The 122,706-nt window shown below is 40.4% G+C and overlaps 6 protein-coding genes and 1 long non-coding RNA gene across 14 annotated transcripts in view; 1 reads left to right on the top strand and 6 right to left on the bottom strand.

Annotated features, from left to right (window-relative positions):
* Positions 1–755, bottom strand: part of LOC118495294 — a 20,980-nt gene extending 20,225 nt beyond the window's left edge. Inside the window, exon 1 of the long non-coding RNA XR_004897649.1 lies at positions 612–755. This is a non-coding gene — a long non-coding RNA (uncharacterized LOC118495294). The remainder of the gene's footprint in view (positions 1–611) is intronic.
* Positions 756–34,040: 33,285 nt separating this feature from the next.
* Positions 34,041–60,241, bottom strand: LOC116051393 (ras-related protein Rap-1A). Of its 3 annotated transcripts, none has more exons than XM_031301779.2 (8): positions 59,986–60,241; positions 52,095–52,183; positions 51,146–51,214; positions 50,761–50,817; positions 48,896–49,036; positions 42,748–42,891; positions 42,218–42,344; positions 34,041–35,077 (listed from the first exon to the last, which is right to left on the bottom strand). In XM_031301779.2, the coding sequence occupies exons 2-7, from the start codon at positions 52,149–52,151 to the stop codon at positions 42,255–42,257; spliced, it is 558 nt and encodes a 185-aa protein (XP_031157639.1). In that variant the 5' UTR covers positions 52,152–52,183; positions 59,986–60,241; the 3' UTR covers positions 34,041–35,077; positions 42,218–42,254. The 3 variants fall into 3 exon arrangements, with proteins under 3 accessions (XP_031157639.1, XP_031157640.1, XP_031157641.1); XM_031301780.2 differs by having other exon boundaries at positions 52,095–52,188; positions 59,986–60,121; XM_031301781.2 differs by lacking the exon at positions 59,986–60,241 and adding an exon at positions 57,304–57,486.
* Positions 60,242–61,548: 1,307 nt separating this feature from the next.
* On the bottom strand, positions 61,549–68,080 carry timm17a (translocase of inner mitochondrial membrane 17 homolog A (yeast)). 2 transcript variants are annotated; one of them, XM_031301901.2, is made up of 7 exons: positions 67,946–68,080; positions 66,481–66,580; positions 65,729–65,792; positions 65,316–65,444; positions 64,107–64,217; positions 63,269–63,348; positions 61,549–62,482 (listed from the first exon to the last, which is right to left on the bottom strand). In XM_031301901.2, exons 1-6 carry the CDS (start codon positions 67,969–67,971, stop codon positions 63,287–63,289), a joined length of 492 nt encoding a protein of 163 aa, XP_031157761.1. In that variant the 5' UTR covers positions 67,972–68,080; the 3' UTR covers positions 61,549–62,482; positions 63,269–63,286. The 2 variants fall into 2 exon arrangements, with proteins under 2 accessions (XP_031157761.1, XP_031157760.1); XM_031301900.2 differs by lacking the exon at positions 63,269–63,348 and having other exon boundaries at positions 67,946–68,077.
* A 3,000-nt stretch (positions 68,081–71,080) lies between these two features.
* On the bottom strand, positions 71,081–75,842 carry lmod1b (leiomodin 1b (smooth muscle)). 4 transcript variants are annotated; one of them, XM_036002317.1, is made up of 5 exons: positions 75,728–75,837; positions 75,238–75,541; positions 72,714–74,153; positions 72,324–72,647; positions 71,081–72,233 (listed from the first exon to the last, which is right to left on the bottom strand). In XM_036002317.1, exons 2-5 carry the CDS (start codon positions 75,523–75,525, stop codon positions 72,207–72,209), a joined length of 2,079 nt encoding a protein of 692 aa, XP_035858210.1. In that variant the 5' UTR covers positions 75,526–75,541; positions 75,728–75,837; the 3' UTR covers positions 71,081–72,206. The 4 variants fall into 4 exon arrangements, with proteins under 4 accessions (XP_035858210.1, XP_035858212.1, XP_035858211.1 ...); XM_036002319.1 differs by having other exon boundaries at positions 72,324–72,683; positions 72,750–74,153; positions 75,238–75,842; XM_036002318.1 differs by having other exon boundaries at positions 72,324–72,695; positions 72,762–74,153; positions 75,238–75,842.
* Positions 75,843–76,790: 948 nt separating this feature from the next.
* On the bottom strand, positions 76,791–85,728 carry shisa4 (shisa family member 4). The gene is made up of 5 exons (XM_031301777.2): positions 85,437–85,728; positions 83,491–83,668; positions 79,850–79,986; positions 79,567–79,758; positions 76,791–78,988 (listed from the first exon to the last, which is right to left on the bottom strand). The coding sequence occupies exons 1-5, from the start codon at positions 85,513–85,515 to the stop codon at positions 78,948–78,950; spliced, it is 627 nt and encodes a 208-aa protein (XP_031157637.1). The 5' UTR covers positions 85,516–85,728; the 3' UTR covers positions 76,791–78,947.
* Positions 85,729–87,986: 2,258 nt separating this feature from the next.
* Positions 87,987–106,154, bottom strand: ipo9 (importin 9). The gene is made up of 24 exons (XM_031301776.2): positions 105,849–106,154; positions 103,570–103,631; positions 103,273–103,359; positions 102,924–103,125; positions 102,398–102,486; positions 102,048–102,134; positions 101,542–101,661; positions 101,266–101,366; positions 100,188–100,246; positions 99,908–100,059; positions 99,697–99,795; positions 98,999–99,105; positions 98,228–98,367; positions 97,834–97,996; positions 96,076–96,302; positions 95,599–95,747; positions 95,270–95,398; positions 94,186–94,461; positions 92,953–93,119; positions 91,244–91,377; positions 90,989–91,108; positions 89,829–89,936; positions 89,619–89,695; positions 87,987–88,857 (listed from the first exon to the last, which is right to left on the bottom strand). The coding sequence occupies exons 1-24, from the start codon at positions 106,006–106,008 to the stop codon at positions 88,747–88,749; spliced, it is 3,126 nt and encodes a 1,041-aa protein (XP_031157636.1). The 5' UTR covers positions 106,009–106,154; the 3' UTR covers positions 87,987–88,746.
* Positions 106,155–107,258: 1,104 nt separating this feature from the next.
* On the top strand, positions 107,259–121,131 carry LOC116051390 (NLR family CARD domain-containing protein 3-like). 2 transcript variants are annotated; one of them, XM_031301773.2, is made up of 16 exons: positions 107,259–107,366; positions 108,132–108,337; positions 108,711–110,520; positions 111,715–111,888; positions 112,379–112,552; positions 113,563–113,736; positions 114,270–114,443; positions 115,400–115,455; positions 115,651–115,706; positions 115,885–115,931; positions 117,060–117,277; positions 118,312–118,577; positions 118,973–119,089; positions 119,236–119,377; positions 119,626–119,665; positions 119,701–121,131. In XM_031301773.2, the coding sequence occupies exons 3-16, from the start codon at positions 108,908–108,910 to the stop codon at positions 119,975–119,977; spliced, it is 3,528 nt and encodes a 1,175-aa protein (XP_031157633.1). In that variant the 5' UTR covers positions 107,259–107,366; positions 108,132–108,337; positions 108,711–108,907; the 3' UTR covers positions 119,978–121,131. The 2 variants fall into 2 exon arrangements, with proteins under 2 accessions (XP_031157633.1, XP_031157632.1); XM_031301772.2 differs by having other exon boundaries at positions 108,708–110,520.
* Positions 121,132–122,706: the final 1,575 nt, after the last annotated feature.

Here is a 122,706-nt window from a genome sequence, read left to right as displayed (position 1 = left end):
TGTATAATTAATTATGAAGTAGATTATTGCTGCAATTGCCTCATATTTATTCATTACAACGTCCACTTGTAGCAGGGGTGTCTGTGTCTTGATGCCTGTGCAGTATGCCTGTGTTGTTGTTCGCTGGATATGACCTAGCAGTTAATGCCAGATAGATAGACGATGGGTTCCCATATTGTGAAAAAAAATATTTTCAGGTTTGACTTTATTGGAAAAGGATAAATAATGACAGACTTTTTTCTCAGCTTATGGATCGCTAAGAAGATTTCCAGATTTCCTACCATCCATTGAGTTTGTGTTTTACCTGTAACAAATTTTATGAACGGATCTGTGTCTATCTCAGGAGTTCTCCATGCATATCAGGGCAAAATGCATATAAGCTTAAGGCTGGAGATGAACGTATCACCAGCATAAACTGCAGTTCAACTGTTCACATGTGATTTTGGAAGAAGTAAAGCTTTGAGTTAAAACATCTCACTTTTGCTTCACTGAATACAAAGTGTAATTGTGATTACTTATATTGTTTGTGACGAGACCATGTTGAGTCTCTCACATGGCCAATATTGCAAAAAAATAATAATAATGCAAATAAACAATGTGCTGGTTCTTACCTTTGAGAGGTGAAAAAAGTAGTTAGGTGGTCCAGAGCAGGCAGTAAAGAAAAACTCAATTTCAGGATTAAAATGACAAGAGTTGATGCACAAACAAGTAGGCCTATCTAAATGTCAGCAGCAGCATTGATTACAGCAGACATTATCATGTTAGCATGTTAGCTCCATCAGCGGCAGGTGTTTTCAGCTTCAGGTGTGTTACAGCAGCCTAGCAGAGCAAATCAAGGGGGTGAGGTGATGACACTTTAAATACCCCGCTTTGAGATCAAAGGGTGCGTTTGATTTATGTTGCAGCAGGTAGAGTGTGTTATGTGAGTGCAGCAGTACAGGTTAAATTGTCTGCCAGTTTTCGGCAGTGACAGTACTCATAATGCAGAGTGAGTTTTATATTGTTATATTATTGGGTCATTATTATTGATGTATCAATATGTAAGCAGTATGCCTACTTTATTGTTGTCGTTAGTCAGGCTGGAACTAATTTTAACTACTTCATAACTAAATCTTAATTTAAAAAGTAACTGGTAACTAAAATCTAAATACTAAGTAAATTTTAAATTAGGCTACTTATGCAGATAAGTTGCATATGAACGTGATTTGTATCCAACAGAGTTGAACTAGGAAAACATCATTCTTCATACTTTGCTTTTTCCTCCCATCCTCCCTTCTCTCACCCTTCATGTGGCCTCAAGGGACGGATTTACTAATCATGGCCCAAATTCTGTATGCTATCACAACAGCATCCTATTCCCTTTGTGTGGCCCACGAAATTCAAAGTCTTCCTCATCATGTATGCTGGAATGTTGGTTCTGCAACAATCTGACTCTCCTCAGAGAGAGAGGTGAGGAATAGAGAAGAGAAGACGAATAATGGGGGGAGAGGAGGGTCCTAAGTGCTTATTATACACAAATACATACAATAATTATTCGCCTAAAACTCTATTCCAATCAGGAGAGACTTCGTTGCAGATATGCAAAGATTTATTGTACATATGCATGAATTGAAATGTACAGTCTTTGGAGATTAGACTCCATCATTATGAAAAAAATATAAATTTTAAAAGGGTAGAAAGCCAAAAGATAATCCCCCGATGGAGTCTAGACACTGATAGTGGCGTGAGGAGCCTGAAGACCAAAACCGAAGAGCCGTCGGTAGTGGCCTGCCGGAGGAGGACCCAGGAGCCGTGCGTGATGAAGACCGGAGGAGCAAGGGGAGGAGGAGGGTTGTGCTCTTAGCCTGAAATGACAACTGAGCAGCAGAGAAAGACAGGTTTAAAACAGGGATGTCATGCGGTGATTGGCTCGTGATTTTCATGCCCGCTTCTGATTGGTTAAGATAAAAGTGAACACCTCTACAGCTGTTCCGTTTAGAGGAGAGAGAAAAGTGATTATGTTTTAGAAGTCTTCCTGAAAGAATTTACGCTGAGCTCCATTTCTTACCATCATTGTGACTTGGCAGTTTGATCCTATAACCTTTTGAATCAGGTTTATTCATTTTCCCTGCCCTCTAGTCCAGGGCCAAATGTGGGGTTAAATATTCATTGAGACGGAAGACTGGATCAGAGTTTTAAAGTTTTAGCTCTTACCTAAATAATGAATGGATAGCCCAATTTTAAAAGCACCCTGAGACAAAATATTGCTTTTTTTGGCTTTTTTTAAAAGTGACCTTTCCTTGCTCTAAAGCCATGCAGCTGACCCACCTACAATAGGCACACCACCTACCCCATTTCTTTCATCCCTCATCTTTTACTTTCCCCTGCCCCCTTCTCTTTTCCTTTATCTCCACCCCCTTAAATTTCCTCCTGCAGTTGCTCTTTCTCCTTTCGGTTTCTCCTTTCGGCTTCTCCTTCTCTATCTACTTCATCTCAGTGACAGACTATTGTGCTTGGTAACACAGTTGCCTCCAGTCAAAACAACACGCAAAATGTCACGGCTGCATTTTGATGAACACTGATAGTCACAGCTGAAATGTCACGGGTAGAACCTGCTGCTAACTCTTAGCACATCTATTCCTCCACAATGAACAGAAAATAAAATTGAGCTTAGAGTATCAAATCTGCTTCACAGCAAAGTTCAAGCATTGCCGTGTCAAGTACTGGATCTATTACAGCAAAGTATTTTCATGAAACGGCTTAGTGGAAACATCAAAGTTTGATTTAAAAAAAGAAATGACATTCCTGTGACAAAGTTGGTGATACACTCATCACCTGTCCCTTGTGCTTGTGTACATTTGTCCATATTATTTTACACATTGCTCTAGTTATTTGTATATGGTATACATTTCACACACAGCCACTGTTAGTTTCAGTAAGATTTATTAAGTTGCAGATTTGAACAGTTAATCTTTTGTTTCCTTATACTCACCTTTCCTTTGTTCCTTTGTTTAGTCCACTATGCAGAAATCTTTGGGGAGGAGCTGCCCAGCAGCATGGTGTATTTATGGTATTGATAATGTCATCACTGACATCACGTGGCACAACCAAGTCATGGGTGTGTGTGTGTGTGTGTGTGTGTGTGTGTGTGTGTGTGTGTGTGTGTGTGTGTGTGTGTGTGTGTGTGTGTGTGTGTGTGTGTTTTTCTTCTTCTTCTTTTGGGTTTTACGGCAGTTGGCATCCCATACGTTGCATTACTGCCTCCTGCTGGTATTACTCATCATCTATTATTTCATTCCATTACAAGTCATGGGGGTTTTCTGTGAGTGTTTAGTTTTCATGCGTTTGATAGACTTACCGCTGGAAAATAGTGGTGCAGTCCAGGGCTGATTGAGAGCCCTATGAAGGCAGTGGCATTTTGCTGCTTTGGGAGAGGGAAGCTGTGCTTATACAAACACGTGCTTAGGAAAGTTTTGAGTGTTTAGTTGTACAAAGAGAAGGTAAGAGCAGTGCTGATATACACACGTGCCTTATCGACTTTTTGGGACAGACTATTGGAGAAGCTTTGCTGCTCAAACTGTCTCATTTTATCCATGTAGATTGTTGTTGTTTTGGCTCCAGTTTTCTATTGATAGTTTCAAGTTTTGTATTCTTTTTGTAATTTTCTGATTTATATGTGTGGCACCCTGCAAATAAATCTGCACTGTTTTGGAAGAGTAGAAGTCTGCCTGCCTATCTTTGACGCTCTGGCTATGCTACATGACAATTCCCAAGTAGTATTTTTAACATGTTCAATGCTGAAGCGACATCTTTATCTGCAAATGATGACAAAAGTTTGTATTTTACTCACCAGTTGGATAGACATTGGCCTGAAGGCTTTGTATAGTGTTATACCTTGTCAAGAGTCTGAAACCAACTAAAGCCTGTGTTTTCATGTCTCTCTCTTTTGATTGTATTCTACAGAACCTAAAACATATCTTTAAAAATTATGAAAAGAAAAATGAGAACAGGGAAAATTTGTTAATTGAATTTGTTTACAGTAAAAAGAGTCAGATAGGGTGCTAACATGTCTGTGTATGTGTGTGTGACAGAGGCACAAAATAGCAATAATAGGTGTCAGTAACCCAAAGCACTGGTGTGAGTGTGTGATTGTTAAGAATGGCTTTATTGTAGTGTATATCATTGTACTCAGAGGAAACAGACACTTTCACAGTCTCTGTGTGCAGACGGTCTGGGTATGATGGACATATTGCAAATACAACCTCTTGTCTTGCATCAGTTCAGAAGATGAGAAATCATTTGCAATAATTTCTAGACTAGACTAAAACTTTAGACTGTTTCTTAAAACTACACCCAGTTCTTGTGACACACCAGGGTTTTTTGGACCATCTCTTCCAGCCTACTGTGGTTTTTAGCGAGGACTGTAACCCGCAATTTCCACCAACTGCTGAACGGCTGCAGATCTGCTCCGGAACGGCGGCGGAGTCGAGGTTTCCATTAAAGTCGATGTGTGTATTTCCACTGACTGCGGAACGGTTGCGTTCCGACTCCGTCCCAGCTACGACGATCCGCAGCCCTCCGGAGCAGATACGCAGAGCTTCTATTTTTGCCGGATGCTGGAGAACTCTGCAGCAATTCAGCACAGGGCAGATTGTGCGGGACAGGAAGTCGAGCACAAAAACAAAATAAAAAATACGGTTAATTTTCAAAATAAAATACAAAATGCCGGCGGATCATATTTCAGCAGGTCAGCACAGAGTTGTTTCCCCTCTACTCCTCTGGATGGAAACAACCTGTTGTTGGTTTTGTGGTTCTGTTTATAGAAACTACATCCTGTTATATCGCGCGATCATACGTGAATTCGTGAGATCTCGTGGGTCCTCATGACTTCAGCTGTCAGTCATGGCCGCAGCCGTTCCGCAACAAATCCGGACCTAGAGGGTATTGAAGGACGGCGGAGCACGGAGCCGACACACAGCAGAGCCAATCCGCAGCCGTTCCGCAGTTGGTGGAAATTGCAGGTAAGCAGAAGCAAAGGTGATAAAGGAGGGAAGAATCTCTGCTCTTTATTTTAGTCTGAATATGAGGAGGGTGATGGGATGAGATGAGACATTCTGTACTGCCCCTGAGGAGGAACAGCAGCACTGGGGAAGCCTGATGAGAAGTGGAGGGGCAGAGTGTGTGTGCAAGTGTCATTGTATGTGTATAAAACCTCACCCTATTCTGGAATTCATGCACACTAATGAGACTAAATAAAACATTTTAAATTTGAAGTGTGCTCACGTGAATATCCACATACCTAAGCACCTCTGCATGTGTGCAAAATGTAGGATATGTGTATATTCATGCATGCATGTGTGTGTGCGTTCGTGCATCCAAATGTTTCCAGTGTCCATGTGCAGAGAGGAGAGGGGCATTTCAGAAAGCAGGTTTAACAGACTCTGAGTTCCAACCTGAATTCTGGGTTGACTAATTCTGAACTCCGGTTTCAGAACAGGTGATAAGAATTAGGTCAATCAACTCTGAGTTAAAGATGCACTATGAGTTCCTGCATGGTTTCAGCGCGATTTCATTTTTGTCTCAAATCGTAGGCATCTCTCCTTGATCCGCTAGCTGCCTGCCCCCTGAATACACTGTGAAAAAGCCCGGTCTCGGGAGACCACACAGGGGTTGTAAACGTCAAACAAACACTAGGGGCACAGGCTGTGCACCAAAATACAACAAACCACATTCCAGCCAATCACCGACAAGATGGTTGCGGGTGGGGGTTAGTGACAGTTAAACGTATGGTATACTAGCCGCATCCAAGGTAAGGCAAGGGTAATTTTATTTCTAACATTATTCTATCAACACAGACATTTATATCGATAGTCTGGCGTTATAATTTATTTGTCTCGGGTGTACTGTGGAGTGGGTAAGACTGTTTTTAGTGGCAGGCTAGCAGATACTGTTGACTTACACTAGCCTAGCACCAACGAACTCTGCAACTGGAGGACTGGATGAAAAGTGTTGAAAACAGTCTCCACTGATAAATAACACACTGGCTAACTTGGAAATGAGGTCCTATGTCCAAAATTCTGAACCTCCCCTTTAAGGTGACTCAATTTAGTTATTAATTTGGGAAACTGTGATGTGGCCTGCATTGTTGTAAAAACTACATTTGAATTATGTTGGGCACTTATCTTCATCTTCTACCAGTTATAGATGGTGTAATCTGTCAGGTGGAGCCTGCTATAACAGACCATGCAGCTGTAAATTCTCTTAAAACTCCACAGTTCATAATGGATTAGAGAGTAGAGCACAAAATATTTTAAATTTTTCTTACATGAGGATGATGAAGACACATTGTCAGCTGCCACAAGGGAAGATACAGAGAAGCCTATTGAGGTTTATACCAGAAGGGCCATCCACTTCCACAGCCCAACTTGGCTCTGTAAGATGTTCAGCATTGGCCCATGGCTTACAATAGAATTAAGAAGGCCTGGCACTTAAAGATTCTTTGTAATTTTGTGTTTCTATAGCTCCATGTGAAACAGCTGTACAAGGTGTACTTAGAGAAAAAAAGTTTTAAAAGCTAATCTTGAAATGGACCACATAAGGCTGCAGATGAAAAAGACAGAATTTGAAATTGAAAACAACTGCTAGAACATCAGTTAAGAGTGGGTTGAGGTGGATTATTTTACTTGTTTCAACAACATGACAAATATTAAGTACTGGACTGCATTTGTATTTGTAGGATATCTCTTCATAAAAAAAAAAGTCATATTTTTTTTTAACACATGGGGAGGTAAAGAATTGTAGGGGGGAAAGAAACTTAGGGTTAGTTGAAGAAAACCTGCTAGTGATCAGGTTAGGTTCACAGAGTATGTTGCCATAGTAACTGACTCAGAGTTAAGCTGAACTGTCTTTGTAAAACACAAAATCCAGCGTTTCCGTCAACTCTGAGTCAGCCAACTTTTAGTTTTTACGAAACCTGCTTTCTGAAATTGGGCCCCCGGGTAATGAATGACCGTCAATTTACCTCAACTTCTCTAAGCTCTGTGATTAACTACCCAAGATATATCCAACTTCAAACCCAAATTAAAGAAGTGGGTTTCAACTTTAACCCCTGTGGAGCAGCTGGGCACGGCACGGCCCTGCCCAGAGCCGGTGCAGCTGTTGTGGCATGGCGATTAGAGGGTAGGCTACTTTGATTTGATCCAAAACAAACCCAGTGTGGCTGAGACTAAAGTAAGAGAAGGATGCAGCTAGTGAAGACCACCAAAATACTCATGTACAGTCGTAAGGGATGCAAAAGCTTGTCATATAATTAAGTACCATCTGCTTGTCAGTGAATGCAACTAATATTTCCAACTTCATTAAATTGAAATGAGGTTGTGGTTTCCTGATTGTTTGTTCCTTTGTTTGAAAAACATACAAAAGCTGGATGGAACACCAAATAAATCTACGGTAACTGTTTTAGGTTTCTATCCGGTTATGGGATTTAAGGAGCATAACTACCATTCTGCATTCACGCCCTTATGGTTAAGTCTAATGTTTTTATATTTCCAAGTTGGCTGGTCAACATTACAGCATTTATGTGCCCTTCTGAGTCAAACCCTCATAAGAATTATAAAATACAGATTTTGTAGCTTTGCAAGTTGAACAATTGCTCAGTGTTTTTGGAGGTTTGCACTGTAATAATGCTCTCTTGTATTTCAGTAGCAACTGTATTTTGTCAAACTGCCAAGAGGAGCTGCATCTTTACAAGGAGATTCTACTTGGTGCTGTTTTGAGCAGAGCTGTGGTTCATTGTCGCATAGTCAAAATGCTGTTTCAGACTTCCATACTGTCAAAAAAAAATTCTGGAGTGAAATACTGCACTTAACATACACTGTTCTGATTGAGATGAGCATTATAAAGTCCAACCATGGTCTTGCAAATCCAAAAAAGCTGTAATTAATAGATTGAGCTGTAATAATTAGGTTCTGATTTGGATTTCTGCCATTTAATGATTTTGGGGGTTTTGGGGAATACGTCTAGCCTGGCTATCACCAGACCAAGCTCAATCTTTTAAGATTGAACATTAATCTGGGGAGTCTGCTCTGTATTTTCTACTGCACAAGAGGCGTGATCAACAGACATAGTTCAAATGACTCTGTATGCAATTGGATAGTCCTTTAACCAATCAGACCAACGATTCGGGTGACGTACTTTGCAGAGCGAGGCAGAGCGAAAGCCGGTCGGTAGTAAAAAAATAAATAAAATAAAGACGGTCGGTAGTAAGGCAAATACATCCTTCTTTTGTAGGAATTGTTCCAGGGCAAGTTTCTGTTCCGTTTTCAGAGAAAATCTTTTAAAACAGCAGCGACAGCGGCATCAACGGGTTTCTGCACTTCAGTGGCCGTCATGTTGAATGTAAACAAAAAGCTGCTTGCCGTCTCTTCTCTATCGTCATCGTGTTGAACCCGCCAATAGCGCGCCTGGTGGATAAACCAGTTTGTGATTGGTTCCTGCAAATTTGTAAATGAAGCAGGATAGATAAACGTATAGGTTTCCAGCCTGAGCTGCATGGCAAAATCAAATCGCCGGCAGATCGAGCTGGGTTTACCCAGTCTAGCATAAGTCATGAGAAAGTCTAAAATTCTGGATGTCCAAGTTGAAGATTCAATCCTAATAATTCCACCCAATGCTAGAGTCTTAATTCAAACAACTGGGCGAGTTTGTCATGTCTCAGATTAACTTTCATATTGCAGCACTAACATTTAGATTTAGCCATATGTGCAGCTTTATTTTTCTATGTCTATTGTGTATTTATTTGCTGTGGTGTTAGGCAGCAGATGCATACATTTACAGTATGTCATGTAAATGTCCACCATGTCTCTTCTTCAGCGTCTGCCATCCGGTCCTTTGTCTATCCCTTCATCCTGAAAGTTCAGCACAGCAACGGCCATTAAACATTTAACAGCTGACTTTTACTAGTTTCTCAGAGCGACAAAATCCTTTTCCCTCAGCACATGAATATGCAAGGAGACTCTATCAATGCATGAGCGATATGAAGGCAGACCAGGGCACAGTTACACTGCTTGCTGAAAGCCGCTGTTGTGTAGCCTTACATCACATTATCTCCTGGTGCAAAAAAGCACACAACTGGAACACTAACCCATTAGGTTACAATCTCTGCTGGCTTTTTTTCTGTGTAAAGGCTTCCTTTCTGTGCTATTGCAGCTGGAATGCATGCGGTGGTGGGTGAATCTCTTGACTTGGATCCAGAAGTGTTCATATTTCTGTCACTGCAGTTGGAATCCAACAGTGACAAGCTTTTCCAAACAATTTTCGGTGAAGTAGCAATGACCCACTGAACACTGTCCTTTTCGCTTACATCAATGCTGTGGCTCCCACACAGCTCATAATATTTGTGACAAGGTTTAGTGCAATACAATCTGACAAGACATACTGTAGTTTAAGATAAAGACATCACAACAAATACATCACTTTTCAACTTAATGTAGCATAATTTTAACCTACATGCCTAAAACCACTTAGATGTATTTTAAAGAGTTAAAGGACAATTCTGGCGCAAAATGAACCTAGGGGTTAATAACACATGTGTACCTAGTCGACCGTTCTCTGGCATATGTTTTCATGGTAATCAAATGTTTCTCTAGCTTGAAACAAGCTAGCGCGAACCGCTGATTAGCTTAATGCTAGGGCACTGGTAGAGTAAACATAAATCGCTATTTTATACCACTAATAAGGCTCAAAATAGCACCACATTTCCACAGAAGTATAATGAGAGTCGAACCACAAACGCCATGCCTGAGCTATGTTACTGGTTACTGGTTGCACGGCGTTCGACGTTCGACTGATCGTGACTGTTTTCCCAAGATGGCGATTGCCTGTATACCCAAAGGTAATGTCTTTATAAACTATCTAAATATCTTTTTAATAAACTGTCTGTACACTTACAAAGTTCTCAATGCTTCGATTTATATGTAGGGACCCTCATTATGCTACCGTGGAAGTGTGTTGCTATTTTGAGCCTTGTTAGTGGTATAAAATAGTGATTTGTTTTTACTCTACCAGTGCCCCAAATGCCTAGCATTAAGATAATCAGCGGTTCGCCCTAGCTTGTTTCAAGCTAGAGAAACATTTGATTACCATGAAAACATATCCCAGCATGTAGCCAGACGAAGAGTCTGCAGCCATGCTAGCAGCTCTAGCAGCAGTGTTTTGAGCTAAATGCTAACATAATCATGCTAAAATACTTAAAATGACAAAATGTACTGACATTTTGCAGGTTGTTTAACATTACTATCTTAGTTTAGCATGTTAGCATGTTAAAATTAGCTTTGAGACAATTGTTGTTGAGATATTTCCATTTTTGATCAAAGTGGTGGACTGACTTTGCCATCCTAAGAGCCGCACCGCTAGTGTGGCTAAAAAAGCCAAAGAAATATGGATTTCATGCTTGAGTCCAGTGATTTATACTTTTGACCCAATATCCAGACAGTGAAACGTCCAATTGATTTATTCACAGTACCAAAGAGTCTTACAATTAATACATGGACTGATGACGCTTTACAAACAAACCAATGAATTAGTTAATCCATCAGCCACAAGCTATCAGGAGAGTCCAATGAGCTTTATTGAGCCACAGTAGTTGAAAAACAGCAATGACATGAAACCACAGGACATATTAAGGTCAGCTACAAACATTCACCAATGGGAGCTGCCTGGCAACATCATAGTGCTTTACTGTTGTGTGACTTGCTCAAAGGCACAACAGTAGTATGCCCTATTGGAGAGCATTACTCATTCATAAACTCCCGCAGATTTTGCAAGTTGGTGTATACATTGCGGTCACAAACCCACTTTTCTAACTGTAGGCTTATGTTGCCCTATTTGCACAAGGAAATGAGTCAGGACATTTGTGTTCTTGCTTGTAGCTGAATTTAATTATTCTAGTACAGTGCCTGTTGAAAATGTGCCTGTTTGGAACGGGCTGATTGCTTGGACTGTGGTATTGCTGCTTGTAGAATTCTTCAAAACCAAATTGTACCCCAAAATTACTTACAGAAGGAATACATTGTACTACTATATTTACCTGACAGAGAACGTTGCAGAATCAGAATGTAATCACAAAATATCACAATGAAAATGTGGAGTAATCAAACATTAGCCTCATGGACTCATGGATGGCGGTGCGTGTGCGTGTGCGTGTGAGTGTGTGTGTGCATGTGCGTGTGTGACTAATAGAGAGAGAGAGAGCTCTACCCACATGCTTGCCTGGATGCCCATGGCTGTATGTCGTTATGAATGTGCAAGTACACAACAATGTGTGTGTGTGTTCACTACATGCCCATGTATGTTTGTATGTATGTATGTGTGTGTTTGTTTGTTTGTTTGTTTGTTTGTTTGTTTGTTTGTTTGTTTGTTTGTTTGTGTGTGTGTGTGTGTGTGTGTGTGTGTGTGTGTGTGTGTGTGTGTGTGTGTGTGTGTGTGTGTGTGTGTGTGTGTGTGTGTGTGTGTGTGTGTGTGTGTGTGTGTGTGTGTGTGTGTCGGTGGAGACAGCCGTTTCCCAGGGGACTCGTGGTGACTGTCCTGTTGCTGTACCAGTTGCTCCTCAGGGCCACAGGAAAACACAGTTCAGCCTGTTTTCAGCGTCACAGAGTCGCTAATGTCAGACTCTTGTGGGTCTCACCCCCTATAATCATCTGTCAAGTTTTCATATTTACATTGGATTTTTTAGATATCAGACTTGTGGAGCTGCTTTTAATGCGGGCCCATTCCTTTGTCAACCTCCATTGGTCCAAAGTACCTGAACTCAAGTACTGTAATTAAGTACATTTTTAAGGTATTTGTACTTTACTAGAATTTCCATTTTATGTCGCTTTGTACTTCTACTTCACTAAGTATGAAGTACAGTACGAAAGGGAACATTCTGCAAAATGATTCCTTTATCTTTAAGTACGCTTATAATACTAATAATAATCAAATGCAGGACTTCTAATGTGGATTATTGGAGTATATTTTACATTGTATTATTTTTACTTCTACTCTAGTAAAGGATCTTACTACTATCTACTGTCAACTAGGGATGTCCCGATCAGGTTTTTTTGCCCTCGAGTCCGAGTCCGAGTCATTTGATTTTGAGTATCTACCGATACCGAGTCCCGATCCGATACTTCTATAATAATTCAACTTTATAATACCTCCAGACCGCAGACATACTCACGCTTTCTGCTTCAAGCTGCTTCCGTGTTCTACTTTGCCGGCATTTAACCAATAGCGTCTCTGCAACAAAGTGATGTCATGCCGCACGCGTTGCTGTTTCTGTGTGGAGTCAAAAGGGTCTAACTCTGTGCCACCGCATAACTATAGATGTGTTAAAAAATAATGAGAATATATATACATATATATCCGAGTCCTGATCGGGAGGTAACGTCCGATTCCGATCGAGTCTGAAACCACGTGATCGGGCCCGATTTCCAATCACGTGATCGGATCTGGACATCCCTACTGTCAACCTCATGTTATTTACTAAATAAGACTGAGTGCTAAAACCTAAGACATCATAATCTATGATTTCTGATGCATTTTGTTTGTCATACTTTCTCACGCCTTGCAACTTGATTTTCATCATTGTTGAAGCTGTCTGATACCATTTGTGGATCATATTTGGATGTGGTGAAAGATGGGGTGTTTTTGGTGCTCATCATGTCTCCAGCAACTCTGTAGGAGAAAAAGGTGATTGCAGCACAGGGTGCAGGGAGGACATGTGACAGAGTGTAAAAGAAAACCCTGTAGCTGCTCCCTTCCCCCCTGAACGCTCCTTAAGCCTCTCTGTCTGAATTAAATGGGGCCTGTCTTCCTTCTCACAGCTGTAGCTGAGCTGTAACACTGTAAAGTGACTGACAGACACACACATTGTTCCTCACCCTGAGTGCTCCCTGTTGTTTCAAACAACTCTTGCAAAAATGTTGTGTCATTTTCTCCTTTTCGGTCCAAAAACAATTACTTAGCAAGAGAATACGTGTTAATAATAACAGCACACTGACAGATGTAATTGTTGCTATTAACATTTCTTGTTTGGTAAAGGAGGCAGATGGTGTTTTAAATATGACAAGTCCCCTTTGACTGGATACTGAAGCTAAATGATTTCCATTATGTTGCAAGAAAACCACACATACACACACACAAAGCAAACCCAAAATGCTTACACACAAACACACTAATAGACACATACGTCAACTAAAACATTAATTAGCCCCACAAAAAAGTACCAAACTCCACTCACATGCAAATGCACAAGCACAGATTCACATTCATTAAACACACACGCTGAAATATTCCCTTTGGTGAAGTAAAAGCAGCGCAGCGGCTGTTTGGTATTTATTTACAAAGCAGGAACTCAGGCCATAAACTCAGTACCCTGAGGCCCAGAGAAAATGATGAGGGCTCTGTGTACCTCTTTGTTTTTCATCCAAACCTCTTTCATGTTCACTTGTATTCGTCTTTAACAAGGCAAATACCAAATGAAGTTGGTAATCTCAAAGAGAAATTTGTGCTGAGTTTGTGGTTGGTCATGGTGCCCAGGGCTGTGCTCTGAGGATTTTACCAGATGACATAGTTTTAAACATCAGTGCATCTTCAGCAGAGACACGTGCACGCACTGAAAGGCGGAGAAGCATTCATATGCTTATGTGGGCCACTAAAGCAAAAGAAAAGGCGGAAAGAAATTAAGTTTCTTCCTTTATGCCCATCGAACTCAATTTGTAAACATGAACAAACCCGCTCATGAAACCACAGAACACAGACAACAGAGCCAGAGCTTCTTCATGCTTCAACATTCAAATGAGCTTAAAACTGAACTGTCTGAACCAGAAACTGTCCATTTCCCCTTAAAATCGCCCTCAGCATGTCCACTGTGCTCCCAAATCCCACTAACATTTACTGTCTGGACGAGCAGCAGGGTTTGTCTCTCGGTTTAACATTATTAAATAAGTCTTCAGCTTAAGGAAAAATGTGCTCACAGTTGCACAGACTGTAATGCAATTTGTTTGGTCCGAAAAGTATGTTTTACAGTCTTAAGGTTCACCCCAAAACAAGATACAACTTATTAATGAGCTGTTTTTAGCTAGCTAATAGCTAATGCTATTAGTATTTTAAAAATTAATCGTTCTAAATGAATATAAATTCATGTCTTTGCTATGATCAGTTTTTTTAGCCATGCTAGGTCGGTCCACTACATTGATATAGACAAAAATACTACTGGAAAAACTACTGGATGGATTGCCATGACATTTGTGGTCCCAGAGGATGAACTCCACTGACTTTGGTGAGTCTTGACTTTTCCTCTTGCACCACCAACAGGCTGACAATTTTGGGGGGAAATGTTTTCACCGCAATTGGATGGATTCTCAAAACATTCATGTTCCTTAGAGGATGAATTGTAGAAATCGTGGTGATTGCTCAACTCTTTGTCAAGCACTACAGTTGCAAACCCCAATTCCAATGAAGTTGGGACGCTGTGTAAAACGTAAATAAAAACAGAATACAATGATTTTCAAATCCTTTTTAACCTATATTCAATTGAATACACTACAGAAACAAGATATTAAATGTTCAAACTGATTAACTTTATTGCTTTTATGCAAATATTCACTCATTTTAAATTTGATGCCTGTAACACGTTTCTAAAAAGCAGGGACAGGGGCAACAAAAGACTGGGAAAGTTGAGGAATGCTAAAAAAAAACACCTGTTTGGAACATGTCACAGGTGAACAGGTTAATTGGAAACAGGTGAGTGTCATAATTGGGTATAAAAGGAGCATCCCCAAAAGGCTCAGTCGTTCACAAGCAAGGATGGGGCGAGGTTCACCACTTTGTGAACAACTGTGTGAGCAAATAGTCCAACAGAAAGAAAAAAAATGTTTACAATGTACAATTGCAAGGAAATTTAGGGAACATAATAATATCCATAATATCATCAAAAGATCCAGAGAATCTTTAGCCGAAAACTAACATGAATGGGGGATTGGGTTGTAGATCAAAATGTTCATTTGTCCTTGGTACTTTGGTTTGTGAGTGACCAAATATCTACCAAATAAATGACATCCCCATCAGTCTCAGGCTGTACTTTGTGTCTAGTGCTAATTAGCAAATGTTTTCTAGCATTCTAACAACATCAGCATCTAATTGTAACATTGTGTTAGTGAAGTTAGCATTTAGCTGACGGCTGTGCCTAAGTACAGCCTCACAGAGTTGCAAGCATGGCTGTAGACTCTTAGTCTTGTTGGAATATCCCATTTTGTTTTGCACATGTAAACGCCATATTCCAGCTTTGAGTTACCTGAATATGCTATTTGGAGTACTTTAGATAAAAACCGGTTTGTGTGTACAGGTGTGTGTATGTGCCTGACAGAGTGAGTGAATGCATTAGACTACCTTCAGCCCGCACAGAGCCCCATATCTCATCATTATGAAGATAAAGATGTGATAGAAGTAGACAGATTGACAGAAAGCCCTGAAGGCTCAAACAGCCTCTGACGATCTTCAAGCCATCGAGGAGGAGCAGCAAGCTCACCTGAACCAACACACATCTATCTATTTATCTATCTATCTATCTATCTATCTATCTATCTATCTATCTATCTATCTATCCATCTTTATGAGAATTGATTCACGAGATTCCAAGCTGTTATGTATTATTAGTAAGTTCAGCAGCTGTTAAACACACACGCACACACACACATCATGCTTATCAGTATGCATGAGTGCACACTGCATGGATTTATGCTTTTGCACAGAGACACACTCACACTCAGACATGCACACACACACACTCTGTACAGCAGGGATCTCCAGAGTTATTACACGCTCCAGAGAGAGGGGCCTGATGTTGGCAGGTTGGCTCCAATGGAAGCAGATTTGCTGCACCTCAGTGCAACGTGTCCAAACATTCAGACAACATGCTGGGCTCTGATATCAAAGATGGGCATCTATTAGTAACTGAGAGCCACAGCAGGAAAGCAGGACACAATAACAGCATCCACAGTGTTAAGCAATCCAGTGCAACAGCCCTGCAACAAGTACTTTAACTGTGCAGCTTATCATGGTGAATATTTGTTGTGTCAGAGAGGATTCGTATTGGAAAATATGATACCTTCCATAGTATTGCTTTCATTTTGTCCACCCTTTATGTGATAGCAGCATAATTGTTACATTAGACCTGGAGAAATAGGTGGTCTTATGTAAACAAAAGACGCTATTTACTTAATATTTTGGTTCAAACTTAACTTAGATTTTCACATTACTGTAATGGAGTAGGTACAATTTTCATTGATCAAGTCCAGTGACTCAGACCAGTGATGCATTTTCCAGGTGTTGAGATTTCCAGCTTCCAAAAATGTATTTCCAGCACACACATATTTAACTTTCTTTTCCCTGCTGTATACAATAGTGAGTGTTTTATGCATTGTAAGCTGCTCAAAACACAGCACCAGCATCACATATGATTTTTTCACATTAAAGCAAGGCAGCTCCTATGATAGCTAAGTATGGGAAGCTGTTTGCATTTTACCTAACTAAAAGAGAAAATACAACAAACAATCCAAATATAGCAAACAACCTAAAAACAACAACAACAAACTAACAGTGTGGATAGCCGATATGATCTCATGTGTCAGTAAAACGTAATTTCTTAAAACCCCTTTTGGACAGATGGCTTTCGAAACTATTCTAACTAACTGCGATCGTTTTACTGTAAGTCCAAGTTTAAACATTTCTGAAGAGTGATCAGGCATGACCTCATAGGTGATCTGGTGACTTTATGTAGAATTTTATTAATGTATTTTTTCTGTTTATTGTTTCTGTTTGACATAATGTCTTTTAAATGCACTGCATGCGCATTTTTGAAAGTCTGTCAAAACCACGTGTTGCAAATGACCTTAGGCTGTAAATGTTATGTATATAGTATGTTCAAAATGTCAGCTCATACACACACACACACACACACACACATACATCAAGACAGTAATTTGCTCATACTCATACATTCTCATAATGTACTTGTTTCTTCACTCATAGTTGGCCTGTCATAGTTGGCCTGACACACTGGTCCCTTCGATGCAGCACTTAAACTGTGTAGGTTCATTGTGCCTGCAATATCATGTATCTGTGTGATCTGACTCTGCAGGATCATCTATCAAAATCCTTCCCACTCCACAGCTCCTAAGTGACTATCCAGAAGCATTTTATCCAGTCTTTGTTACACTGTTACACTGCAGGAAATAAGGGCCACCAGGCCACTTAACGCAGACAGCAGCTGTGGATACTCAGTTCTTGAGAGTCCCTTTTGAAAGAAATATCAACCTGCACCATTTCAATAGGCCCCAACTGAGAGGCAGGGTGCTGTGTTCAATTAGCTATTGTTGTGGGGAAATGGCTGTTCATCTGGGTGATATTTAGCTGTGGATCATTTGGTGTATAATCATGCTCCAATAAGCAGCTCAGTATTCAGTTCAGCCCTCTCTGGCTGTGTAGTAGAGAACCACATGGGGACACGGAGATGAAATTCCCGTTATTGTGAGTGAGTGAGTGAGTAAGTGAGTGAGTGCGTGCGTGCGTGCGTGCGTGCGTGCGTGCTTCCTCCCACCCTCTCTCACAACGTAGAGAGTCCAGTGAAGAATTTCATATAAACGGATTTCCTCAGTCTGATTTGGCAAAACAGAAACACAAAAAGTCCTCTTTGTATTCAATTCAATTCAATTCAATTCAATTTTATTTATAGTATCAAATCATAACAAGAGATATCTCGAGACACTTTACAGATAGAGTAGGTCTAGACCAAACTCTGTACTTTACGAAGCCCCAACTATTACAGTGGTTGCCTCAAGAGCAAGCATTAGCAGTAGCTATTGCGACAGTGGCAAGGAAAAACTCCCTTTTTTTGTTAGGAAGAAACCTCGGACAGACCCAGACTCTTGGTAGGCGGTGTCTGACGGCACCAGTTGGGGGAGTGGTGAATGGTGGCAATAATAGTCATAATAAAGATAGTGAAGCAGTGATCACAATGGTAGTCATAGTAGTTCATGTCATAGTAGGGCACAGCAGGGCGTTACGGGGTGTAGTGTGGCACAGCAGCCTGGGTGGACGCGGTTGGACGCGGCAGGACGCAGTCGGACACTGCGGGGAAACGCAGAGCGTAGCAAGGTGTAGTAAGTCCATAGCGTCAGCTGCACCCAGGACCCCGGTGTAGGTGCCACCCAATTCCAAGGCGATGTTCTGGGGGAAGAAGAAGCAAAGGGACTCCGGGGAGAAAACTCCCCAGAGCTAGGTTAGTAACAGGCATTTCTGGGACTAAGATGCACACAAAAGGAGACAAGTGAAAAGAGAGAAGAGGGAGCGGCTCATTGTGTCCTTGGAAGGAGCTTACCACAGCAGTCTAGAGTTATAATAGCATAACTAAGAGAGGCAGGCTAAAGAGAGGGGCCCTGGACCGGGCTCGTACTCTCCCCTGCCGGAACGGGCTTGTACTTCCTGCCTCCCTCTACTCTACTCTACTATGCTGCAACTCCTCACTCCCTAACTATAAGCTTTATCAAAGATAATGGTTTTCAGTTTATTCTTAAATGTGGCGACGGTGTCAGCCCCCCGAACCCAAGTTGGGAGCTGGTTCCACAGGAGAGGAGCCTGGTAGCTGAAGGCTCTGGCTCCGATTCTACTTTTAGAGACTCTAGGAACCACAAGTAGCTCTGAGTTCTGGGAGCGCAGTGCTCTAGTGGGACAATAAGGTACTAAAAGCTCTTCTATGTATGATGGTGCTTGACCATTTAGTGCTTTGTAGGTCAGGAGAAGGATTTTAAATTCAATCCTGGATTTTACAGGAAGCCAATGCAGAGAAGCTAATACAGGAGAAATGTGATCTCTTTTGTTAGTTCTTGTCAGAACACGTGCTGCAGCATTCTGGATCAGCTGGAGGGTCTTGAGGGACTTATTTGAGCAGCCTGATAGTAAAGAATTACAGTAGTCCAGCCGGGAAGTTACGAATGCATGGACTAGTTTTTCAGCATCGTTTTGAGATAGGATGTTCCTGATTTTAGCAATGTTACGAAGATGGAAAAAGGCTGTTCTTGAGGTTTGTTTTAAGTGGGCGTTAAAGGATAGATCCTGGTCAAAAATGACTCCTAGATTTCTGACAGTAGTGCTGGAGGCCAGGGCAATACCATCTAGGGTAGCTATATATTTAGATAATGAAGTTCGGTGGTGCTTGGGTCCCAGCACAATAACTTCCGTTTTGTTTGAGTTCAACATCAGAAAATTGTGGGTCATCCAGGATTTTATATCTTTAATGCACGCTTGAAGTTTAGCTAACTGACCGCTTTCGTCTGGCTTGATTGACAGATATAATTGGGTGTCGTCTGCGTAACAGTGAAAGTTAATTGAGTGTTTCCTAATAATATTGCCTAGAGGAAGCATATATAAAGAGAATAGAATTGGTCCAAGCACTGAGCCTTGAGGAACGCCATGGCTAACTTTAGCGTATTTGGATGGTTTATCGTTAATATTAACAAATTGGGATCGCTCAGAAAAATAGGACTTAAACCAGCTTAGTGCGATTCCTTTAATGCCAACTAAATGTTCCAGTCTCTGTAAGAGGATGGTATGGTCAATAGTGTCGAATGCAGCACTAAGATCTAATAAGACAAGTACGGAGACAAGTCCTTTGTCAGCAGCAGTTAGAAGGTCGTTAGTGATTTTCACCAGTGCCGTCTCTGTGCTATGATGCATTCTAAATCCTGACTGAAAGTCTTCAAATAGACTATTTCTATGCAGAAAGTCACACAATTGATTAGCGACTACCTTCTCAAGGATTTTGGATAGAAACGGGAGGTTAGATATAGGTCTATAGTTGGCTAAGACCTCAGGGTCGAGGGTGGGTTTTTTCAGAATAGGTTTTATCACAGCTACTTTAAAAGACTGCGGCACGTGACCCGTTAATAAGGACATATTGATCGTATCTAGTAATGTGGTGTTGACCACGGGTAGTGCTTCTTTAAGTAGCTTCGTTGGAATGGGGTCTAAGAGACAGGTAGTTGGCTTAGCTGAAGAGACCCTTAACATTAATTGTTGGAGGTCTAAAGGATAAAAGCCGTCTAAATAAGTATCAGGTCTTATCGTTCTCTCTAGCCCTCCTGCGCCCAATGGTGAGTCGTTGGAAGCTGTGGGCAGAAGGTGATGAATTTTTTCTCTAATTGTTATAATTTTATCATTAAAAAAGGTCATGAAGTCATCACTGCTCAGAGCTATAGGAATAGATGGCTCAATAGAGCTGTGACTATCTGTCAGCCTGGCTACAGTGCTGAAAAGAAACCTTGGGTTGTTCTTATTTTCTTCTATTAGTGTTGAGTAATAGTCTGATCTGGCATTTCTGAGGGCCCTCCTATAATTTTTTAGACTATCTTGCCAATCCACACGAGATTCTTCCAGTTTGGTGGAACGCCATTTACTTTCAAGTTTTCGTGAGATTTGTTTTAATTTGCGAGTTTGGGAGTTATACCAAGGTGCTAGTTTCCTTTCCTTCATCATCTTCTTTTTGAGAGGAGCAACCGAGTCTAAAGTAGTCCGTAGGCAGGCCGTAGCAGCGTCTACAAAGTTATCAAGTTGGGAGGGACTAGAGTTAACATAACAGTCCTCTGTTATATTAAGGCATGACATTGAGTTAAGTGCTGTTGGAATAGCTTCCTTAAATTTAGCTATAGCACTGTCAGATAAGCATCTAGTGTAGAAACTTTTATTTAATTTCGTATAGTCTGGTAGTAGGAATTCGAAAGTTATTAAAAAATGGTCTGATAATAAAGGATTCTGCGGAAATACTATTAAATCGTCAATTTTGATGCCATATTCTAGCACAAGGTCGAGGGTGTGGTTAAAACAGTGCGTGGCCTTATGCACCCTCTGACTGAAACCAATAGAATCTAGCAGTGAATTGAAAGCAGTACTAAGGCTATTGCTCTCAATGTCCACATGGATATTAAAATCACCTACAATAAGTACTTTGTCTGATTGAAGGACTACGCATGATAAAAACTCTGAGAATTCAGATAAAAATTCAGAATATGGACCTGGGGCTCGGTAAACAACAACGAATATAATTGGCTGTACTGTTTTCCATGTTGGGTGTTGAAGATTAAGAACAAGGCTTTCAAACGAGTTATAATTTAGTTTAGGTTTAGGATTAATTAACAGGCTCGAGTCAAATATGGCTGCAACTCCCCCTCCTCGGCCTGAGCCTCGTGGAATTTGGGTATTATTATGACTGGGAGGAGTGGCTTCGTTTAAACTAACATATTCGTCATGGCCCAGCCAGGTTTCGGTGAGGCAGAATAAATCAATGTGGTTATCTGATATCAATTCGTTTACCAATAATGCTTTCGATGACAGAGATCTAATATTTAATAGTCCACATTTGATTTTCCTATTCTGTTCTATCGTTGCAGTGGTTGTTTTAATTCCAATTAGGTTGTTTAGTATAGCACCTCTTTTGTTAGCGTTTGGTTTAAACGGTCTCAGTCGGGGGACAGACACGGTGGTTATGGGATTATGAATGGGTGATTGCTCTGAAGGGAGCACAGAGGGGCGTGTAGCGCTGTATCTCTGATTATTGACTTTGGGAGAGTGTGTCTGGTCAGTGTGCTTGTGGGAGTGTTTACGGGATGTAAACAGTCAATCAGAGGTCTGGGTATGCAGGGCGTGGTGCAAATTTCCACGTAGCATCTGGCTTCCGCGTGTATTGGGATGAATCCCATCCCTGCTGAACAGGGAGCCACGTTCCCAAAACAGATTGAAGTTGTCAATAAAACCTATCCTGTGAATACTGCATGTGAGCTGGAGCCAGGTGTTAAGGGAGAGTAGTCTGCTAAAGAGGCCTGATCCGCGACCTAGAGATGGAAGTGGGCCCGAAATAAAAACCGACTTCCCAGTGCTTTTTAAAGCCTCAATGAGAGTGGTAAAGTCTCGCCTTGTGCGCTCACACTCCTGAATCCGAGTGGACATGTCGTTATGTCCACAATGGACCACGATGCGTTTGATAGAGGTCGGAAATGAGGGTATCAGGTCCATAACTTTAGCCAGGATGTCTGCAACTTTGGCTCCGGGAAAACAGTGTGTGACAGCATTATGAAACCGTAGGTCTCTAGTGATGGAGTCCCCAATAATTACTGTGGTTAGGGGGAAGAGCGGACGAGGAGTGGGGGGGTGTGGGTAGCCGGTGACGGGAGCAAAACAGTCAGTGTCGGTTTCAGATGGGCAGGGAAAAGAAGAGGAAGAATGCTTACCGTTCGGTTGTGGAGATTGTTTTTGAGGAACGTTGTCATTTGGCCGATCCAGGCAGTGTAGGCCACCGGACCGTCTGACTACCGCATCCCTCAGAAGCTTTCGCCGCGCGGTAGCAATCGTCTTCCGTGACGACGGCTGGTCAGTCTGCTTTGAAGCGGGGCGAGCCCGGTGAGCCGCACTGGCCACCACCGGCTCCGACTCCGACAAAGCATTGAAGCGGTTGGAGAGGCTGAGGGCAGGAGGCGATGGAGCCCTACCCGAGGCTCTCTTTCGGCCGCAAACCACCTCAGTCCAGGGTGGCTTGATAACCGGTGTCGAGCAGGACGATGGGCGTGGGCAGGCAGCTGGGTCCCATGGCGCGGTATCCTGGAAGGCCGCCGAGAGAGATGAGATCCGGAGCGACTGATTATGAGCCACGTCCAAGCAGGCGGTTAACAAAGCATCTTTGGTTTTTAAGTCCTCGGAAAGCCGACGAACATCTTCCCTGAGGTCAGCAATTTCTTTGTTTGTATTATTGAACAACGAGGAAATCCTGAGGGGGAGTGGGGACTCGCCAGGTGTAGAGGTTGCCATGAAGCTAGCGTTAGTTTAGCCGGTAGGCCTAGTCTTGATTATAGTATTATTGTTCTACTGTCAGTTTAATTTGTTATGAAATTCAGTTGTTTTTCACTGTTACCTCAATTTTGTTGTTTTGAAGAGATGACCTGTTTCTCACATTTCTCGTGTTTTCTGCACCTCATGTGTTTTTCTCCACTGCCTGCGTTTCCTCACTATCCAAAAATACAACAGGATAACACAGTATTAATGATTAATTAACAAGGTCCAATGTTTTTTCATTTGCCAGGTCGGGCTAAAAGTACTTGCTATTGTGAAGGTTTTTGTTTACATAACCTGCAACCCAACAAAATAATATAATATTAAATGCTCCTTGGCCTTGGAAGGATCGTTTACAATTGTAGGTAGGAAAACTGGACATGCTCACGTTTGCAAATTATGCTAAAGCAGACAAACGTAAGCTACACATTCCTTTGATTTTTGCTCTTGTGTTTTTGGTTTTTGGAAGGGTAACAAACAGACTCTTCCCTCCAAACTAAATATAAGAGTTTACTGAACAGTCACTTAGACATTTTAATTACATTAAATTGGATCTTGACAAAAAAGGCAAAAATAATACCTAAAAATAATCTGAAGATATATGAGTGTTAGTAACTAAAGAGATACTACAAAACAGCTTCTCATTGAGGAATAATTTCAAGACAAACCTTACATTTTGAAAGCAAACTGTACAGCCTGAAGGGCAAACACTCTTAAATCAATTTTCCTATAATGTAAACCAATATTTTGTCATTGCAGTACACATTTGTTGGTGTTTCTGTTCTTATTTCACAAGTCACAGTGTAACTAAATAGCAAACCCCAGGTGAGGACTGGATGTGTAAGCAATTATACCGTAAGATGATTTTGTAGGGGGCTGATTTATCTCCAATGTGCACTGAGAGCAGATTATAAAACCCAGTCAGCGCACAATAAAACCCCTATTACACAAGCAATGAATTTCATCAAGGAGTAGAGAAGAAAGAGAAAAAAAGATCCAACCATCCATCCGTAGAGTCATAGAGTCTACCTTGTGTTGAGCTGCAGCTGAATACAGAGCAGCCCAGGGAAGCCTCCACAATCCCAGGCAAGATATTCATTACAGCCACAAACCTCCAAGTCAGCAGAACAGGAGGGCAGGATTCAATGAGAAAGCAGCCATCTCCAGTGGCTCTGATTTCATGCTCCAAGCCGCATTTCCCCGGTTGCGGAAAACCATCCCCCATTCAAACCCCCACCCTTGTTTTTCCATTGTTCCAGCCGTTTTCCCCTCGATGTCGGCCCACAAATGTGACTGTATGCAGAAAGTGGCCATCATACTCAAGAGGGTGAACCTCTCCTCCATGAGCTGACAAGAGCTCTATTTGCCAGAGTGTGGTATGTGTGCCCTTAATGTGGTTTCATCCATGAGTATCTCTATAATATAAAACCGTGCAATGATACGAGGTCCCTTCTGCTCCTTTGTTAGGATTTTAAATCAATGGCAGAGTGCTCTGCAGCCCTGACTCCAATTCAAGGTTGATAATGGCACAGAGATTCAAAACACACACAGTCCACTTCCTATCAGTTGTCCTGCAACATACATTGTTTTGTTGCCATAATAGGATGTGTCACTTCATTTTTTTTATCCTGTTTTGTTCTTATGAAGGTTTAATGGCTAAATTCTCCATATATGACTATATGACTAATAGGAGGGAAGCATGTAAAATGTGTACCGACAGGCAGACGACTCCATGTTCAGACTCTCTGTCTGCAAAAGGCCAGATGTCAGCAGCTGCCTCATGAAGAATGTGTTTCTGTCTTTGAGGATCAGCTCAGGGTCAAATCTAATTTACTGTAGTGCCTGGCTAGTGACACACATGTTCTGCAAGACAAAATATATATAATGCATGCAAAACCAAAAATAAAAAGACTACATCAATTGGTTTAGCACCAAGAAATGATCTAATAACATAGCAGCAAATGTAGCTTTGCCTTGATACAATTTAATATGGCATCTGATGGTGACAAGAACCATTTTTTATTTGCGGTAACCCCACCGACTATACACTGAAGAATATCAGAGAATATAGGAGATTACAGAAAGGGGAAGGCATTATTAAGTACAAAAGTAGAAAAATAAATTAGCATAAGAGAGATCTGAACACAATTAATCCAATTGACTAAGATACATACATTTTGCTTCTAAAGCATGGCAAAAAAGACAAGAAGGTGTATTTGTTTAATATATGTTGCTATTTTGGTATCTGGTCCCTTGCTATAAGTAATGGTGTCTTGTCTTGTCTGGGCATACGTTTTGTGTGCATGACACAATAATAACATTATTCATTATTCATTCATTCATTCATTCATACACAACAATTGCAAAAGAAAAGAAAAATGTTACTGATTAAAACGCTGAATAAGTGTAGTGACAGAGGATGAAGTCTCCTCACCACCATGAATAACTATGCAGGCCAATGACCTGCTACTATATTACATGGGGGCAAGGACGAGGTTAGATTAGCAAAGAGGGGGAGCAGCACAGAGTCAGGGTCTTGGTGGGAATTGATATTGAAACATCCACACCACTGCAGCCATCACCTCCTCTCTAATGACCAGGCACACAGAAACATCAACACTCACACACAAACAAACACACACACACACACACACACACACACACACACACACACATACACACACATACACACACGCACACACACACACACACACACACACACTCACTGTGGTGTGTAACAGACATGTGGGAGATGGTAACCAGGGAATGAGGTAATGATGAAAAAAGCCCCATAACAACAAGAGAGGAGAGCCCTCTTCTAATGAGCTATTGACATTTTCAGAGGAGACATGCTTAGCTGCTGGATTGAAAAACATGAGTCTCTCATGAATGATTTGCATTTAAAACTAAAAAAGATGCTCCAAACATTGGCATGCAAATACAGCAGAAAAAAATAATAATTAGGTTTTACCTGACAAAATAAGTTGGGAAGTTACAGGCAATTGAAGTGAAGATGAGAAATGAAAAAGCTCACAGAAGCAGAAGCTCAGGTTGCAAAAATTCAATGATGGATGAATGAATAATGACATCATGCATCATGGAGGAGGGGAGGTTTGATCAGATGGTGTTAGGATGTGCAAGGTATAATTTGAATCCGAAAATGTTTAAAAACACATACTGCAAGAAACATCAGAAATAGCTGCACAGCGTTGAGAAATTCCCATAAGGGCCATTTTTATGCCTCTACAGTACAAGCATGGTGATGTCTTGAATAACCATACAACACTGTACACACTGTATAAAACATCAGTGATGTTTTATTATAAAGTGCTCTAATTTATTGAAGAAGAAAAAGGAGATTTGCACAGAGGATGTACCACAGAACAAGAGCTGCATTTTCCTATAATTATTACTGCAATTTGTGTTGTTTGTGTGAAGTCAAGCCTGATTACAAACATTATTAATTAGTGTATGAATTGATTTGTCTTATTTTTAAGCCCTTAGAGAGTTTTAGCTGTATATTTTAATGAGCCTGATGAATTGTAGAGAAAAACATGTTTATGTTAATATCAGATCGTTGGTCATACAGTACATGTTTTTGTAGGCTGTTCTCTTGAACCATTCGTACATATAGCTACGAGAACTAATGCACTGTAATGTATTCCATGTATTCATTGCTGTATGAACTACATTGACTGCTGCTGTATAAGACCGCTCTGTCCGTGTAGGGAGAAGGTCGGGGAGGATGGCTGGGTGATAAAGCACAGGGCTGGGGAGCTGTGCACTTTGGTCTAGATTAGACTGAAGTATCTCCACACCTACTGGATGGATTGCCATGAAAGTTTGTACCAATATTGATGGTCCCCAGAGGATGAGTCCTACAGCTTTTGGTGACCCTCTGAATTTTCCTCTAACGCCATCATGAGGCTCACATTTGTGATGAGTGAAATGTTTCAACAATCATTGGATTGCTTATCATATAATTTTATACCATCATATAATCATGGTTCCCCCAGGATGAATTGTAATAACTTAAGCAACTCCATTAGCTTTCCATCTAGTGCCATCATCAGATAAAAATGTTTAATATGTCCAATACTTTGCATGGTTTATGACCAAATACCTGCAAAACTACTGACATTCCCATTAGCCTCAGCTGTACTTTGTGTTTAGTGCTAATTGGCACATGTTAGCATGCTAACACACTAAACTGAGATGGTGAAAAATTGTAAACATTATACCTGCTAAACATCAGTATGTTAGCGGCTGACATTAGCAGTTTGCTGTACCTAAGTACAGCCTCACAGACATGGTAGCGTGGCTGTAGACTCTTTTAGTCTTGTTATGGGTTAAGAGTGCCGTCACAACCACAGACATTTGTGGTTAGTCTTTTTTCTGTCTTGTGCTGTAATTTCATCTTTTGGTGCATCCAAATGCTTGTATTTGTGAGTAATCACCCACATTTCTTAGAATAACCTTCATCAGTCCTGCAAGTCTATGTACTATAATTACTTTCTAAACTGCTGGGGTGAAATCATAACAGCTGCTGAACTCACAACAGATCCATCTCAATGGAAACTAAGCAAACTCCATCAGCTGATGACGACTGTGATACAGTTAGAAGCTTCGGAAAAAGCCAGTACATGGATCATGGGTTGGGATTGTTTTGTCAAATTACTATTTTCAAGGTCAAAAAGTTGCCTAAACTAGTTACAGTAATGTAGGTAGAAGGAAGCAATTGTGATTAAAAAAGTAAGAGTAAGATCGTTGTTAAGATAAAATCAAAGGCTTTGATTAAAACAGGTGCAAAGGTTATATTGTATTATGTTACATTTCTGTAGGAGTAAAACAAGGCATCCTCTTTTATGATGGATTTTAGTCTGAATGTCTGTTTTGAAAGAAAGATATTACTCCTTCCTTACTCCTTCACAGTTGATATTTTGACTACTTACTACTTACTTTTATTTCTGGTTATCAACAGTTTCAGGCGAAACATATCCACATAAATACACCCATTTTGAAGAGGCTTTCTTCTAAACAGTAGCTGCATCTGTTTGTCTGATGATCGTGATGAGACCACTTCTTTAAAGTGAGATGATGGGAGCCATTTCTTATTTACTATCAGAGGCTGTGATGCATTAGCACAATCTCTAGACAGACGCACAGTATTGCTGAGACGTATCACTAAGAGTAATTGACTGGAACTCAAGCCAACAGACACAGGAAGGTCCCAGAAGAGCAGCTGCCACTTTGGTTTTTAAACACATTACCATTGATTTTTCAATGTTCTCTTGTCATCACAAAGTGTACAGGCCATGAATCAGGAACGCTTACTGGACTTACTTCCTTTACAGGTGAATTGTGATGTTTCATATCTTAAAAAGACTACTTGAAGTGTGCAGCATTTTAAAGGGTACAAGAGTTACATAATAAATAATAATAGTAATAATATAGTTAATAATAAAAAGTAATTGTAGTAACTTTTATTTAATCGGAGATAAACTTCTCTTTTTCAAGAAGGACCTGAGAACAAGAAGCATTCATAATCACTAAATCATACAAGAGCAACAAAACTCAGACACACAACAATTAAGCGACAAAACAGAATACAAATGTTTACTAGTCATACAAACAAACAGCAAAGTAAAGCTTTAAAATCTCCAATAGGAATCAACAAATTCGGCTTAAGAGCATTGCAGAGTAGTTACAACATTTAAATTTAGAAAAGATGTGAGGTAGTTAGAATCTTTAACAGCAGAGCTTTATAGATGAATATCATAAGATAATTATTCCTAAGGAAGTCCATCCAACTTTGTGTTACAGAGAGCAATAATGAGTTTGAAATTTGTATTAGTGATAAAAGCAAAATACATTGAGGTAACGATGGGGCAGCATGACAGTACAAAATATCTCCAAAATCAAGTACAGACATAAAAGTAGACTGTTTTAAGGGTTAGAGAAAAAGGCTAATAGCCTTTAATTTATTTTCAGAAATACTTTTACTACGTTTGTTTTTAAAATTTTTGGCTGATATGATTTGAAGAAGTAGAAGTTGAAGTAGATGGCGGAGAACGCCATGTTCTTGGTCTTATCAGCGAAACAAGTCTATGATTAAGAGAGGATATTTGTAAAGCAGACTGAAGAGCCTGGAGTGGAGCAAGAGGTTCATAAAATGGTATCATCTGCATAGAAATAGACTTTGAATTATGTGTTAGGAAGAATAATCTTTATGTGTAATGTAAGTAGTAATGGACGAAGAATAGAACCCTGCAGCACGCCATTACTGATGAGCTTGATTTAGCACCATCACCCACAACAGTGTGACTTCTCCCTGTAAAATAAGCTTGAAACCAATTCAGTGCAACATCATCTCAAACTAAATACTGTAGTTTGCTAAGAATAATTTAATGATCATCGGTATCAAATGTGTTTGAGATGTCAAAGAAATTAGCACAATGTCATCATTCACTGAAACGGTAGCTGTTATAATCCATTACTATTTAAAAGTACAACAAGTTAAACTATTGTAACAAATTTAACATATTTTAAATAATATCAAGACTGAACTACAATGACTTCAATTTTCTGTACACCAGCTGTCATAATTAGAAGAGTCGCACTGCTGTCTAAACAGTCAAGTCACAAATATGTGCAGCTATGTGTGAGTGTAAACAAAGACACAGACTGCCTGTGTATACACAGGTGGAATATGCTGTGAACAAATTGCCTCTTATTCCTAATGCAAACATAAAGTAATAATAGAGACGGGGAAAATATCATCCATTTTCAATTAGGTGCCACTGCTAATTAGCACCGAAGCCCTTTGTTTTAATTAGAGAACTGTGCTATCGCAATCACAGGCAGGCAGAGTACCCATGTTAATAGAAAATTATACATTCATCAATTCATGAAGGGAAAAAAACAAAGATATAAAAAGCATTTTATATTGTTAGTTAATATATACATGGGATATACAGTGTATTTGATTAAGAAAATGTAGTCCAGAAGAAACCTACAGCAAATGAATAGTACCATTTTGCACAGAAATGGTTCAGAAAAAGAGACAAAAGAAAGGGAACTGAAGAAATATATTGTGCATCTTTTAACACATGCATTACTGTGAAATACATATACCGTATGAAGAAGAAATGTCTGCTAGCAAAGGGGTAACCTAGCATTAAAAGATGTGGAATATTAGAGAATTACCTGAACATCAATAGCATCAGTGTACATCATCAAAATAAATAAATTACAGACAGGAAATGGCAGATGATGAATCCTCAGAGGACAAACGTAACCTTGCACTCCAAACTGTCAATATTCCCCTGACAGTGAAGCTCATGTTCACTCCCTCTCCTGAAAATGCATTAGACACAGATGATATCCTGAGCCCAGGCCTTCAATCTATCCCACACAACCACTAATCTGTTAATTGATCTGGAGAGGGGAAGGGTGTGTGTGTGTGTGTGTGTGTGTGTGTGTGTGTGTGTGTGTGTGTGTATGTGTGTGTGTGTGTGTGTGTGTGTGTGTGTGTGTGTGTGTGTGTGAGTGTGTGCGTGTGCGTGCGTAGGTACGTGTGTGTGTGTGTGTGTGTGTGTGTGTGTGTGTGTGTGTAGGGGATAGGGTGATGACATTACAGAAGAAATATATAATCTTTTATAATAGGTTCGAGGACCTTGAGTGGATGAAAGCTGGCTGTTGTTTGGAGGCCCTCTTTAAGAATTCATCCATCCCAGTGTATTGTTGCAAACCCGGAGAGTGTTTTATGCTGCCATTAAACAATATAGATCTGAAACTGTGTTGAAGATGTAATTCAGCCACCTAAAGGGGGCAATTTTTGCTAGATAGTAACACCCGGAAAACAATATATTTTCCTCTGAGGGAAAGGTGTTAGATTTCAGAAGACACTGCATACATCAAAGTAGGACATCACTTGCATGATTTGGAGTCACCATCTCAAAGTGCAGCTGAGGCTAATGGGAATGCTATTAGTTTTGCAGGTATTTAGTCATAAACCAAATAATTGGACAAATTCAAGTCATCCTGAGGGGGGCAAGAATGTCTGCACCACATTTCATGGCAATTCATCCAATAGCTGTTGAGACATTTGACACAAAACCAGAGGAAAAGCAAAAGGATCACCAAAGTTATCAGAATCCATCCTCCTGGAAACATGAACGTCTTGGCATGGTATTCCATCTAATAGTTGTTGAGATATTTCATATGTGATTGTTGAACATCTCATTCCAAAACCATGAACTTTAATATGCTGCTGTAACAGCCTCCATTCTCCATTCAGGTCAGAATTAGTGGGGTTGGGCACTGCTGTTGGGCAATAAGCGTTCCAGTTATTCCCAAAGGTGTTGGATGAGATGGAAGCCAGTCAAGTTTTAGAAACCAGCAGATCCACTGGTAATACAACCTGCGTAAAATTAAAGTTACTCCAAAAAAGACAGAGGCATTGTTGCAGTTCCAAGCCCTCAATTTAACTTTAAAACCTTAATGAAGAGCAGATAAAGTTGTCAGGAAACAACAGCTAATACACACCGGGTAAACCCACTGATTGCTCAGTTGCATCATTTAGGCTGGTGATGTCACAGGTCTGCTTAATCTAGTCATTGACTTGTAAAATAAAACATCAACACTTATCAACACCCAATGCTTTCAACATCATGTAAACAAATGCAGTTTAGTAGATGCTTTTAGATCACTGTTCAAGGCAGGGTTATATCTGATGATGGCAAATACTTCTATACGAATATGTGCTCTGCTAAATTATTTCTATGTTTTCGTATATTGTCCAACGATGTCTTTTTCATCAAGCGTCCGTATTTTACGAGATGGGAGTGAGAACCTGTTGCCTGGGGTGTAGTAGCTGTTGTTTCTGGACACGTCTGCCTACTCCTGATGAGTGTTTTTAAGTAAAACCAGAAGCTTGAAATTGCAACATGTATGCCTCTGTCCCATTTGGAGTAGCTCTGCTGTTACAATTGAGTTCTTTCACACCAAAACCATTTCTTAATAAACGTCCCTTTGTTCATCAGGGTATTGTCATGTTGAAACAGGTAGAGGTATTCCCCAAACTGTTGCCATAAGGTTGGAAGCACACTAAAATAGTATTGTTTGCTGCAGCATTAAGATTCCCCAAATTGGAGCTAAGGTCCACATCATGAAAACAGTCCTACACCAAAGTCCATAAAAGTATGAGGAGGGGAGTAAAGGGTGTCCCTTTACTTTTTGGCAATGCAGTGTAACAGCTTGTGAAATATCAAGCTTATTATACCATGCTTTTATACAAGCTCCAATAGATTTATACTCGTGAGGATCACATTTTGTAAGACCCAGAAAGAGAGTGCTTTGATTTGACGCGAGCCCACCTGGTACCCAACAGCCTTCCTACTTTTTCCGAGGGGACCTGGAGAAGCTGAAGAAACCTCAGACCGGGGGAGTCTGGAGGATGACAGCAGGCATTATCTCACAGAGAGGATAATGAATGCAAAAGTGTTTTGGTATTACTCCGCTTCTCAACCGCTAAAGGGATTAAGGGCCCGATCAAGGCTGCAGTGTAGGTGATAAGAGTAAAAAAAACAAGAACATGAAGTGAGTCACACGTTATAATCCCTTCTCCACAGTTTTCACCAGCAGACATTTAGCATCCTCCTCTGCTTGACACGTCCCTCCCTGAGAAATTAGGAGCTTAGATGATGCAGCATTTCTTTTCTCCTCTAGCAAAAAAAAAGTTTAAAAAAAACTTGAAGTGCTCTTGCTCATGACCTACCTGGTTATTTTGACTCCTGACAAAATACAGAGCCTTGTGGTTGGGGTTACAGAATGTAACATGCAGTAGGGTCAATGCAGTCAATGAATTGAGAATTATTGCATCAGTGAGATGCCTTAATTTGTCTAGGTATTTAATTTGATTCAAATGACTCAATTGATTTACCGGAAAAAGAGCTGAAACAATTAGTCAATGTATCAACTACTTTGATAATCGACTAATCGTGTCAGTCGTCAAGCAAAAATCCCACCAGTTCCCACTTCTAAATTGTGAGGATTTGCTGCTTTCATTATCTTAATCGTTAATCTAATATCTACTGTATAGGTTTCAGACTCTTGGCTGGACAAAACAAGTGATTTCAAGACTTGTAACTTCTTACTAGTCTGATATTTTATAGACCAAGCTATAATTAAGAAACATAACCTTTAAAGCGAGACTATATACCTCTTAATGACCTGCAGCCACTGTGGCCACAAGTGACAATTTTAAGATAATTACAAGACCTCAAGCATAGTGTTACACAACATTAGCTAACTTTAGCCACCATAAGCTACTGGTCATACCCATGGATGTATTAAAAGAACCAGACAAAGTGAGGCTGTAGTAGCAAAAGCTCTGACTGTGTAGAAGTGAATAAGGGTGTTTTACTGCTTATGAACTCAACTGCTTTGTGAACAAAAATCACATTGAATTTAATGTTGCCTTCAACCTTTCATCTACTCTGATTTTTAAATCCCTCCGGCTTTTCTTTGCACTGGAAATCAGTGAGTAAAGATTACAGAAAATCCTGTCTTTAAGGTGAGAAACTAAAATGAATCCAGGCTGTTGGGGCTCAGTGTACAAAGCATCAGAACCAGCTCAATACTATATACAGTAGTTACCATCGGTCCTTCTTTCCAATACACAAGTTTTTGTGTAAAAAAAAATCATAAAAAAGATGCACCAATTTTGTTGTGATTAATTGTCCCATTATTCCACATTACACAACTGGTGGGGTGTATGCTTTGACTTACTAAAACTCACTGAATGTAATTTCTTTTCATATACTGACACCTAGTGGACATTAAAAGTAAGGCATATGTAGGGCATAATACACCTAAATAGGCTAGTTGTACAGTGCATATACAGTAATCCAACACTGCCTTCTCTCTGCCATCTGTTGATCAATGAACAGACAGCTTTCACCGTAAAGAATCAATATTTATGAATACTTAATAGCTAACAAAATGAAAATATGCAATGCCTATTTTCGTCCCATATGAAGTTCCCAACCCTTTAAAAAGACACCTTTTAATTTTCACTCTTCTCAAATAAGTCAAATCCACTTTGGATAAAAGTTTAATTCACAAAAATACATTGACCAATATAATGAAAATGTACTAAAATGTACTTTAATAATCCATAAAAGCTGGAACATCATTGACAGAAAAACACAAGAAGCATTATTAGAGTTGGTTTAGTATAATATATTTCAGCTTCAAGAGACATAGAAATCAATCCTTATTTTCCCCATATTTCTTCTATAAAAGACCCATTTTTTTCTGAAGCATTATTATGCAAAAAATGGCATTAGAATATATTATGGGAGCTATGAAATCCCAGTGACTGAGTATAAAATTAAGTCACATCAGAGAGAGATATTCGCAGAAGAGAAGTCCATGAACAACAGGGCGAACAAAGAAATATAGAATAAAAATAATACATATTATAGACCTTGATCTATCATCACTGACATGACAGGCATGGAGAATAGGTGTATGGCTATAAAAAAAAATCTCACTCTTCCACTTGAAAACATCTACACTTAATAACTGATGCATTTTTTTTCATGCTCATATTTGAAGAATATTTATAATCATACAACTAAAAAGAGGTCAACTTCCATGTCTTTCAAATACGATATTGAAAAAGATGAAAAATACTGAATCCAAGTTCTAACTTTGTGTTCCTTCTTTTTAACGCTGTTATTTTTCTTTTTGTTGAACTGTCAAAAAATGAAAATAAGGGGGCTGCACTCTGGCCATGTAGGCAGCTCATGGACATTTTTTTTTTAAAACTTTCAGAGGCTTTTTATCATCATCATCATAAGTTTGTGGTGTTTGTTGGTGCAGAAAATGGAGACTGTTCGTTCAGGGTTCACACTGAAACTGAGACACAGAGGAAGGTCCTCGGAGGTGAGAGACCAGAGTCTTCTCTCTTACTGTCTTTTCTTTCTCTCTCTTTACTCTCTCTCTGTCTATCTCTCTCTCTCTCTCTCTGGTGTAGATCATCCTCTTCTTTGATAGGAGCAGTTCAGTCAGCTGATTCACCGTTTATGGCTGATGGAGGGAGGGGAAGGGGGTGGGGTGGGGCTGTTGGAATGCTGGCACGTTCCAATCAGGGCAACAGTTCTTCATTACAGCATTTCTGCAAGACAGCACAGTGGTTAAGTCCTCATTTCATAGCCTGACTAGGAATTCCAAAACACCATCTACAAAATGTCAGTTCCCTCCAGTGGCCTGTTAATGACATTACATCTGTAGGAGGAGAAAACTAATCAGGGCCACTAATAAATAAATAAATATATTGCGGTCAGTTAAACGCGTTATTAACGACCATTTTGTTTGTACTGTATAAGCAAAGTGTTACATCTCAGTTAGGTTAGGTACTTGGAGGAATTGTGCAATAATGACAGATTCACACGTTTCTTTTGTTTACAGTAAATAAAAACTAAACAAATACAAATCTTAAAGTCAAGTTCAAAAAGTAACTTTCTTTGCATTAATTTGATTCCCAATCAAGATACACTGGTAATAATTGCTTTCCATTGTTAATAGGTACTTAAAAACAGTTCTGAAATGTAAAATACAATTTTATTTATGTGATAAAATATGCGATTAATCATGATTAACTATAGAAATTTGGCGATTAAAAAAATGTATCATTTGACAGCCCTAATATATATATATATATATATATATATATATATATAGTGTAACATGTTGGTCTTATTCTTAAAATTACGTCAAATTTGTTTGTATAGCCTAATATCCCGAATTTGCCTCAAGGGGGCTTTACAATCTGTCCAGCATTAACAGGTGGAAAAAAAATGAAAGAAACCTTAGGAAGAGCAACAGAAGAGAGATCCCTCGTCCAGGATAAACAGGCATGCATGTAAACATATGAAGAATGGAAGAATTAGAGGCCATGCACAAATGTTCCCAAGTGTGAAGACTTGGTCTCAGCTTCCATATTATTTGTATTGCTGCTAACTTAAATCAGTTACCAGCAAAGGCAGCAGCTACACATCTTCCATATTTTGGAAGTGTACGATGATGTGTATTTAAAAAAAAAAAAAAAAAAAAAAAAAAGATATAAAAGGTCTGGGCTAACACCCACAATAAAAAAAAAAATTGTTCATGACATGGATTCAGCATGCATACATATTAAGTGTGATTCTTGTTAATGTTGAAATCAAATGTGCACTAATTGTTGTACTAGTTGAGCAGTGCCACACATGAATTTTAGTAAGTTTGAAAGACAATAAGTAACTAAACATACAAATGATTGATTAAACTGATTTTAAATACATTAACTTATATAGAGTCTGTATACTCTCTATGAAATTGCTTCATTTATAGGTCAAACTAATGGCCTTAGGTTTTGACCAAAAGCAAAGCCTAAGGGCGGAAAACAGATAATCCTGCAAGTGCTTACTCAGCTGGCTCTTTGAGTGGCGGGCATGCTACCATCCAAATGAAGCTTAGTGAAAGTTTAATCAGGAAGACCACCCTTTACTCATCTCTCTCTCTCTCTCTGCGATCACTCTGTATAGTCCAACCAGATCTTGCCACAATCTCTCTTAGCCAATCATATCCTTGCTGCCAAACTTGCCAAATCTGTTCTCCTCTCTACTGCTTTCAGTTGTCATTTCAGTATGAACGGATGCGACCATCCTCCACCGCTTCACCCCCAGTGTTCATAATATCAGCAGCCAGTCATGCTCCTCATGCCATCATCCAGGACTTCAGCCAACTCTCTTCTTCATCACCAGTGTCTATCATCACTACCCCCTAAATATACCACGTCAATGGGGTCTCGTTGCCAAACTCTCTTCTCAAATTCTTTTTGTCATGCACTGGAATAAAAATGGATTGTTCAGTCTAAATGAAGTCTCTCCTGATTGAACTGGGCAGTGAGTGCAGTTGACTGGTCTCAGGGTGCCGAGGTGGAGATAAGCCAATAGAGCTTTTTCACAGCAGACACGCTGACTTGTGATAGCTACGAAGCACAGATGTTATTAACAACATTAACAATGGCTACATTCCAATTAAACGTTCCAGGGCCATGCTATTATACATGCTACTGCAGATCACCGGCACGACCAACTGGGGCACTTGGATAGTAGCCATAACTAATGTCAATGGTTTTCCCCTGTGCTTTTGCTGCTGTGGCAGCCTGCTTTGAAGAGAGCTTATTGTGAAGTCTGTTAGAGAGTTGCATACAACACTCTCTGATGAATTAAGATCCAAGTTAAAACTCTAATGGCAAAGTCACGTATTGCGGTGATAAAACAACATGTGGGCACATCTGACTCAACACTGTCCGCTGCTGTAGGTGCCCAAAAGAGTCTGAAAAGATGCCTGTAAATTATGTCCAGATTTCTCTCAAATAAATAGTTACACTTAGATCTTTAAAAGACACACTGTCTCTTTTTAAACTCCCTGTATCCAGCATGGCCAACAAATTCCAGGTTTAAAAAGTCTACAGAACTGCAAAAACTAATAGCCTGCACCTTAAGAATCAATATACCATCATATTATATATGAGCTCCCTGTCAATTTCTGTCCGACTACCAGTGAATACAGTGAGAGCTAAAATCTGAGACTGGCGGCTCATGAGGTCAGCTAACTGGAAAATGCCCATGTTGTACAAAGTGAAATGTCCCATTAACTCTCTCTCTGTCCTGTGTGAGGCTGGCACTGTAACCCCTCTCGCTCTCTTACAGTGTACGAGCTTGTGTGTTGTGAGCAGTGGAACAGTGGGGCTGTAATCCAATTAGTGTTGGTTCATTGGACTGGCCAGCGTGTAAAAGGGGGGGGGGCAGACACCGCCCCAGGGCCCACTCACACAGTGGACCACTAACTGACCAACACAGATGGATTCAGACAAGGAACGCAGTGGGTGGTTTAGTGGCCCTGATGTCTGGGCTGGCCACAATGGTACTGTCTGTTTCACTAATCCCGTGTTATCTGTAATATCAAAGTTTTTTTTATTTCCCTCCCTCCCTGCAAGTTAAGTGAAGGTAGATATACAATCTCTGCTGCTGGCTGGTTTGGCAACACTGAAGTTTTGTTCTGACGACACTGCCCAAAATGTGATTGTAAGGCATTCTGAGGAACTGTACTCTGACCAAAACTGTTGAAAAACTCTTGTAAACTGCAAGTTGTTCAGCTACACCCATTTTAATTTCTAAACAACAAAGAGGTCCTATTACTGACACTAAACCACACTTCATTATGTTACATCTGTACATTTTTTAATGAACTGTTTATGCTTTTTATTCAATGCTAGCACACTGCACAAAGATCCCACTGTCTAGTATAGAATGCATTACTCATCTGTTTTGATACTGACTGCCCTGTATGCTATAGAGGTGCTGACGACAGATTTTAGGGGATGAATAAAGTGATCACACCAAAGGCAATCGTCTCTCTCCTGCAGCAGTACTGATCCAGAAACAATACAGGAGATTCAGCAGAAGAGATGTTTAGGGCTGCAACTAACGATTATTTTCATAGTCGATTAATCTGATTATTTTCTCGATTATTCGATTAGTTGTTTGGTCTATAAAATGTCAGAAAATGGTTAAAAATGTGGATCAGTGTTTCCCAAAAGCCCAAGATGACGTCCTCAAATGTCTTGTTTTGTCCACAACTCAAAGATATTCAGTTCACTGTCACAGAGGAGAGAAGAAACTAGAAAATATTCACATTTAAGAAGCTGGAATCAAAAAATGTTTACTTTTGTCTTAAAAAATTACTCAAACCGATTAATCGATTATTAAAATAGTTGGCGATTAATTTAAGAGTTGACAACTAATCGATTAATCATTGCAGCTCTAGAGATGTTTGGATACTGTCAGCAGAGAATATAGTTATTATGATTATGTGATACTGAGATACTTGTAAAGAAATTATTTGTCCACTCAGATAAAAAAAGGGTCAGCTACAGGACAGTAGCCCTAAACATGGTAAAGAGTCAGCATCTAGGACACTTCAGCATGGTTGACAACCACAGAAATGACAGCTCGTACTGAAGTCCTCCAGTTTAAGGACAAAGTTTCTCTAGTCATCTTGCCACCCTGCTGGACATTAGTTTCACTGACCAGACACAGTGGCTGTCAAACTGAATTCAGGCCAGTACATTGTGTACAGAGGCTCCTGTATCATCAACAAACAAAAACACAAAAAAGTTGAGGCCTCAGTTAGAATATTGGTAACTTTCTACTAGGGCTGGGCAATATATTGATATTATATCGATATCGTGACATGAGACTAAATATCGTCTTAGATTGTGGATATCGTAATATCGTGATATGACTTAAGTGTTGTCTTTTACTGGTTTTACAGGCTGCATTACAGTAAAGTGATGTACTTTTCTGAACTTACCAGACTGTTCTAGCTGTTCTATTATTTACCTTTTCCCCACTTAGACATTATGTCCACATTACTGATGATTATTTATCTAAAATCTAAGGGTGAAGATATTTTGTTAAAGCACCAATTGTCAACCCTAGAATATCGACGCAATAACGATATCGAGGTATTTGGTCAAGAATATCGTGATATCTGATTTTCTCCCTATCGCCCAGCCCTACTTTCTACTGACAATCCAAAAATCACACCCCCAGACACGGCTAGAACTTCTCTGTCAAGCTCTCTTTTTATTCTTCACACAACTACCTCTTCACTTTTAGCGTGTACATCCGAGCGCAACACCATCAATGCCTTTAAGAGACACTGTCCAGCTCTTCACCCTGCCTTTGAGAGTGGCCATGGGGAACAGTTCTTTCCGAGCATAGTGACCCCTTAAGGCTCATACCTTTATTGTTTGGAAATACTGGAGGCTCAACTAAGTAATCTCCCTGTGAGGCTGGACACACATCATGAGATCTCACAAGATTTGCTCAACTGACTGAACCTAAACTCATCTTTCAAAGGAAACTTTACACATCAGGGTGGAAACATTCTTACTGTGACTTTCTAAGTCGGTGAGCGGTGGGTTAACTGGGGTTAAATCTTATCAGGAGCTCATAGCGACCTCTGACCTACAGTGGGTTTAGGGTTAATGTGACCAGCAGCTAAAATTAGAATAGGCCAATATGATGATGCATACTGCAAGATAATAGAGATTTGTCCTGCTCATACCAGGCAGCTATAGCTTTACTATTTCTCTCTGTTAAAAAGCCATTACGGCCACTGTTGCAAATCTATAAGCTTTATGGTAATTTTGGCATTATAGGAACCTTGCACCAATGTGAGGAGGTACATTGATTTGATCAGGTATTTAACTTACTAAATTATCAACAAAAAAAAGACGTAAGCTACCTGGTTATATATTTATTTATAATAGTTTCTCAGCTGATATTCCAGAAAAAAAACAGTGATAGAAGATTTTGTTCAAATTGACAACCTCAAGCTAAAATAACATGTCTTAACATGTCTAGAAAAACGTCCTTACAATTAGGCAGGTATGGCAATGTTTACAAATGAGGCTGCAGGGATGGTAGCTCCAATGTACTGTCAAGCTGTAATCCAACACCTTGTATGGATGAAGATTATTTATTGCCTCACATACAGTAAATAACAGTAAATATCAGTAAAGGCCAGTCTAAAATTAATAGACTAGCTTCTCTGTTTGGAAGGATTGACGGGAATAAGCAGCCTGGTTTACAGCTTGTTTCTGTTGTCAGACTTCCTCATTACCAGTATCCGGTCACACTACAAAAAACGCTGTGAATAAACATGAAAAAAGAAGAAGCGATTCTGATTTTCCTGGGAAACAACCTGATGACCGATCTGGATTTTCTCAGACCTAACCAGCTGCTGCAGTCTGCTGAGGTCCGTGTTTAATTCCAGCCATCATACCGTGACTCATTCATTCAACAGCAATAAAGATGTAAAAAGAAAAAAAAACTGCTAATGAAAGCACTTCACACTTTTGAAGGCTGACTCATGGGGGTGTCAGCCTGCCCCGAAACATTTATTGGATCTGTAACTTAATCAGCATCAAAGAAATGCTATTCATTGTCACAGGATGACAACTGCAGTCATTTTTAGAAAGTGACAAGACATGTCCAACACATACAACTTATGAAAAAGATGTCTGACTGATCAGTTGTGGATCAGGGAATCACGTGGAATAGTTCTTGCTCTCAAAGACTACATTTTTAACTAGAACTACACGATATGAGGAAAATATACGATAATGTTGAATATCGCGATAACGATATAACTTATAAATAAAGTTCTGCATTTCTGCTGCTTTCAGTATTCTGCACAACACAATGCTTGTTGAATTTAAAACAAATGAAAGGAAATCCTTTCCAACATTCTTTTATTAAACAAAGTGATTATCATTGATTAGAATATAAAAGTCACCGCTAAAAAACGATAACAGTTATATTTATAAGTGCAGTTTTCTACGGATATTTTCTTTCAATTAACTAAAAAAATACTGTATCTCTGAGTGTCTTTCACGATAGGCTGCAGCCTTTCACGATGCGTTTATTGCGCCACGTGATATTGCGATGACGATTAAATTAAAAAAAAACAATATACTGTGCAGCCCTATTTTTAACCCAGGATAGAGAAGAATTACACTGCCATCAACACCAATACATTGCACTGAAATAACTACACACAAAACCATGTTAACATATACTGGGTCCTGTGGCTGGTTAGCTCAGTTGGTAGAGCAGGTGCACATATATATAGAGCTTCTTCCTCGATGCAGAGGGTCCAGGGTTCGAGTCTGACCTGTGACAGTTTCTTCCCCTTCTCTCTCCCCTTTCATATTTGAGCTGTCCTGTCTAGTAAGATGAATCCAGGTCAGAAAGTTAATGTGGAATAAACTGACCCTGTTGACCAAGTAAATTAAGTTTTTTTTTTTTTTTAAACATTTTCCCACCCATAGTATCTGCCTGGAGGGGGGGCTCTCTCTCTGAAATGCACCTCACAAGATTTCTCCAACTTATGTGCTCAAGTCCTTATTAGAAAAGCGTCAAAAGGAACAGTAACCACCATTGACACAATGTAATATTAGGCTATAGAGATTAATTTGCCTATTCTTTACTGCAGGCAGACAAACCCTAGACTGTGATGAATGATAACTGCAACTGATGTAAGCAGCACCATCCAAGATGCATAGAAAGCTATTATGTAACAATAATTAACCCGACGGCCTGCCTACGCATCATGACCTCATGAATACAGTAGGTAAGCTGCTAGGTCTTTATGACTTCCACTATGTGACAATGTGGTATACAAGTATAGACATACACACCTGGCTCAGAGCTGCTGCAGGGGCTGGAGGGGAGTCTTTAAAGCAGGACACAATTGGATTTCTTTTTCGCCTTCTTCTTTTCCACTGGCGTTTTCCTATTTATCTGTCTGACCAGGTCATAGAAGATCTAAGAAAGCATAACCATAACAAAGAGAGAAAACTGTCAGGGACTTAACAAGCACTCCTCTTTCATACAAGGCAGGTCCTAAACACACTGTGGCACCTTAAGGCATTTGAAGCCTCATCCCTAAATGGATGGATACCGCCGTTTACACACAGTAGGTTTAATAAGAGTGCAGCACTGAGTAGTGGGTATTATCAAGCTGAGCTCATTACCACCTGCATCTTGAATAAACCATACTGGTCTTTGTTAACAAAAAATAAATACATTCTGATAAGTTCACTCTTAAAAATAGGTCAGCATTTAAATAATTCCTTGAGAGATAGATGTAATATTGGGGCTGGTCTTTGAGGACTAGTGGTTTACAATGTGGGCACGTTCACCAGTGGTTTGTTTTGTGTGTACTCACATCGAGGACGTTGATCTTTGACTTAGCAGAGGACTCTAAAAAGGCACAGTGGTTCCACTGTCTGGCCAGGTTCTGGCCCTGTTCCTTTCCCACCACACGCTCATCCTCCAAGTCGCACTTGTTCCCCACCAGGATCATCGGCACCTGAGGACAAGCAAAACAAAGTAAGCATGAAACACTTTGAGGCAAGTTTGTGATTGTGCGTTATAAAAATGAACTAGTATGAACTAGCAACATTGGGGATAAATGAATACATCAACGCATACAAGATTGTCATCACCTATAGACGATAAACAGATTTGAAGCAATGAAAAATGCTAATCGAACACCAATGTCTCTGGCATTATTTTAGGAGGGACAAGTAGAGAGGAACAATTAGGAAAAGGAGTTAGACGATAGAAATGAGAATTTTAAAAAGTAGGGGGTTTTGAACAGGAAGTAACGGAAAATAGGATATGGAAAAATGTTGGTGGGACAGTGAGAGTTCAAGCAGGGTAGCATTTTAAATGTTTTTGACACTAGTGCCAATACAGTTTCAGTACAAAAATTTCAAAAATCATACTTTTTTTAGAACACTACTTACTTAGAACACATTAAAAAGTGTTTCTTTTAACACAATTATCCAAAATTCCCAAATGCACCAAAGTGAATGTTTGCATTCACCTGCTTTAATGTGCATTTTGAAGTTGTGAATGCTAAATGTGTGTGAAATGCTAGAAATTCTACATAAATCTTGAATATTGGCTGGAAGGGAAAATGTGCTATATCAAAGACAAGATGCAATACAAACTGATTAACTGGCGTGGCAGTGACTGCTGTACTTCTGTAGACAAAGCTTTGAGTGGCATCTTGTTGCCTGCACATATATCAGTATGTTTGATAAACCAAATACTTTATACAGGGTGCTGTCTACCACTTGAAAGAACAACAACAATTCTATCCCTATAGGCCCAACCCTACTCACACAACATTGCTGAGCACACTGGTAACATTTAAGTCTGTGACGTCCAGTGCCAAGGATGAACATTGGGACTGGAACGAAGTGAGAGTAATAACGGGACAATATTTGTCAACAAATGCTGAACTCATGTGCATCCACAAAGTACAAGAGTGGAGACATGCTTATTAACAGCTAAGGAGTCTATTCATTTCAATTTGAAGGCTGGATTACAGGGTCACAAAGACAATAAAGGAAATCAATCCATCCCTGTGGGAAGGCAAAAAAAAAAATCATTTAGGTTACACAACAGTGACAAAAGAGATTAACGAATCAATATCAACTTGCAATGAATGCAGTTTATTTTGGGGGGGGTTTTCTATATGAAAAGAAATCCTAAACTGAAAACACAACCAGAAAACATAACCACTGACATGTGCAGCTGGTTTTGGAATCTCCCAAATACCCAACACTTCTTCTTTTGTGCCCCAAGTCAAATGTTTTAATAACCAAGGTCAAAAAAACAAAACTTTCTGAGGGAGAGAAAATATTCTGGGCAAAACTTCAGCCCCAACTGTCACAGTGGGCAGAGTCGGGGCAGTCAGGGTGTCGGGATGCGTCTCATCCTGCCTGCTGTTTCCTGACCGTCTATCTAGGGAGCATGCCGGCCCGGAGGAAGTCATGGCAGCCCCGCCCAGCTGGGATAACATCGCTTTCCTTCCTGAATGTTTTCGAACATTTCAGCTGGATTCCAGGCTCTGGCTGCTGGAATTACATGATAGTGTGAGACTCTGTGTGTGCGTGTTTGTGTGTGGATTGCGTTCATTTGGTTTAAACTTTACTATACCACCACCACTGTCACTGACAACAGATAGAGGCTCAAGTTTGGAGAAGATTTCTGTAGTTTGTAGAAGATTTCTGTATTTTGTCTCAGCTTTCCAGGGGTTCACAGGATATTTGTGTTTGTGGTGCAGCTTAACAAGCAAGAGACATAATCAACTAGTGGGACATTTTGCAGGCAGGACAACAGGCGCCAATAATACATCAGCTGGGGGGATATCTATTTGTGGTGGGACTGCAACAAATAAATCCATGCATGGGAAATCCTGCCTTCGCTCCCTTGTCCTCGTCTAGAAACGGCACCCAGACATGTCTCGTGGGTCTGGAAAAACGAGATATTTGTAAGCAACATGGTAGAACCCTGACATGCTCTAACTTGTTCAAAAGTGAGACCCTCCCCCACCCACAAGTCTACTGTCCAGAGGTCGTTTTGACCATAGACAGTATATAAACTGGACCAACAGATCCCGTTGCTCTGGACGGAGACCAGTGAAGGATATTAGAAGCACTTTTCCGGTGAGTGCTGAGCGTTACTGCGCAGAGAAATAAACAATGGACAAATAAAGTCTTTAAACGCTTCAGATGTAAAGTTATTCGCTGTCAAAGTGACGCCAAAATGAATGGCAGTCAATGGAATGCTAACGGGAGGTGATGGCTTGGTAGCATCAAAATGGCGCCATAGGAGCTACGCGTTCTGGGGAGAGGCTTACCCCCTTGGTTTTGACAGCCACGCTCCTCCAGAAAATGTAATACTTTTGAAGGCATAGGATGAATATACCAGGGTCCTTTTTTCTTTTCTTTCTCTCCGTCTTTCTGGGTTGTTGGGCAGACGACAGGAAACCGTGATGTTTAGTTTAACCCCATGGAGGTTGATGCTTGATGTTTGATATCCAAACAAGCCCTCACACTGGACTGCTGAATGACACTTCTCCCATGAGTCCTGGGAGAACCAGTGGTATGCCCTCCTAACACAAACTCTGAGCCAAGCTGGGATGAAAAGGATGGTAGGATGGAGGTATGCAGGGAAGAAAAAATGTTCAGTGTCAGCAGCACACAAGGCAGCATTAGACTACTTTAGGAATCCATGCAGCCCATAGAGAATCTGTTCAGACCCAGTTAACATGCTACAGACAGGTCCTGTCCCGCCCACAATGGCATGCTAGACATTGGATTGTGGAACACAGAACAGGGGAGTATAGAGTAGCTTAAATAAATGGAGCCAGTCGTTCCAAATGGAGCAGTGAGTCACAAGCATGGAGTCAGGCATTAGTACCATCCGAGTCACATAAGCAGAGACGGAGATGGCCCGGAAAAGTCATAAGACCTCTCTTACATAAGAACTGTGGAAGTAAGTAAGGGGAGTGAGCTTTTAATACACTGGCGACTGCTCACTCACTTTATTCTTCTCTCCTAACAACTTTTTTAAGGAGATGGAATTTGGCCCTACTGTGTTTAATGTACAGTCATTAAAAGGGCTTGTTAATTGAGCTTGGCAATATCAAGTGCTTCTGTACATTTTGCCAGCTTTTCAGTAAATGGTGCGTGGAAGAGCTGAGAATGAGAACAGCTGCGGCAGCAACTAGAATGTGTGCTTTAGCAATAGCTTGAAAGCCAAATAAGAAATCTGTCCTCTTGGGTGGAAAAAAGAAAAAAAGAAAACATGTTAAGCATTTCCTTTGGTTGTGCATTCCTGCAAGGGGCAAAGAAAGATAAACAGATGCCACGGTCATCATAGGCTTAAATCACCAGTGGACTGATAGCTGACAGAGTGGCCATTATACCCAGATAAGCACAAACTGGGGATATATACACAGAGAAAAAAAAGGGACGTCAACTGTTTTCTTGCACGTCGAGGAGCCACTGATCCTGCAATCCATCCGTTAGCCTGAAGCTAACCTCAGCTCCCTAACCACGTAGGCTCTAATAAAGTACCACAGCCTCACGATGCAGTGTGTTTTTGATGAGCTGAGGCTTTCCTTGCACATCATCCCTGATAGTCCAATGACCCGCACAGAGTGCCAGACCACAGTAAGACCACAAGGCAAGCCATCGAGAAAAGGGGAGGGGGGACCCAGAGCAACAGGAGTATACTGGCACAGATATAGAGGAAGGGGAGCAAGAGAAGGACTAATAGAAAGATGGGACAGAAAAGAGCACCAGGCAGAGGGGCTTTTTAGATGGTTGACGGGGAACAGACAGAGCCAGAGAGAGAGACAGAGAGACAGAGAGAGAAGGAAAGAGTGTGAGAGAGAGGGTTATGGTAACATTCATTCCCTCCAGAGATCACCAAAAAAGGGCATCTGAGATCCTGCTGACGCATTATCTGCCCCAGCAGAGAGGGGATGGAGGGCTTACTCACTCTACAGCCTCACAATTTACCAGAGATATAGAAAAAAGAAAATGTGCTCCCAACAAACAGCAGTCCAGGAAAATAATGATATGACACATGCTCTTTTAATGTGCACTGTTACAGATCCAGGCTGAGGGGCAGACTTGGAGGGGAAAACCACAGTGTATGTGTGTAAAAAGCAAGACTGAGGGTTGAACATGCACTAGTGAGACAAAGACATTCCCCTACTTGTTACGGGACTTTGGGTCGGTGTCCATGTTAAACACACATGAAGTAATCAAACCACAGAGACCTGCGTGACGCTGATATAAGCTAATGCTAGGCTACGTAGAGTACACAAGTTTCACTAAGTGCTTTCTCATTGTTTTCACTCTGCAGACAACACAGAAATGACGCTATGACACCATGTTCATTATGTCGAGGTAATACAAATTTAAAATTACTGTTATACAATGCAGTGATTACAGTGTTGAATGGTATCCATAGCAACAGTGCAATCAGGATGAACAATGTAGGTGGCTGAGAACACAGAAGTGGGGAGCTTGTACTTGTACCGTTTTCCACCATCTGTGTTTCTACAACCCATTCAACCATGGTATAAAATAAAAATAAAATGAGAAAAAGTTCTGTGAAAATGTGAAAGAGCTGATGTAAACTTTCTTGTAAGCCTAAAGGCCAATTTATGCTCCTGCGTTAAATCGAAGCCATAGGTACGTACATGGAGATACGGACCCTCCGCTGTAGCCTGACGTGCACCTCTCCGAAAATTTAACTACACGTCGCGGCTTGGTAGCATCGCATTTCCCCCAACCCATTTCTGGGTTCTTCTTCTCTGTAAACAATATGAAATCATGGGGCAACCTCTAGCTCACCCAGTAGAGTGTGTGCCCCATGTAGGCTGAGTCCTTGGCAGCGGCCCGGGTTCGATTCCGACCCGTGGTCCCTTTGCAGCATGTCATCCCCCCTCTCTCTCCCCTTTCCTGTCTCCAAGCTATCCTGTCAATTAAAGGTCATTAAAAGCCCCAAAAAGTAATCTTAAACCAAAAAAAACATGAAATCAAGGAGAGGGTTAACTTTTCCTGCTACAGCTTTCCGACCGTGATCAGAAAGCACAGGGGAGACACTTTGTTTCTAAAACTATGCCTCTAGATTTGGTACTCGCTCCAAAGCTAATCCGTCACTCTCTCACTCGCTCTACCACACAATCCCCACACATACCGGCTCTGCTATTCTCTTAAAGAGATACGCTAGAAGGACGCAGGCACACCAGCGCAGAAGTATAAACCTCAGGCCACTTATGGCGTTTTTCCATTACACGGTACCTGCTCGACTCGCCTCGAATCTACTCGCCTCGACACACTGTGCGTCCGTTTTCCATTGCATATTTTAGTACCGCCTCAGCATGGCTGGTCGTCTTGCTGGCTCGACGCACACACCAGCGCACAAGTATAACATCAGGCCACTTGAGCTTGTTACAGAGCTTTCATAGTATGTGGCCTGATGTATACATTTGTCAGCTGGTGTGTGCGTCGAGCCAGCATGTGTGTGTGTACGTAGGATACGGCGAAAGCTCTGCCTGGAGCCTCCGCAGAACTGTAAACAAGCGGCGCCGTAGTAAACTACTGTGACCTAACGCGACACACACACAGAACGTTGAAGGTGTGTGTTGTTGCCAGAAGACACATTTAGTTTCTAGAGAAGCTGGAGGCAGCAAAAAAAAAAAAAAAACAGCTGGCTAAACGGTTTAAAAATAGCGGGTTTGTTCAGGACACCCCCCGTCTGTCGCTTTCACGTCACCTTTTCGGCTCGCCTCAGCTCGCTTGGAACCTCGACTGAGGAGGTACTAAAAAAAGTACCTGTTAGCAGGTACCAGGTACTTTTTTTCATAATGGAAAACCAAAAAAGGCGAGTAGAGTCGAGGCGAGTCGAGCAGGTACCATGTAATGGAAAAGCGCCATTAGGTAGGCTACGGCGAAAGCTCAAGCATAAATCGGCCCTATGAGTGTATACCGTTTACTTACATCCTCTGTGTCCTTTACTCGTAGAATCTGTTCTCTCAGGTCCTGGAGGTCGTTAAAGGTGGACTGTGCTGTGATGGAGTATACCAGGGCGAAGCCTTGGCCGTTCTTCATGTACAAGTCCCTCATTGCTGTGAACTGCTCCTAAAAAGCGGGAAAAATAAAGAGGAAAGACGGGCTATGAGCTCTGTCATATGTTCTCTGGCATTTTATAAACTGTTGAAAATTTACTGTAAACGTCTGTTACACAACAGGAAATCACAATGTTGTGACCTGTTCTGAGATTCAGTACATACAGTGACAGATATAGTGCAGTGGAATTGCTGGATCTCTGTCAAGTCTTTGCATAGCACACTCATTGTGGAGTTTAGGTAAACTATCAGCACTAGGGGGTGGTACGGTTCACAAAATCCACAGTTCGGTTCGTATCACGGTTTTAGGGTCACGGTTTTCGGTTCTGTACGGTTCTTGTTATTTTTTCTTTTAATCTTTAAAACTCCAGAAATATACTTCAGCATATGATATATAGCTAAAATTAGCATATTGAATGCATGTTGCACGTGACGCGTTCGTCCAATCAGCTGCCATGTGTTGCGTTCGTCACGCTCATCCCCTTGTTGTTTCCAGTAAGTGTTTTAACATAGGTGTCGAAAGTGGTCACTACGGCAGTAAGTGGTTAGTGCACATTAACAGTGTACTGACGAACCGTGCAACGCACACACGCTCCGAACCGAGACAAGCGAACCGAGACAAGCGAACCGAGACAAGCGAACCGAGACAAGCGAACCGAGCGGTTCGGATGTTTTTTCATGAACCGTACCACCCCTAATCAGCTTCTTGACTTTCCACTAGAAACAAGAATGAGCATGTATGTTGCTTCTGCACCATCAACATACCTACAATTACCTTACACTCTCCTACACAGTCTTCAAGCATACTCGTGCTGGGCAAAGGAGAGATCTATTCCTACGTGAACAAGACCAAGTCTGCAGCCATGCTGTGACTGTTCTTGCCTTTGAGCTAAATCCTCACAGCATGCTGATGTTTAGCAGTTATTTGGTAATAAACCAAAGTTTTAAACTTATGATAATAATAATAGATGAAATGTTAAAGAATCAGTAAAATTATTTATTTGATCCCTTAACAGAAACAGGAAAATCGGCACCAAATAAATCAAAATTATATCGTGGGAATCCATCCAAAGGTTGTCGAGAAATTATACTCAAAACCACAAATGTAAACTTTATGGCGACGCTAGGGAAAAAGTGAACAAAGTCAGTAGGATGAATGTCTTTACAAAATAACAGGTAGGGCATGCTATATTTATGTAAGGGAAAAACTTATAACAGTGTCTCAGGTCATAACTATATGGCATATCCGCTGGTAAAATGTTTTGAATGCGTGTTGTGTTGTTTTTGGCGGCCTGTTTTAATTTTAGTCTAGTCTTTGTGTCAAGCTGTCATTTTAGTTTTAGTCACGTTCATACTCTTTTTAGTCTAGTCAAGTTTCAGTCGACTAAAAGTCTGAGCATTTTAGTCTTATTTGAATTATCCATAACTATTTTAGTCGATGAAAATTTATGACATTTAGTCTAATGAAAATTGTATTTTAGTCTGTTTTTAATAATGCAATTCTATTTAATCCAGTCAATATAGTATAAGTACCTAGTAGTATAGACAAAACCAAAATGTTGGCCAACAAGGTATGCTTAGTACACATGGAGTCAGTCAGGTAGGAACTAAGAACCCACACACTCTCGCACGTGTTTTGAGATTTCCTCAATGTGTTCAATACAGGGACTTGGGGGGTCCTTATACACTATAATACCTGGTATCAACAGAGGTTTCAGTGGTATAGAGTTCACTTACTGTGCCTGCTGTGTCAAGAATTTCAAGCATACATTGCTGCCCATCTACCTCCACTTGCTGTAAGAGAAAACAATGGCAACAGATAATGTAAACAATGGCAACAGATAATGTAAAGCTACATTTCAGGTCAATGGGCATGCACATCATATTCCATATTTAAAATACTGCATACTATACAAACCATGAGTTAGAAGCAGGAGATAATAATACACGTAAATACAGAGATGGAAATAAATAAAAAACAGGAGAGAAATAGAGATGAGGTAAGCTAAATGAAAAAAAACAGCACAATATGATGACGTGAAGCTGCAGAGCAGCTGCTAACAATCAGCTCATTCCTATCCAGCACTCTGCCTCCCCTTCTCCACCCTCAAGGGACACTCACCTTTCTGTACGAGTCTTCTATTGTAGGGTCATATTTTTCCACAAAGATTCCCTGTACAAACTGAACTGTCTGTAAGAAAAGATACAGAGCAAGCCAACGTCAGATCAATGTGTCCTCCCGGCCATGAGAACAAAACATCTAGAGTGGCAAAAAGTGCCATGTGTCCTTGCTGTGTTATTACAACAACCCGGCCGGGCATTAAAGAAGAGGATGTTCATGATGTTGCCAGTCAGACCAGCCAGGATACAAGAAAAAGTCTGATTCATCTTACATGCATATGCAAATTAAAGAGTCTTAGTTAGAACTAGTGCTACATTAAGCACTGTGCTTAATGGTTGGTTTACATCAAGGGTAGACAAGCGTTGACCTGACAATGTCTTAAGGTCTAAACATGTCATCCTGCCAGTTCGAGGGATTAACCCGACTTCCACACCTGGTCAAAAAGTTAGCTAAGCAGGGCATGCAACATTTCATAGACATTCATGGTCCCCGGACAACTTTGTAATGACAATAAAATACATAAAAGTTCAGAATTTTGTGCCTGTGTTTAATTTAAAATGGTGAAATTGATAGCTACATCTAGAACCAATGGCAATCCTAAAAAAAATGGATGGGAACTACAGACACAGACAAGCCTGCAGCACACATGGCTAATCTAAAAAACTGTACTGTATAACACTGGGCTACAGGATGGTACAGTTGAAGACTTTTCAGGAGACGCAAGCATGTTATCCATAAATAGCTATAGCAAAAGCAAAAATAGTTTAAGTAAAAAAATGAGGAAATGGATAGTTTCATCTGTGGTGTTGTGGCTCCCTGTGACAAAAATGCCTTAAATTCTTTAACAACAGAGTTTTCTCAAAAAACTTTGTAGCAAAATGTATTTAGGAAACACACTGAAGAGATGTTAAGAGGTGGGGTAGGAAGTGGTTCAGTAGGGAATACTCACCAGAGCGGACTTGCCCACACCTCCAGAGCCTAACACCACTAGCTTGTATTCACGCATGGCGGGTTTGCTTCACCGGACAGCCCAACAGTCTGCACTGGACAAATGGGGAAAAGCAAAAATGGGAGAGACAAGATAAGAAAGGTGCAAAAAAAGATAAAAAACAAGCTCTAGGCTAACTTTTCAAGCAAAACAAAGGAATTTTCTTCAGTCTGGTCTGAGTTTTTTGACGCCAGAAAGGAAGGATTCTAGTCATTTCTGGAGGTTATGGGCAAGAAGCAGCACAACAATGGAGGGAACACCCATAAGTGGAGCTGCTTCAGGGTGGAGGAGGTTAAGAGTATGTGACCCCTCTCTAACACAAACCAGCTGTGGTGTGTATGAGTGTAGGGGGGACTAAAGGGAACTGAAGGGGAGAGGATACATGGATCTGGCAGATATTCCTCCTAATGACACAATCATCTGGCATTCACACACCAAAACACACCCTGCTGACAGATGTTTTAGTCACTCACTCATTCTTGGTGTTGTACAACAAGCAACATAGTTTCAGTGTGTTTGACTAATGACAGAAAACAGCTGAGGGAAAAGTGTGATGGGGAGGAAATTGTGAAATCACTGTAATATCCCTTTAGGGATGCAGAGGCTTCAAATCATTGGCACACACTGTGGCGTAAAGTCAGTTGGGTTAGCCAACTGGGTTACTACGATACTGCTACACTGAGGGTTAGTTGTGGCTGGGTGACGTGGGGGATTCCTGATTCTTTGTTAACTTACTGGCTGCATATCAAATTATGTTTTTGTAAAAGCGGATGATCAACTGTCAGCAAAAGATTGATTTAGACTACAAAACGTACATTTTTCAAAAGAAAAAAAAAGTCTGTCAATGATTAGTTTAGTCTAAGAAATAGGAGAATGTTCTCAACCCATAAAGAAACGTTTAAACCTTCAGTTTAGATCTCCAAAGATTTGTCAATTAATCAATTAGTTAATTGTAAAAAAAAAAAAAAAAAAAAACATTTTAATGATAATTGTTTTAGTTGATTCTTAGCAAAAGCCCCTTTGTTCTTTCACAAATATGTTTTATGCTTTTTTCATGCTGAATGACTTATTTCCAAGAAACGTACGAGCACATCTCTGGTAAACACAAGAATTAAAGTGGTGCTTTTGCATGACTCTTTGCGGAGAAACTCAGATTTACAGATCTGTCGATTAAATCAACTAATCGATTAGTCGATACAATTGAATGAGTGTTAGTCGACTAAGAATTTCTTCAATCGAGCACAGCCCTACAAATATGTACACATTCTTGTGTAATTACTTCCACCAACTAATCAAAGTATTCTCGTAAGCGTAGAATCTGACATTCAGAATCATTCAGAATACATACGAGCGACTCGCTCGAATGACGGCAGCCATGTAGCGCCTCCATCTTTAAAATACATTAGCCAAAGAGGGACATACCTCCGCCTTTCGCCCTCTTACATCTATTGGCACTGTGACGAATGCCAAGGGGAGATTACTCGCCAGGGAAGCGAAAAAGAGAATTAAAACGACAACGCGACAGGCAAAGCAACAAGACCAAAGTTAATATTGGAGTGGCTAGAACAGCTGCGTGTAAACGATGGAGAGCGCTAATTTCGGGTTCGGCCACCGTAGGAGGAAGGGCTAGAAAGTAATATTCAGTTGGTTGTCATATACAATTTCACCGCTAGATGGGAGAAATTCTTACACAATGTAACTTTAAGAAAGGAAATGACAAAAAAAAGTTTGCAGCTTCTCAAATGTGAACATTATCTGGTATCCTTCCTTTTATGACTTTTAACTGAATATCTTCGGGTTTTGGACTGTTAGACGTCGCCTTTGGTGCAGCATGTTGGCATCAAGGCTGTGTTGAAAATCAGAACGTGTCTTCATGTAAAAATCAGGTCTCAAGGGAGAAAGTAAAACCTCGCTTGATAATCAACTCTTTCTTCAAACTATTATAAAAGCTAATCGGCAGCCATTCTGGGAAGCAGATGATCCCCTCCCACACTATTCTTTTTGCAGCACACTTCATCTAAATACTCAGGGGGGTGGACAAAGGACCCAAGAACCTCAAACTTCAATCACAAGCAGTGCCTATGTTGGATATGAAGCCCGGACTCACTGTAAATAATTCATACTCACTAATTCTCAACACACAAAGAGAAGATCTCCTTGCACGATTAGGGAGGAGCCACTGGAAGGAAAAAGTAAAAGACCGTGGCTGCACGAGTGCTATGCAAACAGTCTCTGCTGCACTCTCGTGTAAACATTCAAGTGTCAAGTCAAGTGCGTGCACAGTGTCACATATACGATGTTAAACAGTGTCATACTTTAGGCTAGGCCTCACTTGCAGCTATCCACCAGTCATGGTTCTTGTATGGACACTGGACTGACTCTAGCTAAGACAGATGACGCCAGGAACCCGCTCTGTGACAGTTGCCGTTAGATTATTATGGGACTGCTTCAGGAGGTCGATATGGAGGACAGCTTCTCCTTCAAAAAGTGCACTGTCAAATTTGATCTGTTCCCTCCCTTGCTTAAGAAAAATCCTCGAAGGATGAGCAAAGCTGAGGTACATCAAACCTATCCATTAGGACCTTGGTTTCCAATCTATGCCTTTGTGTATGTCTGAGGCTTATTGTTTTCATTTCGTATTCAAAAAATACCTGGAATAAAAAAAGAAAAAAAAAAAAAAAAAAAGAACTGGATCAGTTTAAACTGATTTACCTGCATTTACAGGACATTTGTTAACAATTTAATAATTTATTCTGATAATAAAAGGAGGCACTCTTTATTCAAGGAGAGGCAGGGTGCCTCCATATAAAAATGCTAAGGGAAATCCTGTCTTCCACACATTAAAAGTAGTTTTGTTTCCTGCCACAAGCATATGCTGTTCACCTAAGCTAAAAAAAGTTATAAAAAGTTTTTTTAAAAAGTAGAAAATTGGATAAAGTTGTGCAAATTCTGATTAGAAAGATACCATTTAGCATGAACATCTTTCGTACCTACATTGTATTATTACCTTTTCAACTTTTTCCTTTATTATTTATTTAAAAAAAAAAACGACATGTTATTTTTAATACATAAAAAATATGAGCGCATTGTGTGGTCTTTGTTTTTACGGCCTACGTTTAATAGCAAGTTCGGTAACCAACTACCCGAAGAAGAGAAGATAAAGAGATTCAAAACTAATCGCCGCAGAACTCAGGCTTTTGCCTCCGCTATCGCCAATCACTCAGCTGTTTCACTTCTTCAATACGCGGTTATTGTTGTTGCTGTCACTGCCGTTTTAGCTGTTTTAATGCATTGGCTTAGGAGCATCTGTAGAGTACGTGCAGATGAACGGCATCCGATCTCCGCCGTGCTGCTCGGAGGAGTATCATTGTATTATTGTGAGCAATACGATATGACACACCCTAGTCTATATCCTTGATGTTCCACTTCCGGGATTGCTCCGGTGCCACAGGAAATTCGGCCGGATGCATGGATGTCCGTTTCCTTTCACTTTCTTTGTGTTGGCGTTCTAAACTCCGGTGGATTTATGAGGACTATTGTTGACTGCTCCTCAGATCTCAGCAGGGTAAATCCAGACAACTAGCTAGACTATCTGTCCAATCTAAGGTTTTCTCTCGCACGACTATTTTACAGCGGCTCTGTGCGAAGTTTAGTTTAATGACGATTGAGATTGGTTTAAAGAAATGTAGTCTTGCTTTGCCAGACCCTCCTCCAAAGCGCGCTGAAGGAGAGTCTGGCTACTCCACATAGCCTTTGGGATGGGAGGAAAACATGCTCTGGTTTAATGGCATTTCTTTAAACCAATCAGAATCGTCATGGGCGGTGCTAAACTCCGCACAGAGCCGCTGCAAAATAGTCTTGGGAGAGAAAACTCAGATTGGACAGATAGTCTAGCTAGCTGTCTCAATTTACCCTGCAGAGATCTGAGGAGCAGTTAACAATAGTCCTCATAAATCCACAGAATTTAAAATTCCAACACAAAGAAAGCGGAAGGAAACAGAAAATACATGCATCCGGCAGAATTTCCTGCAGCACTGGCGTAATACCGGAAGTGAAACGCGAAGGATATATTAGGACTAAAAGAAATGCCAATAAACCAGAGCACGTTTTTCTCCCATCCCAGAATACTATGTGGAGTAGGCAGACCCTCCTCCGCTCCGCAGCATGTGGATGGTCTGGCAAAGCGAGACTAGACACACCCCTACAGTGTAGGTTTCCGTTTGTTCATGAATGAATGCTGCAGCTCTTCCAGACCAACATTTGAGGCTGTGCAACCTAGGTCGTCAGGTCTGTTTAACAAAGTCTCATTAATAACACGATAACACTTTAGATGAGTAATCCAGAAAAATACATTGTTGAAAATAGCATGATTATATTATTACATATCAAATTAAAAGCAGTCCTCAATTATTTGTCTCAAAAATAGCTTAACCATGTCATATGATATATATGCTACTTCAGTACACAAATACTAGGACCACTACAGACAAACATTTAATATCCAGGAATTCACAATATAGGCACCACTGCTGACAATTATTGTAACAATTTGGCCACAATTAAGCACATTGGCCATACATAGTCCGGCCTAGTTTTGTTGAAGTTAAAGTGCACCACTGAACATTAATCCACTTAAAAAGGCAAGAGTAGGAGTAAGATTTCTCAGCTTGAGTGTGTTAATTTATGTTCTCGAGAAGGGCAAAGTGGTTATGCTTGATGCCTGCCAAGACACAAATACCACTTTCTCAAACGACATTACTAATCAAGGCTAAAAAAAAATTTAAAAAAAAATCCAGCTTCATATTCAATTAGTGAACAACACCTGTCTCGGTCTTATTGAACATCCCACTCTTAACTGTATTTTCTACAAAAGGCCAAAAAGGATGCTCTTGCTTTGACACCTTTTCTACAAACTTCATACCAGGAAAACTACACACAACGCTGCACTCTCTCAAACGCCTGCCTACACACTCACGACACATACAAACACACAAGGCCATTTAAGGACATCTCCCTTTAAAAAACAAACCTCTCCCTCTTTCCATTGCCCTCAACTACACACTGTCATTTCCAACAAAACAAACTCGTAGTAACCCCAGCAAATAAGGAGCGAGGGAAAGCCACATGCCACAGAAAACATGCTCCACCATGACATCACTGCATCACTCACCCTCTACAGCCAAAAGGTATGTATCCATCTAAGGCTGGAAATTGGAAGAGGTGGTGCTGCTAGCAAGAATATGCAGCGAATGCGTCTGGATAAACTACGTCTCAAACTTGAGGAAACTGAAATTAGAGAGCAGAGGGCTTCACAGCTAAACTACAACATTTAGGATGAACTCCGAAAGCAATGGAGCTGTCACAGCGCCTGACTCAGCATGGCAGTATGATTGACAGCTGCCCTCTGTATCTTCCACCCAGTGCGGATGGTGAAAATGCACACATCCGTTGGTTAAGCTAGCTGCATGATACCGACTCTTGTGTCATCTTCTTATGTGCTTGTTCGTTGACGCACATGACAATTACAGGAGCTACACTGATATATAAAAACAATATCCCCTTCAGGTTTAAGGGTAGAAAAAACACATAGTGAGTGAGGTAATAGCTGTTCTGGTGGAGTGTTTTTTAATGATGATAAGCTTCTGGTTACTCATTACCTCCACCACAACCACAGTTCACATCACTTGTTCACACTGAGCTTAGCATAGGAAACCCACTAACTTTAGGGGAATAACCCAGAGTCTACTGACGGCAGACAACCTGTCAAGGAAAGGGCTTGAGTAAAGAAGACACAGCGCTTTATTTTACAGCTAACGTATTTACTTATATCCTAATGTCTTGAAAATCCCTTGGAAAGAATTATTTTATTTAGTCCTCGTTATAGGAAAAAAGAGACTGTTCAGTTAGTTGTGGTAAGTTTAAAAACAGCTGTTGAAATCCAGAGGAGTACAGCTCCATTTAAACACAAGCTGCAATGTACTAAATTTTAAAATGTAATAATGATTTATTTTTTATTATTAGAAACATCATTTATTCATGTTAAACTGCATGATTGACTATAGATAAATTGCACATTGTTGCATGTTCAGCTGACCTGCTGTGCCATCTAAAAGACTAGCTATCTTAGCCGCTAAGTGGGAATAATTAATTGGAAGTATACCAATTGAACCCTGTCTCTAATTTCCCCTGTAATTAGTGCCAAATTACATAGTTATTTCTAGGAAACTTCCTAGTAAATGTGGAATTTACAAGCCTGTAAAATAAAACGTTTCCACAAGAGCTTAAAAACAATGCTATGTTTTCACAGCAGCAACTCATTTTAAAAGCTGATCTTTATGTGTGATATATAATGAGGCAATTTGATATTTGTTCACAGCTCTGAAGACGGTGTCAAATATCCTACACAATCTTCTCTATCAAAATTCTACCTAAAAGAGAAAAGAAATCAAAAGCCTCCATAACCTAGTTGCATAGCGCTTACATCTCTTTTCACCTCCACTACAACCCTAAATGCCCCCCATGAGTCAGAACAAAACTGCCGCCCAGGACACAAAACTTTGCTGTGACTTAATTATGATAAAGATCTGTAACTGACAAGCACCATCAGCCGAATGCATCTGTGTTTCTGAGGCCTTGACTTGTAACCACATCCTCTTTCCAGCATAAGAAGGCTTCATGCTGATAGGATGGAAAAGGAGTAGCTACCTACTAAAATAGCCTCTTCCAGTCTCTGTTCCTGTTCAAGACTCCAAACAGCAGGCTTGCTTATAGAGGGGGAGGAAGTGGGGTTTAAAGCATGTGTCTCATCATCAGACCTGGGCTATGAAGATATTCAGGGCACAGGATGAGGCTGATGTATAATTTCAGTTAACACAGGATAAAAAAGAGCCAGTTATCCTCCTTGCGGAAATGTCTACTTCACTTGGAAACTGTAACAATCCATAAAGTAGACCTACTGTGTGTTTATAGTTTGATGATGGAGTACACACCTTTGCTGTTTCAAACCACTGTCCCTGCAGCAGAAATATCCTGCAACAGGCTGGCATAAAGATCAGCCCCAGACAAGAGAAAGTCATTTGTCACTTGGGTTATCTCACTGTGAATTTACCTAATTTGCTTACGCCTGTGGCATATGCGTATCACTCCAGGTCATGCTAAATCCCTACAATCTGTGGCTGTGACTTTCACATAGAGCAGTAACTAACACTCCGTCAGTGCATGGTGATTATCACACCTTCAGCTTCCATAACATCAATCAAATTACAGATAAATCCTTAAAATACCATAATCTTTAATCTAGGCAGCCGAGAACCGCATCTGTCCATAAACAATCTACTTTCATACCAGCAGCTAGTGTCCCGTTATCAAGCTTGTTAGCAAAATGCCGCTAACTAGCTAGCTTTAACTGCCTGCGACGGGCCGCCGACACTTCACAACCGCTAGCTACAGCTCGTTAGCAAGCAAGCTAGTTAGCCGACACATTCCTCTCCTCGGCGTACAATCAAAACACAGCTAGGTTGTCAGAAACACGCTGCAATCAAGCGCATTGCATAGCTCAAACGTCAACCGGACTTGGCAGGTTTTAAATCAACCCGCATCACGATGGATTTGCTCGGGAAAGACCAGATTGCTAACGTTACCTGCCCTTCCGCCTGGCCTTGACTAAAATGGGAGTGCACACTCCGTTTTGTACTTGCGGACAATTCTTTTCATTTATCCGACACGTACAACACACGCCGTGCACCCTGCAGTATCTGCTTATTATCCCGCATGTGTCGACCCGACGTGCTCCCAAGCAAATTACTTATTTGACCGCGTTTAGCATCCAGTAAAGTTTGGCATTTCCACTCACCGTTTCTCGCTCGCTGTCTCTCGCCGCTCCGCAAGTGTCAGTTTGCCTCCGGCCTCTGTGCGCAGCAGACGTCACTCCCGACTATTTCTCATTTTTCTTAAAAGGGCATGACACATCAGCCACTCGTCCCGCATCATTTGCATGATAACGGGGCTGCACAGTAATGATGAGTGTTGTTATGCTGCATGATTTTTTATTTTTTTATTTGAGAAATGTAATGATATTGACTACCTTTCAGTTTTAGTTTTATTTACTTCATTTTTTTACTACCTTTGTTTTTTATTGAATTATTATTTTTTCTTGATATGTTACTGCAGTACATTTATCTTATGTCCTGATAATATAAGACTGTATCGCCTTACTGAGAGTGAAGACAGGACTGTCTTGTTATCTTTAATGAATATGATGCCGAAATGTTTTATAATTGATGTTATTGTCACATGTTGTAGGGACCTATGAGATAATTAACACAATAAATGTAATGGGGGGGTGGGGGGGGGGGGTGGACTAGTGATAAGTGTCTCTATACACATTATCATTATTACTAATATTACTAACTAATATTCCAGGACTTGTATTTAAACATTACACATTCTTGAACAATGACTTACTTTCTGGTTGTGAAGTCTGTCAGAGTTCAAAAAAGCAACAACAAAAATACTAAAAGAAAAAATATTTTTGTGTTAAGACATATAACTAATTATATAATTGCCCAAGCTATTTCAAATTACAAACTCCAAGCTGTTTGAGGTCTTTTCGTGCAAGTCAAAATCAAGTATCGAGTCCTTGAGGGCAAGTCCAAGTCATAAACAACTTTCTAGTAAATTTCAGGTTTCACACAGACACACCATTTCAACATTTCTTTTAAAAGCTGTTAACATTTTTCTTAATCCTAATTAGAGCTGAAAAAAGGATAGTCTATTAATCAAACAGTCAATTGATAGACAGTTAATCTGATAATTTGAAAATAGCCAGATTAGAATGCTAAAATCTTTTAACGGTTAGTTGCAGTCTCAGACCTAACATTTAAGGTGTGTGTCATGTAGAGGAATATCTTACTGTATTTTATCTTTATTGTTCTGGATTTCTTTTTCTGGTTAAAAGAGACTTTTCATTCTTCAATTTTTTTGTGATTTATTCTGATTAAGTGTACAGCTCTGCCATGAAATGAACCATACCTGACCCCACATTTCCCTTCCCCACCCCCTTATTCATCCAGTGTCCTTCACCTGTCACTACACAGAACGGGCTACAAACAGATAACAGGTGTGTGTGACACCAACATACAAATATGTGAGAGGAAAGTACTCCCTTATGTGGCTTTTGTAAACACATCCTAAAAGAGTCAGTTACACAATTATGGCCAATCAAAAAAAGCAATGCTGGTCTGGATGTTTGTGAGGACTACCCTCTAGTGGAGAATGAGCAATCCTGCCCAGGCAGCATGGATTATGGGTGACTGTAACCATACAGTACACTTAAAAAAAGTGATGTAAACTCATTCTTTTCACAAGCTAGATCAGAACTAATTGCATATATGTATTCATAACACTACAAGAGACACACTAAACAACTTATTTCTTTATTGTACCATAGAATATTCTATAATACAGATTTCATACAGTATGCATCAATCCCTTGCTTGAGTTTCACCATTCATTTGTACTGCCTAAGCCATCCTGTCATTGGCAACCTTATCCACACCTTTGAGTTGAATGTAAAAGCGCTGTCACATAAAAATGAATTATCGGATATAACTCTGTACAATCTAAAATAAATAAATCACTTTTAAACAAATCCATATTGCAGGGATAGCATTGTATCTGATTGGTGTTTGCCTTTATAACTCTGATTTAAATAAAATAAAAAAGGCCAGCCAAATGTCAGCGGCCAGCCCAAGCAGGTGACAATATTTAAGGCAAATAAAGACTAACATAAGTGAACAGACGAACAGAAAGCCTTTACTGTATATACACATAAGTATACCATACTTGTATATAATTCATGATGACCCGTGTGTGATGTGTTTTTGTTCTATTCAACAGAGCCTGCGTGTCTTGATCTCCCACTTGTTGGGCTACATGCAGTACATACTGTATATGAACAAAACAGAAAAAAAACACACCTCGTCCCCACAAACCATCCAACATCAAACAACAAATCTCACCGCATGTCTGCATTAAAGCGATGTAAGGTGAAACGGATGCACATGACAAGGCTGAGAATGGCAAAAAGGCAGATCTGTACATGGCTCTTGAAAGAAGTAAAATTAAGATGTATTTTGTCCTTCACTTGTCTGACACAGTCCATTAAGTTGGGTACTATTGTTTGATGTGTGGTATTTGACATCTCCATTTCTTCTTTGTAACATCAGCAAGGAATTCAAAAAGGCCTAGTGGATAAGAAGTGGGGGAGTCCTCTCATTGGAATTGTCTGTAGTCTCCAAAGGAGGGGGTGGGCATGGGAGCAGGGGCGGGTTCCTCTGCAAACTGGGGCCCTGGAGAGAAAGAAAAAGTAAACTTTAGAGCGAGAACAGCTGTTAGCTGTTAGTTTGTAAGTGACAATACCCTAAATTATAAGTATAATTTATAATGATAAAGTATGTGGTGTAGCACTGCAACTAATGAATGTTTATTTTCTATTAATCTGCAGATTGTTTTCACAATTAATGGATTAACCATTTTGGTGCATAAAACCATTCAGAAAATAGTGAAAAAATGTGTGTGTGTGTGTGTGTGTGTGTGTGTGTGTGTGTGTGTGTGTGTGTGTGTGTGTGTGTGTGTATATATATATAAACTAATCTTTGGAAAAAACATTCACTGTCTCAGTTAACACTGATTTCTTGTATACAAACTGCAAAACAATATACTATTACTCCAAGTATATAGTTAGTACTGCATATTATTTGTATGTAGACACATTATTGGAGGTTAACTGCAGATATGCAATTGTGTACAATGTGTAATTATGTATTTTTAATTAACAACATTAACGATGGCTCTGCTTTTTAGGGCTGCCACAGTATTATTTTTTTTCAGAAGTCATTCAAACCACGTTACTGCCATAAAAAATAGGTTTTTGACATCTCAATCTCAATCGTGCCACGGAACAAATAGCGTATTCCATTTCCTAAATGTATCAATTCACGCCAACTCCCCGAGACGCCCCCAGGTTTTTTCGCTTCGAGTCTAATTTTGTCGTGATTAGTGAAGCGGAATCTGCATAGGCAGTTGTTTAAAATCACACAAATATCCCCCTGTATATGCGTTTTGAACTTACTAACCGTATCTACATTGATTGGTCAAGGATCCCAGTCTGTCTGTGAGTGTGTCTGTTTCACTACAGGCAGATTCCCCGTATTCGCTACGGTGGGAGGGGAAATAAAATCAATGAAATCAATACATACAAATACTGTTGAAATACTCCTATACTACTATGGAGCCACATTAAAACTATTTTGGTTCGGTACATTTCTGCGGTCAGTCAGTCTGGTGAAGGCAGGTAAGAGCCAGCCGCTCAGCTCCGCAGGAGCTGCTGCTGACTGAAAGGCAGAGATGTTGACGGAGTCGGTGTAGATTGAATGAAAGAACACTAGCGCGCCGGTCATGCCTCACTTCCAGTGTGAATTATCAGTAAATAACAGGCTTAATAGGCCATTAGATAGTTAAACCTTTTGTGTTTGACCTTATAAAAAGATGTTCTGTAGGTGAGGAAACTGTGACACACAATATCTAATAAAATAATATATATATATATATATTTTTTTTTTCCCATGTTATAGTACGCATCAGGATTAGACGCTGTTTTTTGTCCAAAGCATGCTAGCAGGTGGAGAGGAGACTAATGTGTCTACAGTATAGTCAACAAAGACAAAGCTGTCAGGTGTAGGGCAACCAGAAGTGAAACAGTATTTTTTCTTTGCCACAGCAGAGGTCATCTTTTACAACTATGGAGGCATTTATACCTGGCTGACTTACTGACCTCTGATATTAAGGTTTTAATAGCTGGTGTAAAGGAGGTAGATTTACATACAAAATCATCAGCCTGTGTTATCTGTCAATGCGTCTCCAATCATTTAATGACACAAACTTCCAATGTCAGGATTACTAAGGATTACTCACCAGTTGGGAACTGTGAAGAGGCAAACCTAGTAAGCAAGATCCCAGCACCTTCTATCAACGCCAGCAGGATACCTCCCATGGCTGCAGAGCCTACCATGGCTACTGGTCCATCTACAGAGGAACCGGGAATGTTAGTATATCACACACACACAGTACATTTGTCTCCACATTTCATATAATAAGTAGATTAAATGAGGAAGTTGAGATGTTACTGTATATTAAAGAGCACCCATTGAAAAATGTCCATGTTCTTTTTGACGTTACATAACTTAAGGCCCTGTACACTCATACAGGTGTCTTTTTCTGCCTAATTAAACCAGTGTTCAGATCTAGTAGGTGGAGCCTTGCTGGGAATTACACAAGGTCACCAAAGGCCAAGTACTAATATGGTTTTTTCCTGCCCCAGTAAGTGCAACAAAATGAACAGGACAGTGAAAAAATGTCAATCCCAGTCCTAAAAAGAGGTCTAATCAGGTAAAAAAGTGAAAACACCAGTGTGAGTGGAAAATAACTGTGTAGGATCTAATTACAACGTAGTTCAAATGAATTAATAAAGACTTGACAACTCCAGTTCCTCTTATTCAATGATGTTAATATGCTCATTCCCAGTTTAAATACTGCAAACAGCCCAACCTCACACAATTTCAATAACTCTACTTAGTGTTGTTAATCACGACCACATCCAGTTGTAAAAACATTTAATGAAAACTGGTCAAGAACTATCTACAGAAAAAAGGTAGATTTTCAGAAACCACAGGTTGACTTTAGATTTTCTTATGAACTACATGGCTGCAGTTAAGTTTAAATTTAATGTGACAGATAATGGAGATTGATGTTGTTTAACGATGCACAGTAAATCCATAGTCTGGAGGAATTGTGTGCCCAATAAACAATGACATCGGACAGTTTTAAGTTCTCACTTCCTTTACTGGTACTGGACAGGTTAGAAAAGTCAGTGACGAGCACAGTGCCTCTCTAAAAAGCTGATATTTACTCGAAGCACAGTAACAAAAATATTCAGGCATTATAAAAAAAAAAAAAAAAAACCTGCTAAGCAGAAACACCTCTTTGCACACTGTAGTTTTGATAATGCCATAGGATTACTTTTAAACTTTGTGTTCAGTGTCAAACAGCAACATCATTGTTTCCTTTGGCATGCATGTGCTATCTGTTGACTGTTAACTGCCAGCTTCTTCTAAGCTTACTCACTTCTTGCAGCAAGGATAGCTCCTGTCATGGCCCCACTTGTAATTGAGTTCCAGGGATCCTCCTTCCCTCGTACTTTTACTAAACCACAGTCAATCATGGAGAAGAGGCCTCCCCATACTGCAAAGCTTCCTGCAACCCAAAAAAGATTCAACAAGTTCAACAAGAAACAGTTAGATGATGCTTTGCACTTTTTTAGGCTATTTTGCCTTCACTGTAAGTTATACTTGACCCAAAATGTCTTTCTTAAGTATCAAATAATCAACAACTGTAGGCTTGAACAGTGATTAACATAATACAAAGCTGACTACAGTCCCTTTCTTCTGCAAAAGTGAAAACAGAGTGGGTATTTGATACTTAAGATAAAGGTTTTTAGTTTCAGGCAGATAATATTTCAATTCAGCAGTTATTCTTACCTCCAAGCTGTGGGGCTCTAGTCTTGATGGCAGTCAAGCTACCTCTCATTCGGTGGTTCATTCCCTACAAGAGAGCGCAAACACCAACACAGATCAATGGAAATTCCAGGTCAACTCATCACCAGTAGAACCCATTGTTATTTGGGCTTGTGTATACATCATTACAAATTATGCTATATACCATAACCTTTTCCCAAGATGGTAGATATATCGCTACGTGTGATACTTTAGACCCTCATCTATAATATATTTTAAGCATAAAAACCGAGAAGCTCCATGTCTGGTAAAAAACATCTCATTCATTTATAAGAAAAACATCTTAGTTTTCAATAAAATTTTACTTTACTGCTCTTGTTGGTTTCCGTGTGATTTTCTTAGTCTAGTATTGAGAGTCGTTACTTTTTTAGTACTAGACCTACTAATATTTTATGTTTTACTATATTTCCAAATAGGCAGAAAATGTGCCAACACTTTGGCTGACAACAGATAAAGATACAAGTAATTTAGATTATTTAGTGCCCTGTTAAAATTATGTAAATGTGATCATACGATAAAGCAGCTAAAACGATGACATCTCTGCTGAGTTGACTGTGCCATTAATCATCTGACAATGACAAAACATAGTATAACACATGCTGTCAACAGGTGTCAAACCAGTCTCATGTTGTATGTAGTATGATCTGTATAAGGATGTCATAATTTATTAAGACAATAAAGCAAGGAATAATGTTAAGCTACATGTCTGAACTTACTGAGGGTGCATTTCTGAAGCCTTTTACTGCCTGAAAGATTCCTCCTCCGATAGCTCCCATGGTGAAAGCTCCCCCACAGTCGTCCACAATCCTCCAGGGGCTAAAAGCACAAGACAGCCATTAGCAAATGTCATTGTCATGTGTACAGTACATACATAGTAGGGCTGTAACGTTCAGCACAGGACGTTTGGTTCGTCCGACTTCCTCGGTTCGATACGCCCTGGCTGTGGCCCTAACAATTACTGTCAAAATAGCTTATTTATGTCTTCTATTCGCCCGCAACAGACATTCAAGAGCGCAAGTTTTATCCAGAAAGTTTTGGCAGTGCACCAGTGTTGTTTATGACATAGCATGCTAGTTGACGTAGCCCGTTTAGCCAAGTTTAACTGACAACGATTTTGATCACTCAATGTGATGTCTTAAGTCACCACCACATAGTGAGTACATGCTAACCAATTAAAAGTAAAATTCAGAAGTGTTTTACTTTCATTTATTTCAAAAGCTAGACCTACCTGTTACATTGAAATTATTATTATGCAAGCAGTGCAGACATTAATTTCCAGAAAATGTTTTTATTTCCAGTTATTACAGTATGTAATAATATATTTTCTTTATTTACCAAGTACATTTTTACACATATGAGAAACATACCAGAAATGTAGCTATGTAATTAGGAGCAGTGGTCTGCCATAGTCCGGTGTTGGTTCTGGTTTAGCTAGGTAGGAGGACACAGATCTCGACGGGTCAAAGATTTCGGTGCACCGACGCCAGGGGACCAACTCCAATTGTAATTCCATTTAACGTTACCTAGCATGCATGCATGTCTTTATGGTGGGAGGAAACCCACGCGAACACGGGGACAACATGCATACTGCATGATAGCAGGATATGGGTATAAACGTGTACAATGCTAAACACTGGCAAGATAAACGATCTAGAATCCACATCGACACTATTACTTTAAGTTGCCAGTGTTACGTGTCCAGATACATTGTTGTGCAATCCTAAAAGGCTGCCCCTCACAGATAACGTTAGCACACAGGTGGCTAACTTGGCTAGCCTAACACTATGCTTTAGCTAAGCAAAATCCTTGACTGATACTGAACAGATAAAATTGTCACAGCGGCGCTTGGCATTAACTGTGGATCACATATCACCCTGTAGACTCAGTGACTGGAGTAAATTAACTAAATGTAATAGCATGTAGGCGAGTGAACCGACAAGGTCACTAACAACGTGATTTAGCAACCAAGGTCTGATGCTAGCACACACCGCCAATACATTTATATGTAAAGTTAGCATTTGTGCTAACTCTAGTTAATAAGCAGGATTTGAGATATTTTGGATCATACCACATGTTGTACCATAAAAATAAGTATACACACTTAACGTGCAAATAACTTCAAAGAGATGACGTAATAAAAACACAGGGTAAAAATATATTGTATCTGGTTATAAGACTCACCATGGTTCTCTGGCATACTCCTCCATCTTGTTCTTTTACTGTTCCCTCTGCCTCTGACGTCACGTGACGCTATTGACAATCTGACGTAACGACATAACGTGATGTCTTAAAGGAGCATTTCATGTGTTTTTAAGCAAATAGGTTAGCTTGAGGGAACCTAATATACAGTATATGGAGGGAACAGATGTTACATTGTGGGAACAGGTTATTATCTGGTTGTAAACTTTTAGCTTGTTGTTTTGCTATCCTGTGAGTTTTAGCATAAAAAGGGGAGCCCGTACTCAACAGCAGTTGTTTATTTATTAAGGTCAGTGTTTCTCTACTGACAGTTGACCCTGGGGGTCCAAAGTAGCCAAACGGCCAGTATTGGGGGAGATGGAGGTGAACCGACACTGATGAAAAATATCGTGCTTGATCTAGGCAACTTTTTGCATCAGATTATTATGTAGATAAACGCAAGAGCAGTCCTTTATATAAACTACTTCATTTTTTGTATGTAAAAAATAAATTTTCAAGTCCACTTGATTTTATTATGTAGATCAGCAAGACTAGTATTTTGCAAAGATTTAAAGCCATATTTCTGAAAGTATAACTATTTCAGAAGATATTATAGTTTCAAAGACACCTCCGATTTCTATTAAGATCTTTTTAAACTTTTTGGACTGTTACTGTAACAGTAGTCACACTTTGCCAAACCCTCCTCCAAAGCACGTTGAAGGTGAGTCTACTGTAGCTACTCCAGTATTCGGGGATGGGAGGAAAACGTGCTCTGGTTTAATTGCATTTCTTTAAGTTCTCTTCAGAATTGTCATGGGCGGTGCTAAACTCCGCACAGATACGTTGCAAAATAGCCGTGCTGAGAGAAAACGCAGATTGGACAGATAGTTTAGCTAGCTGTCTCAATTTACCATAAATAGATCTGAGGAGCAGTCAACAATAGCCCTCATAAATGACCAGAATTTAAAATTCCAACATAAAGAAAGCGGAAGGAAACGGAAAATACATGCATCCAGCAGAATTTCCTGCAGCGCTGGAGCAATCCCAGAAGTGGAACGCGAAGGATATAGCCTAGACTACTGCAACAGTGTTAGTGTCTGTTCATGCAGAGACCCTGTATTTTCTATTTTCATCTTATTTTTCTGAGTGCGGGACATTTATGGGTGTCAGCAAAGAGCCTCTGATGGGCCCACGTGGGTGTGTAACCCCCAGCCAATAACAGCGTGCAGGTAGTGCAGCCCGTTCTCATTCCCAGGTAATGCCAGAGGTGTGGACTCGAGTCATGTGACTTGGACTCGAGTCAGACTCGAGTCATGAATTTGATGACTTCAGACTCGACTCGACAAAATGTACAAAGACTTGCAACTCGACTTGGACTTTAACATCAATGACTCGTGACTTCACTTGGACTTGCGCCTTTTGACTCGACTTGACTTGCTACTTCCCATGAAAACTGGGGAAGAAAATGTTCACACGGCCGCGCCGCTCTCAATTTATCTGCATCTGTGAAAAAAATGTGCACCACCTGTATGCATGCAGAGAGCACGCGCGCTGCCTGCACGACATCCAATCACTGTAGTCCCACGTTGTTTTGATTCGACAGCATCTAAGCAGGGACATTGCAAGACAACCAATGAAGCACAAGCAACAACGCGCCAGTTGGCAAAATGATACCGAAGATAGGTTCGTTTGGCTATAAAAATTACGAGGTAGTCGACAAAAAAAGAGTTGCAATTTGCCAAACAATGCGAGCCCTTATTTGATTAATGTCATTGTATAAAAAGAGGTTTAAATAAATACAAATCTTACAGACATACATGATTTGTATACATTTTATTTCTGTGGTAAGAGGACCTGAAATGACTCGAAACTAAAATGGTAGGACTTTGGACTCGACTTGAGACTTGTTGGCTTTGACTTGTGACTCGACTCAGGACTTGCCTCATCTTTCACTCGACTTGACTCGGGACTCGAGGGCAAAGACTTGAGACTTACTTGTGACTTGCATAACAATGACTTTGTCCCACCTCTGGGTAACGCCGCGAAAGAACAAATCATTGCACCATAGTTTTATTAACAGATTTTGGTTCCTCTGTAAAAACCTTGTTTGAAGACCTTTATTATATTAGCTGACCTACTGTATATCCACTAATAACATAAAGGTCTTCATGCTAACATGTTGTTTATATACATTTGTTTTAAATCCGCAAACTGGGTTTATGTTATAGTCGAGGAAATGGGGGTCAATAGTGGCCCCCTATAGCTGTTAATTTGGCCATGCTACAAAGAGGAAGGAACCTTAATATACAATCAACTTAAAGACTAAATTAACTACAGTATATCTGTTGTGAATATATAAGAATGTCCACTGAGTTACTTTCTGCATACAAATAATCACCAAGTTCTCCTTAGATCCCCTTTGTTGGCGCTGAACAACCAGTAATCTCAACATTTTCATTCCTTCCCCTCTTTTTCCTCCATCTGAGATCAGTTCCGTTGGTCAGGGTACAGCCGGGAGACAGACCGCTGGCCTGCATCCCATTATTAGGAACAAGAAAGGAATGAATTGCAGAGCAAGCTTTCATTGAGAAATGCCCAAATATAGGCATTTCATGGACGCAGAAGCTGAGGCAGGGCGATGGAGACATAAACTGGCCTGCTGCTGCTGGTGGTGCTGTTCTTAGGATGATGGTGTGTAGACACTACACAGCTCCCACTGTTTCCCTGCAGCTTTTGACATCTAATGTAAAGAAATGTTCTTCATTTCTGGTTGCAGAGACACAGGCATATAAATGAGTGTAGCTAATGATGGAGAGATTATTTAAATTGACTTAAGTTGTCAGAATGCACATGCAGTAGGCTATTACAGGAGTCCTTTAAATATGTTATTTATGTTGCAGGTTAATTGTTGCTATGGATACATTTATGTATGGCTCTGTATATACTGTGCATATTTTCCTAGCAAGAGCTAGATCTGAAGTGGAATGCACACAGTGAAAATGGAAATACCCAAGTATAAATATTAACAGTGAACAATTTCATATAGAGCATAAACCAACTGAAATGAATGACAGCTTATTTTCAGTTGTATTTCATTTTACATATACTGTACATTCTCATTGTGATATCAGCCAGGCATAACATTACACTTGTGACTTGTCATTGCAAACATACCACAATCTTTTATTGAAGACATACAGGCTCTGTAAGAAAGGCATGTGTAATCAGATATGAAAGAGAGTCCTCCGTTACAGAGTGCACATACAGTATAAGTGCCTCTCTGATTTTTGTTTATCACGTTAAATTCCTTTTTGAAATGACATTCACTTAAAAGTATGGCATAAATCAACAGGAGGGTTATTATAAGCCAGTAATGGTTTTACAAACCCCCCTAAGGTTAAGACATGTGGGTGTATTACATTACAAGTTTTGTAAGGTATTCAAACACCAAGGCAGAATGATTCTGTACAAAAAATAACATCAGATACTGAAGGACAGCCATTTGCACTTCCTGATGAAAATGCATTATATAATTATTTTCATGCTCAAACTCTTTCGTCATGCACCAGGATTCCTCTGGGGCGCTTTCCAATCCATTAAACCCTGCCTGAGATTTCTTGAGATTTGGCAATGAGACACACAAAGACCACCATGACCTTTTTTTCTTACCCAGATTGTTTTAAGTCAGGCCGCCATGTTTGTTAATTCCCTGATATTTCCACCATTTCAAAATTCCCAGTTTGAACAGATTTACAACTTACAAGTATAAGGTGGATTTCCTCTCCACAAAAAATATATGGTCAAATTAATGTCCACTATATCACTGATAAAAGTTTTTGTATATTAGAATTTCATAAAGTTATTTATATCTCTTAATAAGCTCATCACACATTCCCACCACGCTCATATTCAGATGCATACACAAGCCAACATGTTATATGATCGGCTTCATATTATCTAGTGCAAATAACCAGCAAAGCGTCAATATGTACTGAAGACAAACAACTACAAAACTCAAGGCACTCTATGCAGTCGGCTAATAGAGAGCCCTGCATCACCCATTCTCCATAGAGTCCTTTTGGTCCAGTGTTTTTGGGGAGAACTCATAGTGAGGGCTAGTCATCTGACCGATGGGCATCTCATGCTTCACTTTCTCCATCCGTCCAACGGCGCAGTTCTTCGACTGCATCTTGGGAGTGTCGAGTTTATCTCATATCTATTCTCCATCTCTCTTCTTTTTCACTTCATATTCCAACAGGAAATATTACTGCAACCACTTTGGCACTGGCACCTGTGGGGAAAAATAAAATGTAAGTATGTGAGGATATATTATTGTAGCTCCACCACAAGATACCTAAATCCATAAACCCATCATACGTACCTTCTTGAGTTGTTTCTTATCGCTTCCTCTGATCGAGGCAAGCAGTTGGTCCCTTGAGTTCTTACAACCTGCTGGGCTTTTTCCATCCAGCTTCCTCTGCGACACCGGGGTCAGAGAGTTCCTCAGGGCGTCTACATCCAGCATAGGAGGTGGAGGAGGTGGAGGTCCACCCCCAGGAGGAGGCGGAGGTGGAGGTGGAACCGGACCTCCAGCTCCTCTTTTAGGAGTCAGCTTTGGTGATGGCATAGGTGACGGTATGGGAGAAGGTTTGGGGGAAGCTCTGGGCGAGCTTCTCAGAGATCCTCCACCACCCACCTTGGGTACCTCCAGTGTGCCCTTCTTCTCCCCATTGGCCTGGGCCTGCTTCTGCTCCTGCAGGCGCTTGGGTACCTCCAGTGTGCCCTTCTTCTCCCCATTGGCCTGGGCCTGCTTCTGCTCCTGCAGGCGCTTCTGCCTCTGTCGGTCCATGTTGCGACTCAGTATGTTTGTTGTAGTCATTCTGGGTCCAGCTAACTCAAAGTGGTAGCCCAGTTTGAGCAGGGTGGTGTTTTCTTTCAGGATCTTGGTCATCTCCATCTCCGTCTTCCCGCCACAGACGTGACGCTGGTTTTGAAAGCGAAGCTCAGTCAGTGTGGAGTTGTGTGGTAGCGCCTGGATCAGAGACAGGATGCCCTTGCCAGTGAGATGGTTGGAGTCCACATTGACACTGGTAATAGTCTTGTTGCTGCGTAGCATGCCTGCGATGGCATAAGCCACATGGTCGTCCGCACGGCAGTTAGCCAAAGCAAACGTCTTAACATGGGTGTTCTTGTGCAAAGCCTCTGCAAACTCAATGAGTGTTTTGGTCTTGATGACTTCTGAGTTGTTGACGTTGAGCTCAGTGAGGGAGGGGTCGTTGCTCCGAACCTGCTCCATTAGCTCATCAAACATGCTTGAGTCTTCGTCCTCCTCCTCTTCCTCTTTCGCCTTGCTGTGTGGGGTGTTTTTGGCCACACAGTTGCCAGGTTTCTCACTTTCCTCTACTTTTTGAACTTTTCCTTTACTCTCCTCTTTTTCTTTTTTCTCCTCTCCTTTCTTCTCTGTGCTAATCTTCTTCTCCTTCTCTTTCACGTGGTCACTATGGTTAACCAGCTCTTCTCTATCTGTTCTTTTCTCTGCCTTGTCATGTTTCACCTGCACCTCGCCCCTCTTCGATGGTTGTCGCTCAAGTTTGACATCAGGCTTGTTTTTATCTTCAGCTTTTTTCTCCTCTGCTTTAGGCTTCTTCTCTTCTGATTTACTCTCTGGAGCCGGGCTGTCTTGTGCCTTGCTCTGCTTCTCCAACATTTTAGAGACAAGTCCTTGTGTCCTAAAACTCTCTGATTTTCTCTCCTTTTCCTTGCCCACTTCCTTTTCATGTTTCTCTCGTAGCTTTGAGATAATGTCTTTGGTTTTGCTCTCATCTCTTCTCCTGCAGTCTTCTTTCTTCTCTTTGCCGTCTTCCTTTTTTTCCTGTAACTTAGAGATCATATCCTTTGTTTTGCTACCTGTGCTCTCTCTGTTTTCTCTCTTGTCTCTTATCTTATTGTCCTCTTGTTTCACCTTCTCTTTGGTCTCCTCTTTCACCTCACTCTCTCTACTTTCCTGCTTCCTGTATCTACTCGAAAGCCGACTTCGCTCCTCTTTATAACTTTCGGGACCTTTGCTGTTTCTTTCGTCCACCTTAATATCTCGTTCATTTGAGACACTAGCTTCTCTTTGTAGCCCGACTGTCATGTCATCGTTCCCCTCCTGGCTCAGGCCCATCTTCCTCAGATATTCCTGCTTCCGGCTCTCCTTCTTTGTCTCACCCTGCAGGAGGACATATATGTATGATGTGGAACATTATATAAGTGTTATGTCTGAAAGCAAAGCAGTTAAATATATGCCAATACCAAAAACAGTTATAGTGTTTAATCAAAAAGGAGTGTGTCAACAAATGTAGTGCCCTAAAAGAAATCACAATAGATACAGAACAAGACCATAATAATGCCATTATTAAAATCAGTTATTGGGCTATACAGTAGAATTTACAAACATACAGTATGTAATGCATGTAAAGTATGTATAGTATGACGTAACACCTAATACCCATGCAAATACTGTATTCCTTTACTGTCAAACAGCTCTTTGTCCATCTGCTCACTGTAAACATGCATACTCTCTCTGATACAATAATGGCATGTGTGTTTACAGTGAGCAAAGGGACAAGGAGCCATTTTTATAGTGCAGGGATACATTTGCAACGAGTACCTTGCAAAGTGTTTTATTTGTGAGTCTCCATCTGTTTTGCTGTGTGAGGCCGTGGCCCTGGCAGATGTATCCTTAAAAGGCAGTGAGCGTAGGAGCAATCAACCAAGGAATTCCATCAGCCCGGGATTAAGAAGCTCCGCAGGGCCTCCGCTCCATCGACTGAAGTGCCTCTCCTTTAAATACACAAACTGCAAGAAACCTGGCTCCCTGACACTAAAGGAAGGATGGCTCTTTTATAGCATGTCACAGGAATAAAAGAAATGGTTTGGTGTGTTTCTGATGCTGTTTGCCAATGCATGTCAGCAAGCTTTAAGAGTGGAAAACAATATTTTCCCTGGCACAGAAGCCAACTCTATACTATTTATGAGCTGATGGACTCAGGGTGTATGGGGTCCAGTTGGCGCTTTGCTTCAAGCAAAATGAAAGATAGCACATTAAAGCTATCATTAGAAATACCTCGGGGACAGTGGATGTTACGTAATCTATCAGTTGTAAGTGCGTACATTGTTGTTTGATTTAATAAACTCCTCCAAAGCCACCCATCTGCTGGTCATTTTTATGAAAAACGGTTCAAATACAAACATCTGAAGAGAGTTAAAGGTCAAATCCAAAACAAACCCAGATAACTTAGGCATTCACAAACCTCAAATGACTGTTCCCTCTCACTGAGCCTCCCTTTTCGGTCACTCTCCCGTCTGCTGTCAAGTTTAGCGTCCCGGACATTGTTGCTCATAGGTGGCTGCACAGCTTGGCTATCCCCTTGGACCATGATCTTCCCATCCTCTGGCTTGATGTCTGGCACTTTCATCATGTCCTTCTCCAGCTCCTCCATCTCCTCAGGGGAGAGGGTGGACAGCAGGTTGTCCAGGTCTGGGTCCTCACTGACCTGGCGGCCTGTACGGGTCAGGCCTCTCACCTTTCTCCTGGACATGGTTGTCTAAAAAAATCTGGGGTAAAAGCCCGTAGAGAAAAAGAGAGAAATTTGGTTCCTTTGGAGGGGCTGAGGGTGTTAGTATAGTAAATCTCTTTATTTAAATCTGATTATTTAGTAATTTCTCTCCTATGGTGAGAAGTTGAGTATTCCCAAAGCTGGCCAAAGCTGGTGTCCTGCTGTCCCGTCGCGTCCCGCTCACCAAAAAGACACCAGAGGCATCAATCCTGATAAAAAGAGGCTGGACTCTCAGTCTTGCAGTGAGGGGTAGCAGTGATGAACTGCAAGAGCCTCGCATCATCAAAGTGGACTGTGAGGCTGGGACATTCTTCAAAATCCTGTGAAAGTGCATGTCCTTATTTAGCTTAGGGTACACACTCCTTTAAAGGTAATGGGAAGGGCTGAAGTTTACAGAGCTGCCAGAGCAGAGTTACACAGACTTCCTATTACACAATTTATTTTTATATTGAGAGCAGTTCCTAATTTTTTGTTTAGTAATGAATCTAATTTTAGCAGTTCAGAATTTCACATTAGATTTTCTGCCACAGTGAGAACATCAGTGTTCAATCAATATGTGCAGCGAAATGCAGGTTGGCATACTCTTGAGGCTCTGCTAAAAGCCTGGTGCAGAATAAACAATAACCTGATATCCCGCTGTTTATTACACAAAAGGCGCTAAAATTCATAAACTTGGTACATTTTTAAGCCGCACTAATAATTAGATTAAAAACAAATGACTACCTGAAAGTAGCCAAAATGTTTAAGTCAAGATGATTTTAGAAAAATAGTCTGTTAAGGTGACCAAAGTAAATAGAAGATGTCAACAAAGTAAATAAATGAAAAAATAAAATAAAAAAATTGAATATGGGTACAAATCAGAAAAAAATATAATGAATTGTTTTTTTTATAAATATATGTAATGTATTAAAATGCTACTTGTATATTGGCCTGGTGTGCAGGTGGACTGTGTAATGTTTTAAAATATAAAAATGTAAAATGTACATGTGTCACAGTTGTAAGGCAGACCATGCAATAAAATCTTGTATAGCTTGAGCACAAATATGCAAATGGGAAATTTAATTTAACAGGTTTTTTTTGGATTAGATGTTGATTGTGATAACGAAATGAATCAATTCTGCCAAACGTGAACATATTTAACATTGTTTTGGAGTAAATATGGACATCTAGTGGTCAAAATGATGTAAACACATACTAACCCCTTTTTTCAAATGCTTCATAAGAAAAAGGCACATCACACAGTTGTATTTTTACATTCCAAAGTTAAATTTTATGTTAATAGAAATAAAAACTTTTCACTCACTTTATATTACAATGTCATACAACCCATATGACAACAGACAAAAAGCCATAGATCTAGACAAGTTATTTTGCCAACTGATGTCAGTTTCAGTAAACACACTCATGGAGTTGGTCTAGAAGCACAAACAAACAGAAACATCATTGATCAAATGTTATGTCAAACTACATATGAAAGCATCTTACCAAGAAAAGTCCAGTGTTCTCTGTGCTTTACAAAGGCTCAACAAATCTGTACAAATGGACGTCGCCATGGGAGGAAACAATTTATGCTGTAAACTAGCAGTACTAGTTCTTTTTTTTTTTTTTTTTTTTTTTTTTTTTTAGAGACAAGATACAGCAGTATCTCTCAAGGAAAAGCTTCAGGCTTCTCTGATCAGCATGATGACAGTGTTTTGTTTTATTTGACTTTGAGGTTGAGATACATTACACCTGAATAAAGATAATTATTACCCATTAGTCAGACAGCTTACTGTACAACACATGCTTGAGATGTCATGTTTTACAGTTCATACATCTTACAAAAAGCACAGGGCTGTCCAAGATGCTAAACTAGACTGCTAAACTATAATTACAGGTTACAGGCCCTGACCTCACTGGAACCCGAAACCTTAAGTGTGAATTTAAAGGAATAGTTTGACATTTTGGGAAATACACCTATCTGCTTTTTTGTATAGTAACGATGAGAAGATTGATTCCATGATATCTGTTGAGATTGGTATTGATCTTCTTCATCTAACTCTCAGCAAGAAAGCAAATAAGCATATTTCCCAAAATGTCAAACTGGTACTTTAAAGTGAGGTGGTCAGAAAAAAATCAACTTTCTCTGACCACAAGTCCACAAGGGGAGAACCCATTCACAGAAAAAGGTAACCTCAATAATAAGAAATACCAAATGCTAAAACATCATATGTTATGTTACAATAACAATACATTATGTTTAAAATAACTTGTTACAATATCATAAAATATTCAGCTGAAGAACAAATTTACAAAATATGTATTTAAATAGTCTCTTTTTTTCCCGTTGTGGTTAATTTTTCTAAGGCGGGACATTTTGTTTAAACCAAGCAGCATGACCTGCAACTCCCCTGACCTGATATGTTACAAGAAATAACAATTTAACATGAATTTCACTGGAAAACATACCAAATGGCATTATGGGATTAATCTAAAGACTTCTAATTCATTTAAAACCAGAAAAAAGCAATAGAGAACAGATAACTTTGACTGGGGTAGCATGCTGATGAGATGTTACATTAGAATTAAGCAGCTAATATACTACCATGAAGTAAATTAGTCGAGCCAGATACAAAAAAGAATAAACAAAGTTGAAACTAGCAGGTGACTAAAGGCCTCTTACACAGAATTAGGAGTACCATGAAATCCTTTAGGCCGTCTGCAAATTTAAGACAGTGTCACACTGCCTTTGAGCATACATGTCACCTTTTTAATCAAACATGCCATTTGTTTTTCACTTTAGTCTCTACCACATTACGAAAAAAAATAAATAATCTAATACAGAAATAAAGACATCATGTCATCATATTTGGAGAGTGTGTGACCAAGAATGTAGCCTTAGGGAGGTATCAATTCATTCAAATTTAACAAAAGTGAGGAAGTAAAGCATTTTTGCCTTTTATAAATAAAGAGGGAGTGCATTATCATTTTTATGAACCCCTTCAGACCCCTGTTCTGTAAGGTGACACCCTGTTTTTGAGGTAAGTGTGTCAGAGCACAAGTGGCAGCACAGAGTCGAGACGCCAGCCAGATACCTCCTCACTTTAGGGAAGGTGTGACGTCTCTGCAAAACCCGCTGGGAGCAATCAGGTGTCGGGTTGCAGAACACAATTTGAGTTGCGTCAATACTCCAGAAATGTAGGACAACATTGTACGGTAAATAAACATAGAAAAACCTTAAAGTGCCTCCAGTTCTCTTAAACAGACAAACCACTGCTAGTCGAGCTGTAGCGATTGAGTGTGTGCATGTGTGTTTGAGTGTGAGAGAGAGTGTTGCTGCCTTCTCCTTTTGAAACAGTCCTTTCTCTCAGTTGCTGTTGTTTCCCACTCTGTGTGTGTGCATGTGTGTACTGTAGATGAGCCCATCAATGACCAGGATACTGAGGTGGAGAGTAAGGTGGAGGGGCTGAAAAATAAGTAGGTAGAAACATAAAATAAAGTCAGAACTTCAATGGAGTAAAGTGGTGACTAACATTGCCATCTCTAGTGTTGTTAAAAATGTAAAATTTGTGATGGCACTAGTGGAGAGAACATGGAGTCATTTGAATTAAGAGGGGTATATGCCCATGGTAGCATTACATGTGCAAATGTCACCATATTCCTTTGCTATCTGCTTTTTAAATCAGATATACTGTACTGTATCAAAGTTGACTTTTTTTAACTGTTGGTGGTGTTAGAGGGCAGCGTCAACACCCTATGGACAATTAAATACTCAATAGATGTTATGGCAATCTGTCCAGGATGTAAAAAAACAACATCACCATCCACCAGGGCTGATAGCAGGACAATAAACACAAGCACAAGCCACTTCACTTTCCCAAAAGTAGGTAACACAGTTTTTATATAATATATTGGCACATTTTTTGTTTGCATTGATTTATGTATTTGTAAAAAAAAGTAGTCTTTGTTGAGTTTTTTTAGACTAGTTTTTGTTGTTAGAGCAGATCAACAACATATGGACATATTATGTAATGCTACTCTTACCCTGGCTGTATGCAGGATCCATCAGGTGTGGTGGATAAGGTCCAGGCTGCATCATCGGGTAATGCGGAGGCATGCCAGTGTACAGTGGCGCCATTGGATAACCTGCATGTGGATACTCAGAGGGTCCCAGTGGTTTTCCATAAGCATCATACATGGGCTCCACTGGATAGCTGGCCATGGGGATCTGCTGGACTGTGGGTCAAAAAGTACAGACTGCTGTGAAGGACAACTATGACCTCATGGTTGTCTGCACAAGCATGGACATAAAGAGTAGAGGTCTCACCATCATAAGGTGTCCTGCCCCTCTGCTGCCTTCTCTGGTAGAGGTAACAGCAGGAGCACATGAAGCAGCAGACCATGGTCGCAATGATCGCCACAAACAGGAGGACGGAAGAGGCAATGCCAGCTAAAGTGGTGGGGCTGAGAAGATAGACAGAAGAGGACTTAAGTTACAAAGCATTTCCTTTCTTAGTTTGATCATCTCGCCTCACGTTGTCCGCCCCCCCCCCCCCCCGTCTCGCTAATTACAACCCACTTTACAGGAGGATTAAAGTAGAAATGGCCATGATGTGAAGCTTTTGATTTAGACACGCTGTTGACCACAGACTGACCCTGAAAGCACATCCCACTTAATGACGCACACCCTGCATCTCTCGGTCTCTCTACCAGATTCCATCGCCTCATAGTCAAGCAACAAAGCCCTCCATTTCAGCTCAGCCTCTGCCACCCATTGGGCTAAATAAGCTGCAGGTTGTCTGCTCGCTACTGGATGATGGATGGTTTCCAGTGCTGTGGAGGGAAAGTGCCATGTTGCAGTCTCTCGGAGTACAAGCTTGCTTAGTCCAGTATTATCATGATACCTCACAGGGGATAGCTGATAGAACACATAATGAGAACATCTTACACTGTCGGGACCAAAGCAGGGTCATTAAGTCAAATGCAGCCAATGGGACATGAGAACAGGCCAGTTTAAGAGCAGGGCTCGACAGTAACAGTTGCAATTGGCAACCATTTTGAGATATTGGAAAACCAATTCTTGGCCTTTTTAACATGTAAAAAATAGGGACAGCAAAAAGTACATGACAAAATAAATATCTTAAAAAAAAAAATGTTGGATTAGTGACATTTAAAAATTGCTGTTACAGTCAGAACTGGAACCAGACAACGGCATGTGACACGTGTGCAAAGGCAATTGTTTTAGAGACAATAGCGAAGCAAATTAAGTTGTTTGACTGACTAAGCCGTCAACATCGCAAACAAACGTGCAAATTGATCCAACCGAACCATGTAAACCTGAATAAAAAAAGCAAAAATGACATATAACAGCATAGTCATCTTATTTACTCAAAATATAAGGTGACTAAAAATGGCAACCGTATTTTCTGTTTGCCAGCCTGGCAACCACTTTTAAAAGTTAGTGTTGAGCCCTGAAGAGAGTCCAGACTTCAAGCAGAATGCAGGGTGATGGTGGACAACATTTTCTATATACACGTTTATACAATTCCCTTCCCATTTATATTAAATCCCTTGTACACAAAGCATTGTCACCCAAGAAGTGATGCAACTGTTTAAAGTGCCCATATTATGAAAAAATCACTTTTTCTGGGATTTGGGGTGTTATGTTGTGTCTCTGGTGCTTCCACACACATACAAACTTTGAAAAAAATCCACCCATGCTGTTTAGAGTGAGATACGGTTTCTGAATGTGTCCTGCCTTCAGTCTCTGGGTGAGCTGTTCAAAATCGGCACGGCTTGTGACGTCACAAGCCAAAACGAGCAGGCTAACCGCAACCATTTGCTCGTAGCGTTAGCATGCTAACGCTAATGCTAACATGCTACCTCGTTCTCAATAGCAAAGCACTGCTACAACACACACAAGTTCACCATAATCTACAAAAGAACTACTTACATGTGCGCCCTCATTTAGAAGTCTCCCAGCTAATCCTGCCTTGTAACTGACCGAAGTTGTAGAAACAGCCTTTCTTTTACTGTCTATGGAGCTAGCTAGCTGACATGATCTACATCTGAGCTACTGAGCATGTGCGAGTGTAATCAAAGATAGTACAGAAGAAGAAGAAGAAGAAGAAAAGAGGTCTCACTCTGTAGCTAAAACAGAGACCAGCTGAAAAGAGGATCTGCAGCAGTGAGAGAGAGCGGTGCAGTACAACAACAATATGGTGTTTTTTGAAAATTAAACCATGTAAACCTATTCTGGTACAACCTTAAAATACAATTATGAACCTGAAAATGAGCATAATATGGCTGCTTTAATGTTGATATATACACTATTATTAAATCTGATATCTGCACACACAAGACACTTAACTCATCACCAAATTCCGTTATTCCAGTGCAGTTTTTTTTATTTATTTTTGTTTTGTTTGTGATTGTTTCTTAATATTACTATTTATGTATGATGCATACATTTTGTTGTAAATCTGTTACATTACATTGTGTTGAAACTCTGAACCTAGCCTTTTTCATCTGACTTTGTATAATAAATTGCTGCAATGTTTCCCTCCCAGATGATGTATCTGTGTGAACCAACCTTGGACCAATGCTCCTTTCCTTTGGTGCCCCTTATCTATCTACTGTCACCTCATAGAAATGACTGGAACAACTGTTACTGACAACATGTGTATACTCTAGTGTGCTTCATCAAACCTTCAGAACATTGTAGACCTGATTTCTCCAAGTGCTCGTGACTGCTTTAAGAATCAACTGAAGGTCAAGCCAGTAGATGATAAACTAGCATACAAAGTTTTGATGTTTTTTATCCACACTTATTCATATTCTCTAGTAATTACCTTTGTGACTGTGACACTTGAATTTTCCAGTGTGGGATAAAAAAAGTTGATCTTATCTTATGGTGTTATGAGGTTTACTTATAAGCTTTTTTTTTTTTTAATGCTTCTTTCAACCGCCTCTCACTGTCTTTTAGCAACGAATGGACCAGGCTCACGGCAATACGACCGCTTGTTTCACACTTAGGTCACATAATGACACCCATTATATACATGATGACAGTTCCATTCACTAATAAAGAAAGTGAAAGACAGTTGCAAGCTCCAGAAAAACAGTAAGTGGACCTTGGAGGTTAAAACTAATTTGTCACACATTCGTTTCTATCATTTTTGGAGGCAAGATGTTTCAGAGTTGTAATCACTTCAGAGCTACAATAGTGCATTAGATGACAGTTATCTAATAATGTGAAAAACTAATTTAAACATGTTTTGCAATACATTTAGCATTTAATGTTCCTATATTTTACAATAATACATCATTGCTTAAATCATTGCTTCTAGTAAAGTGTATGGCTACAACTAATAATCTATAATTTTATAATATTTTTTTATAATATAAATGTATCTTTTACTTTTACTTTATAAAATGTGGGGAAATTGTCTCACCACTTTGTCGGAGCACGGGGTGACATTCCTTATCTTATCTGACCAACATTTCAAAACCCAGAGCTATTTAATTTACAATGGTATAACAAAGAGAAAAGCAGCAAATGTTCATATTGTCATTCCATTATACCCACATTTATAATAGTTATGAGTAATTTTATTAATAATTTCTGTATTTATTGTAGGTATTATTCTCTCTCCCCTCTATCTGTAAAGTGTGAATTACAATGATATAATTGAATGCCTCTTGCTTTGTTTTCACTTATTAATTTGTCAGTATAGTGTGTACTTTGCATGGATGGATTTGTGTTCATAGATGATAGAGGACACATATCATTGTGCAGACTGCGGCAACCAATTGTAATCAACAAAAGTAAAAAGTGTCCGTCTTCAGAAAACAAAGGATATGTGATACTGCAGTGATAGCCTTGAATTGTGAACAGAAAGACAAACTCTTTGGGTTCAGTAAATTAATAAATAAGTCATTCAAATAAAACCCTGCTGCTGCCCCCACCTGAACTGAAAGAGCATGCAGCGTTTCTGCTCCCTCTCTGGGATCATCTTAAAGGCGTCCAGGCAGCAGTAGCGCCGGTGGCAGTTCCCACAGCAAAACGTGATGAGAGGGCAGTCGAAGCCGTTGTGCCAGGTGCCGTTTTTATCCACGTACCACAGACAGTCCTCGTTCGCACTGACTGCAAAACAAATATAACACAAAGTGTAAGTGGGATGACACTACAGGGAAGATGATCAAAAAGAAACAAGGAAGCAGAGAGAGAGAGAGAGAGAGAGAGAGAGAGAGAGAGAGAGAGAGAGAGAGTATAAAGGAATGGAGCAGCAGGTCAAACTTCAGTTTAGTCCTCCTTACGATCTCTCAGTTTTACCGACATGCTGTTGTTTCTGTTTTATCACACATTTTCAAATTGAGAAAATTACTGATTGGTTCACTTACAGGCACTGCTTTGTTCTGCCTTCAAGAGAATAAATATTTATTTTGACCATGTTCTGGCTTTTCTTTCTTTACAGATTTCTTATTCCAGCCAAACAGTCATAATGCATTATTCAACAGTTCACTGTGGCAGAGGTTAAAAACTAATTAGGACTTAAGTAAGGTACCCAGGAGATTTAAAGGACTTGTGTCTGAAATGAAAAAAGGAGTCAATTTATTTATTCTAAAACTTCAACTATGGATTATTTTTTATTATCATTTAAGTTATTGTTTGGTTTATAAAACATACAGTAAAAAACAACAACAAATGCTTGTCACAATATCGTACAGCCCAAGTATGACATCAGCAAAATGTATTATTTTGTCCCACCAACAGTCATAAAAAGCAGCACAACTGAGAACCTGGACCCACCCAAATTGTTTGCCACTGTAAAGGACGATTTAATCAAGAACTACACATCATGTACCTTTTTTTAAATTATGTTATAGTTCTGTGGTCTCTTGGGAGACTAAAGTTCACATACTTACTGATAAACATTCTGCATACTTCTTTCATGTGGATGAACACATAGTAAGTCCTATATTGAGTTGGAGGGAGCTAGCTAGTATTCATATTATTTTTCCACAACATAGAATGTAAGGCACACTAAATTACAGCCACCTGTGCAGGCTGCTAAAAGTCACACCGATTTGTACATTTTACGTGAGTTTTATGTGTCTGGGGAAAAAACTGACACATTAAGTGTTTTTGACTATACAAAAAACAAACATTTATCCTGAGGGAGGCAGCTGCAACAACAACAACAGCAGCAAAAACATACTGCCAGGCTAATGTTAACAATATAGCTACCAATTTTTTGCTATACAAGCAAAAAGCAAACAAAAACCCGGCATAATTTAGGTAAACAAACACACAAAAACCGTAAGACTATTTCACATAGGACTGAACAAATGAATGCTAGTATTAAATGTAGTCGGACACTAACGTTAAACCATGTCTGTTTATTAATAACATACATTAGCGTTAAACTGTGAACGGTTTTCCAATTTCGTTTTTCCTAGGATGGCGAAGGCATGACCCGCCCACTCTCCCTCTGATTGGCTAGCACTCGCTGCCTGCTCTGGTTGGGTTGGTTAGGTTTAGGCAAGAGGAGTGGGATTGGTTAGGGTTTGGGTATAACATGTCAGAGTAAACATATCAGGGGCAGATGAGGGCAGGATCTGCCTTTGCCGTCCTAGGGCAAAAAAGTACTCGCAAACGGTTTACCGTTAACAGTTTTCCAGGCCTAAAATAAATATCTAGGTTATGTTAAACAGCCAGAAAGCAGCATGTGATCCTGTTGCCTGCTGTGAGCATGGCTGTGAGGCTGCAGGAAGATGCAGGAACCGCCAGAGTCTGCTTGTAACGGCTAAAATAAATAACGTCCATTGCTGGCGGAACAGACGTTAACAGGGATCTGCATTTAAACCCGTTAGCTAGCGGCGCGCGGCCTGGATGAAGACCCATTACTTACCCTGAGAAGTGCAGAGGACGATGGTGAGCAGCGCTAAAATCAGCGCGATGAGGGACATGTTGCCCGCTGGAAACATCATCCTCGTCCTAATTCAAAACCAAGCGAGCGATATTCTAAAGATGTACAAGTATAACCAGACTAACGGTCGTTCACAGACATTATCCTGGCTCGGGAACAGCATAGGAGATGGGACGGCGTTTACAAGCGGTAATTTATCCGTCGAAATGACATATCGCGTCTGTGACGCCGTTCACCCGGGACGAGACGAGGATGGTGTTGCCTTCATGTACTGCCTGAAACGTCGGGAACAAAATTCACCATGAAGAACAAGGCCGTTTCAAGATCTGAGTCATCCTATGACATTTGTGCTAAAGCAGTGGTGGAAGAAGTACTCACTCAGATCCTTTAAAACTATAGTCTAAAAAATACTCCATTGCATCCTGAATTCAAAAAGTAATTTCAGAAAAGTACATATCATCAAAAGGTATCGAAAGTATCATTATGCACAATGACTCCTTTCAAATTGTTATATTATATAGATTATTATATTCTGGGTTTTTTTATTATTAACGATAAATGTAAGAGCACTTTAAGTTTGTAGTTCATCAATGTGGAGCCAATTTAAGATACTTTGTATACTACTAGATAGATTACGGATTAGTAGTACTGCATCATGTTATACAGCATATCATATGCTGTCAAAATTGTACTTTAGTATAGTACTTGAGTACATAGGTGACATAACATCTGTAAAAATTCAGTCCATCTCTGTATTAAGTTAGTTAGTATAAAACAGTTCCCAGAGGTGCCTTGCATTTAAAAATTAAAAACTCAGGTTGAGCATAAACAACACACACACACACACATACATACACACACACACTTGTGCCTGATTAGACCTCTTCTGAGGTCTGTGTTAGCATGTGCAGACTGTATTGTTGCACCAATGGCAGAAGTTACACCTTTTTCACAGCATTTTGACTTGTCATAGCAGGAAAAGCACAGGTGTTACCATAAACATTAACCACGGTGTCCCAGTAAGTCATGCCAGTGTGACAGTGAGCCAATATGCACAGTAAAGTTGATGCAGCTAATTCAGCCGCCATTAGTCATTGGAGGCACAGCACCTCCAACTTCAACCTGAAGTGAGAGCTAATGAGTCAGAATGAGGAAAACGCTTGGGTGTGTTCAGGGTCTGTAAAATCCATGTTCTATTCATTTTTGACTTTCAAGACAAAAGTCAAACACTGAGGCTCCACCTTGAGTACAAACTCTTACAATTTAGTGTGGGTGTATGTGCCAAAGATGCATTATTCAGTGTATAATGTAGTTCTTTAGTGTTTTGGCCACATTCTTCTTACCAATATTCTCCTAAAACATACAGGATATTCCACTCTTCCACACCCTTAAACTGGATACGTGATTTTTAATTGAGGAAATTTATGTCTTTAATATTTATAACATTTCCAGCCTGACAAAATGTAGCATTATGTCCATGTTTTATCAGTAAATACAGTTATATTGCATAACAGAAGTATCAACAATTTATTATATTCTTATGGATTGTTATTTTCACCACAGCTTTATCATTCAACTTTTAACAATAATGCTTTCATCATGCACATGTTAACATCTGTCCCACGGATAAGTCACACCAGAACATAAACACTTAACTCTATGCAGTATATAAATATTTATTAAATGATTTATAACACATAATGTAGTTGTACGCAGATATAAGTGTTCATTAAAGGTGCAGTAGGTAAGCCTTATAAAACTAACTGTCATATTTGCTGAAACTGACCCTATGTTCGAGTAGAACTACATGAAGTAGGTGATTTAAAAAAATAAATAAAAATAAAAATAAAATCAGGCTCCTCTGGCACCACCTAGTATGATTTGCAAAAATCCACAGCTCCCTGTTCAGATGCACCAATCAGGGCCAGGGGGGTTGTCTAACTGCGTGTCAATCACTGCTCATGCACACACATTCATTCTCCCTTGTAGGGGGAGGGGCTTAGGAGACCATTTTGGGCTTTAACAGAAAGGGGGGGAGGGACTGAGAAGTTGTCCTGGATCTTCACAATCCTACCTACAGCACCTTTAATGTATTCGTCAACAACTCTAACTCCTGTGTGCATCCATAAGTAGAGGCTGCTGTATAAATGGCTAATGAATGACAATAAAGTAAAACAGTTGTAATGATATAAAACAGAAGTTAGAATTGCTAACAAATACTGTACACTGTCCTTTTTTTATTTGCTTACAACCACATTTAAGGGTCTTATAAACATTGTATTAAATGTTTATATATTGCTTATAAAAGGCTAAATATACTTTGAACGCTCAGTTTTCATTTTCCCTAAATAGGGGGGAAAAAAATGTATGCAGCACAGTAAGATGCCAGTCTGGGAGAGCGTAACAAGTGATTGTATCCTCTGAGTGGAAAGAACATGTATTTTTCAGTTTTAAAACGGATTTCATTAAAAACGGTATTATAAGAACCTGCATGTATTATTATTTACAGCTCAGGGAGACAAGAGAGGAATCTGGAAATGTTGTCCTTTCGGGACTTTTATTTAGAAATTTCTCCATCCCAAATTTCAATGGGTGTACAAGGAAATGAACAGGCTGTGAATCACCATGGCAACCGTATGAATTTCCAAAATACCCAACAAAGCCCTAGACATGGCAGCTGGTCGAAGAGCTTTTCATTTCCTGTCAGAAACAGTCAACGTTTTTCTGGAATAAAAAGGCTGTCAAAGTTTCTCTCCCTTCCCCAAAGATCCCGATGTTTGTTTTTGTTTGACTTTCCTTCAATCAATGTAAAGTCTCTTGGAAGGGTTTTCCATGTTGCATTTTTACTCTGTTTATACAGAAACACAAAAATAACGGGCTAAGTTACAAATAGGACATGGCAAAATAGTCCGTTCATATTTAATGTTTTGCCTGTCTCACTGTGAAGCCTCAACCTTTTTATTCAATTCCTTTCGTCCAGTCTGAAATTACTCTTAAATGGTGAGTCCTCTGACCTTCTTCAGGAACAGACCTGGGCAGTCTCTCACCTCTTCATCCTCATCGCTTTAACATCTGCAAAGTCCTTCATCCCATCACGAGTACGTAGAAACAGGGGCATTGTGGGCAAGTGCATGTCCATCTCTTTTGACCCGGCTCCTTCCTCCGCCAGGGCCATCATCCCATTTCTCCTTTTTCTTTGCCATGTCGTCAATTCATCATGAGCGCATAAGTGATGGGGCATTAGGAGAGAGCTTAGATGGAAGAAGATGTGTTGGAGCAGCAGACGGCGGGGCTAGAGGCCTATAGACTGCAGGGTTTGTCTCTCGGCTGTGTTGAGGTGGCCTGAGAACATGCTGTAACATGGCTGCTGGGCGAACTGCGTCAGGAAGTCTGTCAGGTAAGCCTGGGAAAGGACAGGTGATACAGTGCAGGTCAATTATAACGGCAGCAGTAGCAAAAGCAGCAAAGGTTTCACAACAACATAAGTGCTGTAGGGGAGGGGTTTACGATGACTTCACATCCCCTACAATTCACTGCATTTGCAGACAATTACATTGACATGCATTCGTATGCACATGATAGGCTATAAGGTTTTATATTCTGCACACTTGGGCATATATTAAATTCACTGACCAGCATGGTGTTATCTGCTATTTAACACCTCGCACATAGGGTCGGCCAACATGACAATATAAACCAAGAGACAATATATACTTGTATATTTGTCCACCATCAGAGATTTTGCCATGAGGTTTACACCGTCTCGACTAGCACTTTAATATCTCTCTGTGTATTAGGCAATGCTGCGAGTACAGTGAGCAGGACTCCTAATGGCAATACTGGAAGTAGTGAAGTACCTGCTAGTTATTAGCAGGATTAAACAGACATTTTCATGTAGCTTCTTCCATCCATATCCATAAACAGTTTCTGAATTGGTTTTTTTTTCCAGAAAATTGACTATATCACGATATATTTTGACATCACAACACAAAATTAAACATATATGATTTTCACCATAACATCCACCCCTATTAGCACAAATCTTCCACAAAGTGCTTAAACTGCGACCAGCTGAAGGACTGTCCTGACTCATTAGTCCCTGCTGCTACCTGACAAATGGAAGTATTTGAAATATGTGGAACTAAAAGTTTAGAGTTAGTATACCTGCAAATCAATCTGATATATGGGGTCTTTCAAAGCATCTGGATCATCCTCCTCATCGTCCTCGTAATAATCATCATCTGTAAAACAGGAACACACCAGGATACGGAAACTTAGTGCCTGGAAACAAAGTTCTACGGTAACAGTATGAGCAAGAAGTGGAACTGAAGACAAAATACAGGAATAGCTGAAGCACTGGGGCGATACTAGTACCGTATTTGTTGGAGGCGATGAGATCAGAAAGCAGCTGCCCTGCAAGGCCTTCATCCTCCTCCTCTTCATCCTCCCCCTCATCCTCCCCCTCCCACATACCGCTGGAATCTGAGACAAACAACAGCTGATGATTGAAGATGTCTGCTGTCCTATTCAGCAGACATTGTTTACAGGCAACAAATACAACAACTGCAATCTTTCAGCAAGTCCAGGGCTTCACCTGCCAAATACGACAACAAAATCACTGTCGCAACTATTTTGTAGTAAAAGTTGACCTGAGAGGAAACATTACATTGATTGAGTCCCCCAAAACACTTTGCTCATGGGCCTCTGGTTAGCTCACCTGGTAGAGCGGGTGCCCATATATATATACATATATATATACATATATATACACATATATATATATATATATATATATATATATATATATATATATATATATATATATATATATATATATATATATATATATATATATATATATATATATACATACATACATACATATACATACATACATATACATACATACATACATATACATATATATATATATATATATATATATATATATATATATATATATATATATATATATATATAGAGAGAGAGAGAGAGGTTTACTCCTGGACGCAGCGGCTGCAGGTTCGACTCTGACTTGCGGCCCTTTGCTGCAGGTCATTCCCCTTCTCTCTCCCCTTTCAAGTCTAAGCTGTCCTATCCAAATAAAGGCCTAAAAATGCCCAATAAAGAATCTTAAAAAATAAAACGTTGCTCATAAATGATCAGCATGGGTTAAATCCAGTAAGTCGCCAAAGTTCAGCACCTGCACTTCTGATGTGGATATATTACATGACCCAACAATGGTTCTGAAAAGTTTATTGTGCTACAAGTATTATTGAAACCAGCACAAACCAGTTGATGCTGTTGACCATGAGAACTGAGCCCTTGGCGATACATAAAAAATAAATAAAAAGGCTTCCAGATCAGAAGTTTACATTTATGTTGACTTATTGATGACATCATTTTCCGCCAATAATTTACTACAAAAAATAGACACAGAGGTCCGTCTGCAGAAAGGTTCAATCCTCTCCTTGTGTTCATGTCCCTCAAAAAGCCATGGGTTGAATCAAAGCATTAGTAGTATTTGTATTCACCTTGACTCCAGTCTCCTGCGTTCCCCCTGCTGGCATTTGCCTCCACTACAGTCGACAGCTCATTTATTATCAATTTAAAGATCTTCACTAGCAAAGGAATGTTGGTCCAGCGCTCTGGGTCTGTGGAGGAGAAATACAAAAGGGAAGAGCACGAAGACACAGAGCTCAATGTTAACAGCACGTACGTTACATCTCCTAATATCACTGTGTGGACATAATGTGATGTACAGATTCAACTATCTGCGGGTCATTTACTCTTTGCTGATTTGGAGCGTGTACGGATGCCGTCTTCAGGGCTGTAGATCTCTTCTCCCTTCACCACGATGTCCTGAAGACGTTTGTCGTCAGTGTTGAGACCGTGCTGCAGCAGCTTACAGAGAGCCACCGTGCTGCAGGGAAAAAAAAACAAAGATGACAAAAGTTTAAAATATGTGGCAACAGTGGAGAAAAGAAAGAAATAGTTTAAGCTGGGGAGGCAGTTTATTTTTGGTGTCGTTCGGCAAACATTCCATAATAATCTTTCAGCATATTGCTATTCAAGTGGTCTAAGAAAACTAGACTTCTGCACCTCCTCCTTGGCTCCGTTTTCAGGCTTTAGAAAATCTAGAGAGAGCGTTCCTATTGGCTGTTCTACCAATGCTGATGCGTGTGCATGTTCCTTCAGTGAAAGTTCAGCCTACCGTAGCCGAAGGCTCAGGGCTGCAGCTAACTTAAGCCTAAAATATTAGATTTTAGAGACTTTAGTGTCATCCACCTATAAACAGTGCAGCCAGTACTCTAGTACACAGAGGAACGAAATTGTGTTAAGACGTAGCCCAATTTATTGTCCGGGGAGCAGACATTTGCTGTGAAAACAGAGAGAGCTGGTTTGCTGGGGTTAGCCTTTAGCCTAGCACGAACATTTGCTTGTTTGCCGTGTTTACATTTCCTGTCACACATCCTCCAGTGTCTCCTTGTTCGGAAGGCAGCATTAGTCTGCTATTAGGACTCAGAGAAGGAAAACTGACAATCAGTTAATCACACCCACTTGACGCTGTGATTGGCCAGCTGTGTGTTAGCAGTGTTTGAACTTATCTCTCTCTCTGGTTCTCCTTTTCTCAATCTTAACACCATTTTTTCTGTCACTTTGTCGCGCCACTGGAGCTGGGATAATACGTTACTGTATGAAGCCGGTACATATGCCCTGCTGGTTTGATGGACAGAAAGGGGGAGAGCGAGAAAGTGGCAGAAAGAGGTCTCACTCTACCTCAAATTCTGTCATTTTTGCATTCTGCCTCCTGCAGCTTTAAAAAGAAAAAGAAAAAAAAAAAAGAGCCTTTTTATGACATATTCCAATCTGATCCGTTTCAGTTCTGGCAAAACGCGAGAGCAGAGTTGTACTGGAAGCAGAAACTGCCAATTATTGCCTGTCTAAGATTAAACCTAACAAAACAACTGTAAAAATCACAATATCACTGACGCCAAGTACCCAAACCAGGCCTAGCCAGTATCATCCAATAGCAGAGCCACAGTGCCAGCAGTTTCAGTTTAAGGGCTGAGTTAAGCTTATGAGAAGTAGTTTGTACACACTTGTTCAACCATGGGGAAAACTAGCCGTGATAGTTGTTTTAATTTGGGGATAACCTCACACATTTGCAAACAGTCTCTCTTGGAACGCATTGATAGTGTTACACTCATCTGTACACAACAAAAGTGAGAGAAAAAATGGTGTTAAGATTGAGAAAAGGAGAACCAGAGAGAGAGATAAGTTCAAACACTGCTAACACACAGCTGGCCAATCACAGCGTCAAGTGGGTGTGATTAACTGATTGTCAGTTTTGGAAAGATGACGGACTGATGGCATTAGCAAGCAGCTTATAAACAACCATTGGCTGGAGGTTCAATTTATTTATGGGTTTGCATTTTAAAATGTTGTAAAAACAATTACTTGTAAATATAAATGATGAATGGAAATGTTGTCTGACCTGACTTTACCCTCATACTGTCCGTAGAAGAGGTGCTGCCTGCTCATCCACTCTGTCATGACGAACTCCAGGGCAGGTTTCCCCGTCGGGCCGGGCAGACTGCACAGGAACTCCAACAGAGGCTCCAGCTGGGAGTGAACCAGGTGACCAAACACCATGATCAGAGACTACAGGAGAGAACAATGACCAGGTTATCAAACACATCAGGAACAGGTTTCGATGATTCAGCCTGTTGGTGAAGTAACAGCCACACATCTAGGCATGGGCCGGTATGAGATTCTGACGGTATGATAACCTTCAGCAAAAATATCATGGCTTCACAGTATTGCAATTACAGCTTTAAAATGTTTTTTTTTTTTTTAATGTCTGGGTAAAAAACAACGTATTTTTTCCATTGAACACAATGGGCCCTATTTTAACAATCTAAGTGCACGCCGTGAAGCGCAGGTGCATTTAGGGCGTGTCCAAATCCACTTTTGCTAGTTTGACGGCAGAAAAAAAGGGTCCGTGCGCCAGGTGCATGGTTCAAAAGGGTTGTAGTTAGTGTCTTCATTAATTCATAGGTGTGTTTTGGGCGTAACATGCAATAAACCAATCAGAGTGTCATCTCCCATTCCCTTTAAAAGCCAGCGTTTGTACCTTAGCGCATTGCTATTAAGATGGCGGATTTGCACCGATCGATCGATAGATACATACGCTGTGCATGAGTCTAGGCGCATTTTACTAATTTGCTGTTAAAATAACAATGAAATGCTGCGCTACTGACTTTAGACCAGGTTTTTGTTGGTCAATGGCGTGATCACTTCCCGCTGCCTCAAGATAGCAATACGCCAAGAATGCACCTGAACACACCTCCCTGTAAGACCAGCACGCCCATGGGCGCAAAGATGGGCGCAGGTGCATTTGCTATTTAAACGACACGGGCGCTGGACGGGAAATTAACAACTGCGTCGGTCTTAAACTAGCAAAGACACTTGCGTTGGGCTTTGCGCTGTGCCAGGTGCAAGATAGGGCCCCATGTGTTTTATTTTTAAACTTTTTGCACACTGGCAGGGAGAAGGATTTCTAAACTGCAGTTTCTCTACTTGACCATTCATAAAAAAACAGCTCATAACTTAGGAACGGTATGACGGAAAATGTTAGTGGTTTTGAAACCTTAACTTTTTCAAACCGCGGTATACCTTGAAACGGGTAACCGGCCCATGCCTACACACATCAACCTTGTGCCCCTACCTGCATGACACTCAGAGTCTCAGCTTGCTGCATCTTGCTCAGAATCGCTCGGAGGATCTGGTCCAGCTGTTCCCCCAGCTGGGTTCCTGCCCGAGAGATCAGAGTGGACACCAACCTGCCGACGAAGGCGGCTGTGAACTCGGAGGTCCGGGGGTCCAGTAGCTGGTTGACCACCTGCATGACGTACCAGAGGCCGCTGTGGCCCTGCTCGTCCCTCCACTGAGCAATCTGCTCGAGGGCGACGGAGACGTACGCCCGCAGACACTCACCTCCGTTCTGGAGAGGGGAGGAAAATGGTGAAAGAGCAGATGTAAAAGGAGAATGAGACAGGGTTTCTGCAGGTTTTACCAAGTCAGTTTTTAAGACCTTTTTAAGACCATTATGAATGAAATTTAAGACCTATATCACAACATCAAACAAAAAAAGTCAGATGTCAGAGTCCTGAAACATTGTCTGAAACGTTTTTTTCAAGCCAAGTATTGCTAAACTTGCAATTCCCCATAGCTGAAGAATAAAATCTGTTTATGTCTGTGGTACAATCCGAGAGAATCTCGCAATAACAACCGGAAAAGCTGATTGGCTGCAATATAAATTGCATGTTGGTCTCGTTTGTAGTCATAATACAGCGAATTATATTTTGAATAGCGAAAGAAAGACTTACAACACCACGGAACAAAATAAAAAAAAAAAAAACATTCTAACGCGCTGCGGGGAAATTTCAATGAGCATTGGAGGAAGCGTTACATGGACGTAGGAACATTAAGACTAGTTTAAATGTATGTAAGACCTAGAACACAATACTTCAGTATTGATTATTGCAAATTTTGATTATGAAATGTTAGACTTTTTAAGACCCCGCGGAAACCCTGATGAGGAGAGCGGTGTTGCCACCTACTATAGTTTTTAATCCGCACCAATAATATGTAATATGTATTCTTTATATTTTCTACCCAAAGCAAGTCACAGGAAGACACCAAGTTTAACAGATTTTGGTATTTTTACTGAAAAGGAGCTCATGACATTTGCTGGAAAACATCATTGTTCTCCTGGTGCATTCATGTGCTTGTGTCTTTGTTGGGTTCACCTGCATTATCGTGTTGTCATCGGTGCGTAAGGTGCACTGTGCCACCACAGGGAACGCCTGGCACACCAGCATCTCTGAGAGAGGAGGTTTGGAGTTTCGGACAACTGTGGTGAGGATGTCGATGGATGTCTGTGGTGCAGACAGAGGGGGGAGCAAAAGAGTCAAATTCTGTTACGAATCTGAGTAGGAAAAAAACTGATGATTACATTGCAAAGCAGAACTGATTATTTGAGTTTGGTCATTTTCAAAAGGTGCCATATCTAGACAAAGTGAAGTTTCAGATGATAATATAATACGATGACAATATCATGGTGCCAGTATCTACTTACAGCGCAGAGTCCAGTGGGGATCTTGTCGGAGGGAGCCTGCATGATGCTGACCAGCGTGGGAATGAGACGCATCTGCATGGGGCCCTGGCAGCCTTCGATCTGTGCCAGTTCCTTGAAGATGTCCTGAGCCAGCGACGCCACCACAGGGTCTGAGGAGAAAAGAGGTGATAGGGCAAAAAGAACAGATAAGAGACAAATCACATCCATGCGTCTCTCTCAGTCACATCTTCTCTGGAAAATAAAAAAAAAAAAAAAAAAGTGCTACATTTTGCTAACAAAAAGGGATTCCAGATAATCCATGTCAAAATATTAGAGACAAGCTGGGAAATTTTAAATCCCATATAATGTGTCCTCGATATAACCTTGAAAAGACAAAAGGATAAATTTAAAGAAAAAAAAAAAAGATGACATTTAGAGTATTGTGTGAAAGTAGTAGAAGTCTGATAGAGGAAGTGGTTAGAGGAGCTATAGCAATACCATTGTTATATTTAAGGAAAATAGCAATGGTGAGGGGGCAGATCTTGTTCTCGGCGCTGGTGGTGAAGGCCGGGTCGACAGTGCAGACGATGCACAGAGTCTCCATGACGAGGGTGAGCACCTCTGAGCTGAACTGGGCGGCAAGTTGGACCAGTCCCTCGAGGATGCTGGGGAGGAAGGGCTGAAGGACGTGTGTGCTCTCCGACAGCTTCAGCTGATCACAATACCTGGAGAACGACATGAATAGTAGGCATCGATGACCAGACAGTATCCACCCAACATCTTGTTGATCAGTTAGTAACTAGGGCTGCACGATATGAGGAAAATATGTGATGTTGTTGAATATTGCGATAACGATATTCCTTGAGATATCTAAACAGACATTAAAGTGTAGTCAGTTCTGCTGCTTTCAGTATTCTGCTAAAATACAACAAATTGCTTGTTGAATTTAAAACAAAGGAAATCAGTTCCAACATTCCTTTACTGAACACTGAATTGAAAATAAAAAAGGCAGCACTAAAAAAGAATGACAGTTTTAAAGTGCAGTTTTCTACTGATGTTCTCTTTTAACTAACACAAAAAAAATCTTTGAGTGTCAGTTTCAGGATACGTCGCAGCCTTTCGCGATGTGTATATTTCGCCAGTTGATATCATGATGATAGAAAAAGCGATATATTATGCAGCCCTATTAGTAAACCTTTCAACTCCTAAAATGCAGTGTTGTCCACGATGTAGCATGTTTTCTGGTTACATAATAAATAAATAAATAGTCTATATGACATAACCAAATGGTAAAGCCTATTTTTGTTTACTCCTGTCTGAATTCAATACTTGACAAATAAAAAATACGGAGGGTTTTCTCTTTTTGAAATAAAACATACAGTACCATGCATCAGAATTGCCATTAACGCAGTTTGGCTGCCGTTTTTTTCTACATTGCAATAGAAACGATATAGAAACATTACAACAATAGACATTTTGATATGGTTCTGAAGATATATATCATCATCATATCACCCAGCCCTAATGGTAAATATAAAGCTACAGCCAGCAGCTTATTTAGCATAAAGTCGTGAAAAAACAAGCTGACTCAGTCCAAAGGTCAGAAAATCCATCTACCAGCATCTCTAAAGCTCAGTAATTAACATGTTACATCTTGTTTAACACGTGCAAAATCAAAAGTGTAAAAGCAACAAGTTGTTGTTTCTCTGAACGTTTTCTTAGCCGGGCACAGCAACTTCTTGTTGCCTGGCAACCTCATGGTGACAAGAAGACTCCAGAAAGTCAATGTGTCAGGTTAAGACATACAAAGAAGATATAAAATGTTAACCAGTGACCTTTAGAGGCGCTGGCAGATTTTGTTACCTTTGGACAGAGCCAGGCTAGCTTTTTCCATCTGTTTCCAGTCTTTCTGCTAAGCTAACTGGCTATAGCTTCATATTTACCGTACAGCCATGAATGCAATCATGATCAGTCTGTCCAATTTAAAAATGTTTTTCAAGATGCTTAATAGTTGGTTCAGAATGTGTTCAGCCTTATTGTCAGCTAAGTCTGCCAGAAAGCTTATGAAGTAATATTGTTTTTTTATACTTTCAGCATGAACCCTGAAAAGATCCAGGTGTCTTGATGCTGTCACAGACTAACTGCTACTGTGGTTTCTGACGTTCAGATAGTTTTTCATGCTCGCTGTGTTAGATCACAAAAACACAAGAAGTCTGTGTTTGGGTGTCAGCACAGTTAAAAACACTGCTTGCTCACCCCCAGATGGCCCTGACCGCGGAGATGCGAACGGAGGGTGGCTGGCTGTCGTGGAGGCCGCTGACCGTGGCCTGGAGGAACTGCTGGATGAGCTCAGGAGACATGGCTGCTGTGAAGCGACTGGCCGCCCACAGAGCCCGGCCGAGGAGGAACGGAGACGCTGCTGCTCAAGAGAAAACAAAAACAAGAGACGACAATGAAGAACAACCAGAGAGAAGACAAGTCAGAGACTATTTAATATTGTGTCATTTTCATTCAATAATTAAATCTCTGTTTTTGTGTTCCTTCCTTTTGAGGAATTGAGGCACTTACAGAGGATGGAAAACAATCACCATACACTTCAGAAAGTCATGCCGTGTGGTTGATCACTCCTGAGGGTCAGTCTAGGACTCACCTGCCAAGTTGAGGTCAGCGAGGATGACACTAGCCAGGAAACCATGCATGTCAAACTGGATACGACCGTTCTTCACGTTCTCTGTGATGATGGTTTTGACAGAGCCGAGGGCCAACATGCAGGCTTCATGGATCTTCCACCTGTATGTATGTGTATATATATATATATATATATATAAAAAAATACTTTTCTGACTTAAAAGCACAGGCCTGCAGATGTGAAATTACAGTAGGAATGGGGCTCAAATTCGACAGTCTTAAAGCTTTACGGCGTAGTTTCTGTCTCCCCCATGAGGAATTCTAAGTAACAGCAACAACAACAACAACACTGTTGGAGCAGCAACATGACGCAAGCCTTCTGTGATCGCACCCCCACCCCTCCTCCACGCAGTCGCTAACACGGATGATTAAAAACATGATGGACTCTTCAGAAGAGGTAATTATCTTGTAGTTTATGTATGTATGTCCTCTTTGTCTCCAAAGCCGAGTGCTGCTGTTGTCCTTTCTCGGCGGTGACCTAAAACGCATCATTCCAGCTTCTACGTGGAAAGTCGCCAGACTACAATATTTTCTAAACACAGCCATACTGAGAAATACAGAGAGAGCTTTGTGGAGCTGATAGTCTTAATTAGCTTTGTAGCAACTCATTTGGCATTGGCTTGACGGACGTTCATCAATATAAAATAGTTGCGCACTATAGCTTTATAGACCAGACACTGAGATGTAGTCAGATAATGAGTCAGAGAAGTGTTAGTGTAGAGTCTCTCCTCACCAGTGCTCATTGCCACTGTTTTTGGCCTGCTCTGCCTCCTGGAGATGTCTTGTCGCTGCCGCTGCTAGCGCTGCTGCACTCTCATTCTGAAACTCTGCAGCAACAGCCTGCAAGCAAAAGTCAAAGGTTACCATCATTATACACACTCTCAGGGTGGACCGGAGTCCAGAAGTGAGCTGATGAGCCAAAGAGTTGCTATGAAACCACTGCAAACCTGTCCAATGCTCTACATTTATGACCCCTGTTTTACATACGTGACCACACTGCTCAGTGTTCCTATGATTCAATGCCACATAAATCACTGTGCATAACGTAAACAACCATTTGCAGTTGTTTTCAAGGATTAGGTCAACATGGTGCAACAGATGCCTTGTGTGTTTGCTGAGGCTGTTTTTGTACAAGGAAAAAGGAGAGCAAGAAGGCGTATTTCTCCAGGACTATGTGTAGAAACAGTAAGCATTTTTAGACCAGACTGTAGATAAATAGTGATTGACAGATAGAGACCAAACGCACCCTCAGATACTTTTTATTCTAAAAAGGTGATTTTAAGGAAACTCACTCAGCTATAAATTTATACAAAGATCAAGAAAGCACAAGATGTACCAAAGTGGTTAGTTTAATTTGGGCTTTGAAATGTTGCATTCTGTCCATCACATTTTTCACACAGATTTGTTGTAAATTGTAGGTTTTTATCTCACCAGCAGCAGGTCCTGAGCAGAGATCCTGACAGAGTAAGAGAAGGTGTCATCATCCTCATCCTCTACAAACTGCTGGGGGTTCGCCGTCCACACTTTAATCTAAAGAAACGAGGGCAAACACCAGAGAATCGCCATAAATATTAAACCTTTACACTAATACTTCCATCTATGCAAACAGCCATTTCACCCTCATGTGTTAGTCATTCCTCACCTGGTCCTCAGTGATCTGCATGTACAGGATGACATAATAGATGAGTTCGGGCAGGGCTTTCTTCACTGTGCTCTTGAACTTGTTGTTCTCCAGTAGCGTGTGGACAAACTCAAAGATGCTAAACACCAGATTCTCAAAGCCCAAAACCTCACCTGCGAAAATGAGTCAGTCATATCAGAAAATTAAAAAGGTGCTTAAAAAAGTGATAAATTCATAGTATGGAAATGCTGCAAACTTCCAAAGACATGTTACATGTTAGCAGTGAAAGCATTCTGCTCACCATCCGAGTCAACAGGGTCATCCACTTCCTCCGTGTAGTTGACTTCTGTTCTCACATAAGTGAACATGTGGTTAAGGAATGCACTTGCTCTTATTGCTTGAAATGTAATGTTTGAATTTGGTTCAATCAGTGTGATTCAATTGGAAAATATCAGATGATAGCATTTACAGTTTTTGTAAAGTGCGATATTTTTTCTCAACATGAAAGTGTTTAGATCTTGCCGAGTAAGCGGGACACGTCCATGCCAGAGAACGAGCAGCTAATGAGGTGGACTTGTGGTTCAGGGGCCATCCACACGGAAACGCTTTTTGGTGTAAACGCACACGTTTTGCATCGTTTTGGCCGATCGTTCAAACGAATCCTGTAAACGCACTGCCGGAAGACGCGCTTTTTTGAAACCTGGTCCCAGGGTGAAAAAAAAAATTCGAAAACGCCGCCCTTGCGTCTTCGTTTGGATGCCGAAGCCGCATACTTGCGTATCGATGATGTCATCGCCGCACCCCTCGACCTCTTATCCCGCGCAGACATCTCATAACAACAACAACAACAACAATGGCGGACTACATGCTTGTGTTCCTGCTGGAGAAGATATTGAGCCTGTTAGGGTTACTAGGGCTGTTTGGTTTCTTCTTCTTCTACTGTCTGTTTGTATACAGTGCACAAGCTTTATGCGCATGCTCTGCCTCTTCTTCTCCGTTCTTGGTGAATTTCTGTAGCAGAAACAGCAGCACCTATAGGCCTGGAATATGAAGTAGCGCGTTGAGTCATTTACAAATGGATCCGTTTGGACACAAACATTCTTGAAACGATGCCAGGGAAGACGGGGGGGGATTGTTTTGGTACATGCGGACGTGGCCTTAGAGAGGATGTTCTGCAATCAAAAGGCCACAAACTCCAATCTCACAAATGCCCAAAAAGGAACTAAAACCTGTAGTTATCAATCATATTTGTTTTCCACCCCAAATGGAAGCTGTTTTCACTCACTGGTCTAAATGATTATTTTACAACACAGCCAGCAGTGGTTATCCCAGCAAGAAATTATTAGCTAATACGCAGTTTTGGTATTGTAAAAGGATATAAAGCTGCACTTTCAGTCAGTGTATTCCAGACAATGGGTAATATCTGCTGCATAGAGGACACCATGGGTTTGGGGAAGTTCTTCACCAACGCTGTTACTGCCTGGGAGAGAGGGAAAGAAAGACAGATTTAAAACCTCATTTTCAAATACAATGCGACAAACACCGTAATTTGTGACTCTAACTGCAAATTGGATAACTTATTAAACAAAAATGTATATTTTAGGCACACGCTTAGCGACTAACTTAATGAGTCTTTGGTCTGTAGAGTCTCTCACCTTGAGGACTTCCATCTTAAGACCGCTATCAGACGAGGGTCCGTCAGGCATCTGCAGAGCCAGCACAAACGCTTCTGTGAACTGCTGCACCACGGGGAAGATCAACGCTTTGGCTGCTCCCTACACACACACAGTACAGTGACATTAAAGACACGGTATTGACAAGCAACCACACACACACACACACACACACACACACAATTGACAAGCAACTCATGCATGTCACTTCCTTTCTGTAGAAAATACAAAATATAAATGTGACACAACATGAGGACAATTTCACAACACTGTTTTAAATAAATCTCCAGTCTATCAGTTTTTAGAAAATGATCTCATTTAAAGTAAATTGTCAACTGCAACTCAATAAGTTCAAACTTTTTCCATGGCAAAAGACTTTTATTGAAGAGTAAGAATGTTCTTTTATATCATTAATTCAAACTAAATTGATTATGGAATTATGCATATAATATCTAGGTTAAAATCATAATATTGTCTTGTTGTCTCACCTTCTCAAGCTCTTCAATAGCACAGATGAGGTTGGCACAGGTGGTGAATATCTCCACTGATCTAGATCGGGTACGAATACTATACACCTGTGCCAGTCAAGGAACATTAAAAAGGAAGCTGAAACTTATCAGACAAACACACTGCAGAACAATTAAAGATATTATCAGTAACACAAAACAGTACAGTTCCCAGTTGACAAAATGCGTGCGTCCAGAGAAAAAAAAAAAGCTAAAAATTCCTGAAGAAAATTCAACTGTTTTACTGTGTTTTTTTTCAGTAAAACACTGTATTATGCCAAAATATATAGTAACCCTCTTGTTGACCAGTAGTGATAGAGTTGTAACAATACCTCGGCCATGGTGAAGATCTTGTACATTTCAGGTAAGATGACCGGAGCCACCAGCGGCATCTGTGTATCAGTCACCTCCCGAGTAAACTCTGGACATAACAGACAACAGGTTGTTACATTAACCAAAAGACATTTAAAACACATGTTACTAGAGTTATTATTTTTCAGGGGGAGGATTTCTGACTCAAGTGTTTACTTCTTTTGAAATCAGAAATAAAAAGATGCTAAAAGTGAACCGAGACAAAATAGGACAGGCAAAAGCAATTTGATGGTAGACAACATGACAGTTGTGGTGTTTGGATGGATGCAACTTGCATATTTCCTAACTTTTTAAAAGCTCGTCTTTTGGCACTGATGATAGTGCTATAAGCATTATTAATGTTAAATATTAACACTGCCTCTCCCCTTGGAAAAGTTTTTTTTCTTCCTGAATGCTCTTACTATGAGCACTGCATTCTAAAAACAAACAAACAAACAAAAAAAACATGTACAGCTTTAGTGTTTTTATGTGTATACATGTACATACCTGTGAGGACCCTCATTGCCCCGTGCACAGCATTGACGTCTCCACTGACCAGCATCTCCATCAGCAGAGTGAACAGCTGTGGCCAGGCCTCGGGCCAGTCCCAGTGGGCGATGGCCGACACGGCGTACGCAACACTGGAGCGGACTTTGCTGATCGCCTCCCGCAGACCGCTTGGCAGCAGCTCCCTGATGGCGGCTTTAGCCTGGAAGGGGATGACAGGAGTTTGACAACATTTGGCTCAAAAAGCCCTCTGAGGTCAAATAAAAATTGTGTGCAAGAGTACTTTCGAAAAAAAAACTTGTGGCAGAAGCCGACAAAAGAAGTGTTTTTAAGGTGAAGTGTGGTTTACCTGATCTGTAGTTTCCGGAGGCCTGAATTTCTCTGACTGGGAGCACCAGTGAGTTTCCACATACTGCTTCAGGATGACTGATGCTAACTGCAAACACAAACAAGACAGATATTATATTATAGATATTTGTTAAGATGCACATTAGTGATACAGGTTGTACATGTATACAAGGATAGGGATACAATTAGGACAACACACATGCAGATCATAATCAATAACTGGGACCTTTATTTGACATGCATATGTGTGGGGTGGACATCCTTTGCTCCCTTGCAAATGTCTACTTTTTACACTCACCTGACGGATTGCAAGCGCTCCCTGAGGATCAACTGTGAGTTCTGCCAGATGGACACCAAACTCTAATACATGAACATATCAAAAAGGGCAAAATGAATTAATTAATTCATAAATTTAAATAGACTCAAGGCTATAATCACTGCCAAAGATGCCTCGACTCAATACTAACTTGAATACATTTTGTGTTTATACATGTTCTTTTGTTGTGGTAGATGTTCATTGTTTAAGTTTTTTTTCAATAATTTGTTTTCACTTTGACATTAAACTGTATATTCCTGTCCTGTTAGCTGGAATTAAATATGACATATGTCTAGGTATGTTGTTGCCTGTTAACTACAATAAATGACAACGTTGATATTAACTGGTTCCAAAGATAACAACATTGCAACAACCCATGAGCTATATAAAGGTAACAGAGCACAATAGTTTGAACCTGGGCTGACAGGCATGCAGAGTGTGAGCGATAAATAGAGTTCAGGATCAGCATCAACCTCAGCTCTGATCCAGCACGCTCTCACTGGGTTTTACTAAGAGTGACATCAGGCGCCAGAAGACAATGTTAGTGCTGACAATCCTACAGAGCGTCTGCCTTAGAGAGGGGCCAGCGGAAAGGGTTGGCCTTGCTGCGACACAGCAGTACAGCCGACAGTCAGTGTGCACTATTAGCCTTTCACCAGTGACACGAGGATTGCAGGACAGACAATGTAATGTCTAGTGAGTATAAGCGACAGCTACTAGGTACTGTATCCATCTGCCCCAATTGAGATCTTTATCAAAATAAAAATACAACAACCAATCACCAGTTCATGTACAAGGTGCTTGTAAATTCTAGTAAAAAGTGAATTGAGACCTTTAACAACCATTTTATTGGCAATTACAACTGAAATAGACCAATTGTGTTGCTACTAAATACTAATAGAATAGGAAAAGGGTTTGTTCAACTGTTTATTTGCCTACCAGAGGATACTTAACTGGTTAAATTTCTTAGAGTGTGATAAGAGATCACACTATTCTAGCCTCATGATCTTTTCAGGACTTTCTGACACCTTCGGTCCTAACACTTTTACATTGATTTTAACTAATTATAAACCTGAGACCCATGCTGGTATAATTTTACATTTAAGTTTTCATACGTCAATCATTCAACAGATGGATGAATACAGGTGGAAACATTCATTTTAACTCAATCCACACACAACTTGAACAAGAAAGCTCATTTTGGGCAGTTACTGCAGTAATGCACATGTTCAGATCAGGTACTTTTTATGTTTATGTAGGAATATCTTATATTCAGTAGTATGGACTAGATGTATGCATGCATGGACTCTGGGACATTAGTCCTTTGTATCTCCCCCTCTCTTTAATGTGCTTCCTAATGGTGCTGATGATGCGGGGTACTGGCCAGATCCGCGTGAGAAACCCCTGGGAGACATCTTCGCGGGAAAATCTGTCATCGTCGGGCATTCGTGGGTTACCATAGCAATCATGGAATTAATTAATAAGATTCAGTTTGGGAGTAACATTACTTCTGGGACATCTGGAAGTCGGTTGTTAATGAATGCTGTCGCCCTTAAGATGTACAAACGGTTAACTAAACAGTTGATTCAGGTGGCTAACGGCTGTGGATCTGTTGCTGTCATTCCCCCGTTTCCAGGTGACGTTATCAGACTTCAGTGCGTTCGAGAGCAGGAACTGTGTGTTATAATTAACGTTATATTACAATATGACAATATTTTAACTAGCTAGTTTCCAACACATATGTTAACGGGCAAGAGAAGGTAACTTCACTGAATGTTTTTACTGGAGCAGAAGAATAAACCAGTGTCCACCCTGTTGCTGTGCTGTTGAGGCCGGGGTCCTCACAGTCCCCCATGTGCTTATTGTAACTAACTTACGAGCTAACGTTAACGATTAGCACTTTTGACATGGTTAGCTGTGATTTGTCCGATCGCGTCAGTTTGAGCACGGAAAGGCAACCACCTAGATGCTTGGGAAAGGATAGCACGTTTTTTTTCACGAGCTTTCAGGCTAACTTGGTCATCATCACTAACTTCTGAAAATATGGCCTCCCGGGGGCCAAGACAGTTCCCGGCTAACGTTTCGACTGTTAGCTACTTCTCAGCCTAGCAAAATACAACCAAAGTTAGCACTGGTAGAAGCAGCAAACAGCTGTCCGCATGGTGCTTGAAAAGGCCCACGCCGTTAATCAGTGAGAACACCAGATAGCTAGCCCCTGTTAACTCCCTCAAACTAGCGTTCAGAAACTGGCTACCACTCACCCTCTGTCACTTCCAGCACTTTGATCTGCTCCTCCGCGGCGGCGCGCACTTCTTGAACCGGGGACAGGATGGCCGTCAGCGTTTCGATCAGAGCCTCTTTTAGTCCCTGCTGTACCGGGCCAGCGGCCGAACCGGACCGAGCACTACCCGCCGCACTCATGCCTGCTGTGTTTCTACCCGGAGCCCGCTACAGAGTCAGTCCACCACCACAGCCACCCGGGGAGGAGCAGAAAGCCAGAGCCTGAGGTGAAGCGCGCCAATGCATGGAAACGTGGAGGCGGGGTTTTGCGGGAGGAAGCACAAACGTTGTTTTCTTCTTCTTTGGAGTTTTATGGCAGCCGGTATCCGTAATGTTGTATTGCTGCCCCCTTCTGGAACTAGTCTTTTACTATGACACCTTCTTCTAGTGAGTTTTATTAACAATGACCACCCAAATTGATCACATTCATGGCATTGACCAAGAAAATGTTGTCGTTGACTCTAACTCTAAACTCTCCCTCTGTAGCTAGTACTCGTTGCCTTCATTAGTTGGGTTGGTTAGGTCACAGATTCTCCATAACTAACCAGTCTGGTTAGGTTTAGGCAAGTGGTTAAGGTAAGAATGTCAGGGACTCAGGGGCAGCCAATCAAATGCAGAGTAGGGCGGGACATGCCGTCACCATCCATCCTGGGAAAAAGTACTCGCGTTCGGCCGGTTTATAATCAAAGATTATTTAGTATTAGGCTACTAATAATAATTACTGGTTCTAAATAGTCTGCTTATAAAAAAAGAAACACGTTTTAGATCCGAGTTCATAGAGAAACTTTATTATAACACATCCATGCCTTCGGCCCATAGACTGTATTTAACAGTCTATGGTTCGGCCCACATGTTTTTGTCTGTCTTTGTTTTTAAACTCTGGCTCCCTCTTGTGGAGCGTGTTGCTTTCAACTGCAGTGCTGTCTGAAAAATAAAACATTTCAGTGCTATCTAATCTAATCAGTGCTAATGCACTGGTGTTTACATTTTAACATCAAGTATTCAGTAGTGGTTAAATTTATTATTCACTTGCCTATAAAATCCAAATCTTTATGGCCATTATTTTCTTCCATACTTGCATAATGTTTTTAAAAGGCTGAAAAGATTATTCATTTGAGTTTTCCTCTTTCACAACTGCAGCACTAGAGCAAACATGTCCCTGCAAGATCGTCTGTTTCAGAGTTTCAGAGCTGCAAGACAACGCAATTTTTTAACCTACTTGTGTGAACATTATAGTTAAATGTTCATTTTACCTACATTTGTTCAGTTTGTTTTCCTTGCTTTTTAGCTGTGTCTGTTTTCTGTCGTCCTGTAAAGTATTCTTGAAACTGTCTAACTTTGAGAGCAAAGTTGCTCTCAGTATTCCCTCACCTGGCCAATAGAGCTGATTATGATCCGAAGGGAGGAGGAGCAAACTAGTGAAAATATGAAGTCAGACTGCCAGACTCCATTTTACACTCGGCAGAGCAGTGGGAGGAAAACAGACTGGCTGAGGCAAGGTGAGCGTTACTTGCAAATAAAGATTACTCTCATTTTTGATTAAGCTGCTGTTTTTTTTCCCCCCGATTCATTGTTTAGTCTGTTGTACTGTATGTCAAAAAATACCTTCTCAATTAAAAAAATCCGCGGCCTAGAGTCCAAGGCGACGTCTTCTTCTTCCTTTTTTCATTTCCTGGTTGTTGAGCCATCACAGCTACAGCTACTTAACATGTGGCACGCCTAAGTGGAGAGTTGGAGTTAACAGGCAAGCGTTTGCTTTAGCAAAGCTCTTCAAACTCATAGAAATAGAAGGTTATAGTCCAGATTAAGCACTGTTGAAATATCAGCTGAACATAATGTACTGTCAAATCACAGTTTAAACCTCTTCAATCTAACCACTGATTAGACGGCCCAAAGAAAACGGACTAACGCAATATTTAGTGCACCATTGTGATGGCTCAATAATGGTCGAGGGTCACTTAGCATTTCTGGACTGGAAAACAAATTCAAAATCCAAGGTCCATCAGTATTCTCCCCTGTCATACAACACTGTAGGTACATGGAAGTTTGAATCATTTAAAATAAATAATTAATGTTGTGTCTGATTTACAGTATTTAAATCTCTGTTCAAATAATTATTATTGAAGGAAAGAAGGATATATATAACAGCTGATTCCAAACTGTAGTGTATATGTAGGGGAAAGAGCTGCAGGCAACTTTTGAGCTGTGGTTGGTCACCTCTAATGTTTATAAAGATGTTCTAAATAATGGGTTTGTTTCCATAGAGAGAATAAGAGGACACATGGTTCTGTGGAGGAGCTGCTGTCCTGCTGTGCTCTGTGTCAGGATGTCCTGAAGGATCCAGTCTCTACCAGCTGTCGACACTGGTTCTGCAGACAGTGCATCACATACTGGCACCAGTCTGCTTCATCAGGAGACTCCACCTGTCCCCATTGTGGAAAAAGATCCCAAACAAACGGCACTGTACAAAGTAAGACTGTACTTCTGTCTGCTGATGGCATTATGTCTGAAAACAGGATTCTCCTTGTGTTTTTCAGCACAGTCAATAAAGGGGAATTTCTGTATTTTATTACCTTAACCCTATTTTCCTATGCATTTGTGTCTTAAGTTCTCGCTCAATACTGGACCAATTTCAAAGGTTTTTGTTCCCATTAGTCACTTAGATGCAAATGCATGGTGAAATCAGGTCCAGGTTGGAAAAACTACCTAATTTTCCCTTTTTAAGATTTTTATGAACATCATGAAATAAAAAAGAGGCTTTATTGTTTTGTTTGTAATGTTGGTCATAAAAATAATCACCAGATTCTATAAATGTTCTTCTTTGAAACATTTTGTTTCAGCAGATGGCGGTCTGCAGGAGGTTTTAGACGAACATGAGCTCAGTCTGAAGAGGAGATGTAAATGTGTAACTGAAGGAACTGATAAAACGAGAAGTGAAACCCTCCTCAACAGGTTCTACACTACGCTCTACATCACAGAGGGACATAGTGATGAGGTTAATACCCAACATTATGTAAGGCAGCTTGAGACAGCTTCCAAGATGAAGACCATCCAAGACACTCCAATCATGTTCCGCGACGTATTTAATTCCGAATGTGACGTACCGCCAAGGATCAGAGTCGTCCTGACGAACGGCATCTCTGGCGTTGGAAAGTCCTTCGCAGTGCAGAAGTTCACTCTGGATTGGGCAGAGGGCTTGGAAAACCAAAATGTCAGTCTGATGATTCCGCTTCCATTCAGGGAGCTGAACTTGATCAAAGATGAGCCGTACAGTCTTCTCACGCTGATCCAGCTTTTCCATCCCACATTACAACAGATTGAACCAGACAAGCTTAGCGCCTGTCAAGTTATGTTCATCTTTGACGGCCTGGATGAAAGCAAAATCTTACTGGATTTCAAGAACAATGAGGTTGTTTCTGATGTCACACAGATGACATCAATCAACGTGCTGTTGACTAACATCATCCAGGGAAATCTGCTTCCCACGGCTCTCGTCTGGATAACTTCCCGACCTGAAACATCAGGTCAGATCCCTCCTGCATGTATTGACAGGGTAACAGAAGTACGAGGCTTTGTTGATGCCAAGAAGGATGAGTACTTCGGGAGGAAAGTCACTGATGAAGAGATGGCCAGTAGAATCATCTCACATGTCAAGGCATCCAGGAAACTCAACATAATGTGTCTGATCCCAGTCTTCTGCTGGATAACTGCTACAGTTCTGGAAGAAATGTTCACTAAAGACCTGAAAGAAGTGCCGCCCACGACCATGACTGACATGTACTCACACTTCTTGCTGGTTCAGACAAAGCGGAAGAATGATGAAGAACAGGAGACGAGCCCACACAAGTTGACGGAGGCGGACTGGGAAGTTATTTTGAAGCTGGGGAGGCTGGCGTTTGAACAGCTGGAGAAAAGAAACACCATGTTCTGCCAAGAAGAACTGGAACGGTGTGGTCTTGATTTGTCAGAGGCCTCTGTGTACTCAATAGTTTGTACAACGTTTCTCAAAAAAGAGCGTGTGGTCTTCCACAAAACCGCCTACTGCTTCGTTCATCTGAGTGTTCAGGAGTTTCTGGCTGCACTCTACGTGTTTCACTGTTATACCAACAGGAACACGGAGGTACTGAAGGACTTCTTGGGAAAAGACTGGGACAATGAAAACAGTGATGGCAATGATCATGATTACCCATCCCTGAATGACTTCCTGATAAGAGCAATGAAAAAATGCCTTGAAGTTGAAAATGGCCACATGGACATGTTTGCCCGCTTTCTCCACGGCCTCTGTCTGGAGTCCAACCGGAGATCCTTAGGAGGCCTGCTGGGTCAGACAGAAAGCAGTCCAGAAATCATCCAGAAAGCCATCAACAACTTAAAGGAGATGAAAAGTGATGAGATGCCTCCTAACAAAAACATCAACATCTTCCAATGTCTGATGGAGATGAACGACCACTCGTTGCATCAAGAGATCCTAGAGTTCCTGAAGTCAAAGAGCAGATCACAGAAGAAACTCAGTGAGATCCACTGCTCAGCTCTGGTCTACATGCTGCAGCTGTCGGACGAGGTTCTGGATGAGGTGGACCTGCACCAGTACACCACAACACTTTGGGGACGAGAGAGACTGATTCCAGCTGTGACGAATTGCAGAAAGGCTGTGTAAGTCCATATGTAATTCATTTTTAGATTAGTAGTTAACTTCTTCCAGTAAAAAATTTAAAAAAATTCTTATTATACTTTAAATTGTCTTTCTCTTGTTGTTTTGCAAAATATGTCAGTTCTATTTTGTCATAGATGTTCTTGAGCTGTTTGAAATGCAAAATTTTACAGTTATCAGTAAGTGCAGTAAAGTTGTCATTAGCATATTGTAATTACATGAGTACTATGTTAAGGGCAAGACTCCCTGGATGAAGAAGATCTCAATGGGACCTTCCTGGCTAAAACAAAGCACACATAGAAATTAGGGCTGTCGATCGATTAAAAAATGTAATCTAATTAATTACATACTCTGATTAATTAATTGAAATTAATCGCATACATAATTAACGGTGCCTGAACCGATACTTCATAAGAAAGTAAAAAAAGAAAAGGGAAAAAAAAAAAAAAGGGTACTAAACAACAGTCGGTGACATTGAAGAACGGCTTGTTTATTGCTAAGGCCATATGGTCAAAATTAAATGATTTAATAATAATGTATAACAATAACAATAACTTATTCAGGGTTGGCAGGAAGAAGATTTTTACAAGTAAATGTTCCAATTAATGACCCAGGCAGCGCATTCTCGTCTCCCTCATTCATTTTATAGTCCAATGGTGGCTAGAACGGCTCCGGGTCAATATGGAATAGATTAGTCCGCGTTATTTTTTCTCAGATTAATTAATCGAAATGAACGCGTCATTTTGACAGCCCTAATAGAAATACAGAGTTTTTAAAAAAAGATGCTGATACACTTAACATCTTTCTGATGATATCATGTTGAAATAAATAATAAAACTTTATTGGAGCAGGTAGCCGACAAAGAGAGATCCTCTTTTCAACTGTAACTGTTCACTGAGCTGTAAACATGTTTTTCTAATCAACATGACCTCATGATAACTTTGTGGAGAGAGACATGGGATCAGATCACACTGTGGACATTACTCTCTCCCTTCATCTTTTAAGATTCAAGCAAAATAAAAAATTACAAGTCTGCAGGTATGAAAAAGACATAATTATTGTTTCATGTGAAACATAAATATAAGCTCAGCTGAACCACTGACATGGAGAGCCAATGTTAACCAAAACCGGATATGTCGAACTGTTTTGTCATCCAGTGCATGAATTAAGGTGTCCTCTTTTATGTGTCATAACAGACTTTCTGGCTGTGGAATCACAGATATTAACTGTGAATTTGTGGCCTCTGCTCTGAAGTCCAACCCCTCCCATCTGAGGGAGCTGGACCTGACTGACAACAACCTGAAGCAATCAGTAGTAACGCTTCTGTCTGCTGGACTGGAGAGTCCCAACTGTAAACTGGAGACACTAAGGTCAGTTTCAAATCCTTGACTTAGTTTCACATACTTGGTTCGTACATTTTCTGCGTTTGCCTGAGCACGAATAAATATAATTTCCTGCAACATGTTCTGTCTTTCAGGATGGCTAAACAGTTAGTAAAGTAATGAAAAGTTGAGAAAGGAAATTTGACAGTTTTTTAGAGTACCACATACTCACATTGCGGTCCCATCAGTCAGTGAACATGATATCAGTACTGATGAGGCTGACAGTAATAAACAACGTTGTTTGAGATCTGATGATGGCAGATAAAACAGGCTGTCAACAGTTTGAGCTTGGATCATTAATTGATTTGTATCTACACCATTGCTGACATTATGGTAGTCCACAATAACAGAATGACAGTTACTTTTTAGGAAAAAGCATATTGATTAGGGCATAGTAATGTTGAGCTACACACTACACTGAAGAGATCTGATCGGTCAATCTACTATCTAAATTCTATCTACATCATTCTTTATCCAGAATGATGGGCTGCAATTTGTCAGAGATCAGCTGTGCTTCTCTGGCCCTAGCTCTGAAGATCAACCCCTCCAGTTTGAGAGAGCTGGAGCTGAGTAACAACAAGCTGCAGGATTCTGGAGTGAAGCTGCTGTGTGGTTTTCTAGAGAGTATACACTGTAGACTGGAGACTCTGAGGTCAGACATATTTTTTTACTTCTGTGCTGAGATTATATTTTGTGAAAGTTGTGGTGACACTACTCTATCAACGATGTTTCACTTCCGGGATTGCTCCGGGGCCACCCGAAATTCCGCCAGATGTCCCTCATTTCGGCCGGATGTCCGTCACCTTCCCCTTTCTTTGTGTTGGCATTTCAAACTCTGGTGGATTTATGAGGACTATGGTTAACTGCTCCTCAGAATCTCTGCAACGTAAATTAGGAGTGCGGGAAAAAAAAAATCAATGCAGCATAGTATCATGATATTTTCCATGGCAATACTGTATCGATACACAGACGCCAAGTATGGATCTTTTTAATATATAAATTGCACATGAGAATTTAACCTTTTGGTACTAGAATACTAAGATCAATTGCTTTTTCAAGTCCACTAGATGGAAAATTGAAGTGAGATGAACAAACCAGAGACATTTCTTTTTTTTAGACCAAACAGATGTCAACAAAGTTGTGCTTTGTGGACATAATTAGAAGTTGGAAAAAAGGTAATGAATTGCAATATATCACAATGTTTAAAAACGCAGTAATATCGTATCATGACGTAAGTCTCGTGATAATATTGTATCATGATTCCCACCTCTAGGGTAAATTGAGACAGCTAGCTAGACTATAATTGTGTGTTCGTACTGTAGCGTTCAGGCTCTGTACAAGAGGTAATACCGAGCTCTGGAAGCCCACAGACTGCTACAATCATTTGTTCCTCCATTTCTGATTAAACAGCATCAGGACATCAGAAGAATCTAAACGCTGATAGGCTTTTGCAACACATTGTTCAATTAATATTACTGAGACCTCTCTTTTTGTATTTTACAGTTTTTAACCTGCATCCTGTTGGGTTCAGGTGTTTGGATTTTCCCTTTTTTTTAAACTTTTACCTTCGAAACCTTCTTCTGCTTTGAACAGATAATCAAACATAAGATTTTTAAACAGGAAAATTGTCTTCTAAAGTTACATCATTTATTCTTTATTTAGATTGAGGAGGTGCAATTTGTCAAAGATCAGCTGTGGTTCTCTGGCCTCGGCTCTGAAGTCCAATGCCTCCCATCTGAGAGAGCTGGACCTGGACAACAACAAGCTGGAGGACTCAGGAGTGAAGCTGCTGTGTGATTTTCTGAAGAATCAACACTGTAGACTGGACACTCTGAGGTCAGTTCACTGACTCTCTTGTTAGTATTGAGAGCTTATCTTTAACATTTGAACACAATGTAAGTACATTCATAACATGCATCCATACATTTTCTTTTGTATATATTTTTATTTTTCTTGTACTAAATTTAGTCTGCATTCGCAAAAGACGTGCTTATCTCAAAGAAACTGTAGAAAATGTCCACTCTGGTAGTTGTAGTAAATTAATGTTTCTACGTTTTGGTAAAGGCTCACATCTGCATACAGACGATCATCTGAACTGTTTGTTTTAATGTGATGAAGTTAACTTTCTGAAGTAGAAATATTTCTTTGGTTTCCATTCATTTCAATGTGTTTTCTTAAATAATAAACTAGAAGTCTGATGTAATGATGATCCACAGTGACAAGGTCCAACTACTCATTTTATGGACAAGTTAATTGATAAATTAACTAAGGACATAGTTATGTCAAGCTACACATTTAAAACTTGAACACATCTGATTGAATAATAAATAAATTTCATTAATTTTTTTTTTTTTTTTATTATTATTCAGATTGTGGCACTGCAGTTTGTCAGAGATCAGCTGTGCTTCTTTGGCCTCAGCTCTGAGGTCCAACCCCTCCAGTCTGAGAGAGCTGGAGCTGAGTCTCAACAGGCTGCAGGATTCTGGGTTGAAGCTGCTGTCTGCTCTTGTGGAGAGTCCACGCTGTAGACTGGAGACTCTGAGGTCAGTGAGGGGGCCAACTCAGTCCATGCTGGTTCAGCAGTATTTTAATAAACCCATGGAGATTAAGGCCAGCTGCACACTGTCTGCGTGGCGTGAGTGTGGCATTTCTGTTGTGTGTCAGTTGCGTGGCGGCTGCGTGGCGTTTTCTGTCTTTGCACACCAGAAACGTGTCTGACGCGGTGCTGCTGCTAGCCTTGTCTGTACACATGTTTCCCACTGATAAAATGAAATACCATGTTAAACATAAATATATACTGATTTGATTACAGCAAAGATAACGTCAGCAGTAGGCTATTGACGGCAAAATAGGCTACAGAATATTTCGTTCTGTATTGACAGGTGCAATAGGCTATTTGAAAATAGATAATTATTTAATATTTTTTTGAATTACATTTATATCTGCATTTATGTCAAAACCTAGAGACTTTCAAACATAAAAAGCTCGAGCCTCGCCTGAGACGTGCGTGTCACGCAGGCAGTGTACAAGCTCTAACCTGTTAACATGGGAGCCAAAATAAAAATGGACACGCCACGCAGCTGACACGCTCACGCCACGCAGCCAGTGTGCAGCCGGCCTAATGTGTCTCTAACAGTAGGCTATCCCTTCATCTTATGTTTTGTTTCTTCCACAAACCATAAAATGCAAACTGACAATGCAAAGCCAAGCAACATTTTACAGTCGGTTGCCACTTTTGAACCGACCAGTGGGATTTTACAGGAGAGTGAAAACGTTTGTTTGCCTATGATGTTTTTGGATCTAGACTGACTAGTTATTTCCTCTAATGCGGGCTCAGAACATCGGCTGCAGTCAGTTGTAGTTTTTGCAGAGAAGATGTGATGCGATATAAAGCATTAGCTCAGTTGGCTCATGTCAGGACTCTGAATTTGGCTTACTCAAAGAACAAACAATTATTTTAAACTTGAGCTATAACTTTTGGGATTGTGTATCTCTACAGGATCAATGGCAAGATTATTAGACATGTGGCAAGTTCAGCTGAGAAACACAAAAAAAGTGAGTATTGAAAAAATGTCCCCATTCATCAAACTATTTTACTTTAAAATGAGTATGTCCTCATTGTATAACAAAAATATTTGTCAATTCCATTTTTGTTCAAGCTGAAAATATTTAAGTATTTTCCCTGCTAATGTTTCTGACCCTGATTCATGTTTTCATTGTTGTTCTTTCTCCTTCACTTCTCTCCATCAGATGACTCCAGTGTCAAACTGGATGTGAAAACAATACTGCCCGAGGATTACAGAAAGGTGAGAGAGGAGCAGTTGTATGTGTGAAGTATATTTATTGAGATTTCACCACTGAACAAAATGTAATGAATTTGTACCAAGTCAGCAGAGGGCGAGTAGTTGTGGTTTGTTTTCATTTAATTAGAATTTAACTTGACTTCTATTAAAATAACTAACTTTGTGCTTTTCTTAATTCCAGACTCCATTATCCTTCTCACCTGAACGCACAACTGAAGGTTCATACAGGTAATCCTATAATATGACAACACTATTCCAACGTATTTCATGGTTCGTCAAGTTGTGTCAAGGGTCTGTTGTCTGTGGCGAGCTAGTCAAAGCTGAACACTGTAGGTCGAATAATCATAACACACCCAGCGGTCACAGCAGTATGGACCTGGACCTCATTGATCAAACTGTGTAAAGTCCATATAAAACAAAAAATCTGATTCATTAAACTGTGCACACACCATGCACACTAACTTCTTTTATTTCCCTTCAACTCATTGAAGAGCCTCATTCTGCCCGCGTCAGTTAACCATCAATGGTCAATGAACATTCATACATATTGTTGTTCTTCAAACTAAACAAATGGTGAGAGGCTGGTGGCTGCAGCAGCTGTTAATGCAGGCAGTTCAAGAAACTGAACAAACAGGTCAGACATGGAGGTGGATGCTTTAAAGGCTTTGCAGCCAGCTCAACACCAGAGAATGAACTGGTGGAGGCATGTAGACACCATAGCTGCATTTATATAATCTTATATATTTTGCCTCTCATTCATTCACACACTAATGGCAGCAAGCTACCACGCAAAGTGCTGGCCACACCATCAGGAGAAACTTAGGTTTCCGGTACTGGTTCAGGTGACTTAAACGCAAAACACAGAGGCAACATTGCAGCTATGATGACCTGAGGGTGGCTGATGAGGAAATGAGATGCAGGTGAGGAGGTGGGCGGCGAAGGCCAGGCAGAGCAGATGAGGGAAGTGGCAACAGGTGTGAAGATGGGCGGGGCAGTGAGGTGATGGGGAAAGGAGGGAATGTCCGAGGACATCTAGTGGATGGATGGAATATGGCAATGAAGGGATCTTGGGGATTTGGGTCCTTCTCATTTCCCTTATATTGCGTCCCCCGGCTCCTCCACTTGCCTCCCTTCCTCACGTCTTAGTCTGTCCCACCGAGGAAGCACGGGAGAGACGGGGGAAATCGTGGGAGGAGAGAGGAAATAAGGAAATGTGTTTTTAGAGGGATGAGACGTCCTTTCCTCTGAAGCGTCACGTGAATTTGTCAACTGTATGGGCGGAGTTAGCAACGGCTTTCAGCTGCACGGCTTCGATATATGCTTGTTACATTAATTAGTCCCTTCGGTGTCCTACAGGTTCAGATGTCCTGGTCCAGGTGTGTTCCAGTGTAGTTTGACTGGACTGGTGTTTGTTATGGCTCAGGAGGCGGAGCTGCTGTACAGGACTGTCCAATGGGATCAGAGCCTCCTCCAACCAGCTGGCAAGAAGGCTGCAGGGCCGCTGTTCAACATCAAGTGTTCTGAGGACGCTGCTGTCCTTCAGCTCCACCTCCCACACTGTGAAACAAAGGATGGTAAAGACATGGCTGTACACAGTGTCAAAACATAAATTAGTAACATTTGCAAAGATTAATATGAACGTGTAGCATTGAAAAATATACATAGGCGTCATATTGATGTTCTTCTTTCCTTCAATAATAACTCTTTGAACAGAGAAATGCATAATTCAGACACAACATGTATTTACATTTTCAAACTTCCATTTAGTTGATGTCCCCACAGTGTTGCATGATGGGAAAATACTGTTGGACCTTGGGTTTTGAATTAGTTTTCCATACCAGAAAGGCTAAGTGACCCTCGATCATTATTGAAACAGTGCTGTGCTCTAAATATTAAGTTGAGTCGGTTTTTCTTTGGGCCCTCTGCAGTCTACTCAGAGGTTAGCTTGAAGAGGTTTAAACTGTGATTTTTCAGTCCACAGTATGACACAGCTGATATCCCAATAGTGCAAACCCTAGACTAACCTATTTCTATTGTAGTTGCGAAAGCAACATATTGCCTGTTAATTCCAGCTTGTTATAGACTGTGTTATTGTGTACTTTGTGCACACAGAAACAGGAACCTGTTTGCACACATTTTGATAGTAAGCTTCCAGTTTCTTTAACCAATGGCTTACAGTTTTCATCCAACTGTTGCTCAGAGGTATGTTTTTTTTTGCCCTTTTAGTTCCCAGTCTGGTTGAACCATTGTACATCGCTTGGTTCTCCATGTACAAAACAAACTCTTCACTCAATAACATCCATTTGTAAAGAGGACTTTCTCCAACCTAAAAGCACAAAAGACCATTCAGACATAGAGTAGTGCTCTTAGACATCTGACTGTAATCAAGCTCTCGTGGCAGGAGAATACAAACGGTATTGTATATAAAGTTATAATGAAGCTTATCACTAAATGCACACATCCAGACACACCACATCTGGGACAGAAAAGTAATAACACATTCAAAAATAATAGGTAAAGGATAGAGGCAAACTGGTACGTCATTGGGAGGAGAAATGCTACTGTTTTAGCAGTAATGTAAAGGTTTAACAGCTCTTTGCTTTCACAGCGCTGCTCGTTGATGGCCTGTTGTCTGTCGTCCACATCACCAATGACGGAATGAGCATCTTGAAGCCGCTGGAGATTACAGTAACTCATGCTGTCGTAAAGGTCCCTCACCTCGCTGCCTTTGGCCTGGTCTGGGATTTCGTTAAAAGGTTTCTGAACATGACCCTGCCAATAGAGGGCCAAGTTCTGCTGGTCCTCCGACCACACTACGCAGGGCATCAAGTACTCGAAGTGTTGCTGCTGCCTGACAACGTCCTTCTAGATGAGGTAAAGCTATCTGTCATATGTTCTCACCATCAGCCTAAACTCTTGTTTTAAGCCACAGCAGTTTCCACAGAGATGATTCACACTCTGCTTCTCGTGTTGTGGTTAAAAAATCAAAATCAATCTGAACTGTAGATCTTTAGATTGCTCTTTAGTTTGTAGGCTTTTTTTCTGGAAGCTCTCTCAGCCTGTTTTTCTGTCTGCCAGTGTCATTCGTAATATTTCCTATTTTATGTTTTAATTAACTTTTAAAGCATGTCCTCATTATGTTTTTAATTGACTGTAATTCTCAATCTGCAAAGCACGTTGGTCAACATTTGTTTTTAAATTCTCTATAAATAAAATTGTCTTGACTATCTGAGCATAAATTAAACTAATAAAAAATGTCTTTACTAAAGGTTGAAAAGAAACGACGAGGTGCAGAGTACGTCACATCCTTTTCCAAATGTTACCTCGGCTTTGGTCAAAGTTACAGTGTCCACTGTGAACCTGACAGCTTCATAATACAGCCTGATGTGAGTCAAGTCACTTTTAATTCTTATAAACATAATCCTCAATAATAATACAATGTCTGGCTGCATGTAGATTCACAATCAGGGAATTACCAGATAAACATTTTTATAACTGGTTTTGAAAATAACGCATTGCTAATGGTTTTCAGTCTGCACCCTTTCACTCAAAGTATGGACCAAATTTGCATCCGACGTTTGAAGTTTTCCTGACTACGAACACGGAGGAAGTGACTTTGATGGTTCAGGACCAGGAGAGGAAAGTAATCTGGAAACGTCAGGTGTTACTGAAAGGTAAAGACGTCACCCACCTGCAACAGCACTACACCTGATGTCAAGAGTTCAGCCATACACCGGAAGAGAATAGATATGTAGCTCTTCTGCACATTCAGGAACTTACAGAGCAGATATGTTGCTGTAGCAGATAAAAACATGACATTTAATTTCAGTTTATTTTACAATTTTGTTATTTCTGAGAGAGCTCTGTGTAAAAGTGATTGTTGGTTATATGACAAAAGTATTTTTCCCTGGTTATCTTCAAGGTCCAAGAGGTGAAATTCCACAGAGAAATATCCCAGCATTGGACAGCGTCCCAGCAGGAGAAGGCGTCCAGCAGGGGACGGCATCCCAGGTGACAAGAAGCTGCACACCAGTCAAATAGAGTTTCTTGACAGAGTGTCTGAACCTGTTCTAGACCAGCTTCTAGATAAACTTCTTGAGCTTCACGTGATGAATGATGCTGAAATGCAGTCAGCCAGAACAAAAGCCAAAGCAGAAAAAGCAGTAGAAGTGATCGACATGGTGCAAAGAAAGGGAGCTGAAGCCTGCTCCGTTCTGATCGCTGCTCTCCGTGAGGTGGATCCAGGCCTTTCCACAGTGCTGAACTTAAGCTGAAGCAAAAGCAAGAAACTGTGGAGTGTGATGATGATGATGATGATGATGAATCTCTATAACGGCTGTCTGTTTGGCCGGGAAAGCCTCGTTTTTAATGTCATTTCATCCACGACCACCCCCGGAAAGGATCTTTTGACTCCCTTGGGGGTCGGGATCCTCAGGTTGAGAACCACTGGTCTAGACTACTGTAACTCACTCCTCTCATGCTTAATCAAACACAGCCTTTCTAGACTATAGTTAATTCAAAATGCTGGTGCCAGACTCCTTATTAACTCTAACAAAAGGCTACATACACTTCCAATTTTAGCTTCATGGCTACCTTTGCGTTTTTCAAGTTTAACTGACGCAGACACACAGAAACAGACAGGATGAAGCTCTCCATTCACTACACTAATCCTACAATGCTGAACCTTCCCACGGAGGTGTGGGTGTGTTTGTGTTTTAGAACGTAAGCGCTGCGAGACAATCAGAAAATAACATTTTATTCTTTTGATTCACTGCGTTGTACGGCGCTACCACCACTGCTGCGCGCTCTCTCTCTGGCTGTTGAGCCAGGGAGGAGGGGCCAACTTTGAACTATGTGTTTACAAACTTGTTACTCACTACATATTATACCTTTAAGGCCCGGATGGGACTAAACCCTGAGTATATCAGTAATTGTTAAATTCCATATGAGCCTAGTGTTTCCTGAGATCCTCCGATGCGTCCCATTTTACAGATTCCAAGATCTAGATAAACAAAGTATACAAGACATTGAAACAATGGAATTGATAATTAAAGTTTATCCTTTTTATTTTGTTCTTTTATTAGTTTTTTAATTGGATTCTATTTTGCTATTAAGCACTTTGTTCTGAAAAGTTGTATATAAATAAAGTTTATAATTATTAACAGAACTGTTTGTATTGCGAGGATGAATCAGACGTCTACACGTCTTTTCCCTACTACATTTCTAATAAACGTTTTTCTAATTAAAATCTCTGCAAAAATATTTTGGATTTCAGTTTTCCTACTTCACAACTGCAGCACTCAGAGAGCAAACAATAGGTCAAGAGCAAATGGATTCCGACTGTTTCAGAGTAAACTTAGCTCTGTAAGATCAGTCTGCAATATGAGAGCAAATGTACATCCATGAATAAAGATTTGCCCTCAAAGTTTCAACGTTTCTGAACTTTTTTTTTCTAAAAAAGCACCAGCTTTTAGATCACCTTTTACAAGGTTTCAAACCTGGAAAACAAACCTTAATACACCAGTGACCCATTTGAAAGTCTGAATGTGTTGGAGAAACACTGTAAAAAGAGTGCTGCAGTTGTGAAGAAGGAAAACTCAAATGCTAAATGTTTTTCAGCCTATCAAAACATTACGCAAGCCTTCAGTTTCAATCTTACAAAACCATTATAAGATTTCAAGCAAGTTTTGAATTATGACATTATATTCATCCCATATGGAAGAACTTGCCTAGCCTTTACAGAGCCCTAACCTTACCTCCATTCAACACTTTGGGATGAATAAGGAAGCAGGCTGTGAGCCAGGCCTCATCGCCCAACATCAGTGGCTGACCTCAATGGGAGCAAATTCCTGCAAAATCCTTCTCAGAAAAGTGTAGATTATTATAGCAACATGTTAATGCCCATGGTTTAAGAGTGAGATGTTCAACAATCACATATAGTTGTAATGTTCAGGTGTCCCCATAACTTTGACTAGTGTATTTCAAAGTTTAAATCAACAGAAAACGGAGACTGTTTTCTACCTTGTGGATGAGTCCCGATTTTCTCAATATCACACAAATGGCTTGAGCTAAAAGTGTCTACCCAGTTAATCCACTACAAACTGTGGGTGGTGCAATAATATGCAGATTAACTCGTTGCAACAGCCCCATTCCAGCTACAGCAGATAAAACCTCCATTAACTTTCATTAGACTTCTCACTTCTCCATTCTTCACATAGATGAGTAATATTAAACCACTGTGAAACAACAGTGAGGTGAGTGTGAGGCGTGACTGTCAGCCTGCACACATTGTAACTCTGGAAGTGGGTCTTGTTACTAAAGGAGGAATTACCAGCTTCACCTCATAATCCTGTTGCTCCAACAAGGAAACAGATGGGAGTACGAGCAAGGTTTCTACCAACGGGAGACGAGCATGCCACACACTGTTTCCTCTTGAACCTTCATGAATAAGACGTCTCTGGATCTTTTCAGTGTGCTGCAAATATTTCTAGTTTCATTTCTTACATTTTAATCTTAGGAGGGATCTTCTTCTCAGGTGTTGAATTTCCTTCATCCAGGAGCTTGTCAGCCAATCATCCGATCATGGTATAGTTTGGATGGTGTTTGTATAACGTATAACATGTAACATCCTTTCGCAATACACAATGTGCCATAATAAGAAGTGCATGTACGTACCTGGGTGTAATAAGACTATTGTTTCCTAGATATGTTAAACACACCAGCCAAATGTGCAATAAGACTGAACTAATTGTTGATTTAACTGTATCTAATAACCTGTGCCCTGATATTTATGCACCCATGTGTCTTTCAGAGTTATTTTACTCAGTGCTACATTTGGATTTCAAACATCTAATTTAAGTATTTGTACAAAATGCACAGGAAACAATATACACATTGAACCCCAATGAATACTGAAAACACTTGATGCCACAATAGAAGAAAAAAAAATCCAGATGGGTTTCTTTTCTTTTTGAGCTAAAATGAAACCCTCTTTGCTGCAGCC

This window comes from Sander lucioperca, chromosome 6 (assembly GCF_008315115.2).
Source record: "Sander lucioperca isolate FBNREF2018 chromosome 6, SLUC_FBN_1.2, whole genome shotgun sequence".
NCBI classification, from domain to species: domain Eukaryota; kingdom Metazoa; phylum Chordata; class Actinopteri; order Perciformes; family Percidae; genus Sander; species Sander lucioperca.
The sequence above is the reverse complement of the archived record's forward strand: the minus strand, read 5'-3'. Positions and strand labels throughout refer to the sequence as shown.

Coding starts and splice junctions, on each gene's coding strand:
- ipo9 (XM_031301776.2), bottom strand. CDS start 106,008: ATGAGTGCGGCGGGTAGTGCTCGGTCCGGTTCGGCCGCTGGCCCGGTA. Junction 91,109..91,243: donor ACGCTCCAAATCAGCAAAGA/GTAAATGACCCG, acceptor TCTCCTCCACAG/ACCCAGAGCGCTGGACCAAC. Junction 88,858..89,618: donor TATATCAGATTGATTTGCAG/GTATACTAACTC, acceptor GTCCTTTCCCAG/GCTTACCTGACAGACTTCCT.
- shisa4 (XM_031301777.2), bottom strand. CDS start 85,515: ATGATGTTTCCAGCGGGCAACATGTCCCTCATCGCGCTGATTTTAGCG. Junction 79,759..79,849: donor GGGCAGGACACCTTATGATG/GTGAGACCTCTA, acceptor TTTGACCCACAG/TCCAGCAGATCCCCATGGCC. Junction 78,989..79,566: donor GGATCCTGCATACAGCCAGG/GTAAGAGTAGCA, acceptor CTTATTTTTCAG/CCCCTCCACCTTACTCTCCA.
- timm17a (XM_031301900.2), bottom strand. CDS start 67,971: ATGGAGGAGTATGCCAGAGAACCATG. Junction 66,581..67,945: donor GAGTATGCCAGAGAACCATG/GTGAGTCTTATA, acceptor TTGTGCTTTTAG/CCCCTGGAGGATTGTGGACG. Junction 65,445..65,728: donor TAGAGCCCCACAGCTTGGAG/GTAAGAATAACT, acceptor TTTGGGTTGCAG/GAAGCTTTGCAGTATGGGGA.
- LOC116051390 (XM_031301773.2), top strand. CDS start 108,908: ATGAAGACCATCCAAGACACTCCAATCATGTTCCGCGACGTATTTAAT. Junction 112,553..113,562: donor TGTAGACTGGAGACTCTGAG/GTCAGACATATT, acceptor TTCTTTATTTAG/ATTGAGGAGGTGCAATTTGT. Junction 115,456..115,650: donor AGCTGAGAAACACAAAAAAA/GTGAGTATTGAA, acceptor TCTCTCCATCAG/ATGACTCCAGTGTCAAACTG.
- LOC116051393 (XM_031301779.2), bottom strand. CDS start 52,151: ATGCGTGAATACAAGCTAGTGGTGTTAGGCTCTGGAGGTGTGGGCAAG. Junction 49,037..50,760: donor TTCTTGACACAGCAGGCACA/GTAAGTGAACTC, acceptor CCCGCTTTTTAG/GAGCAGTTCACAGCAATGAG. Junction 42,892..48,895: donor GAGTAAAGGACACAGAGGAT/GTAAGTAAACGG, acceptor GCTTGTCCTCAG/GTGCCGATGATCCTGGTGGG.
- lmod1b (XM_036002319.1), bottom strand. CDS start 75,525: ATGTCCAGGAGAAAGGTGAGAGGCCTGACCCGTACAGGCCGCCAGGTC. Junction 74,154..75,237: donor AGAGGGAACAGTCATTTGAG/GTTTGTGAATGC, acceptor GTCCTCCTGCAG/GGTGAGACAAAGAAGGAGAG. Junction 72,234..72,323: donor ATAAGAAACAACTCAAGAAG/GTACGTATGATG, acceptor TTTTCCCCACAG/GTGCCAGTGCCAAAGTGGTT.